This window comes from Leptodactylus fuscus, chromosome 7 (assembly GCF_031893055.1).
Source record: "Leptodactylus fuscus isolate aLepFus1 chromosome 7, aLepFus1.hap2, whole genome shotgun sequence".
Taxonomy (NCBI): Eukaryota; Metazoa; Chordata; class Amphibia; order Anura; family Leptodactylidae; genus Leptodactylus; species Leptodactylus fuscus.
In genome coordinates, this window is record NC_134271.1 from 113,830,586 (window position 1) to 113,939,535 (window position 108,950).

Genomic DNA, 108,950 nt, shown 5'->3' on the forward strand with positions numbered 1-108,950 from the left:
CGTCGTCAATATAACGACCATACCAGTGTATCTGGCTGCGAAAAGGATTGCTGTTATCATATAGATGCTTCTCCTCCCACCAGGCCATAACTATGTTGGCCAAGGAGGGGGAGAAACATGCACCCATGGGCGCCCCCTTGATCTGGAGATAAAATTTATCCAAAAACATGAAGTAATTGTGTTGTAATAAGAATTCAATGGTCTGGATGATATATTCATTAAATTCCGGATCGAAATTAGTGTGGACATATAGAAAATGGGAAAGAGCAGTAATAGCTATGTTATGTGGTATTGAGGAATAAAGGGCTGTAACATCACAACTAACCCAGGTAAAATCCCCCCTCCACTGAAACCCATCAAATACTTTAAGGACCTCCTTGGTATCCTTGATGTAACTAGGTGTTAGTTTTACCAAAGGCTGAAGTAATTGGTCAACCCAAATACATAAACGCTCCGCAAGTGAACCTATACCCGAAATGATGGGTCTCAGCGGGGGGGGGGAACCCACTCTTGTGCGTTTTCGGTAGCCCATGAAAGATGGGAACTATCGGATGTTCCACATATAAATACTGTATCTCCCTCTCCGTGAGGAAACCTTGATTCAAACCCTCTTCCAAGAGGGACTTTATTTTGCGAGAAAAAATGTTGGTCGGATCCTCACTCAGAACACGGTATGTGTCTGCATCATCCAAAATGGAATATGCTGACTGAATATAATCGCTTCTGTTGAGGATCACCACTCGTCCTCCTTTGTCTGACATCTTCACTATGACCTTGTCATTAGTCTGCAAATATTTCAATGTCAACCTCTCATCCATTTTTAAATTATCAAACCGAGATTTAGTTTTCTGTACATCATATAACTTAACAAGGTCCCTTTCAATGGCACTCTGGAACATGTCCAGTGCCGGACATCTAGAATTGAGGGGATAAAAAAATGGATTCTTTATATCAACCTTGAAATCCGGAACAGTTAATCCATCTTTCTCACTATCCCCCAAATTCTTCAAATTTAGTAGACAACATTGCTCGTCAAACAATAATTTACCAAACTCATTTACCACAGGAGAACTGTCAATCATCACATCTTTTTCCAACTCATGCACATCAAAAAAATGCCTCTTGATTGTGAGTAAGCGAATAAACTTGTTCACATCTAATAATGTCTCAAATATATCAAATTGTTCCACAGGGACAAAATTTAAACCTTTTGACAATAATTGTAAGCATGAATCAGAAAAAGAAAAAGATGAAAGATTGAGAACACTAGGAAAATTACTCTCATTATTTGTATTTGAAAAGATATTATTGACATCGTCAATGTGTATTAAATCATCAATATCCAAATACTCCCCTATCACATTTGTTTTTTCCGTGTTTGATATCTCGTCTGTCTTGTTTGTCTTTTTATGTTTTCTTCCTGCCCTGTGGGTTTTCCTCCGTGGTGAAAACTTTTTCGGCTCGTTCCTCCTAAAAAACTTTCCTGTGATTGTATGGAACCTGTGTCTGATTCTTCCGATTCCCTATCAATAGAACTAAAGGATACTCTCCTTCTAGAGTCATTCCTTGTTCTATATTTATTCTTCCTTTTCAGTATGGATTTCGGAGTCGATGTGGCTTCCATTTGCCATTTATATACTGTTTCATTATCATAATCAGATTTATCACGTAAAAATTTCTTCTTTTTAATATCCGCAATATTCTCTTCTAACTTATTGATCTGTTCCTTAATCTTATTGTAAGTTCCATCTTGTTGTGGAGTGAGGGTAAATTTGGTCAACTAAATCTCGGTTTGATAATTTAAAAATGGATGAGAGGTTGACATTGAAATATTTGCAGACTAATGACAAGGTCATAGTGAAGATGTCAGACAAAGGAGGACGAGTGGTGATCCTCAACAGAAGCGATTATATTCAGTCAGCATATTCCATTTTGGATGATGCAGACACATACCGTGTTCTGAGTGAGGATCCGACCAACATTTTTTCTCGCAAAATAAAGTCCCTCTTGGAAGAGGGTTTGAATCAAGGTTTCCTCACGGAGAGGGAGATACAGTATTTATATGTGGAACATCCGATAGTTCCCATCTTTCATGGGCTACCGAAAACGCACAAGAGTGGGTTCCCCCCCCCGCTGAGACCCATCATTTCGGGTATAGGTTCACTTGCGGAGCGTTTATGTATTTGGGTTGACCAATTACTTCAGCCTTTGGTATAACATAACACCTAGTTACATCAAGGATACCAAGGAGGTCCTTAAAGTATTTGATGGGTTTCAGTGGAGGGGGGATTTTACCTGGGTTAGTTGTGATGTTACAGCCCTTTATTCCTCAATACCACATAACATAGCTATTACTGCTCTTTCCCATTTTCTATATGTCCACACTAATTTCGATCCGGAATTTAATGAATATATCATCCAGACCATTGAATTCTTATTACAACACAATTACTTCATGTTTTTGGATAAATTTTATCTCCAGATCAAGGGGGCGCCCATGGGTGCATGTTTCTCCCCCTCCTTGGCCAACATAGTTATGGCCTGGTGGGAGGAGAAGCATCTATATGATAACAGCAATCCTTTTCGCAGCCAGATACACTGGTATGGTCGTTATATTGACGACGCCCTCTTGGTCTGGACGGGTCGGACTGAGGATATACATAAGTTTATAGATTATATCAATGACAACCCCTATAATTTAAAATTCACTTTCAACATGGGAGAAGAGAGTATCAATTTTTTGGATGTAACACTCATAGGAGATCAAGATAGTGGCAAAGTACAGGTGTGTAACTACAGGAAACCTAGTGCAGGTAATACACTTTTGCATGCACACAGTATGCACCCTAAACACACAAAAAAATCTTTACCGGTTGGTGAGTTCCTTAGAGTCAAAAGAAATTGTTCCACACAGGAGGCTTTTGAAAAAGAGTCTCTTGTTGTTAAAAATAGACTTAAACAGAGACATTATCCCCAATGGTCCATCAACAGGGCATTTGATATTGCAACACGTAGAGATAGAGAACAGCTGTTGTATAACCCCCAGAAAAAGAAACAAAAAGATAATACCAGTGATATACACTTTTCAACTAGATATAGTACAGAATTCGATGAGATTACCCAGATAATTAGAAACAACATGCCCATCCTTAATCAGGACCCAATTTTGGGGGAAGTGATTAAAAAAGGTTGTAGTTTCATATCCAGGAGGGGTAAGACACTGGGGAATTATATTTCACCTAGTCTCTTGGTTAATAAGAAGGAAGAAGGAACACAAAATTGGTTACATATGGTGGGTTTTTTCAAATGTGGACATGTACGTTGTTCCACTTGCCAGTGGACATCGAAAATAACAAAGTTTTCTGACGCTGAGATGCATCATTCATATAAAATAAAAGATCATATGGATTGCAACAGCAGTCATGTTGTATACATGATTGCATGTCAGGAGTGTAAAGTACAATATATTGGCAGTACCATCAGGCCTTTGAAAACGCGTATTTCTGAACACTTACGTAGTATAAGTAATCCGGATAACCTTAGAAATACAGGGGTGTCGAGACACTTTAAAGAAAAACATAAGAGTGACATGTCCAGTTTGATATTTTGGGGCATAGAACAAGTGAAGCGCCCAATTAGGGGTGGTGATTGGGAGCGTATTTTAAGAATCAGAGAAGTCCATTGGATTCTCAAGTTGAGAACACGGTATCCATTGGGCATGAATAATAGAAATGATATATCTTATATCTATTAAACATCTATTGTAATCCTCTGAACGAATCTATATTGTGGGACAATTTCACCATAGTTATATAATATCTTCATGTACCGTGTGTAATATCATGCACCGTGTGTACACACACAAGATGGCATTGACAATATAGGTTTGTGATATTATAAAAGAATTTTTAAGTTATACCATGTTGAAAGGTGTAATTTTCTCAATATTATACGTGATAAACTCACATTTATTTTGCACTTACCTTAACAGTGATTCCGGATTACATATCATGTTGGACATCTCCATCCAATGAATTATTCCGGATCACATATAATGTTGGACATCTCCATCCAATGAATGATTCTGGATCACATACAATGTTGAACATCTCCATTCAATGAATGATTCCGGATCACATGTAATGTTGGACATTTCCATCCAATGAAGTGAGGACGTAGATATCATGTGTTCCTGTCATATTCCTCTATATTAAGAAGAATGTCTTGTGCTACATGTGTCTGTTTTGGAAATATAGCCGGATATTTCAAAGGAAATATTCCATCTAATAGAACAGGAGAAGGCTTATCACATGATTTATCCTCACGCATGCTCATATTCGTGTGAGTTGGAGGAGCCTCCATTTTTATTCAGGGCATCCCGGGATGGTCCGTGGGAACACATTTCGTTTATAATGGAGATTCTTTTTTGCATGTATTGTGATCCTGATGGTCTGTATATTTTTTGTAGTCTTTCTCAGTTTGTTTTATATTTATTGTGTATATATGTGTTGCTGTGTTTTTTGTTTAAACTTCAATATTGTCTATATCTGGTAATATGAGATCACACATACGTATATATTCTATATTATGTGAATGGAGATATAGCTTTTTTCTACAATCGTGTGGTCTATATATTTATTTTTTGGTTTTAAATATGTTTGGTTGTTTTTGTGTTTTTTAACTATTTATATATTTTGAGTCCTCTCTGTATTATTGTGCAGTTAGTAAATCACCTGTTAGCATATACCAGGTTGATTGATTTGAGGTGTGGTTGAGCACTATATCAGAGGGGACTCAAGTCGTAAGTGATCAGACTTTGACAAAGGATTACATATCCGAAACGCGTCAGTCTGACGCCCACATTCCTGTTTTTCATGCTGCTGTGATTTTGTAAACTTTTTAACAATAAAGAAGAAGTATTTTTGCATCTTTCCACGTAACCTGGCTGGAATCAATTTCTTGTTGGATGTACTATCGTTTGGCTCCGGACCGAGGGAGCATATTTTTTCCGAGCCGGTCTATAGATCCACGGATCTCAGAGTGGGAAGCGATATATGGGAGAGTGATTTTCACTACAAGTTGGCTGAGTATATTTTCCTTTCCCTTCCTTCCCTTTTTTCTATATACAGTTGTCGGTTTACTCGTGCCATGTTTTGCTGTAGTATATCTCCTGGCATAATGAAGTTTTGACGTCTATAATTTAATGTCAATTTTGCTTTTTTATCTATCTTCTTGAATTACTACCAGCAGCATACTAAAGGAGTTATACAGGAATCTTATCATTATATATAGTAATTTTTGGTCTTAATTTTTGATATTACCATGGAAACAATTAATATGGAAAATGATCAGGAAGTCTCCCGCAAAAAAAGATTGCAGGAGGTCTTTTTTGACAATGTTGAAACAACAGACGGCAACACAGATGTTAACTATGATTCTATCATATCCAAACTACGTAAATTGTTAACACTTGAAACCAAAACGTGGTGGGACCATAAGACTCTTAGTATGTATTTAGAAAGAAATATGATTCCACGTGGATTGAGACTTCAGAAGTTCCCCACTTATGTTTATAATGATAATTTCAAATCACAATGGGAGGAAATCCTAACAGACTGTTCCCACAAATTAATGAGATTAATAGTTAAAAATGAGGAAGAAAAACTCGTCTCCTTGAAAGATGATATCAACAAAACCAAGGAGGAGTTGACCAAATTTACCCTCACTCCACAACAAGATGGAACTTACAATAAGATTAAGGAACAGATCAATAAGTTAGAAGAGAATATTGCGGATATTAAAAAGAAGAAATTTTTACGTGATAAATCTGATTATGATAATGAAACAGTATATAAATGGCAAATGGAAGCCACATCGACTCCGAAATCCATACTGAAAAGGAAGAATAAATATAGAACAAGGAATGACTCTAGAAGGAGAGTATCCTTTAGTTCTATTGATAGGGAATCGGAAGAATCAGACACAGGTTCCATACAATCACAGGAAAGTTTTTTAGGAGGAACGAGCCGAAAAAGTTTTCACCACGGAGGAAAACCCACAGGGCAGGAAGAAAACATAAAAAGACAAACAAGACAGACGAGATATCAAACACGGAAAAAACAAATGTGATAGGGGAGTATTTGGATATTGATGATTTAATACACATTGACGATGTCAATAATATCTTTTCAAACACAAATAATGAGAGTAATTTTCCTAGTGTTCTCAATCTTTCATCTTTTTCTTTTTCTGATTCATGCTTACAATTATTGTCAAAAGGTTTAAATTTTGTCCCTGTGGAACAATTTGATATATTTGAGACATTATTAGATGTGAACAAGTTTATTCGCTTACTCACAATCAAGAGGCATTTTTTTGATGTGCATGAGTTGGAAAAAGATGTGATGATTGACAGTTCTCCTGTGGTAAATGAGTTTGGTAAATTATTGTTTGACGAGCAATGTTGTCTACTAAATTTGAAGAATTTGGGGGATAGTGAGAAAGATGGATTAACTGTTCCGGATTTCAAGGTTGATATAAAGAATCCATTTTTTTATCCCCTCAATTCTAGATGTCCGGCACTGGACATGTTCCAGAGTGCCATTGAAAGGGACCTTGTTAAGTTATATGATGTACAGAAAACTAAATCTCGGTTTGATAATTTAAAAATGGATGAGAGGTTGACATTGAAATATTTGCAGACTAATGACAAGGTCATAGTGAAGATGTCAGACAAAGGAGGACGAGTGGTGATCCTCAACAGAAGCGATTATATTCAGTCAGCATATTCCATTTTGGATGATGCAGACACATACCGTGTTCTGAGTGAGGATCCGACCAACATTTTTTCTCGCAAAATAAAGTCCCTCTTGGAAGAGGGTTTGAATCAAGGTTTCCTCACGGAGAGGGAGATACAGTATTTATATGTGGAACATCCGATAGTTCCCATCTTTCATGGGCTACCGAAAACGCACAAGAGTGGGTTCCCCCCCCCCGCTGAGACCCATCATTTCGGGTATAGGTTCACTTGCGGAGCGTTTATGTATTTGGGTTGACCAATTACTTCAGCCTTTGGTAAAACTAACACCTAGTTACATCAAGGATACCAAGGAGGTCCTTAAAGTATTTGATGGGTTTCAGTGGAGGGGGGATTTTACCTGGGTTAGTTGTGATGTTACAGCCCTTTATTCCTCAATACCACATAACATAGCTATTACTGCTCTTTCCCATTTTCTATATGTCCACACTAATTTCGATCCGGAATTTAATGAATATATCATCCAGACCATTGAATTCTTATTACAACACAATTACTTCATGTTTTTGGATAAATTTTATCTCCAGATCAAGGGGGCGCCCATGGGTGCATGTTTCTCCCCCTCCTTGGCCAACATAGTTATGGCCTGGTGGGAGGAGAAGCATCTATAAGCATCTATATGATAACAGCAATCCTTTTCGCAGCCAGATACACTGGTATGGTCGTTATATTGACGACGCCCTCTTGGTCTGGACGGGTCGGACTGAGGATATACATAAGTTTATAGATTATATCAATGACAACCCCTATAATTTAAAATTCACTTTCAACATGGGAGAAGAGAGTATCAATTTTTTGGATGTAACACTCATAGGAGATCAAGATAGTGGCAAAGTACAGGTGTGTAACTACAGGAAACCTAGTGCAGGTAATACACTTTTGCATGCACACAGTATGCACCCTAAACACACAAAAAAATCTTTACCGGTTGGTGAGTTCCTTAGAGTCAAAAGAAATTGTTCCACACAGGAGGCTTTTGAAAAAGAGTCTCTTGTTGTTAAAAATAGACTTAAACAGAGACATTATCCCCAATGGTCCATCAACAGGGCATTTGATATTGCAACACGTAGAGATAGAGAACAGCTGTTGTATAACCCCCAGAAAAAGAAACAAAAAGATAATACCAGTGATATACACTTTTCAACTAGATATAGTACAGAATTCGATGAGATTACCCAGATAATTAGAAACAACATGCCCATCCTTAATCAGGACCCAATTTTGGGGGAAGTGATTAAAAAAGGTTGTAGTTTCATATCCAGGAGGGGTAAGACACTGGGGAATTATATTTCACCTAGTCTCTTGGTTAATAAGAAGGAAGAAGGAACACAAAATTGGTTACATATGGTGGGTTTTTTCAAATGTGGACATGTACGTTGTTCCACTTGCCAGTGGACATCGAAAATAACAAAGTTTTCTGACGCTGAGATGCATCATTCATATAAAATAAAAGATCATATGGATTGCAACAGCAGTCATGTTGTATACATGATTGCATGTCAGGAGTGTAAAGTACAATATATTGGCAGTACCATCAGGCCTTTGAAAACGCGTATTTCTGAACACTTACGTAGTATAAGTAATCCGGATAACCTTAGAAATACAGGGGTGTCGAGACACTTTAAAGAAAAACATAAGAGTGACATGTCCAGTTTGATATTTTGGGGCATAGAACAAGTGAAGCGCCCAATTAGGGGTGGTGATTGGGAGCGTATTTTAAGAATCAGAGAAGTCCATTGGATTCTCAAGTTGAGAACACGGTATCCATTGGGCATGAATAATAGAAATGATATATCTTATATCTATTAAACATCTATTGTAATCCTCTGAACGAATCTATATTGTGGGACAATTTCACCATAGTTATATAATATCTTCATGTACCGTGTGTAATATCATGCACCGTGTGTACACACACAAGATGGCATTGACAATATAGGTTTGTGATATTATAAAAGAATTTTTAAGTTATACCATGTTGAAAGGTGTAATTTTCTCAATATTATACGTGATAAACTCACATTTATTTTGCACTTACCTTAACAGTGATTCCGGATTACATATCATGTTGGACATCTCCATCCAATGAATTATTCCGGATCACATATAATGTTGGACATCTCCATCCAATGAATGATTCTGGATCACATATAATGTTGGACATCTCCATCCAATGAATTATTCCGGATCACATATAATGTTGGACATCTCCATCCAATGAATGATTCTGGATCACATACAATGTTGAACATCTCCATTCAATGAATGATTCCGGATCACATGTAATGTTGGACATTTCCATCCAATGAAGTGAGGACGTAGATATCATGTGTTCCTGTCATATTCCTCTATATTAAGAAGAATGTCTTGTGCTACATGTGTCTGTTTTGGAAATATAGCCGGATATTTCAAAGGAAATATTCCATCTAATAGAACAGGAGAAGGCTTATCACATGATTTATCCTCACGCATGCTCATATTCGTGTGAGTTGGAGGAGCCTCCATTTTTATTCAGGGCATCCCGGGATGGTCCGTGGGAACACATTTCGTTTATAATGGAGATTCTTTTTTGCATGTATTGTGATCCTGATGGTCTGTATATTTTTTGTAGTCTTTCTCAGTTTGTTTTATATTTATTGTGTATATATGTGTTGCTGTGTTTTTTGTTTAAACTTCAATATTGTCTATATCTGGTAATATGAGATCACACATACGTATATATTCTATATTATGTGAATGGAGATATAGCTTTTTTCTACAATCGTGTGGTCTATATATTTATTTTTTGGTTTTAAATATGTTTGGTTGTTTTTGTGTTTTTTAACTATTTATATATTTTGAGTCCTCTCTGTATTATTGTGCAGTTAGTAAATCACCTGTTAGCATATACCAGGTTGATTGATTTGAGGTGTGGTTGAGCACTATATCAGAGGGGACTCAAGTCGTAAGTGATCAGACTTTGACAAAGGATTACATATCCGAAACGCGTCAGTCTGACGCCCACATTCCTGTTTTTCATGCTGCTGTGATTTTGTAAACTTTTTAACAATAAAGAAGAAGTATTTTTGCATCTTTCCACGTAACCTGGCTGGAATCAATTTCTTGTTGGATGTACTATCGTTTGGCTCCGGACCGAGGGAGCATATTTTTTCCGAGCCGGTCTATAGATCCACGGATCTCAGAGTGGGAAGCGATATATGGGAGAGTGATTTTCACTACAAGTTGGCTGAGTATATTTTCCTTTCCCTTCCTTCCCTTTTTTCTATAACCCTAGCCTTCTCCTTTTGTCACACTTTGGCTGAGCAATGTGTCCAGTTACCTGCTCTCGATCTGTTTACATGCATGCTGTTCTCTTGTTGATGTTCGTTGCTGTTACCTGTGTTTGCTCTGTCTGAACCCTGTCCTAGTTGTATGCCACGTTTGGACAGTCATTCTTCTAATCTGTATAATTGGCCTTTGGGCTTCTGCCACTTATGCATTTGTTAACATTTCAACGTTGCCCTTCTTTTGTTTATTGCTCTGTGGACAGGTAGTCCGTCTGATATATTTCCATCTCAGGTGCCTTGTGGATGTTTACCCTTCCAGTCACCTTTGGCTTCTGTCTCTGTTTCCTGTGGTCTATGTGATTCTGTTCTATGTCCTGCCTAGATTCCTATTTTATACCCAGTTTCTGTGATCTGTATATTTTACAGTTTATGGGACACTTTTTGGAAAAAGATTATCCTATAGTGTGTAGATGTGGCAGCATATAGTATGTATGACACTGAATGTGCAGCTTTTCTATCTATTAGGCTATACTTTTTGTACTAATCACATGACTTTCATAATGAATGTGATTGGTTATTCTTTCGGCTATGACACATTTTTCCTGTATTCACACGTATGCAGTGATTTAGAGATATTTTAAGTCATTCCCTACCAGATATAGGGATGTCTGATCTGTGGTGGTCTCAATGGTCAGACCTCCACTGATCAGTGACCCCTTATCCGGTACCAGATAGGGGATACATTTAAAGAACCATAATGGCCTTTAAGGCTGAGGTCCCATGTTGCGGAAATACAGTTTTTTTGGTGCAGATTTTGCTGCGTTATTTTGAGCCAAAGCCAAGAATGGTTAAAAAAGGAATGGGAAATATAAAAGAAGTTCTTATACTTCTCCCTTCTACACAATCCACTCCTGGCTTTGGCTTAAAAAACTACAGCAAAATTTGCAACAACAACGGCGCTTCCGCAATGTGGGGCCTCAGCATTAGGAAGGCTTTCTGACCTGAAAGGCAGAAGCAGTGAATAGCTTATCCTTAGTGTGGATATTAAAAAATACAATAAAGCCTCAAGGTAACCGCCAGGTCGATGGCAACAGGGCTGCTCTGCAGTCGGCACTGCACTTCTCCATGTCTGATGCACCAATACGCATGGCCTCTCATCTCTCGAGTTGACCCCTGTGAGTCTTCTGAAGCCACCCACCAGCACTGAAGGACATGGCTCCTCTTGAAAATTTCTTTACTTCTCAAGCTCTCCTCCAAGGTGATCCACCCACTGAGACAGTGAAAAGGTTCCTTACGTATCAAACCTTTCACACACTGGGTAACATCAATGGATCTAACCAAAGGGGAGCAATAAACAACTTCTCCCACCGATCAACCCATAGGCACAACTTTATTGTGCCTCTAAGGCCCCATGCGCATGACTGAGTTTACTTCCTATGTGGGGCCAAGTTTGGATTGGAAGACACTTGGAGTGACATCCAAGTACATTCTGTTATGTATTCACGTGTATTAGGGCTTTCGGGTTATTTAGTTTCAAAGACATGGAACATGGACAGGAATGGGTCTGAAACCCAGTAGACATGAATGCATAACGGCATGTACTCAGATGACACTTGGATGTCACTTTGAGTATTACCTGAGTGCATTCTGCTGCAAAACTCGGACCCACATCGGAAGCACACTCGGTTGTTTGCACAGAGCCTAAGAAGATAGTGCACAATGCAACTTCCAGAAAACATTGGAACACTGATCATACATGGTATCTGTATCAGTAATCATGACATCATAAACAAGACCAAGTTAATATTTATAACAAAATAAATCTTATTATTACAGATGACAAAAAGAGAGAAAAAAAACCGAGACATTTAGGGTCACACGGTGGCTCAGTGGTTAGCACTGCAGCCTTGCAGCGCTGGAGTCCTGGTGTTCAAATCCCGCCAAGGGCAAAAAAACTATCTTCAAGGAGTTTGTATGTTCTCTGTGTTTGCATGGATTTCCATCCCATATTCCAATAGACATACTGATAGGGAAAAATGTACATTGTGAGCTCTATGTGGGGCTCACAATCTACACAAAAAAAAAAAAAAAAAAAAAACCAAGACATTTAGAAACATTTAAAAAAATGCATCAGATTGCAAGTGGAGGTCTCAGTGTTGTACCAGAGATAAAATACAATGCAAGTATGTAGTTGGTAATACTACTACAGTATATGTCTATAATGTGAGCAAAAATCTGCATGCTTCATAGAAAATGTTGTTAAACTGCAAACAAATGCAGTAGTTGGTAATACTACTACAGTATATGTCTATAATGTGAGCAAAAATCTGCATGCTTCATAGAAAATGTTGTTAAACTGCAAACAAATGCAAGTAATATATAGTGTATAAGGCAAGCCAGACTAACAGGGATTGGTATTAGCTGTAGTATAAGGGAAATATGCTGAGCAGTATAACAAGATAGCCCTCCAAAGAATATTAGTCAGGCTTGCACCAACATATATAGTAACAGTCAAGGGAGTAACCAAATATACCCACAAAGTGCAAATTCACATTATATAGAGTATGCTTACCACTGCGACCTCCACCCAAACCCTCAACGCGTGATTTGCACCTTGCTTCGTCAGGGGGCTACTGAATGGAGGCCGGAGGGGTCTTTATATTAGGTGATACCTGTGTAAAGGAACGAATGGCGCCATTGGAGTGACATCACAGTACACACCCATGTTTGTGACGCAATATACTGTATAATTATATGATAGAAAAACACAGTAAAAATATATAAATATGTATATGAGTTTGCTGCCTATAAAAGAATACGCCATAATGCAACGACATAATATAATTGGTTGCCCGAGAGTCGTGCATATACTTAGACGGCAGCCAGTATCAGATCGAGGCTCCACATATTAACTTGGTCTTGTTTATGATGTCATGATTACTGAAACAGATACCAAATAGGTTTAGATTCAATGTTTTCGTTTGGTATCATGTACAATATACAGTATATCCTAGTGTTGGGGTTTAGTAGGTTTAATACAACTGATCATACATGACCTACACCATTTAAAGCGGTGTAAACATTTAACATGATGCATGATGTTATACCAACATTACACAATATGCAGTATAATAATAAACCATCCTGTGCCACTCAGTTTGAGTTACTCCTTGCTATCACTATGCAGGCAGTCTAGTAAGGGAGTTAACCTTCTCCATAAGTTCAAGGTGTACATTTTCACCAGCTTACAGCTTACAAGTAAAACCCATTAGAAACATCAAAACACTTCACATAACAAGTTTGTAACACTTTGCTGCTTTTCTTTTGCAGTTGAATAGAATACAAGTGCTCAGGGCTAAATATGAAAGCAGAGCACTGTACTTGTATGGTGCCCCACTAACATTCACCACCGCAGAGATATGCACATGTAACAAAAAACCCCACAAGGCTAAGGCCCCACGTTGCGGAAACGCAGTTTTTTTTGTCACAGATTTTGCTGTGGTTTTTCCACATTTCTCATTCCTTTTGAAGCCATTCTTGTCTTTGGCTCAAAAAAACTGCATCAAAATCTGCAACAAATGTGTTAAAAACTTATTTTTTGAAAAGTCGCCATATTCCGACAGTCGTAACTTTTTTATACGTGCGTGTACGGGGATGTATAGGGCGTCTTTTTTTGCGGGACTGGGTGTACTTTGTAGTTCTACCATTTTCGGGAAATATTATTGCTTTACTTTTTATTCAAATTTTTATCAGAATCAAAACAGTGAAAAAAATGTCGGTTTGGCACTTTTGACCATTTTTCCCGCTACGGCGTTTACCAAACAGGAAAAATATTTGTATAGCTTTGCAGAGCGGACGATTTCAGACGCGGGGATACCTAACATGTATGTGTTTCACAGTTTTTAACTACTTTTATATGTGTTCTAGGGAAAAGGGGGTGATTTGAATTTTTAATCCTTTTTATTTATTTTTTTTATATTTTTTGTACTTTTTTAAAACTTTTTTTTTTGCATTTATTAGACCGCCTAGGGGTGTTGACATGGGTGGGCGGTGTCGAGGATTGTCAGAGCGGTGGGGGTCGGCAAACATGGCTGCTCCGGAGCGTTAAAGAGGTAGCCTCCTGGAGTATCGTTAAGGTGAGGAGCAAACTGGTAAAGTATATGTATATGTGATTGTGTGGGGTTAGGGGCTAGGCTGTAGAGGGCAATATGAATTTTGTGGCTTGCTATGGTCCAAAGTGTGTGAGATTGCAGAGATGGTGGTGTGAGTTTGGGTTTTGTAGGGGTCCTGGCACAAACGTATGTGCGCTGTTGTGACGAAAAGTAGCCTATTGCGCAATCGGGTGTATTAACTATGTTTGTGGAAAATTTCAGCCAAATCGGTGGTGCGGTTTTTCCGTGATTGAGGAACAAACATCCGAACACGCAAACATCCAAACACACAAACCCACAAACTCACAAACTTTCACATTTATAATATTAATAGGATTAATTCCATGGTGCTTCACATTTGGGGGTTACATACAATACACAAAATATACAGGTAGATATAATACTAACAATGACCGACTGGCACAGTGGGATAGAGGGCCCTGCCCACAAGAGCTTACAATCTATGAGGAAAGGGGGGTAGAGACAGAAGGAGAGGGGGAGACTGTACAGATGGCAGTGCGGTGATAGTGTTATTGGGGGTTGTAGGCCTTCCTGAATAGGTGAGTCTTCAGGGCCTTCTTGAAACCTGTGATTGTGGGAGTCAGTCTTATGTGTCTTGGTAAGGAGTTCCAGAGTATGGAGGATGCGCGGGAGAAATCTTGGAGACGATTGTGTGAGGAGCGGATGAGAGCAGAGCGGAGTAGGAGGTCATTGGAGGATCTGAGGTTACGTGTGGGCAGGTAGCGGGAGATTAGTTCATAGATATATGGAGAGGCCAGGTTGTGGATGGCTTTGTATGTTAGCGTTAGTAGCTTGAACTCAATTCGTTGGGCTATAGGTAACCAGTGGAGGGACTGGCAGAGAGGAGCAGCCGATGAAGATCGGGGGGAAGAGGTAAATTAAACAAGCAGCACAGTTTAAGGTGGACTGGAGGGGGGCGAGGGTGTTTGCTGGGAGTCCATGGAGAAGGGTGTTGCAGTAGTCTAAGCGGGAGATTATGAGGGCCTGGACGAGCATCTTAGTGGTTTCAGGGGTGAGGAAGGATCGGATTTGATGGATGTTCTTGAGTTGGAGGCGGCAGGAAGTGTTGAAGGTTTGAACGAGTGACTTGAAGGATAGGTCGGAGTCCAGGGTTACCCCAAGGCATCGGGCCTGTGGGACAGGGGTAATTGAGGTTCCGTTATGCATTCGCTTCTATTTATCTTTCGATCCATTTCAACCTGATAGAGCAGGTCCTATCTTGCTCTGTGTGATGAGAACAGAATGACTCAAAGCCTCCACAGACATGAATGCACTCTTGTGTATATCTAAGTGTCATCCGACTGCATTCTGCTGCAAACTCGGTTCCACATCGGAAGCGCACTTGGTCGTATACATGGGGCCTCAAGTTGCAAAAGATTTATTATCCTAGGAAAGAGCTACTTAATAGAACAAATTAAATAACACTTTATTACAATCATTGTAAACACTAGGGCTAATAGCAACTATATATTCCCATACATTCAGGCTTATCTACTGGAATATAGAGAAACAGGGATAGGTATGCAACCATAGTCAGTACTATATGCTGAAACAAGGTCCCACTATACCACAAATCGCTGTATAACCTATTACACTATCTCTAATAGAACTAAACTGTAATTGTAACCACTGATATTTATGCATCTATTAATGCACATAACACATTTCCCATTAGATGTGCTTATTGAATAGGCAGGGTAAGATGTACAGAAATTTCAGATGATATTTACATCAATCCCCTTGTAGATCCCCTGTATGATTGGCTCTAATGCACACAGGAGATGGGACTATTAAGCCCTGCCTAGAGAGGTGGACCAAGCCCCCAAAGGGCATCCAATCATGGAACGCCATGTCACAATGACATCATTCTACCTGGGAGGTTACATCTCAATTCCTGCCTCCTTTACGCTCATTACTTGAGTGTCAGTAACTATGGAAAACTTGGTAATAGAAAGCTGTCAATCATACAGCTCCATTACTAAGGAAGTTAAATAAGTAAAAAAAAACAACACACACTTAATAAATGTTATTGAAGTAAACAATACTCCACACATCCCTCTTTGAGTATAGTACTTAAAAAAAAAAAAGGGTTGGTTTGATGCAGTCCACCGAATCTGACAAAGTCCACAGGATACTGGAAACCTGCAGAGAGAATAATGAGCAAACACAAAGGGTTTAGAGTCTGCCTCCGAACGCCGCCTGTGAGGCTTCTCCTGCGTGGACTTTTTGCTTGATTAACTTTTTGCTTGGCTTTGTTGCATTTCAGTCAGTAAATTTCTCACTAGGTTTCCTCCACTTGCTACTCCAGGGACTAGGGATTTTTTGCATATTAAAGAAAAGGAAAAAGTGATAAATGTAATACACTCCTGACATACAAGCCCATAATGCCCAACAAAAAAAGGAAACCATTGGGTTTGGTGCCCATTAGGACACAACTTGTGTAAATGCTGTCTGACAGCATTACTGAATCTCACAATGTTGCAAATGAGTCCAAAATAATGGTGCAAATGGCTTAATATACATCCCTGTAAGAGAACAAACCTGTAGCTTTAATATACTACCTGAATTTATATCTTGACCTATTTTTATTTTGGACTTAGGGAGTCTGTATTTAGTTTAAGATCAGGGGTCTGTATTTGTTTTAAGTCTTTGGGGTGGTTAGTGACAGGCTGCCTTATATAGATAGGGGGTGCTGGAAGTGCTTTCCTCATAAATACACCCGACCCATAAACTTTGTTTCAGTGGTCCTAGTAACTATATAGCACCAGTCTATTAAATATACACTGTCCTTGCATGCAACACTATATTAAGCCTACTTGCCAATTCTCCCAAAATGTCTGACAGGCTTGTGGAAAAAGGGGAGTTGGCAAATATCCATGTGCCGCAAAAGCGTGTGCAGCGCCAAGATGCTGCAGACTGAACCCTGGCAAGTGGCATGTCTATGTTGACGGTGTGGTAATTCTGGACATTGGCATGTCTGTATTGATGGGTGTGATAACCCCAGACAGATGCATGTGTGTGTCGATGAGTGTGGAAACCCTGGACGGACAGATGCATGTCTGGGTCGATGGATGTGGTAACCCTGGACGGACAGATGCATGTCTGTGTTGATTGTTGTGATAACCCTGGACAGAGGCATGTCTGTGTTGACAGGTGTTGTGACCCTGGGCAGTGGCGTGTCTGTGTTGAGGGATGTAGTGACCCGGGACAAAGGGTGTGGTAATCCTGGGCAGTGGCATGTCTGTGTTGAGGGGTGTGGCCCATAAAAAGGATGCGATCTGCAGAATTAAAATCTAAGGCCAGGGTCTCACGGGACGGAAACGCTGCAATTTGCCCACATCAGAAACACTGCAGGAAAAAATGCAGTGTTTTACAGTACGGGTAAATTGGATGGAATTCTAGTGAATACCATGCCCACTTTGCAGTCAAAACTGATGAGCGGACACGTTCTGACTTCCAAAACCAACGCGGTTTTGGAAATTGCAGCATGCCAATTATACCTACGAAAACGTTGGCGGTTTCCCCATAGGAATAATTGTAACTGAAAGTCAGCGAAGGAAGAAGCAAATTTTCTGTTTGAAGTGCTGCGGGAAGAACCGGTTTTTCACACAGCACTTCTTTTCTGCAGGTCGACCCGTGGGCCTTAGCCTAAGAGTGAATTTCAGGGGATAATCATTTAAGCAATTTCTTACTATGTGCGGATTACATCCTGAAATCTTATTTAGGGTCTTATCTTTTTTTTCTGAAGTCACAGATAAATCACTATTATTAAGTATTATTATTAGGTATGTTTCATAAATAGATATGCCTCATAAGCATGATTTATGTGCTGTTTGGGTCAGCATTGTTTTTGGTGTATACAAGGAGGCAATTCTCCCTTTCGCAGTGTTCTTTTATTTTATTATTACATTATCTGGAGTTGTGTGAATTCTAGTGAGCAGGCTCCATAATGGTTGTGTTTCATTATTTCATTGAACTCAGGGCCAGTTTTAGACAAAGTGGGGCCCTGCGCAAAATTAAAAGTGGGGCCCCATATCCTGATATACCAGCACCATCATATTCAGTCATCTCAGAAATCAGGGCTGCACTTCCAACAGCATTGATATAGTCTCAAAAGATCAGGAATACAAAAATAATTGTAAAGATACAGTGCCTACAAGTAGTATTCAACCCCCTGCAGATTTAGCAGGTTTGATAAGATGCAAATAAGTTAGAGCCTTCAAACTTCAAACAAGAGCAGGATTTATTAACAGATGCATAAATCTTACAAACCAAAAAGTTATGTTGCTCAGTTAAATTTTAATAAATTTTAAACATAAAAGTGTGGGTCAATTATTATTCAACCCCTAGGTTTAATATTTTGTGGAATAACCCTTGTTTGCAATTACAGCTAATAATCGTCTTTTATAAGACCTGATCAGGCCGGCACAGGTCTCTGGAGTTATCTTGGCCCACTCCTCCATGCAGATCTTCTCCAAGTTATCTAGGTTCTTTGGGTGTCTCATGTGGACTTTAATCTTGAGCTCCTTCCACAAGTTTTCAATTGGGTTAAGGTCAGGAGACTGACTAGGCCACTGCAACACCTTGATTTTTTCCCTCTTGAACCAGGCCTAGGTTTTCTTGGCTGTGTGCTTTGGGTTGTTGTCTTGTTGGAAGATGAAATGATGACCCATCTTAAGATCCTTGATGGAGGAGCGGAGGTTCTTGGCCAAAATCTCCAGGTAGGCCGTGCTATCCATCTTCCCATGGATGCGGACCAGATGCCCAGGCCCCTTGGCTGAGAAGCAGCCCCACAGCATGATGCTGCCACCACCATGCTTGACTGTAGGGATGGTATTCTTGGGGTCGTATGCAGTGCCATCCAGTCTCCAAACGTCACGTGTGTGGTTGGCACCAAAGATCTCGATCTTGGTCTCATCAGACCAGAGAACCTTGAACCAGTCTGTCTCAGAGTCCTCCAAGTGATCATGAGCAAACTGTAGACGAGCCTTGACATGACGCTTTGAAAGTAAAGGTACCTTACGTGCTCGTCTGGAACGGAGACCATTGCGGTGGAGTACGTTACTTATGGTATTGACTGAAACCAAAGTCCCCACTGCCATGAGATCTTCCCGGAGCTCCTTCCTTGTTGTCCTTGGGTTAGCCTTGACTCTTCAGACAAGCCTGGCATCGGCACGGGAGGAAACTTTCAAAGGCTGTCCAGGCCGTGGAAGGCTAACAGTAGCTCCATAAGCCTTCCACTTCCAGATGATGCTCCCAACAGTGGAGACAGGTAGGCCCAACTCCTTGGAAAGGGTTTTGTACCCCTTGCCAGCCTTGTGACCCTCCACGATCTTGTCTCTGATGGCCTTGGAATGCTCCTTTGTCTTTCCCATGTTGACCATGTATGAGTGCTGTTCACAAGTTTGGGGAGGGTCTTAAATAGTCAGAAAAGGCTGGAAAAAGAGATAATTAATCCAAACATGTGAAGCTCATTGTTCTTTGTGCCTGAACTACTTCTTAATACTTTAGGGGAACCAAACAGAATTCTGGTGGTTTGAGGGGTTGAATAATAAATGACCCTCTGAATAAACTTTTCACAATTTAAAAAAAAAATTAAACAAAGAAATAACATTCTTTTTTACTGCAGTGCATTTCACACTTCCAGGCTGATCTACAGTCCAAATGTCACAATGCCAAGTTAATTCCGAATGTGTAAACCTGCTAAATCTGCAGGGGGTTGAATACTACTTGTAGGCACTGTATATATAGTTGTGAAACCGCTATGTATGTACCGCTATACAGACAATTAACAAACAAAATGCATCATGTACAAACCAACATCACCTCTATACAAGGCCCAGATAGTACACAACCTCCAAACTGTGACTACTGCTATTACATTGTATAGTGAATCAAAGACAATAGTCGTGAAATACACAGACTATAACCTAATAAACATCAATGAAAGGACAGCTCATCAGTATGTCAGTATATAATCTGTCAGGGTTCAACACCCGAACCCTACACAGATCAGCTGTACTAGCAGCTTCCGGGTACCAGACGCTGCTTGTGGACTAGCACAGCAAATGTGAGATTTATGAAGATACTGAGGCATCCTGGCACCAGAATGGAAGTCTATGTTAGGTAGGACCTGGCATAGATTTGCATTCTAACTCTTGCCAGAACACTGGCACAAAGGGCCTTGCACCAAATGTATAAATATCATCCCTCTGTGTCAGAAAACTGGTATATAGGGAATGATGAATCCCTCCCAAAGTGTCGAAAACAGCTCATCAGTTTGTGTCCCCAAACGCATTCTTTATATATCACATGTAAGTAAATTTTGTTTAGATCCCACATGACATTTCTCGCCCTAAGTGTAATTTTTGTAATAATGACCCATACACAGACCCAAAGCCTGCAAGGATTAACATCGGATCCCGGAGAGGTGAGTAACACTGTTTATTATGTTCACTCACCTCCCCTGGGGCTCGGATTATTATACTCGGGGATCTGAAAAGACCCCTGAGTATAATAATAGTTCATGGGTGTGTAACTGTGGGGCATAATAGAGCTTGAAGGGTGCACTGTGGCCCCTGTAACCTCTATTATGCCCCACAGCGGCCCCCCAGCAACATCTATTATGCCCCACAGTCTATATACCTAGGGATTGGGTGCGTGGAGAAGTGAGGAGTCAAAGATGTCTGTGTTTTAAACTTTACAGAGTCAAGTCACAGCTGCAAGAAGTGGTCATGGTGGTCCAAAGGGAAGAGACAGGAAATGTGGGAAGATGTTTCCTGTGAGTATTACTGCCCAAAATATTACTGTATTGTATTTATTGTAATGTTATCGCTAACACCCCAAACCACCCCGCTGCCTGAGGTGGATGATCAAAAGATCAACAACACCCCTCCTGGGGGTGAAGGGCGTCTTTTGATCGTCCGCCTCAGACAGCAGAGAGGCTAGGTTCAATGCTTGGGCCCGCCAGCTAAAATAGCCTACCCTCCAATAACCCCTAGGTTGTAGACTTCAAATTTCAGAATATTAATAATACTTCCTCAAACATAGTCAACTAATAGGTCCAATGTAGAATATAATATCATTCAGCATCAGACTGGGAAAAGTCATCAATATAAAATCAATGGGGATCTAACACCCGGGACCCATGCTGATCATCTGCTTGAAGGGACTGTGGCACTTGCAATGCTGAGGATACTTCACAAATACAAATCTACTGGAATACCCCTTTAAAGCAGTGATCCACTTTTTAAAAATTGATGGACTAACATTAATATTTTAGATCAATGGAGACCAATCTATTAGGACCCCCACAAATCAGCTGTTTCCCAGCAATGTTTACATGCTGGGCACTGGCTACTCACTCCCTGTATTCTTGATAATGCTGGTTGTGGGTATTATACCTGTATCCTTTTCAAGTCTATTGGACACCACTGCAGCCCCCATAACTGCTGCTATCAAGAATATGTCTTTAGGGATGGGGTAGGGGGCCACAGTCAAAGATTGCACTTGGGTCCACAACACTTTAGCTACGCCACTGGACTGAAACATTTTACAGCTAAAACCACTCTTAGAATTTCTAGATGACCCCTTCCTAACATTTCACACCTAGCAGGTATAGTCTATGGTTTATTCCTTCACCTGGATCATAGAATTTCTACAGAACTATACTTATTCTACAATACCAGCTGAGATGTCATTTGTAATGGTGGAATAATGTACCCAGTTTTTCCAAAGTCCTGAATGATGCTTGGTTTGCTGAGGTATATGCCATGTCTTTTATATCACTACAACCTTGGACAGATTTCCCATTCTCTTTCATTTACACTTTATCTGTCTTCTTTCATTGCAGAGATACATATGAAGCCAGCCAACATCATGCTGGATGGGAATGGTCACATCCACATCATTGACCTGGGGCTTACCCGAGATGATGTCACCTCACCTCCTCCAATAAGACCTGTGGAGCGGTAGGCACATTAAGTTATCTGGCCCCAGAGATACTTCTAAGACAAGATTATGACGCAGCAGTGGACTGGTGGAACCTGGGAATTATTGTGCACAGAATGTCATCAGGATACTTCCCATTTACCGCGGTGAAATTATCCATCAACACAGCCAAATCAGAAAATTCAACATTACTGAACACCAATGTACAACACCTGCTCTCAGGACTGCTGCAGAGAAATCCTAAGAAGCGGCTGGGTGTGAACGGTAACATCAGAGACCATCCCTTCTTTAACATCATCTGCTGGGAGGATCTGGAGATGAGAGCACAGCCGCCATTCATACCACCCAAGGCAGTTCTGGAGAACCAACATCTTCTGTGGCCGGAGGAACAGACCCTTCACCCTGCGTCTGATTTTTCGTACATGTCACCAAGCTGGACCCGGTAAGATTCTCCTGTCTAGTGATGATGTTCATGAGAATACATGAGAATTTCCTGGTGAGGCTCTTTCCATAGTCTTCTCCCTCCTGTCCTTTATTCTCATTGCTCCTGCCAATTACTATGTCTCTGCTTCTTCTTAGGATCATGGAAACATCTCGATTGTGAAGGCATCCATGACCCTCTGGTGAGTGTCCCCTACACACACCTATACACCTATGCATACTTATATACACAGAGCTCCAACCATTATATACAAACATTGTAACTGAATCTCACACACCTGGGAACGTTTCTAATAAAGAACATTTCCTGCAAAATAACTAAAGTCTTGGAGTCATCCGCTCCTCAGTGATGTCTCCTGTTAGTAAATCTGGTTAACAACCTTGTCTATATGACTAGCAAACTTGCAAAACTCTTAATATTGACACATAAGAATGATAGGCTTCGATCATCGTAGAAATTCACACTTTTACATATCAGGTAGAAATCTACTCAGAATACAAGTCATCCTATTATATGAGTTCACTTGTCTATATTCATAATATGTTAGTGTTCCCTCTTGTGTCTTGCAGGATCAGCCCGTGCCTAATACCCAGAACGTTGTACCTCCTGACCCACACCTCTGCTGCTGGAAGAGACCTGGGCTGCCTGCGACATCCTCTCTAAACATCCCAATGTTGCAGATCTTCCATCAAGGTGTTGTCCTGGACCTTGACCACATCCTCTAATATCTGGCTGGCATGAGACATCACTACCTCCTGAAGACTGCCCGCGACCCCAGGAGTGGCCTGTGCATGTGTACATCTCAGCATGGGCCAGGTAAGTTATACACAGTATAGATAAGTATAGATACATAGATACAAGTATAGACACATAGATACACTTATAGACATGCAGATAGGTAGACAGAAAAGTATAGATACACACAGATACAACTAGGTAGATAGATAGATAGATAGATAGATAGATAGATAGATAGATAGATAGAAAAATAGATAGATAGATAGATAGATAGATAGATAGATAGATAGATAGATAGATAGATAGATAGATAGAAGTTATATTTAGATATCGGCTTTGATCTTGGGACATGATCTAATCGCCATATTTGGGGTCCGGAAGGAATTTTTGCCCTTGAGGACAATTGGCTCACTTCTCAAAAAGGTTTTTGCCTTCCTCTCGATCAACGCAGCCTTAAATAGGTTTAGTGTAATAGTCATTGCCATATTTGGGGTCGGGAAGGAATTTCCCCCTTACATGAGGACAATTGGCTCTTTCCTCAAGGTTTTTTTTTGCCTTCCTCTGGATCAACACAGTCTATAAATAAGTTTAGTTTGACACAAACAGATATATAAATATAGTATTAGAACAGATTTTTATTACCGTATATACTCGAGTATACTCGAGTATAAGCCAAATTTTTCAGCCCAGTTTTTGTGCTGAAAAAGCCCCCCTCGGCTTATACTCGGATCCGAAAAAAAAAACCTTTTTTTTTTTTTAGGGGGGGGGGTGTCTATGACCTGCCACAATATCAATGTATAGAATCACCCATAAAACAGTGCAAAAAAAAAAAAAAAAAAAGTTCTAAATCACTCTCACTTTCCCTAGAGTACATACAAAGGTACAAAGGTACAAAATTACTGCAAAACACATACACATTAGGTATCCCTGTGTCTGAAAGTGCCCGGTCTACTGAATATAGGGTATCTGCAGTGCTCCTGTTCTGTCGGGAAGGGGTTAATAGGAGCACTGCAGATACCCTATATTCAGCCAGACTGAATTCCAAGTGGGGGAAGAAAAAACAGTCCTCAAGCTCAGGGAAGGGGCAGACAGACAACCAAAACACCAACTCCCCTTTCCCATCACCCAGCATCTACGGCACCCAAAAACTCCGACCATTTTAATTTTTGAAATTTTCCAGTAGCGGCTGCATTTACCCCCCTCGGCTTATACTCGAGTCAATAAGTTTTCCCAGTTTTTTGTGGTAAAATTAGGGGCCTCTGCTTATATTCGGGTCAGCTTATACTCGAGTATATACGGTAATATAGAATGATACAATAACCAGGTACAGTACATTAAGTAAATTCCCTGTTTGTTCCAGTATTAGCTATAAATAAAATGTCAATTCCCCCTTTTATCTTTGTTTCCATGTCTTTATTCCTATGGGATGTCCATGTGATAGTCTAATAAATGAGTACATTTCCTCAATGTGGTCTGAAATCAAGGAGATAAAGATGAAATACAGAGCAAAGTGACTGTGATGCTGACACCACCTGCATGACTGCTCACTACACACATTAATAAGGGGATGTTCACACTACTGTTGTGAATGCTCATTACTGACATTCGTCATAGGATGAAAGTAACAGACTCTACCAGCGATATTGTGACGGAGTCAGGTGCAGCCCCTTCCTTGTGTGCCTCTTGTCATTGACTATAATGGAAACGACACGGTAGACGCTTTCTTCTGTCGTGTGTTACTTTTGCGTGCATTCTTCCATCAGGAAAGTAAAAAATCCTGACGGAAGGGCGAGTAATGGGCGGGCTAGCTAGAGAGACAGGGAGGGGGTGTGAGGGAGTGAGTGAGTGAGTGAGAGAGGGAAGGGGAGGGAGCAAAGCATTATGGTAGTTGTAGGATAGAAGCACAGGAAGCGACACCATGTAAACAAATACAGAAGATGACAGGAGCTCCCAGAGAAACATAGAAATCATTGAAAACAATCGTAAAGGTATTTAGGTGCACTTATTAACCCACTAAAAGCACTAACAGACCTTTTTTTTTTAAAAAAAAATAAGTATTAATAACTCTATGTGTATAAATAATTTTTGTGCTGGGGAGGACATTTGCCTTGTTGTGCAAATGATCTTAAATACCCCAGGAATACCCCTAGAAGCGTCAAAGATCATCAGTACAACCCACTGAATTGACTGAATGTGAATGTGTTGTAGGTTGAAAATGTTATCATTTGGGGCCCCACTTTTTAATTTTGCCCAGGGCCACACACCCTTGGTACGGTTTCTTGCCTGTGCCCGGGGCCCATATTACCCTCAAAGGGGTTTTCCAGGTAAAAATTATTAAAAGTATACTCTGGTAGAATAAGAACATGACACACAGATTAATGAGGCTAGGTTCACAAAGAGCAGACACGACCGGGGCCCGAGAAATCCCATTGACAACAATCTGTCGGGTGTCCGTTAGTTTTAATTGGAATCACTGGTCAAAACGTCAGGCTTGCAGGCGATTCCTGACAGATTTGAGGTGGCCAGACACAGAATGCAAATGTGAACCCAGCATAAGAAGAGCTATCTAGAACAGAGACTCACATCATTGGGATCCCGGGAATCACTTTCATTCGCTATGGAATGAAAGTGTTTGGCAATTCCGGAGTCCAGCTGTAATGAAGTAAAAGTATAAATAAAAAAATTGTAGAAGACACGGAATAAAATTGGTCGATACAAGCTGGAACTTACTGTTTGAGCAAGAGCCTGCACTACACCTCGAATTTCCCGATCCAGGCACGCCACAGCACTCTTCAGCTGGTCATAGAGCGTGTGCTGAAACTGCTCCTCACTTATGATCTTATGTGTTTGCTCCTCCAGAGCTGCCCAATTCAATTTCTGGGGTAGAGAATGCACCACCAGCCGCAGCTGCTCAATGTTATTCACCACTAAACACAGCTGAGAGAAAGTGGAAGATGCCTTAGGTAAAATGGTAAAATGGGGTGCAGAGGAAGTGGAAAAGTGTGAAGAATTAGTCTGGTCTCCATTTTCACACGCTCACGCCAGAAGTGGTGTCCTTTACTGGGAACAGTTGTTAGTATGTCGGCCAAAAATTGCAAGGCCAACGTCTTTCAAGACCAGGCTAAACTGTCATCTAATTCATCCATTCTCCTCAAGCTTAGTATAAGTGTACAGGCATGTTAATATACTCTATGCTTCTTATTATTTTAGATATTCTTCTATCCTTTTCAACTCCAAGTCATCTGTTTTATGAACTAGTGCCAGAACTTATCTGTATATATCACTTTGTAAAGTGGTCACATACTAGATGTCTGTGACTATGACCATAGTGGACCTTCATAGTAACTTGGAGCAATAATTACAGGCCAGAATTAAATACTTGTAGACTTTTATATAGGAAATAATACAGTATATACACAAACAAAAGCCTAGGCAGCTAGCCCCCATCATATACATGTATACAGTTGGTTATGGGAGAGGGGAAATCAGGAGTTTGGGGGTGACTTATCTCCATTGTGAACCAAAGATCATGCGTGTGTGAAATCCACCATTAGATAGTTGGCTAGTCTTACAGAAATTGGTGGGTCTGAGCACTATTTATGTAATGCGATGTACTGTTACCCAATATGGAATATAATGGAACTTGTATAATTAGGAATATGGCCCATGTAATATATAATATGTGGAGCACTATTGTTATGTGTTTATCGTGACTATATATTGTCTTCGCCATTTACCATGTTTGTGGCCTTGCCGGCATCTCTGGTATCAGATAACTCCTCTGCTCTGTGTTTAATCATTGTGCAGTACATAACAGCGATACGGCACATGTCCTGTGGAGGTAGCGAGGAAATATTATTAACGATGACTGTATATAACATTCAGGACAACATACTTTACTTGATAAGAATGAAAGCATTTTGGGATATAGGATTCAAAGTGGACTACTATAGACCTTAGTGGCCATGATACTACCCAGTGTCTGATCCTATTCATATTAGATAATAGTGCTATCTAAATCAAGTTGCCTTATATACTACATTAGATCTTTCATATATACAGATTTGCCATAATGGACATTTATAACCCATCCACAGGATAAATGATCAATGCCTGATCAGTGGGACGCCCTGTAAGATAAAGTTTGAATATAGCAGTGGTCGCGCATGCTCTTTGCTGCTCCATTCAGAAGTCTATAAGACTGATGAAGACAGCAGAGTATATAGCGCACATCTATAAGACTGATGAAGACAGCAGAGTATATAGCGCACATGCATGACTCCATTCAGACTCATCCTTACATGACGGTCCCTGTGCTAGTGCTCGGTGGCGGTCCATATAGTACATTGTGTGAATTGATTATCAATATGTATATGTCAATATGTATATGTATATATCAATATGTATAATATGTATCTTTTTGTCCCCACAAATTGTACAGTGTTGCGGAATATGTTGGTGCTATATAAATAAAATCTATTATTATTATTGTACATTATAATACATTGCACTAGAGTACATTATAGTATATTACATTACATCTCAATGATGCATTAAAAAAAGACAATAACAACGAATATCTCCCACAAATACTTCTGTTTCTCCCACATTCTGTTTCACTTCTTTGTATTCTGTAACAAATGTAAAATACTATTAAAGCTTTGTTTAGAAAAAAAAAAAGAAAAAAAAAGAAGGATCTGAGGGTCAGCAGGTTTGAAGGCAGGAGGCGTGAACAATAGGTTGAAGCGTTATCCAATCAGAGTGAGGAGATGGATTGATGGACGGCGGCGTCCACCAATGAGATGACTGAGCGGCTCGCAATCTATCAGCTTCCTTCCCTCTTTCCCCTGACAAGAAGGAGGTGTGGGGGTGCCGGGCGGATGGGTGCGGGCAGCAGATAGCGGGCGCAGGGGAGAGAGGAGATGCTGCGGGTCAGCCTCTCGGTGCCTAGTCTATGAGGAAAGTGAAGTGCTGAACTCTGCTGCATAGGTGGGAGTGGACTGGGCCAGCTTCCTCTCTTTACGGCAGTATCCTGAGCAAGTTCTGCTTCCTAAGGAGCTTTGGGCATCTTAGCACCTGACAGCGGTAGGCCCCGTGTATCCTGCGGATTGGGGCACCCATGCTGGTAACTATAGCCGCTGCTGTGCACGATCTGGATCCTCCCAGCCAGGTGTCCCTGATGCTGCAGCCATTGTTCTGGTGCATGCTGCAGACTCTCATCTTGCATCTACCATCTCTGTACAGCACTAGCATCTATCAGTGCAGTCTACAATGCTGTGACCCCCAGTCTAAGGAATGGTAACTTTGTTGCTACACTTCTGCTAAAATTCCACACCTAAGATCTGGAAACTTTGGGGGTTGCTCATGTGGAGTAGCCTTTATTGCAGCACTGCTTGAATCTGGAGACCCTAATCGACACCTGTCAGTGTTACATTGGGTACAGTGCCAATTGTACATGTGCCAGACTCAAGCCTTCTCCTTGACTTTGTAAGGATTTACCACTTTCTCAGACTTGCTTTCAGCCTATGAAGTGCAGTGCATGGGCACAAGGCTCCATACACCCAGCTTCACCTATGGATCGCTTCAATGGAGCCCCTCAGATCTCTGCTCTCCCTGCCTGGCAGCAGTAAAGCGTCCTTTGGCGTGACAAGAGGAATATCCAATGCATCAGTATTACCAGTACCATTGGTTGCAGAAGATGAAGAAGATCAGGATGATCGAGAGAGTACTCCCACTAGACAGGAGTTTTTGGAGGAGTATGATGGGGGTGGTGGTGGTGGAGGAGGTGCTGGAGGCATTGGAGGGCAACCTTCTGACTCGCTCTCAAACCCTTTGTATTGGACTGCAGTGTTTGACTATGAGGCCTCTGCAGAGGATGAGTTGACCCTTCGTCTGGGTGACTTGGTTCAAGTGCTCTCCAAGGACTCGCGTGTGTCTGGTGATGAGGGTTGGTGGACTGGAAAAATCCAAGATCGGGTGGGCATCTTTCCTAGCAATTATGTGACGAGAACTCAGAGCTTCTCCAGTAAACTACAAGGCAAACGAGTGGAAGAACTGCCCTGCTGCCCGGCTTCTGCTCTACAGTGTAAGGATATTTGTGTTTTGCAGTGAATTTGAGGTCTGCAGCATTAAGCCTGTGTTATTGATTGTCTTTACTGCCACGTAGTGTATTCTCTGTAGAAATGTATTATGCACAGATTTGTAGCTTATTATGATCTTTAACTGCAATATTTACTTTTTACAGGGGCTTATAATTGGCCAAACCGTAGTAGTAACTTTTGTTGCTGATCACTGTCTGGGTAAAACTGTCCATCCTCAGTCAAACCTTTTATGAACTTGAAAACTATTGGTTGGCAGCCCATCTTTTCGTGTAAACTGGATGTGCTACTGACTGTAACGAAAATGCACATTTCAGATGATCTCACTAATAATCATACATTCACATACAGTACAGATGAGTAACTAGAGCTAAAGAGGCACTAGTCAACTTGCTATAACAGTGATCGGCTCTTATTATCAGAAGAGTATCTGCTAGTGTAAAAGGACCTTTAAGCTGGCCTCTTGGCCGGACCTGCCTATTTCGGACCCTCTGACTTGATGTTTGAGGAGATAAGGATTGGGCAGAGGGATTCCTACTACCTGATCCTTTTATTTGTGGGGAGATAACATAAGGCTCCACTGGTAGCAGCTATGTTCTGTCTCCTAGTTTGGTACATGTGCACTGTAAAGCTAAGCCATATGTGACTAGATGAACCAGGTAACATAACCGTAGGATAGGTGTGTAATGTGTATGTTCAGATGACATGCAGCGCCACCAATCATTGCGATATTAAAGGGTTGACACTGATTGCTTATAGATCACCATGAACGGATCAATGAGGGTCTGCCTCACACCCCTGCAGGTCAGCTACAGCGCCAGATGTGGACAGCTCCATACACTGTGTTGAGGCACTGCTTATTACCTCTTCAAATGGATGGGAGTGGATTTGTAATAAGGTCACACAGCCATTGCACAGTGTACAGAGCTGCTTCTGTCTCTGTATAGTGTGATGCTCTGGCAGCCGCAGCTGATCTTGGGGGTGCTTAGTGTTACATTCCTAACATGCTTATATTGATGACCTTATAAGGATAAGGTCATTAGATCAACTTGGGCATTCCCTTTAAAGAGGACCTCTCACCATTTCTTGCTGTGCCTCTGAATAATTTAGAGTATTTTAAAATCCGTCCAAATGTCTAAAACAGTAAGTATGGTCTCTGTAAAACTGAATGTAAACTGGATCTAATTCTCTATGGGCACAGTGACCACCCAAATGGAGAATCGGTTAGTTTACATATAACATATGATCTGATGACAGATATAGAAAAAAATTAACACCATATCTGATTTTTGCCTTCTGCCATCTATGTCCGTTAGTGTGGACCCTAAGGCCCCATGCAGACCAAATTTGGTTCATAGACTAAGACACCTTGCACAATTGTCATCCTTGATTTTAGGAGTTCCTGCCTCTCCGTGGCTTTACTGTCTCGCAATAGATAAAGTACAGGACAGTAGGTAGAGTCATGGGGAGGCAGGGACTACTAGCATCCTAAATAAAGTTGATGCACGGAGTTCTGGTCTTCAGACCAAGATTAGTCCAGGATGCACAGGTAATATGTGGCCCCTAAAAGGTGGGGAAGGGAGTCTCCATATCCTTGTTAAGTGACTTACTACTAGGACATGGTTTATGATTTATATGCTTTATGATTAATAGGGGTCAGTTTTCTAAGAACTCGCCTCAATGAGGGGGAAAAAAAAATAGGGGTTTAAACATTGGTGTAGCACTGTTCAACCTTCAGTTTTCCTCTTGCCATCTGTCCTCCTCTATGCAGAGGAGCTTTATCTCGGTCCCATACAAGTAAATGGGCCTACTGCAGTTGTTGCACAGCTAAGTGGCCAAAACTTCTGCTGTGCTGGGAAAACTTAGAAGGGGGCGCAGCAAAAATCACAGATCAGACCTCACCTATCGTAAAGTGATGGCATATCCTAACCATATGCCATCACTTTATAAGTTGGTATTAACCTTGTAAAAGCTGGTAATTGTGACTAAGCTGCCCCATAAACTTGGACGTTCAGCTGAAATCCAACATGCCTGATTCCACTTTGTATGGACAGCTTGGAGGTGACCATAGTCCTGGGTTGGACAAATTATTTTACATATTAGACGCTGGAAAGGTCATTTTAAGTGATATTTTTCCCAGCGTAACCCATTTAACAGTGCACTTACTGCATTAAGCTTTATTACTAATATATAGGCTGGTCCCCTGAGCCCTGAGGATTTACATTTGCAGAGTGCAGCGGGGTTCTGGAGGTCCCTGCATGTTGCCTTCCCTGCTGATGCTTTGGCTTTTTGTGATGTCACCAACTCCACTCTACTACTCCTGTTTGTACAGTACATGAACTAGAGTCAGAGCGTCGGCAGAGGAATGGGACTTGCGGCATATTCAGCAGTGCTCTGCATTGGGGCTTCGAGTACCTGTTTACATATTGGTAATAAAGCTTAACGTGCTTATGGACCCCAGTAAGCAGCTGCTGGCCCCGAGAACTCAGTAAACTCGTTTACACGTCTGGATCATCAGATGTGCGGAGGAGAAGAGGCAGGGAGAACGCTGGTCCAAAATAAAATCCTTAATTTCTTTGGGTTAACACACAATGCGTTAGTGGGATGACATCCCTTTCTCAAGTGTCTACACACTTGAGAAAGGGATTTCATCCCAATACCAAAATGCGTCTTGCGAGTCCTCAGAGGAAAACCCACTGTGAGTCTGCCCTGTCTGATTCCTGTCTGAGGCAAACAAGGGTCAGTGAAAACAAAACAGATGGCGCACATTTCATTGACCCACTCACTTTAATGAATGTGCAGAGTTGTAAAAATGGATAGGTATAGGACCTGCTCCATATTTTGAGACTTTTTGCAGCTGCAAAAATGACAGATATGTCTATGGGGCCATAGAAAAGAATGGGCCTGAATGTTATCCACGATTGCGCAAATCATACTGGAATAAACTGCTGTCTTGTTCATGAGGCCTTTATATGCACATTATTCATATGTTTTCAGGAACAATAAGGGTAAGTTCAGATGGAGTATTTTGGTCAGGATTTTGAGGCCGTATCTGCCTCAAAATCCTGACCAAAAAGACGGCTCCCATTGAAATCAATGGGAGCCGTTTATTACGGCTCTGGGAAAAAGAAGTGAGATGCTCATTCTTCAGGCTGTTTCACCTCACGACTCGGCCTGAAGACACTCCCTCCTGACTAGGCTCATTCGTTGGGCCTAATCTGGAGCGGAGTGCGCGACTGGATGCCGGTGCGGTACAGCGGCATTCAGTTGCGGCTACCCGTATTTGGTTCCTGTCCAAAATACTCCGTCTGAGCTTTCCCTAACAGGGCAAAAAGACAATAGAAAGGGAATATTGCAAATCAGGGTCTTAGAAGTTTGACCTTGTATTAGATCTTTGGGTTTTCCCGTTCTGTTACAGCATACCATACCAGACAATATGCTATAACACTATGATCCGTAAGCTCCACCTTCAGCATTTCTCCTACACAGACTTGTCTTTCTCAACCCACTGAAGGGGACTTCAGTTCAAGTGAATGGGCTGGTGGTGTAATTCACTGCAGGGCACGTCGGTGAAGGAGCCTCATAGTGTAGGGCTTGTTTTAAGTCTGTGTGATCATTGTGATGTCCCATCAGTTGCTATAGTGTGACAATTTTTCATTGTCCGCATATAACATTTTCTTAAAAGTAGAAGTATATTTGCTATCATCCTCAAATTGCTTTTGTGTAAACACTTGCAATTGAACTTTTAAAGGGAAGTTAACACAAGGAAGATGCAGTTCGAGCTGTACGGCAGCGTATTATAGAGAAGTAGATGCTAAGCAGACTGAGCTGAGCTCTTTCTATGCTGAGAAGTCCAGGGGGTGATTGTATTAGTGACTGACAGCCTCCCATCTACGACTGTGCATACAGAAATGGCTGTAAGTCACTGATAGGACTGGCTCCTGGACTTCTCTGCATAGACTATGCAGACATTTCAATGGATAAATAAGCTATACTGAATATTTTCTTTTTATATCATACAGCTACATATAAATTTGCTAATCCTGGCTGCTTTTCCATCTAGTAATATCTCTGGAAATATAAGAAGTACTATCACTTTAGTGTATCTCTTTCATATGACTCCAAAAGCAAGTTTATATGGTGTCCGAGAGAGAACTATCTGAAGTGACCCTCCCCTACCCTTTCTCTACATGTTACACAGCCCCTTACTCCATGCACAGTAACATTCGGTTAGCGCCAGTTCTGATCTCAATATTGATGCTCTTTACAGTCAGAAGGGCGTTCCTGACAGTCAGTCAAGAACGTCCTTCTCCACAGCAGTACCTATAGCGCTGTACAGTGTGAGCGGGGAGGAACGCTCCCGTCCCCTCCTGATAATATTAGTCTATGGACGAGCACTGTGAATAGGGGGAGGAGGCGTTCCTCCCCGCTCACACTGTACAGCGCAATAGGCGCTGCTGTGAAGAAGGACGTTCTTGACTGACTGTCAGGAACGCCCTTCTGACTGTAAAGCGCTACGGTACCGGGACTCATAGCTCTTTACCCGGGTCACAGATCAGGAAAGCAGACATTGCGCTGAATTCAGCGCACTGTCAGCTTTCCAGCAGTATACAGAACTGCCTGTGCCCCGGACCATGAAAGGTCCTCTTTAATTCTACTCTGTGCTGCAAAAACCAACTTGTTAGATGCTTCAGGTCCTGTCCATCTGGACTCCTCTGCACCCCAGATGCCATTCTGCTTAAGGCTAGGGCCGCATGACTACTTTGACACTTGGGTATAGAAAATGTGAAAATTGCTTGTCTCCCCATACTAGAAGTCATTGCAGCATCCCCTAGGTCACTTACATTAGTGAAGGAGTCACTGGTTGAAATGGTATTTGTTGGTCATGTGAGTCGTGGCCAAAGTCACCATGTTGCCTTAGCCCTACAGAAGCTCCATTGCTTCATCCAGACATGGCTGCTGATGGAAGGTTGTGCGACCAAACTTATCTTTCAGTGGCCTCCGATGACTAACCCTGCAGTTGGGTAGAGTGTCTAGCGCATGCGCACTGCTTCCAGCATTGTTGGTCAGTCAAGAATTCTGATAGTGAGTCACATGACCCTCCATCACCAGCCATGTCTGAATACAGCAATGGTGCTTCTGAAAGTAAGTAAACTGAATGGTAGCTGTGTGCAGAGGAGGCCAGAGGGGTAGGACCTGGTGCACCTAACATCAGTAAGGTTGGGCTCACATCTGTGCTGGTGCCTTCATTTGTATCTCAGTGAGCGCTAAAAATCACTGGATAAAATAAGAGCTACAAGTCTGAGTTTTTATCCAGCGATTTGTTTCAAAAAACGGACGTCTGACATTGGTTGGTGTCCATTGTACTAGCAGCCTTTGTCCGTTGTTCTGGTCCTGCAATGGATCAGAACAACTGACACAACTGCGCTAATGTGACCTTGGCATAAGTGACATTGTATGGTATTTGTAGTACAATGCCAATCTCTATTTATACTATCCATTTTAGGTGTATTGCCTGTCTAAAGGCATCCTATAGAGTTAATAAAATTTAGCCGTATTACCACAGAGCAACCACAACCCTTTACATTGGAAATAATATTTCTGCAGTGAATACAGCACCATAAAGCCGTACAGAACATATGTCCTATTATTGTGTTCCTGTAGAACCCCCTATAATAAATGCACAGTAAGCTAACACAATGTTCCTGAGTATTTCGGCAGCAGACCGGCCACAGAAGGAATGTTTTTGTCCGGATCAGGAGTTCAGAGGCGATTAATCTCAGACATGGTGACACACACATGAATACACGCCCTGTGTTGATTTTTACTGGATTGGCCTCCCATTGTAAATGGCTTCCACACCTTGTGGCTCGAACAGGAGGAAACCTCCTCCCTTTTCATGGTATGGGGATTTGGCTTTGTTCAGTGTGTGCATTGTTTCCTGTTCATACTGCGCCTCTGACCTTACCCCAGCACATACATCACAGAGGAATAGCTCACGGCTACGGTCTTATGTCGAACATGCGGAATACATTTTGGAAAGGCAGAATGCTGCAGATTTATCCCACAGGACAATAATTTAAAGGAATTTTTAGAACAATTTCACTTTTACTGCCATACGTAACACAATTAAAGGGGTTGCCCAGTTCCCGATACTCCAAAAAGTAGCAGGTTTGTAAAAGGAAGTATATTTCCCACTAAGATCCATATATCCTGAGACAACCCCTTTATGTTGACAATGCCAGTATACTGGTAATAGGGTTTAGTTTCGTATAACCTGCTGTCGAGTGATGCCTTATTCATAAGGGTGTGGATGCCATGTGATGTGTCTTATCATGTACGGCGTTGGAGGTGTCTCTTATCTGGGCCATCCATATTTTTACTTACTCACAACTCCTCAGCTGTTTGACACTAAAACGCGGCCACACTACAGGCATCTTTTAGTTACTTATATTAGATTTTAAGTGGCAGAAAATATGGTAGCATAGCAATATTCCAAAATTTATATATATTTATATATATATATATATATATATATATATTTTAAATACACAATTTGCCAGGGCCCTCCTAATAGTGTACGTTGTCTTTGAATATCTCTCATGTTATGTCCGTGTCAGTTTCTCGGACTGGTAAATGAAAAATGTGTAAATTTTTTCCTTCCAGTTTGTGAACATCATTAATCATCTATAGTGTCAGAATATATAATCCAAGGAGAAGCTTCATAATGCTGCGCCAGCACATAGGGTTCACTACATATTGGCAACAGAATGGAAATCGTGCCAGATGTTTTCTTGCTGAAGAGCATTTTGCCTATCTGATGCATTACATTTTAATACGTTGCAAAAATGTATATTTTACTATTCAAGATTCACAACTAGTGCAGAGTTGTTCATCTGGGCATATTGATGCCATTTTCCATGCATTCATGTCAAGCTTTCTGTCTTTCTTTCTTTACACACTTGCTCCCCTATGCACCCTGTGTCTTTCCGGCAGGTTTCCATCCTAAGCTCCGGAGAAACTGCGTAGGGGACGGCTTGCCGCCGGTCAGTTTTAAATGAATCATTCATTTGAATGGGTTTTGAAAGCAAACCCGCCAGTGTCCATATGCAGCCTTTCTGCCGGGAAACAGTGTTTTTTTTTTTGTTTGTTTTTTTTTTTTTGGCTGGACACAAAGTCCTAAATGTCTGACTGTGTCCGTGCAAAAAAAAAAACAGTTTGCAGGTGGAGAGGCTGCGGGCGGACACTGGCGGTTTGCTTTAAAAACCCATTCAAATGAATGAGTTTTAAAACTGACTGCTGGGACGCCGTTCCCTATGCAGTTTCTCCAGGGCTTAGGATGGAAACCTGGCGGAATGACACGGGGTGCACAGGAGCGCAAGTTTGAATGCCCCCCTTAGGCCGGTTGCAGACAACTGTGCTGCAACTGGCCTGCTGTGATTTACAAGCCTAGGCTGCACATGGGGGACAAGGGGATGTCCGTGTGTGCCACCCGTGCACAGGCCATGCTTCTCTAGCTCAATTAATTAAATGAATAGGAGCCACAGGAATAGGACCTGTCCTATCTGATGCAGCCCAGACTGAAAATTACGGTCATGTGTACGGGCCCATAGAAAAGAATGGTTCAGTGTGCTATCCGTGAAATACATGGATAGCACACTGACCCACAGTACGATCGCCTGCAACTGGCCTTATATAAAGAGAAATGTTTATTATATACATAAAAATTTCAAAAACTTCATTTGTGTCCTTTCACTTTGACTATTCTGTTGTCAGGTTTGTTTGTTTTTTTCTTAATATATAATCAGTGACAATTTCAGTATATTCCAATTTATTTATTTCCTCCCCCCCTTTTCTCTCATCGCTTCACAGTACAAGAAATTGACTTTAATGAGCTGTTACTGGAGGAAATTATTGGGATTGGAGGCTTTGGAAAAGTATACCGTGCCATTTGGGGAGATGAGGAAGTGGCCGTTAAAGCTGCACGCCATGACCCCGATGAAGATATCAGCCAGACCATTGAGAATGTCCGGCAGGAAGCCAAACTCTTTGCAATGCTCAATCACCCCAACATTATTGCCTTGAGAGGGGTGTGCTTGAAGGAGCCCAACTTATGTTTGATCATGGAATTTGCCCGAGGTGGCTCATTGAATAGGGTGCTTTCTGGGAAGAAGATTCCACCAGATATACTTGTAAACTGGGCTGTACAGATCGCCAGGGGGATGAACTATTTACATGATGAAGCCATTGTCCCAGTCATTCATCGTGACCTGAAGTCCAGTAACAGTAAGTAGAATACAAGCCACATACACACGTCTCCTGGTGAAACACTGGTGCGCTCTCATGGAAGATACTAAAATGTAAGGGTGTATTAACAGATTGTGTTAGAAGCAGAAATACTATCCTGAAACGTATTATACACTTCAATGCACAGCTCATTGATCACATGTAATCCGGACAGGCCCTTGGTTGAGTTTAAACTTTCCACTAAAAAAAGAGTGTAAAATTGAGTTGAGAACATGGAGAAGAGTCATCTAAGCAGCTCCAGGAGGGCTTCTCAACGTCTGGCCTTGCTACACTGACTCGTCTCTGTCTTTGCTTAAAGTTATCATTGATGAACTATCCCCTTAAATTTTTGGAAAAAAAAATGTAAAATTCTTAGAATAGGTCATAATTTGAAGATCAGTGGTGGTCCGACATTTGGGACCCTGTGATTTAGTTCTTTGCAGTGATCACATGCCTGGTGACGTCATGTTCACTTATCAAATGGCTTGTTCTCAGCTCAGTGTGAATGGGATTGAGCTACAATACCAAGCTGAGTCGCCATACAATGCCGCAGCACTCACCCGAACGTTGTAGTCTCTTCAAATAGCTGCTGAGTGGGATCCCTGGTGTTGGAATTCCATTGATCCTCAATTGATGCCATATACTCAATGAGTCCAGAGAAATTTTTTTAGGCTAAGGCCTCACGTGGCGGGCTACAGCGAAAAAGTTCTTCAGGAAAAATCGCGGCAAAAACACATTGCAGTTTAATCTGCTGTGAGCAGTGGAAAACTACACTATGGTGGCTGTGGGCGTCAGGGCTATAGTAGCGCCCTCTTCTAGGAAATGGCGTTCAGATGCTTCCAACAAAATGCTGAATGTGTCTGGGTAAGGGTGCATTCACACTAAGTATACACTGACTGATTCTGAACGTAAAACACGTTCAGAATCAGCGCGTACAAAGCAGATCCCATTCATTTCAATGGGGAGCCGGCATACGAGCGCTCCCCATTGAAATTAATGGGCTGCTTTTTTCCCTATTGGTTTCAATGTGATACACGTGTAAAAAAGCAGCCCATTCATTTCAATGGGGGGCACTCGTATGCCGGCTCCCATTGAAATGAATGGGATCTGCTTTGTACGCACTGATTCGGAACGTGTTTTATGTTCAGAATCGTCTCAGCGTATGCTTAGTGTGAATGCACCCTAAGGTCCTCTGATACAGGGAATCCCTCCCTCCCTTCTCAGGAGTTCTTACCTTCCTGAGCAAACCTTTGAATTTCCACGTAACAGGACCACTTGCAGGTATTACGATGGTTAGGGTGGAGGTACAATATTGCAGAAGTGCGATTAATCTTTCCAGAGAAAGTCTCTGACGATTATAGGCACCAGGCAGTGGAGTTATCATTACAACATGTTCTCGTGTATTGCACGTAATTGAATGAAACTTGTCACTCAGTGAGTATATTAGTGATGTGTAATGTGATGATTTACTTTAACTCTATAACATAAAGTTTTATTAAAGGGATATTCCCATTTCAGCGTGTGGGGGCAGCTTGATCACAATCTCATTGTTAAGCAGTGAGTTAGTCATGTGTAAAATATCCAGTATTTGGTGAAACTTGTGATCACGTGCTGAGAAGCCTTAACCTTTTTGCTGCCAAGGGTCTCTGGAAATTTGCACCTCCAGTATGCAGAGCAATTTTCACAGTTTTGAGATGAACAAATCAAACCTAAATTGCAACATTAAAAAAGCATCCAACCCCCCATACCTATATATTTTCTTAAAGTACACACCTGCAGCATTGTCAGAATGCCACTTGGTACTGTATACGAACAGGCACCTTCATGCAATTTTGATTTAAAGTGAATGTTTTATGAAAAAATGCAAATAAATGTATATTAGTTGTTAAAAGCGGAAACCAAACAAAAATTAAATGCACCAAACCTCCTAAAAATAAGAATTCAACATGTGCAGAGTTCATACATATTACTATGGCCTGAACCTGCATGCACGTGTCTTCAGAAAATCGCTAGAACTGAAAGGAACAAAAATCTGCTTTGAAGCTGGAAATGTTAAAAAAGTATCATCCTATAAAATGTAGGGATTACACACCATGAAAAGTAAGTGAACCCCTAAACCCTATATATTTTTTGAAAGAAGACAACCTGAAGATTACAAATATCTTAATGTGTCATCGATAGCCACATCCACCTTCATGCAACTTTGCGACCAACACAAATAATTTTTTGAAAAAATACGCTAAAACACATATTTGCACCTAAAACTCATGTTCAATCTCACATTCATATACAAAATACTTTTAAAATAATAGCTTATGGTGTATACAATGTGTAAATATACTATATGTACCGCAAACATCAACTACAACAAGAGCTCAGACTCCCTAAAACACGAATACCGAAGACAAGCAGGATTTTGCTGTTGTTCACTAATATGTTAAAAAGCTATACTGCACCTACCAAACTGTGACTGTAATACCAAAATCTAACTTTTTTCAGAGTACACAGCATACCGTATATAAAAACACAATTTAATAGTTCATATATACAACCACCTTCATTCAACTTTGCGGCAAACAGAGATTGTTAGCAAAAATTGCGCAAAAATTCAAATTTGCCACTAAAGTGCGGCTCAAGAAATCCCTTTCTGCAAACATAATGTACTGTCCATAAAACTGCAATATGTGAGGAGTTCATACATGCCACACATGTATATATTTACAGGGGCGGGTGTTAAAGAATCGCCAAAATCGCAGAAATGCGCCATCCCATTTTGCGCATGCAATTTTAATAGGACTTTACATAAAAATATTATTTTCCATCCCCCTATAAAAATTTTAGCAAACTATACGTTCATCTCTAGTGATGATCGTTATTACTATTATTTTAGTGTGTAACGGATATCACTAGAGACGTATTTTACGGTAGAAAGCTCAGGTATAGACAAGACAGGGATTGGGTGAAATGTAAACTTTATTTGCCACTTTATGTATATGTTGTGTAAGTGTTTGGTGCGACTTTTTTTTTTTTTTGGCGCTGCGACCTGGACAATGGTAAATGCCTGGTTATGTTCAAGGGGTATAACATAAGAATACCCCACTAGTAAAGCTCAGGGGGGAATTACATTATACCTGTATGTGACAATCAGAGACAAATGTATAGTATGTTCTCTGATTGGCAGGAGAAGGGTTAATAGGGACAATAGAGTCCCTGCCACCCCCCTCCTGCTGTCACATACAGGGTATGTACAGAGTCTGATTGTTTCTCTGTCTCTCTCTCTCTCTCTCTCTCTCTCTCTCTCTCTCTCTCTCTCTCTTCTGAACTGTTCGTGTCCCTCTCCCTTTCCTGTTAAAGTTTGCAAATTGCTTGCTTAGGAGGGGGGGGGGGACACTTTGGAGCTCTATATCTTTGGACTGCATCAACATATCTTGATGCTTTTTAAAGAGGAGAATCTCTTCTTTAAAATGATACCAGGGACTTGATGATTATACTTACAATTTTAGAGCGATTCACTGTTGAAACGCTGTTGGGAATTGAGATCTGCAGTTGGATCTCAATGGCAAATAGTATTTTCAACAGTGAATCGCTCCAAGACTGTAAGTATAATCATCAAGTCCCTGGTATCATTTTAAAGATGAGATTCTCTTCTTTAAAATGCATTTTAAAGCATCAAGATATGTTGATGCAGTTCAGAGATATCGGCATTAGTATGGAGGACGTAGTAACTATGTCCTCGGCTACTGAACTGCCACCTTGGGAGCACGTATAGCTACGTGCCTGGCAGTGAAAGGGTTAAGAGATACTGTAGGTCTCATAAGGTAACATGATTGGTAGAGTCAACTTGTTATAAAAACAATGTAGCGGTTTGTTAATGTCTCCAAGGAAAACACAGAGAAAACTTCCAGAATAACAGAAATATCAGTCAATGTCTTATTAGCTTGCTCATAGATGGGTTTCTTCATCTGGATATCTTGTAGTTACAGCTTGGTTCGTGCTTGATCATCTGGTTGATGGACTCTGGGCTGATCACAACGTCTTGTTCAGGATGATAGAGCAAGACAGCAGGTAGTCCTGCCATAGATTCTCCATGGATGACCACCACCACCGCCCACAATGGCCCAGACGTGTCTCTGTCATTTATTTATGTTCAGGAGAGGAGGTGTTTGTCTTCCATCTTGTTGCTTTGTAAGGACAACTCTAAAGTAGTGTACACTAACCGCACCCATGTACCAAAATCTAGAAGATTGAAGTCAGCAGAGTATTAACCCTATGCATTCCATGAATATTGTAATATAATATTTAACATCATGTAAGAATGGCTAATGCCGACTACTCTGCTATGCACTAAACTCCGAGATAGATACAACTCCCCTTTTTCAGACCCACAACTACCAGATATTTATGGCATAGCCTGTGGATAAGACTTCGTCTACTGTACCTGTATAACTTTCATTATATATCCTATTTGCGTGAGGTGGTGTACTGGGAGGAGATGTTTGATAATTGCCCCTGTAATGGGCCTTTGTAGCCATCCTGATTATCTTCTAGTGTGAACAGAGTTCAAGGAGCTCTTCGCATGACTGTGGTCCATCTGGGAAACGGAGACTATTTTCAGACTGTACTTCCCAAATAGGCCATGACTGTGTGAATTGAACTTGCTGTATCATAGTGAGCTACTGAGCAGACTGCTTCATTTTGAGGGAATACCGTGCCCAGGCAGACCTGTTTTCAAGGGAATAACAGTTGTGTGAATAAGGACTTAATGTTTGTAGCATCTGATATTACAGGCCAAATGGAAGCCATGCTTTTGGTCTGCCAGAATGAAAATCTACACCAGTCAGGAATTCCTGTAGACTCCCTATATAACTCCCACCAGTTTGATGGTGAGAGTTTTAACAAATCTTTTGCGACCCTGGCTGGTCTTCATCTCTGTCTCACAGTCTCCTCTTCTTTTTTTTTTTTTTTTTTTTTCTGTATTAAATGGAAAGTGGGATGTAGAAAGAGGCGCCTCTATGGTGCAAAACTCTTTGTGTGCCAAAGATCTGCCACAACTATCTCCATCTGCGCAGAGGGAATAGTAAATTCCCACGGTTGTATGTTGTTTTTTGGAAAATCTGTTATGGACAAATTCACAATTTCCTCTCTAGCTTTAAAAGGAAGATGATTCATGTGACTTGGCCCAGGAAGTCTTCCCCGGTGCTTCTATAGTGTGACTGGTGGATAGAATAGTCTGACGTGTTCTCTTTTGAAACTTCCAAATGACTGTATGCGAATTCTGTGTTCTAGCCCTGCCCCTGGTGACACAAATATAAGTGTCACTGATTCAGGGGGGCCTCAAATCCACATGTATGAGAGAAGCCAAAAAACCATGTCTGGTACTGAACATTGTAGATCAGTATGCGTTACTCTGTTTTTCCTGTGAATATTATTAGTAGAACTTGTCTAAAGGTTTTCTTCCTCTTTTAAACTATGTCTAGTTTAGTCAAATTGACTATATGGCAATTTTCAGGCTATTGTGTTAAAGGAACGTATGTGCACCTGTAACGTCCCGGCCCAACCCTGGGTCTACTGAGCATCCAGTGGTTTTAATGTTCTGTCTGATCAGTGAATGTGGCCATACATTGGTGACTCTTTCAAGGGGAGCCTGGATTTCTGCTGTAAGGTTATTTTCATCTGCTATAGAGCGGCATGGAGGGTCATTCCTTTTTAGCTGGGTCTGAGCAGTTCTCCATTAAACACAAGTGACAGCTTATTGACGGCTTTTTAATTACACTCGATTAAAGATACAATGGAGAGTCGTAGTCGGCCCCAGCCATGGCTAGTAAAATACGGCACTTCAAAAGATCTTTCTTTTCAGTTATGGCCTAGCCACATCATTACAGAAGGTTAGGAGACTCGGGAGAAGAATGCCCTGAAGCAGCGAATGTCTCACAAGTAAATGTCTCTATGTAGGCAAACCAATAGGAACTGGGGAGTTGGTATTCCTCCAGAAGTGTATATATCAGATGCTCAAATACCCCAGAGAACATGGCAAAAGTGACATGAAAGACTAACGTAATGCTGAGAAACTGTACGACAACTATTCACCAGTCTGGTAGCATAAGGCCTGGTTTACATCTGCGTTCTGGTTTTTGTTCGGAGAGTCCGCTTGGGGGTCCCCCAAATCAAAACTTATCCATATAAAAAAAGCGATTACTTAAGGAAACCTGCTGACCCCATAGACTATAATGGGAAACCTGCTGACCCCATAGACTATAATGGGGTCCATGTGGTTTCCGCACAAAAAAAATGCGTAGAGAAAGTACTGCTTGCAGGACTCTTCTCTCTGCATATTTCACGTGGATAGGGGAATGGGATGGCCCGAATGCAGATGTGAATCGGGCCTAATCTCAGTGGACAAAAAAAGTCCTATAAGCATAGTGCTTTCGTCCACTTTTTTTTCCCCCAGTTTTAAAACTGACATCTGGTCTGATACGGTCAGTATTATGTTGTTCTGGCCCTCTGATGGACCATGACAGACAGTCCATGTTAGTGTAACCTTCAGCATCAGATCAGTCAAAAGGTTACAAATATTGTATGACGAAAATGTAAAGGATTTTTGTACGGATTACTGTATTAGTGGATATGGCATTGCTGTGTGCGTGCGTGCGTGCGTGCGTGCGCGTTTGGTCTTTTTTGGTTTTGTGGGAATTTTCCACCACCAGTTCTTCTATTCTGATTTTTCTACAGAATCCATTTGACCATGGTTGAAGGTTGTATGTTTCTCAAACTGCCAAAAATGTCTATGGAGGTGCTTTTTAGAAAACAAGGAACCGGGAACAATGGAGAGCGTTACTGTCTGTGCAGCAACTTGTTCTATATAAAGAAAGGGGTGTCCCAGCTCACACACAGCATAGACCTCTCCATTTCCACATCAACTTTCAGAGACCAGTGGGTATATTTTGTGTAATCGGTCCACACTGCTTCACTATTGATTTAGTATCTTGTCCTTCTTTTCTTAACCTCCACATACACAAATGCAAGGGGCATTTTGGGAGTTGAAGAAATGCCTTATCCCAGTCTGTGTCAGAAATGAGGGGAACGCTTATGAAAACAACTTTTCATTTCATGATTGGGTGTAAATGCACTTTTATAAAAAAAATCTGTATAATAAATATATATATATATATATATATATATATATATATATATATATTGTCTTTGCAGAGTTGGCATCATTGTGTGCAGAATTGTTTACTTGGTTATTTAGCTTCATTTTATATTACTGTATACAGTAATGCTGGCTCTATTGTGTGAGTAATGTGGCACAGATGGGCTGGTGCTTAATGTTCAGAGTATTGTAGTAATGCAATGGCTGCTCATGTTCTCCATGGGGGATCCGATGACTCCTGCACATTCAGCAGTATTTGTCAGAAATTGCAGCACTGAGTTATTGAATGCACGGCTCAGCATTAGTTTATTCCTGCCCATGCTTTGGTACTAAGGATCGAGGAGTATTCCCAGTGAGTGCACTCTCCAGGTACATGAGTAGTGTGGCACAATCTGCAAGGCTGAACGTCTTGGTGTTCTCCTTTAGTCGCACTTGTTTTGCATACATATAGATATCTAAACTCAAATGATGCCTTTAATTTAGACGTAAAGTGCCTGCAATGTACATGGCAACTCCATCATGAAATCACCACATTGTGTATTGTACTGTAGCAGATCTGCAGCCAGACTTACATGAAGCAGCTTTGTTTGCCACTCTCATTGCAGGAAATCGCAGCATAATTTTAAGTACCAATCCGCTACATGTATATACAACCTTATCTCTTTGTGTAGAGGTGGGGGTACCCTCTAAGGCTGGGTTCACACTTGCAATTGTTAGGGTAAGTTCACATGGCGATTTTTTTTTTTTTTTTTTTGTCCGGAACCTGAGGCGGAGGCCGCCTCAGGTTCCGGACCAAAAGCCAGGTAGCTGCGACAAAGCCGGTGCACTGCATCAGCATCCAGCTGCGCACTCCGCTCTGGATTAGGCCCAATGAATGGGCCTAGTTCGGAGGAGGGAGTATCTTCAGGCCGAATTGCGAGGCGACTCGGCCTGAAGAATGAGCATCTGGCTTCTTTTTTTCTGGGAGCCGGAAGAAACTGCTCCTGGAAAAAAACTCCTGAGTGGCTCCCATTGATTTCAGTGGGAGCCGTCTTTATGGTCAGGATATGGCTGTGCATAAAAATATTTGCAATCGGTGCCCCACACGCACGACGTTAATTTTATTTTTTGTGAGTCTAGCTGAGATGTGAAGGTTATGGGAACAAAACGGAGACAATAATTTGAAGTTGTTTTTTTTGTTTTTTTTTTCCTTGAAAAAGAGCATTAGTGAAGACACAGTGATGTTGAATGAGAAGGCCTGGCTCACAATCTCCATTCTAGAGTATCCTAGAGATGTTCCTTGGGGTTGACGTCAGGACTTTATGCCGGGTGGTCAAGCTCTAACTCAAAGCTCACACATGCTTGTCTTTATGGACCTTACTTTGTGCACTGGGGTGTTCCTACAAAGTCAGAGGAATACAATTGCAGAAAATGTCTGGGTATGGTTATGTATTTCCCTTCAGTGAAACTAAGGGGCCTAAACTAGCCCATTTAAAATCAAACTCCACAGCATTATCCCTCTTCCTCTAAACTGTACATTTGGCACAATGTAGTCAGTCAGGTAGCATTCCCCTGCCAAACCCGGACTTGTCCATCAACCTGCCAGATTGAGAAGTGAGATGTCTCATTCCTCAGAACGAGTTTCCAGGCTAGATTCACATCTGCGTTCAGATTTTCCCCGAATGAAAACCTAATCGCCATAAAGTGGTTACGGGGAAACACGATGGTTCAGTGGTTAGCACTGCAGCCTTGCAGTGCTGGAGTCCTGGGTTTGAATCCTTCCAAGGACAACATCTGCAAGGAGTTTGTATGTTCTCCCCATGTTTGCGTGGATTTCCTCCCATACTCCAAAGACATACTGATAGGGAAAAAATGTACATTGTGAGCCGTATATGGGGCTCACCATCTACATTATATAAAATAAATAAATAAAGTGGTTACCTTAGGAAACCCGTGGACCCTATAGACTATAATGGAGTCTGTGTGGTTTCTGTTCGTTTTCTGCACAAAAAATGTGGAGACAAAAAAAAAGTGCTGCTTGCGACACTTTTCTCTACGCATTTTTCATGTGGAGAGGAGAACGGAATCCCCGAACACAGATGTGAACAGAGCCTGATACCAGTTGTGGTGTGTTTTACACAACTCCATGCATCACTTGACCTTGTATTTGGTGATGTAAGGCTAGCATACAGCTACCTGGTCATGGGTACACATACAATGAAGCTCCTGGTGCCCAGTCTTTGTGCTGATGATAAGAAGACGTTTGGGGCTGTGCAGTTAGTGTATTAGTCTCCGACCATCTGTATGTCTCCGCACTTGGTGATCCCCCATCTACAACTTTGCGTGGTTGCCTGTACTTTGATTCTCAAAGTGTGAAATAACAATGGTACTGCACTCTCTCATGTAGGACAGTGGTGCAGGCAAAAATTGGGTTCTCCAACCCTAAAGACAAAAGTAATTGCCGCACACACTTTTTATGCAGTGAAGAAAAATATTTTTTTATTGGTAACACAATGACAGAAGTTGATGCCCCATGGACAAAGAAGTATTTATGCAAAAAACAGATAGTAGATCAATCGATGTAGTGGACATTTTGGTCGCAAGAACTTCCTCATTCAAGATCCAAATGAGTAGTATACCGGGCTTCCATGGCATATTTTGATTCGAGCTTTCTGTGGCTCCTAGATGCTTCCACTTGCCGCGCGCTGCCCGCACAAATCATGCGGACAGGAAAGCAGATTGTGAACTACTTTCCTGTCCACATGTTCTGTGTGGAGATTTGGTGGCAAGCACACAGACCCCATTACAGTATATGGGGATCTGTGTGCTTTTATTGCAGAGCTTGCAATTGCATTTAGTATTCCGTTCGAGGGGGGTCCCCATGCGGACACTCCCGGACGAAATACCAACGCAGATGTGAACGATGGGTAAGTCTATGCTCATGCTGCAGAACCTACTTAGTTTGGATGTATAGAATGTATTTTAGTGGCAAAATTTCTGCAATTACGGTAAATCCTTGTGTATATATTGTAAGTACGGTAGCTCTGAAATCCTGCAGTGGTTTACTCCATATATGTACACATGTAAGACGACAAGTTCCCTGAATAAGTTGTGTATAGAGGTGGCAGTGTAGATGACATGAGGTCGGGAGGGGTTGGCCACTGGATGCCAGTAATTTTAGCATAAAGCCTTTCCGCAGGAAGCCAATTATCTGCTTAGGGCAGACTTCCTGTGCTGTCCATGAAGCTGAATGATCTGCTGTGTCAGCTATTAACCTCTTAATTCCTCACCTCTTTGGAGGATTTCCTACTCCTCAAAGCTGTTTTTTCACATTTCATGAGGGTCAGACCAGTGTAATCGGAAGGGTTAGGAAATGTCACATGACACGTTGCAAGGTCAGAAATGTAGCTTGTAACATAAGGTAGGAGAGAAATAAGTGGGCCTTTCATCTAGTCCTCTCTTCTTTTACATTGCCTCCTGCTCACACAGAGTTACAAATCAATTAAGCTTTCTTTTCAAAACTGCGCCACACTAGTCCCTAGATTGTGTATGGTATTGCACCCTGGACTGTCGCTGCAATATCAGACACTATGGACAGAGTCAGGAATTGACACGAAATCCTTCTACCTAAGACTTACCCTAGCCATATGTTAAAGGGATAGGGCTTGGTTGAAGATTTGGCTTGGCTTGAATGGGCTACATTGTACATAAATCAGAGGAAGAACCAAAGAGCTATCCCATCATTTCTTATGCTTTCTATTTTACTTGCTTTAGCTGTTGTACGGGGAAAAAGCAGAGAATACATCCTAGCTTGGGCACTAATAGTATTATAAAAAATATGTACTAAAAAGGTCTTTCAAAGATCCGCCGTCAGAATGTAGCATTCCAAAGAGGGACACTTTGTTCTTGGAACCCTACTGGACAGGCCATCTAAAACAAGTGGAATCCTACCTATATTGGTGATTATGTCGCTAGCATGGCTAACATAATAAACTTTATGTCTGTGTCCAAAACCTGGTGGTCTCTAGTGTCATTGTAAGTGCCGTTGAAGTCTAGACTCATTGGTCAAGAGGAGGAGAGGTTTGGGAGCGGTTGTTTACCGACCAAGCATTTGAGCAGGGTGTGTCTGTTATGTTCGTGTCTGAGTCCAGACCCAGATTCCGGATTGCAGGTTGCACCGCTAAGGAAACAGGGGAGGGAGACTATCCCTGGCACTACGGTGGCTAGCTAGGCCCTGCCTGCGGGTGGTGGTCAGCTGTCCCCAAGCTAGTCTTGGCCCCGACAACTCCTGGCTCTCTAGCACGATGACCTAGCAGACAGACAGGGCAAGAGCTATAGGAGAGCTAGGGACTGGGGTTTCTAAAGTGGTGACCCCTACAGAAATCCAGGTGCAGCTGCAGACAGACAAACGGGCTGGGAGGTGCTGGACAACGGACACGCAGCACAACACAAAACAAGAAAATGAGGAGAGGGACAGTGGAGAGGTGAGGAAAGGGTAAACACAGGACAGGGGGAAAACACTGGAACCCAAAACCTCTCAAACCACAAGAAAGTGCCAGACACACAGAGCAGAAGGACAGGGTGGAGATGAAGTGTGAGGGAACAAACCAGATACACACAACAGGCAACTTTCACACCACTTCCTAATCAGTTGGAACTTTCACCAAAAACAATCCTCCTCCTAAGCCAGGAATCCTAAGGTGTAAACCACGAAAACCGGCAACATGTGGGGCCAGCCCTCTTCCTTAAAAAGGCCCCAGAATCCTCCCATAGGATGATGGCAATATAAAACACCTGAGGTTCGATTCCTGGAACCTCAAGTATGCTAAGAGGACTGACACAATACCAAACCAGATGCTCCAGTGGCAAAGCAACCACCAGCAGAACATAGGAGCCCAGATCAAATCCCCAACCGAATCAAAATACACAAACAACCAGGTCATGACAGTGTCCTCCTTACTCTTCCCTCTACGCATTTCTGCACTCTGTGTTCCCCTTATGGTGGCCACGGAACTAGGGCCACAGGCAATAAGGAGTCTTTAAGCCAATAATGCAGCGTTCCCTTGGTGAAGCTAGGGTAGGGCGATTGCCTAGAATGGCCCATCATCTCCGGATGCAGTAAAGATGACTCTTGGTTTCAGCATTCGCTTACATCTATGTATCAATGGGCTATTTTTAGGATTTGTCTTCAATATCAGAATGGTGGGACTTGTGACACCTAGCACCCTTACTGATCAGTGGGTTCTCAGGTGAGTGTTGCTGCCTCTTCACTATGCATCAGGCACAGCTCCATACATGCCTAGTGTCAGTGTAACATATAGCAGTTCAGGTTCTTAAAGGGGCTCTATCATTGGGAAAAGTCATTTTTAGATAAGCACATCCTTGCATAGCATTTTGAAAGGCTATTCCACACCTACCTTTTGTATGTAAATTGCCTCAGTAGATTTTGAATAAGTCGTTTTTATTCACATGCTAATGAGCTTCCACCGTGCACTGTCTTCTCTGTGTATGTATAGCAGAGGCTGCTGTGCTGAGGACTCATCTCGGCTGTACATACACATAGAGCAGAGTGCACACAGACACTTCCGGTGCATGGTGGAAGCTCATTAATATATGAATAAAAACGCATTTATTCCCAATCTGCTGAGGCAATTTACATACAAAAGGTAGGTGTGGAATAGCCGATCTAAAAATGACTTTTCCCAATGATAGAGCCCCTTTAAATAGGACTGGGCTGAGCAGGACCACATGACTGCTGGATGTGATGGCAACCAAGATGCGGTTGCATTGCTTTCTGAAGTGCTATAGCAGTCAGGTAATGGTGGAGGTGTTGGGTGTCAGACCCACACTCCTGATGTTGATGGTGGGAACTTGTCACAGTGATTTGGAACATTAAACTCCCAGTCCATTGGTTTAGTGTCCCAAGTCACCCTGTTGTAAATCTAAAAGTGCCCAAACAAAGAATAAAAAAGCTTTACTCACCCTGGCCCTGTACACCTTACGCCGACACAGTTCGTCACTGAAGCCAGAGGTGTATGCAGTCCTTGGACGAAGCTGGTGTGTGTTTCTGGCTTCACTGAAGGACTGCGCAGACGCCGGGAACACCAGAGAGTTGTCTATGATGAGACGCCTCTGACTTCTAAGTATAAAGGTGTTGTGGTGTTTTGGGACACCTGATCCCTGGTCTATAAGGGTTTGTGGGTAGTTTAGTGTCCCAAACCGACCTGACAGGTTCTCTTTAAGGATAGCCAGTAAATATTAAAAAAAATCTCGGAAAAGCTCATTCATTTTTATTTTTTTTTTAAATTCATGTGATCTCTCCATTAGAGTAACTGGTTTAGTGGTGTGAAATGTGCTGACCGACTTCCTTTGGCCCCAAAACAACCATGTCCAATCCTGTATTAACCCTTTCATGAGCAACTCCTGCAAACCAGGGTGCTAGAAAGTTTGTTGGCTTCAAAATTGTAGCCTTTGTTGGCTATAAAAAAATATTTCTGTAACTTTTGTCAGTTTCTAGTGTCTCCTGTATAGAAGGTGCCTTGTGCACGTGATCCAGTTCTTGCTTTTGTTTTAGGCGGATGTGACACAAGTCTTTGCTTGTAGCCGGGTAGATGAATACACAGTCATGTGCTCCAGGACCTCACACAATTCCTGGGAGTAATCTCATCCCTTGTCTTCTGGAGTAGAGCAGGTCCTTACATTCCTTGTGCTGCCACAGGACAAAAGCTGGGATCACATGTACTCCTGGCCTGCTGGGCTCATGGGAAAGATAAGGCCACAACAACACAGAGCTTTTGTCTTCCTGAGCCTGACGCTTTACAGCCAACAGAAATCCTGATACACATGGATACAGAGCGAGCGGCCATAACACAGGAAGTTCTCTGTCCTGCCTGCTGCTATAGACCATTTCCACCCATGTGATAAAACTGTCACATATGGATAAATCAGAAGCGAAGAGTCAGTCATTGTTTCTTTTACTTTAGGCATTTTTGTTAACAGATGTCGCATCCGTTTTTTTCTAATGTGACAACAGAGTGCGACCCTATTGGTTGTCACCTTTTGAACTAACCTGTCAACATGTTAAAGGGGTTTTCTGGAATATGAACTCCATTTCCTCTTTTCAGGAACGGTTATCGCTTCCATTGGTCAAATGGCTTTGTTGCAGCTCAGTCAAATGGAGGGGCTCAGCTGCAATACCAAGCGCAATGGCTATAAAATCTATAGTGTTATGCAGTGACTAAACCACAGTACTTTATAGACGTTGTCATCACTCATTGTCCCACGTAGGGCTCACAATCTAAATTCCTTATCTGTTAGGCTTGTCTTACACTACCGTAATGTAAGTCCACAAATGGTCCGCAATTGAGGGTTTTCAATTGCGGACACATTATAGTCAACGCGGCCTCTTACACCACTGGATATTTTATTCGTGGTGTGGCTGGGCCGCAACCGTGGTCCACAATTTATAGAACATATCCGTAATGGCTGTGAATTACGGCACTGCACGGACTCGCCCATAGAACTTTACAGGCATCTGCGGTGTCTATGTTGGTGATCAGCAACTTGCGGACCGTAAAAATCATTACGGTAGTGTAATTGTTTGGGGTATGTGAGAAAACCCAGAGAAACGCTGGGAGAGCAGACAAGCTCCATGCAGATGTTGCCCTTGTTTGGGTTTGAACCCAGGACTCCAGTGCTGCAAGCAGTTACTCTCCTAGTCTCTGAAGACCCCAATCTAAAACATCATGCCAATTTAGCAAGATGATGATGATATTATTATTTATATAGCACGATTATTTCCCTTGTGCTGGACGTTATTATATTAATTCCATGGTGCCTTACATTTGAGGATTTACAAATGGAACACAAAATATACAAAACAAATATAATACTAATGGTGACCGACTGACACAGTAGGATAAAAATTTACTAGCGTTTGCCCGCGACTTAGTCGGTGGGGACGATCCGCCTGCACCCGCGTCTTGGCCGTGGTACATATCTGGATATGCACACGCACCCAACTCCTGGGTGGCCACCTTTACCCCCTCTCAAATTCCTCTCCTATGTCACCCCCAGTGACTCTGATCCCTGCGCCAAACTCACAAACTTTCACATTTATAATATTAGTAGGATATTATATTGCACATTAGATAGAAATATATATTGATGGTTCAGCAACCAGTGAATGTTTGGTGACTTACCAATTGTTGAGCCAGCAGAGCCATACTGTCAAAGATTTTAAACGTGACTGCCTTGTTGGCAAATAATGATGGCGTGTGTCATCTACAGTGATCATTTGTTGTTAAAGGGAACCTGTCGGGGTTTTGGGGGTGCTAAGGCACACAGCCATTCTGACAGACTGGTGGCTTAGTGTCTAAACCTAAATGAATCTGTCCTAACTCCGTGGCCACAATTGAAAAAACAATGTTTCTAATTCTGTAAAGATGAGCCAGTGTGATCGGGCCCTTCTCTGGTGCCTGTGCAGCTCCATACTGACACCAGGATAGTACACCTAGGCTTCAATGTTCATGCACCTGAGGTTTGGCACATGTGCACTACTCTGTGCCCGTGACAGTGGGGCAGATATATGTGCATTTGAGTGAATTTGTTAGTTTGTGCTCCCGCTATTTTATATACGTGTACCACTTTGGGTATTACGTGTATCAAACATGATCACCACTTTCGGTATGTGTGAGCAATTCTTTGTGATGATAAAACTGCTGGCAACCATTTATTCCTGTGTTGACATAGACAATCCCTTGATAAGACTTTCTAATTTTTTATTTTTTTTAACAGTTTTAATTCTGGAGATGGTGGAGGATGGTGACCTCAGCAACAAGATATTAAAGATCACAGACTTTGGTCTTGCAAGAGAATGGCATAGAACCACCAAGATGAGCGCAGCTGGGACATATGCCTGGATGGCTCCAGAAGTTATTCGCTCCTCCATGTTCTCAAAAGGCAGTGATGTGTGGAGGTAAGATCTGTACTGTGTGTAAAGCCAATGTATGACTGCTGGTAACACGTAATGTGTCCACCATTTACAATTACATAATTGGGTAGATCTACCATTCAGATCACTTAATAAGAGTGGTCATAATTTATTTATTTTTCCACTAAGGTCTGGTTCACATCTCCGTTCGGGGAGTCCTCTTGGGAACCCCCCGAACGGAATACTGAACACATTGACAAGTGGTGAGCAGTGAAAGCACACGGACCCCATAGACTAATGGGGTCCGTGTGTTTTCTCTCTCCGCATGACTCGTGCGGACAGCGCATGGAAAAGTACTTCATGAACTACTTACCTCTCTACACGACTTTTGCGGAGACCATGTGGAAAACGCACGGACCCCATTATAGTCTATGGGTTCCATGAGATTTTATTGCTCACTGCTTGGCAATGTGTTTGGTATTCCGTTCAGGGTGTCCCCAAGTGGACTTCCCAAATGGAATACCGAACGCAAATGTGAACTAGGCCTTACCCATTAAAGGGGTTGTCGAGCTGATCTTTTTTTGCATAATATTTCTAACGAAGCAAACTGGGTCACTAATATCCTGGTGCCCCCTGGTCTCTGCTTCCTCACCCCTCTCAACACAGGAAATGAATTCTCAGCCAGTCACTAAATCCGCATCATGATAGTAGGCTTATTAACTGAGTCATGCATGATGTTAAGGAGGCTGCAGCATACAGAGGCACTGTTCTCCTAATTACATCCTGGAGAATAGATTTGCATATTTTTTACCCAGCTAGCCACTAGCCACAGAAGTTTCCCGGCTCAGCCACTTATTATAATGATGGTCTGTCCTTCATGTCAGATTGGGGGGTGTCTGATTCTCATCATCCCCACTGTCTCTGTACATGATATGTTGGCTATTCGGGGTACTTCAGCTCAGTCCTCAGTCCCATTGACATTAATAAGTGATGGCTGCAGTAGCATTTATGGTCACCGCACAATGTATAGAGGTGTCTGCTCTGAAGCACCGTACCACCGTCAATCGTTTATGGGAGTGCTGGGAGTCCTGAGGACAGAACTTCAATTTTACGGTCACAGAAAACCCTTAGGTTATCCACCTTCTTAAAATTGATTGGGCTACCTTTAAGTTACACCCCCACTGACCTAAAATTTATGGCCTTATTGTTGAGAGTCCCACAAGTTAGCTGTTTCCTGGAGTGCGCGGCTCCTTGTAAACCGTGCCAGGAAACGCACTCTTAAGGGGCCGGCTGATCTGCAGGGGCCCTGACAGACCGATTTTTAGATTGTGAGGGTCTGACTATCTTAAGGATAAAAAAAACTTTTTTTTTTTTTTTTTTTTTGCTAAAAATCACTTTTAAAATGTGTTTAACGGTGTGACAGGGTCATGGACGTTGAATTTTGCTGATGAAAGCAATAATTCTGTCTGAATTTCCTCATGTTCTAGAGCAGATGTCCTGTACCAGACATAATAGAATATGTACTGGCGTTTCTAAATCCGCTTTACACGGCAGTCAATGTACTATGCTATGATGATCAGTTTATTATCTGTTTATATAGATGTGTATACCTACGCTTGACGTGTGCCTTAATGTTGATCGATGGAGCTTGGCCAAGAGCCTACATGAAGTGACCTGGGTTTCTTATCTTCACTACAGTTATGGAGTCCTGCTATGGGAATTATTGACTGGAGAAGTGCCATTCCGGGGGATTGATGGCTTAGCTGTTGCATACGGAGTCGCCATGAATAAGCTTGCCCTGCCAATTCCCTCCACTTGTCCAGAACCCTTTGCAAGACTTATGGAAGGTGAGTTACTGTTTTCAGAGTCAGTCTCGGATGAGATGGATGCCACTCTGGTATGTGCCTCCTCCCCATATCTTTGCTGTCTCCATTCACTTGTATAGGAGTTCCAATGCATTTACATTGAATACGGGATGGGTCGTTGAGGTAGATTCAAGTCCCAAAGGTGGACCATTTCTAGGATACTTATAAATGTTTTGGGTTTTTTTGCCAATTTGTGATACTGTGTTATAACCCTGCCCATCCACTATATAGTGAAATATTCCCCCCTGCTGGTTAGTCCCAAATACACCTGACCGCTTCCTTTTAACAAATAACTTAGCATTTGCTTTCCAGTTTTATCACCATTTATTTGCAGGTCACTAAATTTGACTATATTTGTGTATTTTCTTTACCTTTTCCACAGATTGCTGGAACCCCGACCCCCATTGCCGCCCCTCATTTACAAACATTCTGTTCCAGCTGACTACAATAGAGGAATCTGGATTCTTTGAGATGCCCAAAGATTCTTTCCATTCATTGCAAGAAGACTGGAAGCAGGAGATTCAGGAAATGTTTGACCAGCTCAGGGCAAAGGAAAAGGTATAATTGACACTTGCTTTTCTATGTGCGATGCACAGTGTGAATATGGTTCTATTTCAGCATGCAAGAATGGAGGCTAACTAGTAATGGTTTCTTTTAGGAGTTACGGAGCTGGGAAGAAGAGCTGTCCCGGGCAGCCTTAGAGCAGAAGAATCATGAGGAACTTCTACGAAGACGGGAGCAAGAGTTAGCAGAGCGGGAAATCGACATCTTGGAGCGAGAACTAAACATAATCATCCACCAGCTCTGTCAAGAGAAACCCAAGGTGAAAAAACGTAAAGGCAAGTTCAAGAAGAGTCGCCTTAAGCTGAAAGATGGAAACATTATCAGTCTACCGTCAGGTGCGTCTTTGGGTGCAACTCACTTTACTGTATTCATAGTGCACTATGTTTTGGACAACTTGGGATGTTATGAATATTATAAACGTATTAATATATCTTCATTGCGGCCAGACCGCTAATTTTCTAATGGTGCTCTCCAAGTTTCCTGTTTAGGAACAAACGTAAAGGGAGTCTGTCAGCAGTAAATTGGTTAAAAACCTAATCACAATACCTTGTACAGGTGATTCGACATTTCCAAATATGTCTGTTTAGCTTTGGAGCCCCATTTTCATATAAATTGCGGTTTTATCCATATGCAAGAGAAGGGAAAGTGGAAACTACAGCTGAGATCAAAGCCCAAGCACTTTTCCCTTATTTTCAAGTAAATAAAATGACAGTTTACATAATAATGAGCCTCATAACTGAGTAAGGTTTATTTGGAAACTGTAGAATCATCTCTACAATGTTCTGGAATTAGGTTTATAACCAATTTACTGCTGACAGACTCCCTGCATCCATCGCTGTGGTGCAGGGTTTTGGACCTTGGGGTATACTGGTTTATAGTGTTCAGTGAGTATACTGTATACACTGAGCTCAGAAGCACTCACTATAGCAGCTTCTGGCATTTTATCAAAGCTTTGCGTATTACCCAGCCCTACCAGTAGATAGGATAGGGTGTTTCCACTTGTGAATTGGTGCTGAGAGATCACTATATTTTTTTTTAATTTTTTTTTTATGTAGATTGTGAGCCCCATATAGAGCTCACAGTGTACATTTTTCCCTATCAGTATGTCTTTTTTTGGAATATGGGATAGAAATCCATGCAAACACGGGGAGAACATACAAACTCCTTGCAGATTTTTTTTGCCCTTGGCGGGATTTGAACACCAGGACTCCAGCGCTGCAAGGCTGCAGTGCTAACCGCTGAGCCACCGTGTGGCCCCGAGAGATCACTATATTTGACACTATGCAACCCCCCTTGTTGCTCCAAAGAGCTCTTTTGCATATTGACAAATACAGTGATGTCTTGGCGACTGCACTGATTCACAAAGGCACAGCACCATTGGGGTTGGGTTACCTAAATCCGTCTACCTGCAGGCTATTTTGACATGCTAGAGTTCTGGTGTAGACTCACTTTTAAGATAAATTAAGAAACTAACTAGCACAAAAGTCTTCAACTTATTGAGTTTGCAAAAACTAAAGTGGTGGGATGGTGGGAGAGCATTATTGTTGAATTCTTATAAAAGTACCAGTAAAGGACATGACCTTGATTATTGTATCCAGAAGACAGGGCAATGTACATTTTCCCCTCCTTACTAAGGAGCTAATACAATCTACTAAAACTATGGTGTATAGCTATGTTATGTCATCACTTTATGATTGTTGAGTCTGACCTCTGGGATTGTTCTACTGTGCCGAAAAGGTTATCTAGTCCCAGAGGTCGAACCCTGCCAATTATAGGGTGATGGCCTAGTCTAGCAAAATGCCAATACTTTATTAATTGGAAGAGAATACTCTTAAGAAGGTGTTTTAATCGCTGAATTAATGGGGTTGTCCACTTTCCCAGGAAACTTCGGAAATGCTATACACTGATCACACAAAGAAACCTCCATGGTGCCTTTGGGTAACACATGTAAACAAACCATGTAGTCCGTAGGTTTCCAGTAGGAATGCCGCGACCTCTACTCTAAGCAATGCAGCTCCTATAAATGACATCCTTTGATTTTTCCAGTGACTGCTACTCCGTACTTTACACTGCAGGTGCTGAAATTATTTAGTGCAAATTCAGGTAGCGGAATCTATAATGCACAGAACTCTTTTAATGGAGGACACATTTGATGCATTCTTGGCAACCTATGGATGCGGCTGTTTTATGTTTGTGTTACCTGTGGGCCCCTTGGCAGGGAGCTGCAGAGTGCAGGTGTTAGGTATTGCCACGCCAGTGTACGGATTATTGAGACCGTGCACACTGTCTCTAAGTATTGGGATCCTGTTTGTAGAAACATCGTATTTTTATTTAAGATGTTGCTATTATTTTGTCAGAAAGGTGGTCTGTTTTTAAGATGCGTTTCTACTCCTGACCCACAAAGCCACTGATGTCTTGTCTATGCTTTATGATGTGCTTTACAGATTTCCAACACAAGTTCACTGTACAGGCTTCCCCTACCATGGACAAAAGGAAGAGCTTAATTAGCACCAAGTTCAGCCCTCCTGCAAGTCCCACCATTATCCCGCGGCTCCGAGCCATTCAGTGTAAGTAGCCATGCAAAAGACTGGTTGTTACAGCTCTTAACTCACCATGAGCGTCACATGCTGCTTGCTCAGTCAGGGTTACAAGAGCAGATCTAGTTACTGAGCTGCTTGTGAATGACATTTTGTGCACTTACATATTTTGGAGAAGTTTTCTTTCTTCATTTTTTAATACAATGAAGATTAACATGTACCGCTGGTTAGTTCTAGACTGCGACTCCCGATCTGCCTTTGGAGCATTTGTGATGGAAGTCTGTTCTGGATTAACTTCTGTGCAGTAACTTTTATCCCAAATATGAGTAATGCCTTTGCTACAGTGTGGTATGGAGTGGTGTTGGAATAGCAATTCATGGCTGCTGTTTTCCAAAAACAGCACCACACCTGTCAGTGGATTGAGACTAGTATTGCTGCCCTGCCCTATTGAAGTGAATAATTTGAGGTGCAATACCAGGCCCAGCCTATGGACAGGAGTGGCAGCCATGTTTTTCTAATTTTGGATAACCGCCTATGTAAAGTCCTTGTAGCCAAATCTGCGTTCTTACGTTGTAAAGTGGGAGTTTGCAAAAGCTACGGACAACGTGTGTGTGTGTGACAAGTAATTGTAGCCAATTGGGGCCACACGGTGGCTCAGTGGTTAGCACTGCAGCCTTGCAGCGCTGGAGTCCTGGTGTTCATATCCCGCCAAGGGCAAAAAAAAACATCTGCAAGGAGCTTGTATGTTCTCCCTGTGTTTGCATGGATTTCCATCCCATATTCCAAAGACATACTTCTAGGGTAAAATGTACATTGTGAGCCCTATGTGGGGCTCACAATCTACAAAAAGTCAATTTTTGTGTGCACCCACACGCACCAAACACAATCTGCCTGTTACTCTGCAAGTTTTTTTCTGTATAGTCAGTGCGGAATCCACAGCAAAAATAAATCCAATGTATCTGGACAGCTAAAGTGTATAGTAAGCCTTTGTGCACACATTGGTGACAGTACTGCGGATTGTATGGTAATAATGCCATCACATATTTTTAGTGTAATTGCTTGAATGACCTTCATTTTCAGCTCTTATCTATTTGATATGCTGTAAAGCGGATATTTTTAACCACTTTTGTTTTTGCTTGCATTTATTGGGGTTGTCTCATTTCGAGAAAATATTTTATCAGTAAATTCTGAGTTGATAAAAAAGGAATTCAGCACCCTTGTCTGTTAGCCACAATGAGAGTGACTGCCATAGATATCACTTCATCTTCTGTACCCATCCATGGATTTTATTCTGTTCTCCTTGAAGGACTGGTTGCAGGATATCCTCCAGCCAGCTTATTGACAGGATATCCCTCCAACAAAAGTGATGATCAGTGGTCAAAGCTCTTTCCCCTCTGACTTCCCTAAAAACTTTTAAGTTCTGATCAGCCAGATGGATAGTTTTTTGAAGGAAACCACTGACCGGGCATCTTTGTAAGTGCTAGACCTCCAGGAAGAACAAAGGATTGGGAATGTTAAAACCAAGCAAGGTTATTGTTCTTTATCATTGAAACATTAATACAATCGATCCCATTTTTAGACCAGGTTTACACATACACATTGGGATGCAAATTGGATAGGGGTAGTGGGATACCCCTCTTAAAGACACAGGCAGCCCAAGGGTCTCCACTAATAAAAGAGCATAATAGATTTATATTCAGCGGAGTTTTGGTAAGTTATCCAGTAGTGCCTTGTCCACATGAAAACCTGGTGACAGTCATGAAGCTGTGCAATAAGCATCTTTCATTAAACGTAACTCCTCCACCTTCTGAAATCAGAGCTTAAGGGAGGGAGATTCCAGACATCTCCACAAAGCTGGCGCAGGCAGCAGTAACCAGGTGTCAGACCAGAACTGTCGCTCAAATGAAGAAGGAAGCACCCCAGAGAAAACTGAAGAGTATGATCCGTGAAAGAGGAGGTGATTCTCCAGACTTCATGGCCAAAATCAGCCAAGGCGGAACAGCTCCTGGAAATATGGAGGCTGTCTCCATTGGGATCTGAGCAACGCCAGCATGAGCAGGACCCCGAGGGCAACAGTGTATGTAGTTTTGAGCATCAAAGAAATTGACACCCAGATCCACCTCCCAATGCTGAAGGTAGCGCTTTTTAGTGGCCGTGTGGTAATGCTGCAATCCAGCAGTTTACTGTGCAGCTATTCGAAATTAAAGTGCTTTTGGGCAACATGGTGACTCAGTGGTTAGCACTGTAGCCTTGCAGCACTGGAGTCCTGGGTTCGAATCCTGCCAGGAACAACATCTGCAAGGAGTTTGTATGTTCTCCCCATGTTTGCCTGGATTTCCTCCCATTCTACAAAGACATACTGATAGGAAAAAAATGTATATTGTGATCTCTATATGGGGCTCACAATCTACATTAAAAAAAAAAAAAAAGTGCTTTTAACTGCTTTCTATTGAAAACATGTAGGTTGTGGCCTCGACTTGGTTGCACTTTGGTTAGGTTATGTACAACATATAAACCCAGCCTCAGAGTGCAATAAATGGTTAAATTATTTTATCGTATTAAATACTTATCTCAACCTGAAAAAGTGCAGACCAATCCCATCTTAACAGACAGTAAATATTAACTTGGCTATTTATCTGTCCCTTCAGGCTTTCAGGTAATTGCATTGAGGAAAATTGGTTACTAAAAATAAGAGGGAACATAAGAGTGAATTGGATATTGAGAATATTCTCTGTAATGGGGAAATGCCAGGACCTGTATTTTGGGATACATGCTGCTGCTGTGGGCAAAATTTGTTGCTGGCTGGAGATTTCAGATAATTGAAAACTGTTTTATAACCTCTATCCAATCTTATTGCTTTATCGAAGACAAGATGATATAGATATGTTTGGTAGCTCCACTTTTCACTGCATTCCCACAAGGGGGCGTGATTCTGGGCGCTTTGATTGAAAAGGGTCAGAGCTCAGAATCACGTCGTTTTGTCTTCTATGGACAGAAACCACCCACCTGACAGTAGGGAGCATACCAGGAACCAAAGCTAACTGCTCAGGATTGGAAGACTAGAGAAAATATTCTAACTATGTCAGAATTACTGGAGCCTATTAAAGTATGGAGCCTTAGGATAGGCCTTTAATATCGATCTTCGGTATCAAGGCAGGTCACTTCCTACACAAGCGGTATCGGTGAAGTCGATGGGATAGCGCTGCAGTTCCTACACTTACCACTACAGTTTGTGCAGCGAGTGAGCAGTATGGCAGGAGCTGCGCTGCCTTGGTACCAGTGATCTATGGGATCCAGTTGTCGATTGTCCATCAATTGTAGTAGGTGAATAACCCCTTTAAGGGTGAATTCACACTGAGTAAACGCTAGCTTATTCTGAACGTAAAACACGTTCAGAATAAGCGGCGTCTAAAGCAGCTCCATTCATTTCTATGGGAGCGGGGATACGAGCGCTCCCCATAGAAATGAATGGGCTGCTTCTTTCACTCCGTGCAGTCCCATTGAAGTGAATGGGGAGTGCCGGCGTGTACGCTCTGGCATGAGCAGAGCTTGCCGTATACGCCGGCACTCCCCATTCACTTCAATGGGACTGCACGGAGTGAAAGAAGCAGCCCATTCATTTCTATGGGGAGCGCTCATATCCCCGCTCCCATAGAAATGAATGGAGCTGCTTTAGACGCCGCTTATTCTGAATGTGTTTTACGTTCAGAATAAGCTAACGTTTACTCAGTGTGAATGCACCCTTAGTGTGATTTTATAATGGGAAGATTGGAAACCTATTTTGACTTGCTACTATGTTATGGCTATATGCAGTTTATGATGAGAAACTTTCACTAGAAAGTGTTGCATGCCCTCACAGAAAAATGGGGCATGCCTGACTATTTCAATGGGATTGGCTAAAAATCTGATGTGTATGGGGTCACCAGATGTTGGGGGGGGAAAGGATTGTGCATACTGAAGCATATTGTTTCTGATCCATTCTTTTACTTGGGAATAATTTTCAGCCAGTGGCTTATTTCCCTGACACCATTGAAAACGCAGCATGTTTTATGGGGTTTGGGAGGGATAGTCAATATTAGAGAGGAGCGAATACTATTTGAAACGGAAGTTTTGAATAGCACGCTCCCATAGGAATGAATGGGAGCGGCCAGCGCACAGGGGGTTAAGCGGCTGGCGCTGGCTGTGTCCATTCATTTCTATGGAGCGAGGTATTCGAAACGGCCATTTCGAATATTATTCGCTCATCTCTAATATTAGTCATTGAACAAGCCTGTGGCTAACGGCTACTGACAGTATATGAGAACCTTTTATGCTGGCTCAATAGGACTGGTTGTGTAGAAAATTTACAATATACAAAATTGTTCTTTGCAACGTGCTGTACATTGGTATTGGATTTATTAGGATCATTGCAGCAATTCTGCTCTGAAGTCATACACTGAAGTGATCAGAAATACATCTGTGTTAAGCTGTATAAATATAGGTATAGATTTAGTTTTAGATGGATGAACTATGCTCCTGTGAATAAACACCGACTCACCAGGTGGTTTTTTTTTAAAAAAAAACAACCCTTCATAAGTTTTCCTCTGGGTACAGATTCAGGATCCTGAGACATTTTGTGTAGATGTAACAAATTCTTAAAATCTCCACATAGGACTGGCTTGTACTAGTTGCCTCTGCCAATGTTTTGTGCCATGTTATTCTGAATACATGTTTTTTATCTTCTGAAGTGACTCCAGGAGACGCCAATAAATCACGAAATCGAAGTACTGGTGGGCAGAAGGACGAAAGTGAAGACGAAGAAAAAAAGGAGACAAAGAAAAAATCTCGTCCTTGGGCCCCAGCATCGTTGGGTAGTAAAGACTCCAGTGCTGGTGAAGACAGGCAAGTGTAGTGTAAAAACCTTTATGTAATGGATTCTTACTAGGTTATTCCATGTTTTCATATACAATCATACAGTGATCCTAGAACTGGGACTTCCAGGGTTAAAAAAATAAAAAATTTGATGACTGATCCAAAGAATAGGTCATAAATATCAAATTGGTGGGGATTTAACCCCCTCTGTGTCCCCCATTGATAAGAAGATGATACATTGAAAATGGAGCAAGTCACTGCAGCTTAGATCTTATTCAGGTGAAAGGGAGTCTGACCTGATCGGGCCACTACACAGAGAATACAGCCGTCTGCTTCCTGCTCCATTTCAGTGTATCAGTAACTGAGTGATGATGGGGTCTGGTGTGAGACCCCCACTGATCTCTTATTAATGACTTAAGATCGGTCATCAGTATTTATAGCCTGGAAAACTGCTTTCACAGCATCTGGACCACCCATAGACTATATATACTACATTCTTAACCCTGCAAGGATGTTCTTCTATACATCCTTGGAATGTTAAGCAGCTACATGAAATTGTGCAGCTGTAGCAGTGTCAGTCGGTGTTTACTACAGCTAAAGCTCTTATAGGGAAGGCAGGGAATGGTTTATTACTATCCCTACCCTCCTGATCACTGTGTACATAGCACTCAATGAGCGCTGTGTACACAACTATGGGAGCTGCTATGACAGCCAGGAACCTGGAAACTACATGAGCGGTTCAGTTCTAGAATAAGTGATGGGAAGCTGCATTCCTCTTGTATATGGGGTTAATGTAGTTAATACTGCAAATAGAGGGGGAATTGGCATTAAAAAAAAAAAAAAAAAAAAAAGAAAGCTAAAACACACACACGTCCATTATGACCATTTGGAGGGGTTAATTTGTTAAAATAAAATAAAAAAAATACTATTAAATAAAATCTTATTTTTGAAAAAATGTAAAACATTATTTGAATAACCCAAAGAAAAATGCTTTGGCCCTCAAAACAGCCTGTGCAAAATAAAAAACAAACAAACAAAAAACCCTTAAAATGTGTCTGGTCCTAAACCAAAGGAAAGAGCTTGGTCCTGAACTGTTTAATGAATCTTTATATGGGCCAGTTATTGGGCATTGCTGTTCCTTGGGGTAGTTGTTCTCAATAACTGAAGTGTGTAAAGATTAGATGTCCCAGACTGCAGATCGCCAGAGCAAGCCATGTGTCCACATTAAGCCAGCAGGGAATGCTATAGAACTGTCAATACTTGCTAAGGTAGGGTTCACACTACCGTTGGTGTCCGCTCAGGTGTCCGTTTAAAAAAAAAATAAAAAAAACTATTATAACGGACACAAATGGATAGTAACTGATGGCTATACTGTCCGTTGCCCATAGACCTCAATGTAAAAAAAAAAAAAAAGTTTTTTTTTTTTTTTTTTTTTTTTCAAATGGACAGAAAAGTCCTGCATGTAGAATTTTTTTTGTCCATTTGAAAAAAACGGACATGGTTGTAAATGGACACTAAAGGACACGAGATAAAATCCCATTGAAATGAATGGAAATTGCAAACTGACCAGCTAGTGTCCGGTGCTAAAATCTTGTACGGACAATAACCACGGACACTGCTGAGCGAACAGCAATGGTAGTGTGAACGCCCCCTTACAATTTAATGATCCTTTATAATATATAAACTTGCATTATTGAAATATATGTTCTCTTTAACGTCAGGATATCGCTAGAAAGTTCAAAGTCTTGCTCTTCAAATACATCAAACCATGGGAAGCCGATGAAAACTTCTGCTGCACCTGGGTTCACCACTGTGACTGAGACAGGTATGTAAAATGAGAGTTGTCTTGTACTGCACCGAGCGACTGGCGGTGAGAAGTATTCGTCTTTCTGTTCATCATAGACATGAGATTAACACATTTCACATCTTATAGCTAAATATAATGTTGTTCTAAAAGTTCCTGCGGTCTTTGATCTGTCTCTGCTGATAAATCATTTTGGGGCATATCTATTAAGACTCTGTACCAGTAATTTGATGGAAAGAAGAAAAAAAATAACTACAGTTTGCAATGTCAAAACAACATTTGCAACTAAAATGGTCAACGGACGTGCCATATTCAATGGCAAACTAAATGTTGACAGAAATCTACACCAGCTGTGAGCTAGCATAGAGTTCAGCTGAGGCGCATGTCCTGGCAGAAGGTGCGCCTGATTATTGATGGGGTGTAGGCTTTGTCATGGATCAGATGAACCTTGCCTACTTCTCCCCCCTCACCTCTCCATAGACCAATACGTAAACTGCCCGATAGGTGCAGGCGGATGGCTATTCTATGTTTTTTTTAAATATATGTGACAGTTTATTACACTGCTCATTTATGCATACTTTCATGCTCAACTTGATGGGATGTGGATACTATATGTACAAATATTTAACTTTTTTTTTATGATTGATAATTGATATATGAATTGCTGAGATATATATATATATATATATATATATATATATATATATATATATATATATATATATATATATATATTCGATCTATAAAATTATAGTTATAATTTTTTTTTATTTTTTTTTTCTTTGCTTTGAGAAGAAGCTGAAAGCGCTGTTGACCCATTTGTGAATCAGGTGGACGTCAAAGATTCCCAAACACCCACTCCAAACAAATCCTACCTCTGCATACCATTCCACAAAGGAGAAGATGTGGAGGGACCTTTCAGCGATACCAGTGACAATCCCACACCAGTGAACTCCGCTACGAGCACTCCACAGCTTACTCCCACCAATAGCCTCAAGCGAGGCTCTCAGCACAAGAGATGCTCAATGGTTCTCTTGGGTTGTGGAGCTCTTCTTGCCACTGTTGGGCTAGGCTTCGACCTATTAGAAGCAGGTAAATGTAACCTAGGCCAAGATGAACCTGAACCAAAAGAAGAGAAGAAAAAAAAGGAGAGCCTATTCCAGCGTGCTGCTCGTCCCAGGCGAAGTACCAGCCCTCCTTCTAGGAAACTCTTTCGGAAAGAAGATTCTCCTTCTCATCCTGCAGAGCCAACAACATCTATCACAATGCAGTCCCTGTCTTCCATTTCTGAATGTAATTCTACCCGTTCCCTGCTACGCTCAGATAGTGATGAAATAATAGTTTATGAGATGCCTAGCCCTCCCATAGAAGAACAAGCACCCGTGGTCTGTAATCCACTGGTGAACATTCACATTGAGACTTTTAAACGGGACCCCAATCAGTCCCTCACTCCAACTCATGTGACTCTAAATTCCCGAGCCCACCAAGACCACAGAAGAACCCCTTCAGATGGTGCCATTAAAGTCATTCCGGTCATTAGTAATGGGACTTCACCCAATAATTGCTTAGTAAGCTCTTCAGGATCAAGTAAGTAATGTCTTATTGATCTATCTTATTCCGACCAGTTCTTGATACTTGAACATGGTTAAAGTCAGTTTTGGAAATATAGAATGGGTGACTGTAGAGACGTAGATACTGGCAGTAAAGTTATATGTTGACGGTAATGGGCAGACCCCCACCAATCAGGCGACTGAAGGGACCAGAACCACCATACATTGTGTTAGCCCCTGTGTCTGGGAATACAGGTAGCTCAGCCCCATTTACTTGAACAGGACAGAGCTGTGCTATACAGATACTGAAGATTCCATAGTGCTCACACTTTGGTTTTGAAAAGAGATATAGATATTAATAGGGGCTCTCTTGGCTTAAAGACTGATGACCCATTCTTAAGGTTATCAGTTGAAAATAGGAGAGGGTCAGACACTCTGGACCCCCACCGATCAGCAGTTTGAAGCAGGGCTTTGGAGTTGGTAGGCCAACCACTCCTTCATAAATGGCAGCCATAGCTGGTCAGAAGCAGTAAAGCTCCTCTATGTGCCAAAAAAAAGTTTGCTAGATTGTATTCCTGTTAAATTTGAAGTTGTGTGTGTTTTGTTTTTTTTTGTTTTTGTTTTTTTCTGACTCCACCAAAAACTCCATCTCTGACTACACAGACCTGGTTTGAAGAGACTGCAACGTTCCAAGGAGCACTGTGGCTTCTTCACTGATAATCCAGCACAATCCCGTACATATACCTGTGCTTGTGTTTTGTCACATAGGTCAATGTAATGATGAATGTGATGTCGCATGGCCTGTGTAGTAAAAGTGGAGCACTGCAAACTCTTCAAACAGCTAGTCAATGGACTTCCTGGTGGTCGGAACCCTTCTGTAGTTTGATGACCTATCCTAAGCAAAGGTCACTGATCATAAACAACAGACCCCAGTGAGTTCTAATAGGCTCCATCAGGTTCTGCTGATCCTCAAATTCTTGTTTCTCTTGATTTAGATCTTATGTCTCCGAATCGAGATCCACAAGAAGTTCCCCGTCTTCCAGACCCTAATTTGGTGTTTCCCCCAACTCCACGTCGCTGGAATGCTCAGCAAGATTCTACACTGGAGAGACCCAAAACTTTAGAATTTGTTCCCAGACCACGACCTTCCACTAATAAACAGAGACTTGACTCTTGGTGGTTTGTATCCCCAAGCAGAAACCGCGGGGAGTCCCCCGCTAATAGTTCATGCACTGAAACTCCAAGCAACATGGACTCCTGCTTTGCCAGCAGCAGTGGGAGCACAGTGGAGGAGAGACCAGGATTCTCTGGTTTTATTCCCGTTCATGTGACGCACCCTATAGGCGAACGAACACTACTGGATGTGGATGTGGAAGGCCAGAGTCAAGATAGCACTGTTCCGCTATGCAGAACCAAACTTAAAACCTACAAAACAACAACCTGTGAGCAAAAACAAGAGTTCTGGTCTTAAAGCGGCATGTCTATCTGCAGCCAGCAGAAGTGACATGACCACGTATCTTGCACTGAATGCACTTTGAGGATTCATAAGATCACTGGAAGGCAATATGAAATTTAGTCATTATGCTGCTCTCCCTGATTATCCTTAAATACGCCTTTTCGTCTTGAAGACTTTGCAATACTGTAATATTCCGAAATTTCAACGACCCAGCAAGAGCTCCTGTCACGGATTTCATTATTTGTCTTTTTTTTTTTTTTTTTCCCTCTCATACTGGAAATTATAACCAGATCTAAAATAAGTATCCAAAATCAACGTATTTTTTTTGTCCCGCTGCCCTGATTTCGTTGACATTCCTGTTGTTTTTGTCCCCCCCCCCATTCCCAGTCAAACACTGTACAATTCCTGATTCTGCTGTTCTTTTGATTTTCATCTTTTAAGGTTTTTATTGTTTTAAGTCCTCGATGATATATGCAAATGTTTGTCCTATGTATTTATTGTGGTTACCTTCTAATCAAGTGACCTCCGATGGTGACTCTCTTTGATGGTGTTGATCGATATGTACATTGCCCTCGTATCCCCAGGTATTGGCAATACCGATGCCATATACTAGTATCAAACTTAAACTGGAACTCGGACTCAAAGAAAAAAAACTGGTTACCTTATTGTAGTAATGGCTTTAACAGGATTGCTTGTCTTTGGCAGACGTATTGTAATGCCGTTTTAAATTCTTCTCCATATCTGCATGGGTAGCCTATTCTTTAAATAATAGACCACCCCTATTATTCTTGTGGGGCCTTAGTAAGCCATGAAATAATGGAAGAAACTGCAGTGCATAGCTATTTCTAGAATACAGAAAGAAATGTTTGCTTACAGCCTTGCCAACAACGTCGTGAGAGATAGCGCCAGATCTTGCTGATCTCGAGCGTTCCCCATCTAATTTCCTAATGTAGTTAATAGAGTAGTTTAGTGATCAGCATGCCGCACAGCTCAATGATGGGGTCGGGATTGCAGTAGCGCTGGGCTGACTGTTCAACATAGTTTTACAGGAGTCTGTGAATTATAGTGTGTATGTGTGGTTGAGTTCACATAAGAGCTAAAGAAATATTTGTCATAGTCTCCCCACGCTGGCCCAATTTGACATTTCTCTTGGAAGAAAAAAATCTCAGACGTTGAATGCTTTTTAGAAGGTCTAGGCTAATGTCAAAATAAGCTATTTTCTCAGTTTCTTTATGGCTTGTCTCATGTTAATGTGTGTATTTCATGTCTCACTTATCATATTCCAGGTAGACCCACAATTAAGTCAGCATTAAGCTTTTAAGCAAACCTGTCAAGCGATCTCCGCTGCCCTATCTGACAGCTGGATATGATGGAGGAAGAGAAGCTGAGCGTTGTGATTTATATAGGTATTTAGGACTGATGTAGGATTAATTCCTAGTAAGAGTTCTGCTTATCACGTCCACACAAAGTGATTGACAGCTCATCCTGTACAGAGATGGCTGTCAATCACTGTGTGCGGGCGGGATAAGCAGGACTCTGTCTCCCCTAGGCCAGGTTCACACAGGGTATTGGTCAGGATTTTGAGGCGGAGTCCGCCTCAAGATCCTGACCAAATTAATGGCTCCCATTGCAATCAATGGTAGCCGGCCAGTACTTGTCTCGCGACATCCGCCTGAAGACACTCCCTCCTCTCAACTAGGCCCATTGGTTTGGGCCTAATCCAGAGTGGACTGCTGCGGCTACCCATTTTTTGGACCGGAACCTGAGGCGGCCTCCGCATCAAATTCCGGTCCAAAATACCCCGTGTGAATCCAGCCTTAGGGAGTCCTATCAGGATTTTCTTATTGTTTCACTCACATTGCTTCATATCATCATAACCTGTATATAAGACCGCTTCATTTCTCTTCCTGGGTCAGATAGGGCCTTGTAAATCACCTGACTAATCCACTTGAATTGATGTAGCTGCTTCCTTTTATGAATTTCTTCATGTTTGGGCTCATAATTAGGCCCATCCAAATGTTAACTTATGTTCTGATCTCCATAAAGCATCAGTGCCAGAACCACAAGACGGGCTTTGTACTGACTGAGGAGCTCTCTTTTACTCGGCATCCTAAAGGCGTCCCTTTTTTTTATGCATCACTGTCTCATGGGTTTCCTAGAATTATAAGCTGCTTTTAATCTTAAATCCTTTTTGGTGATGCTTGGAGATTATTAGTGTTTTCCTTTTAGAAGCAGTAATATTTTAATAAAACATGGCTTCTTAAATTTTAATTTAGCTGCTCCCTTGCAGACTTGTCAGCAGACCCCGGCTTGTGCTGTCAGAGGCCTGGTAGCCGTGTCCTGCTGTCGGACTGTTTTTGCAACTAAAAAGATGCACAATTCCAAACAACTCCAGTTTTATTTTAAATCACATTTTACTCCATTTTATTTTGGTTGTTTTTTTTTTGTATTTTACATAAAAGAAACTTTTTTCGTCTTGTACTTATGAGATTCCGCCTCAAAATCTGCTCCAAATTCCAGGAGGAAATTGCTTCACATGAGTCTGTGCTGGAGGCTACTTCATTTTTCACACTTGAGGGGGGGAAAAAAAAAGCCTCCGGTTGATTGTACTTCAGATTCCTTGGCCATTTCAGCCACAGAACCTGTAGAACAAGGCTCATGTTTAGCCCCGTTGTGTTCAGGGCTAATCTACAAGTAAATCTACATTGTAAAGCCAAAGCTCTGCGTTGGCTGTCCACTGCACGTTCCGTAGGGCCAGGATTTGGAGAGGTATCTGAGGCAGAAGACAACCTCAAATTCCTCTCCAAATTCCTCTATGTGAACCTATCCTAAGGGTAAGTTCACAGGGGGTTTTTTGGTCGGGATTTTGAGGCCGTATTCGTCTCCAAATCCTGACCAAAAAGACGACCCCCATTGAAATCAATGGGAGCCGGTCAGGTGTTTTTTCGTGAGCCGGAACAAGAAGTGAGATACTCATTCTTCAAGCCGTTTTGCCTTGCGATTCATCCTGAAGACGCTCCCTCCTCCGGACTAGGCCCATTCATTGGGCCGGAGCAGAGCGCACGACTGGATGCCGGTGTAGTGCATCGGCATTCAGTCGCAGCTACCAGTCTTTTGAACCTCCGCCTCAGGTTCCAATCCAGAAAACCCCGTCTGAACTTACCCTAACTCCTCTGTGTAGGAACCTAATCCTAAATGCAAATCTTTAGATCAAGCGTAGACCCTGAATAACCAGGGAATGTTGGATGATCTAACCTCAGAAGCCCACTGAACTTGTAGACGCAGTTCTGCTTGATAGACTACAAAACACACTGTAGCTCGGGATCAGTACAAATAAAATAGCTGGATGTAAAGTGAAGAATTCTATTCATAGGCTAGCCAAGATGGAGCTTTGATAAGATGATATGCCTGTGTCTGCTCCATCAGATACAATTTGGATTTGATTCTTCAGCTATCATATTAACATCTACTTACTAGGACAGGAGAATTGTATTTTCTCTGACTGCAGAATGAAAATTTCCAGATCAATATCCCATTTACAGCAATTTAATTGTCTTGTATTATCTAGCAAGGCATTGAAAAGCGGAGTCCTGGCAGATAGTCTTTCCTCTATTGCCGTGACACGTCATTTTTACAATAGTTTTTGTAAACTTGAACATGAAAGGCCGTTTCTGTGCTTCATCTTTCTGTAAATCATATATTTAGCCACAACGTTTATTATAGCATTGACGTTTTTATTGTGGATACAGTCAATTTTTAACCTTTTTTTTTTCCCTCATTCTTTTTGGCCGTTTGTGCCGTCTGTTATGGAATATGTGGGAGTTAGATACAAATTCTCTAAAGTCCTAGCCTTACACTTTCTGAATGTAGAGGTATTCCCCTCTAAAAGTTCATGAGGTTAATACATAGGCTGAGATGGTGGTCTGACTGATGTGACTTCTGTTTCCTAGGGGTACGCTGTCCTAATATCTATCATGTGGGGTTGTCCAGTAGTAGTTAGCAAAATCTGTTTAAGCCTGGATTCACACCTGCACTTGGTTTCCATTTGGAGATTCTGTTCCCCAGTCCTGCAAGCAGCACTTTTCTCTTTGCATTTTTTGGGGTGGAAACTAGGCGGACCACATCATAGTCTATGGAGTGTGCAGGTAACAGCTTTTTAAGCTGATAGGGTTTCCGTGTTTTGGGTCCCCAAGTGGGACCAAAAAACGTAAACCCCAACGCATGTGTGAACCTAGCGTTAAATGGGTCGTCTGCTCTGGACAGTCCATGGCTCTTAGGGTCAATTCACACAGAGGAATTTAGTATGAAATTTCAGCGCTGGAAAAAAAAAATCCTCCCATTCACTTCAATGGGTTCCTTTTTCCGCTAGCAGTAAAAGGAACCCATTGAAGTCAATGGGATTCTTTTTTTTCAGCTCTGAATTTCCACCCCAAATTCCTTACCATTTTCCTTACCATGGTTGCCGGAGTGTGTCATCATACCCAGAGCCATCTTAGCCGGTGATCTACTGAGCGTTGAGATGGATGCGGTGGTAGGCAGTGACCGAGAAACCTTTGGAAGTGCAGTGATGGAGGATTTTCATACTGAGTAATATTTGCTTTGTTCTTTCAACCTATTCTCTCTTCTTTTTTTTTTTTAAAGTCGTCCTGCCAGGCATCTTCCTTAAAATGGTTGTCATTGGTAGACCCATCCTGTTTATTTGCCCTAATAAGACATATGGACATCTATATTCGCCCGTACAGAGAGACGCGATAAGCAGTTACTCCTGCTTTGGTGGCCCGTGCCTTCCTATGTATTAGATGGCCATTCATCTATATTTATAGGCAGTCATAACCCCAAAGAGTCAGCAGTGAGATCCTTTGCACTCCATGGGGATCCGTATTTGATTTGGATTTGTCCAAACTTTGCGTTTTGCTAAGCACTGGCTTTACATGTACGGGTGCATTCACACTGAGTAAACGCTAGCTTATTTTGTAGAGTAAAATTACACTTGTAAATTTTGCTATCCCATTGATTTCAATGACATTTTACAGGCGTATTTTTTACAGGCGTATTTTTTACAGGCGTATTTTTACACTTGTAAAAAAATATCATTGAAGTCAATGGGATAGCAAAATTTACAAGTGTAATTTTACTCTACAAAATAAGCTAGCGTTTACTCAGTGTGAATGCACCCTACTACTGATATGATGCTGACCCACCATGACAAAGGGTTAGTTATGGCAAATACTGGGGCTTTAGAATTGATACTTCAGAAATCTTTAGGTTGGTGATTAATCCTAGATCCCCCTTTACCACAAACCCTATTTTAATTGACATCCTGTCTTGGTTTGGAGTAAAATTCCCAGTTTGATACCTTTTTACCAAATTTCCTCCTATGATTTGCATAGAACAAATGTGAACGTTTCCTCCTCAGGATATGGCATCCAGGGTTGCATCATGGAAATGAGTAACACTGACTCTTACTAGTACTATGAGTAATGCTGGGTGGCAGTGCCCGCAGGTAAACTCACCAAGCCCAGGACGTGCGTTAGCTTACCGTCATCTGCAGAACGCCTTTCTTTTAGAAATACTTTGTCTTGTATTCACAGCCACTGAACTATTTGGCATCAAGCCCTTCAGTATCTAAAAAGATGCGCTCCGTAGGTCCTGTTATATTCCTTCTGGTTATCTTATGTTGGAGATCTTATTCACTATCCCTACATATAATCTCAGCCTTTTTTTAGCTTGTGGGACTGGAACTCTTCTCCAGTATTAATAATTTTTTTTTTCCCACTTCTTTGAGCATAGCCAGACATTGTGGCAAATGTTTGTCCGTTTGCTGGCAAATCACCTTCTAATGCTTGTCCTTATTGGCCGATGGGGATTCGCTTACACATAGATCCACACTCCATTATGGCCCCGCAGAAAGTTCAATAACTCATCTGGAATGACTTCATTGGTCTGAATTGGCCTGAGATTTCACCAATGCAATTTTCTGGACACCTTTATCAGTAGTTTTTAGTCCATGGCAGCTATTACAGGACCCCATATAGAGCATAAACATACCCAGATACTATTTTATTAACATGCCCAACTTGTACTACATTGGGAAGATAAGTTTACCAACTCTGACCAGACTGGGGTCTTTGTCCTTTGTCAATGGTCAGTACAATGCTAATGGAATTAAAAATGGACACCTAATGTGTCACCCTATTAGCCCTGGCAGTACACGCTGTTGCTTGTGTTCGTGCCAAATACCCTAGATACAGATCTCTGATGGTTAAATGTATCTTCATATTATTCTTTTTTTTTTTTTTTTTTTTTTTTTTTTTTATAGCACAGTATGTGATGTGCTATAACTTTCCTGATGGCTTCTGAATGATTTCTGGCTACATGTTAAATATGCAGATCAAATCTTTTTTTTTTTTTTTTTTTAATTTGAGCTATTGATGGGGTTTTTTTCCCCCGAAAAATACTAAAGTGAAAAACTAAAGTGATTGTTTCACTATAACAACTTATCAGCTATACATGGCATAGGCAATAAGTGTCTGACTACTGTGGGACCCCCACAATCACTAGAACTGCAATTCTGTGCCCCCGTCACTACTTACAGTGCTAATGTGCCACTAACTGCTTGTGATACGACAGAGGGCACTTCTGTGAATCTTCTATGTGCCAGTATTGTACACAGTCACTGTGAAATCCTGGTGAGAAGAGTTTGTACTAAGCTACAATAATTTCCAATCACAAAAGGCTAAAGGGGTTGCCTGGGGTTAATGTTTTTATGGCCTATACTAAGATGGGCCATAAATACCTGATCTGCAGGAGGCCTGAGCTGCTTCCAGCTCCCTAGTTCAGCTTCCATTAAAGTCTTTGCAGACAGAGTTTCTACTTCCAGATCTGTATTCCCTATAGCAGGGGTAGGTAACCTTTGGCACTCCAGCTGTTGCAAGACTACAATTCCCAGCATGCATACTTACTCTGCTGTTCTTGGAACTCCCATGAAAGTGAATGGAACATGTTGGGAGTTGTAGTTTCACAGCAGCTGGAGAGCCGAAGGTTCCCTACCCCTGCCCTATAGGATAGGTGCCAGACATGGCTCAGTAGATCTGATTGGTAAAGACCCATCTGTTGGGCCCCCCACCACCACCACCACCGATCAGGGATGAAAAACCTTAACCCTGGATAGCCATTTTAAAGGTGGAGTTGGGACGTATTTTCCCTTTAAAATGATATTCTGGTGATTTAAGCTTTTTCCTTCTAGGTTCGCCTGCAGATGCCTTTCTAATATACACTATGATCTGAATGTTTTTTGTTTTGTTTTGTTTTTTTAATGTTCCTATTTCTTTATGCCAGCCTCTATGGATTATGTTAGTATGGCAGTATTCCTTTTACGACTTCACAAATTTGTATTTCATTTTTCTTGTTAGTATACTGATCCCCTACTTGGGTACACCGTACAGACATGTCCTTTATTTTGCTTTTGGCTGGACATATCCAGCTTTTCTAAACATGATTTTGCAAAACTGTTTCAAGAAGTGATATGCTATATGTGTCTATATGTGGCCAGTGGATGTATTATGAAATTCAGTCTGTCAAAGGTTTTGACCCAAATTTGAGCTAAGTAAAGGGTGGACTCATCTGTATATTCTTAAGCCAAGAAATTATTTGGAAACCTATCTATAATATGTATAAAGGTTTCTGATTACTATGGAAAATCTCAATGTGTTGTTGCTTGACTCTTAGGTTGATTTGTCAGAACTGTAATTGGGTAGAATAGTTCTGGACCCAATTATGCTTCTTTATGTAGTGTCAACTTTGGGACTTCACGCCCATATAAATACTGAATGAATTAGGACGGGTTCACACCAGTGCCCATTCTCCGTTTTGCATGTTTCCGTTTCCTGCCCAAGAAACTGGACAGGGGACTGAAACCGGCAGGCAGTTTTCAAACCCATTCATTTGACGGGTGTCTGCCTGTGAGAATCTTCTGCCTCTTTGCGGCAAAACCGGTTTTTTTTTTTTTGTTTTTTTTTTTTAACCGGACACAGTCGGACATGCAGAAGTTTGTCTGGTTAAAAAAAACTTTCGCCGCAGAGAGCAGAAGACTCTCACAGATGTTCACCGGCGGACACTGAATGCAGATTTCCATCTTCTGCCGACAGAAAACGGAAACCTGCATAACGGAGAGGGGGCGCTGGTGTAAACCTGCCCATATCAGATTTCTGTTAGATGTCTAAGATCATGGTTAGAGGGCCAGATTTCACCCTTATCTCCATGGTGGGGAAGGGAAAGTTCTCCTAGCCCCACTCTCTTGCTGTCAGGAGATCTGGGAGCCCTGATGGATTACATTTTTGGTTGCGAAATTTTAAAATCTCTAGGCGTTGTTCCATCAGCACGTACTGAAGACCATATTACCATCCTTCAGCTTTAAGAATCGGTCATTCTTCACAATGTTATTGCTTTCCGATGCTCTTTTGAGACTTTTCCAATCTCCTGACAAGTGTTACCATTGGCTAGAAACCCCATCAGCTACAGTAGTAATTGACACTGTCTGTATCTTGGTGCTACATTCCTGAAATCTATGGCTGTGTGTAACCTATGCATCTACCAAATTTGACCATTGTCTTAGTGTTATTGAGCCTATAGACCAACCATCATGCGAAGCTGTAATTGTCCCCTTAATGTAACACTGGATGTTATGATGGACAATGTCTGACCCATTCCTACTCGCGGTAAATGTTGTTGTAAATGTTTCGATGTGTGTGATAGACACGTGCACTGACCAGATGTTGTCATTGTTGTTGATGAACCTACGGATGTTATAATGTGGTCTTTTTCCATGTTAGCACCACATATATATATATTTTTTTAATATATATTTTATTTCATTGGCTGTAATAGGACAATGAAGCTTTGTCATGTCGATGTATCATAAACTTATGTACATGTTTGTATTATTTGCTGCCTTCTAGAACATCCATCATGAGTTGATGTTTGTCTATTGATATCAAGCATTGACCATACACCTCAGTATTCAGCATGTCCTTTGGTCTTTATAGAGCATTTGGGCAGTTTCATTGAGTGGGCCAAATTTTTCTAAAAAAAAAAAATTTCAAGGAACCAATAAGGCATCAAAAGCTGCACCAAACGTGGCGTGTGAACAAGGTCAAAAGGTGCATTCACTGTTGGTAAAGTTGGCCGTACACCATAGGCTGCATTCACATTGTTGCTGTTTTGTCTGTTTTAGGCAGTATGAATCTTGCCGAATATTGATGTCAGCCAGACCTGCCAGTTTTGGTGGGACCAGCTGGTCATCCTATGTGTGAAGCTTAGATAGCAGGTTTTGTGTTAGGGTGCATTCAGACTACGTAACGCCGGGCGTGTATGAGAGCCGTACACGCCGGCATTACGGCAGACTGCCGAACACTTCCCATTCACTTCAATGGGAGCGCTCGTAAACGCCGCTGTTACGAGTGCTCCCATTGAAGTGAATGGGAAGTGTTCGGCAGTCTGCCGTAATGCCGGCGTGTACGGCTCTCATACACGCCCGGCGTTACGTAGTCTGAATGCACCCTTAGATGATTGGGCAGTTGGGTTTCAGTATGTCTGATCTTTTGGTTCTCTAAATAAGCCACTACCAGAGGTGTTCGGAAGCGACTTCTTCCCTCCCCGTTTTATGTTTAGGGCACATGAATGCTTGGCTTAGCTGAACATACATTTATCAAGTAGAAAATGAAGCCAGTCCATAAAAAGATTCTTCTAAAAGCCAGATATCTTGCCTATAGAGTGTGTATGTAGGAAGAGTTTCAATGACTTATCCAATTGTAAAGCCAAATATGTGATTTCTCAAGATACATACAATGTATACATACATTTTTATTTTATTAGGTTTGAAGTGCTGTCCTACATAGGTCACTTTTATATGCTGTATAAGTATCCTTGTTGGATCTACTCCTGTGAAAAATGTCACCCTATATATATAAAGACTATAGAAGGAGCTTGGAGATCCCATAATCTTCACTTAAAGAGGTTTTCCTGGTTTTATACTATTGATGGCCTACTATTGGCATAAGTCCTCAGCATTTAATCGGAGAGGGTTTGAGTTTTGGTACCTCACCACTGCTTTGTACACCTACACGCCAACTACATATTAGCAGCTGTGCAAAGTATTGTAGCTTTGACCTATTCACGTGAACAAATGTTGTAATGTAGTTTACTAAAGAAAAGTTGTTGTTTCTTCACTTATTTGCGCCTCTTTCTGCAATGATCAAATCTGTACCATAGAAGTCTATGGAGAAGAGACAGTCCAAAAAATTGCAGTCTATAGATTGTAATTACTTGAATAGTAATTCTTGATCGTGTTGTGAAAAAAACAAAAAAAAAACTTTTCGCTATAGTGCAGGTGTCTCTTAGCTTTGAGCTCTCCTTTTCTCCATAGACTTCTATTGTACAGATTTAATGAATGCAGGAGGTGGCAAATAAGTGAAGATTCAGCACTCTTCTGTAATAAAGTATATTACAAAGTTTATCCTAATTTAGAAAAAAATATAAGTTTAAGAAGTTTTAAGAATAGGGCATCAATATTGTGAACCCGGGAAAGCCCTTTAATAACCCTGTTTATTTTAAGCCCCTGTCACATTTTATATGCAGACTTTATAGCTTTGACCAAACATATCCTGGATTTGAGTGTGAAGTAGGGCAGTATGCACTGTATAGGATTTTTATTTGACCTCTCCAGAATGTATAATGTATATGTGTTAATCATTTTAAGGTTTGCACGCTTGCTAGATGTGAAATGTCACTAATTGTTATAACGCTATTTTAAGAAATGGAAAAAAAAAAAAAAAGTTATAAGGTTGATGGTCTGCTTTTACAGTACATTATGACTATGTAGCTTGGGCCTTTCTTGTATATTGGCCAATTTGACAGTATATATCGTTTCTAGACCGCAGACTGAATGCACCTAGAACCTCTCCAGCAGGGAAGGGGTTACGATTGTGCAGATCCTACTGTTGATTTGTTTTGGGGGTTTTTTGTTTTGTTTTTTTCCCTTCTGACTATTTCCAATTTACTGTGAGTGTAACCTGTTTTGTTATTTGGAAAATGTTTTTTGCTTTTTTTTTTTTAAATTAAATTATTGTATGTCAAAGTATTTAAATTGGAGCCAGAAGTTAATGGGATTCATTTTTATTTTGGTTTGTATGTTAATATTAAAATGAAGATTACCAAGCCGGCTTGGTGCAACTGGAAATGTTCTTATATATAATGAGCTGCCCTAGGCCTGGTCTGAATATTAGAGCACACAGACCATAAATAAAATGGTTAAACACTCTCTTGTGTCTTGTCTTGTTTTTACTGACAATGTACTGGAAGTAAAACTGTATAATAAAAGGTTCTACAACTTTCCAATATACTTTCTGTATCAATTCCTCATAGATCTCCGCTTGCTGTCATCCATTGTTTACTTTCAGCGGATAAAAATCGGTACATGGTCATGTGATGGTCACATGATATGAGCTTTGGTTGCTGTAATGAGCTGTGCACCTGTCATCACATGACCATGGACCGCGTATCACATGACCATGGACCGCATATCACATGACCATGGACCGTGTATCACATGACCATGGACTAATTGTGATCCACTGGAAGTAAACAATGGATGACAGCAAGTGGAGATCTAGAAAATCTTCAGGAATTGATACAGAAAGTATATAAGGAAAGCAATAAGCAATATCTACTGACAATTTGTAACTAGGGGTATGATCTAGGTTGCTACTGTACAATGCTGTATATATTCAGATATTACATACATGGCGTTTTCCATAAAGTGGACATGTCCGCTCTGTGACATATTTGCTTTAGTATATATTTGTACACCAATGAAGTAACCTGCAGTTACACTATCTGTATTGGACTTTCACTGTAAGGGCACACTCCATTGACAAGTAACACCTATTTGTCACTTTATTCCTAAATTTCTAGGAGGAATAACTGAGGAAAAGCATAATGCAGGTTTATTAGATATGACGTTTGAATATTCACATTTCTTATAAGGACTCTGTTACTATAGGATCTGATAGCTTTGAAGCGAAAGACCATCCTTGCACCTCTTTGTGGTTGGTGAAATGTGCAAAATTTATTGATAGGCTTATATTCCCTCCCAAAAAAACAATAATAAAAAAAAAAAAAACCCTCTCTAACCACGTCCATAGACTTCAATTGCCAAATGGAGGCCAAGAGAGTATCCTTGTAGCCTTTTAGTATATGCATAGATACAGCCAACATTTGGAGAATGGAATAGTGGAAGTCCACTGTATGGCATCACCACCAGATACATGGATGCCTCTGGATGCTACAATGGCGTACCTGGCCATATATAGCCAGTTATCTCTGTAGTTTCTGATGGCTCCAGATAATACAAGGCATAAGTGGTTGATAACAGAGAATTGACTGCCGATGAGCTCCCTGCTTAGCCATACAGTACACATGGAAACATAGAAGATTGACTGTTATAGGCCATCTAGTTCTAGTCTTATATTATTTCCTTTTATCTTGGGATAGACGTGTTTTTCCCCGCTATGCTTACATTCACTTACTATAGATCTCCCAGCTACATCTGCTGGAATTCTGTTCTGAGTCTCAACTACTTTGTGAAATATTTCCTGACATTGCTTCTGTTCTGATTCTTACCCCCCCCCCCCCCCCAAAAAAAAAAGATAATCAGATTAAGCCCTCTTAATATGTGGGATGTAGAAAATGTACCTGCAAACACCCTACAAATCTATCCAATCCCCTAGGATCATTCATAAAACATCTTTAAAAAATTGCTATGTAAAAAAGCCCAAATCAAAACAAATCCCAATATCCTATCCAATGAGGGACTCTGAGGTCAAGTAGCACTATACATTATTTTATTCTAACATGGAAATACTGCCGGACGGTCTTGTTGTTTTTATAGTCTCATTACCTTACATGCTTTATAATTATTAATAATAGTTTAGAAAATTACACATATCATACTTGGATTTGACACTTCTTTAAAATTCCCACTAGGTGGCGAAAGACTAATGCTGCAGTGCCAGGTCTACAGTGCAAGGTTCAGTGAGAGTTTAGTAGCACACTACATTCATGTGCTGTGCTCAAGCTGCACTTGTGATGGAAGCCTCCCCATGTGGATTTAGCAGTAGGCAGACGTAGACATGCTTCCTTTCGTAGTTTCCATTGCTTTTGATACCACTTAAAAAAAAAAAAATCATAAAAGAAAAAAAAAACCTAGCTTTTCCACAAATGTGGTCTCATGCAGATAACAGTGGTGTGGTTTAGTGTACTATCCGTGTATTCTTTTCTATGGGCCCGTACATACAACTGTGATTGTCACAGCCCCATGTGCGGGCCAACAGTCTGGACCGCATCAGCTAGGACAGGTCCTATTCTTATCCTATTTTGCCGCCCTGGTTACTATTCATTTAAATTAGCCGTGGAAGCATGGCCTGTGCACAGGTGGCGTATGGGACATTCCTGTGTCCTCGTGTGCAGCCCGTGCTCTTAATTCACGGCAGACCGGTTGCAGCATGATCATCTGCAACCAGCCTTGAACAGACACTATAAGAGTATTGTTCACATGACCATATTGTTTTACGTGATCATTTTAGATATTTCTAACTTTCCCAACCAAACGACCCCACACTCTGTGCCCAACATATTAGGCTTCACTTTTATTTGATGCAGTGGCGTAACTACCGCCATAGCAGCAGAGGCAGCTGCCACAGGGCCCGGGACATTAGGGGCCCGGTGACAGCCGCTACTGCTGCTATCATTATACTCGGGGGGGAGTTGTCTTTTCGGACCCCCGAGTATAATGATTGGCGGATCAGGAGAGGTAAGAAACATAAAAAACACGGTTACTTACCTCTCCACGATTCTGCCAGGCCTCCTTCCTGACGTCACATGAACCTGGCCTGCGTCCCGGAATCCAGAGCTTCTTTAAGGGGTTTTCCATTTTTTTTTAATATCCTATATTGATGACTAACCCACAGGATAGGTCATCACTATGTAATTTGTGGGGGTCCGATAACTGGACCTCACACAGATCAGCTGTTTTGTTATCAGCTAGTGCACAGGGAGCTCTTACAGTACAGATCCTAATCCAAGTTATAGGAATAACACTGCACTTGCCTGGAACAACGGCAAGGTCTACATATTATTGTTGCTATATTACAATTCGCTATATTTTTTTTTTTTTTTTTTATGGGGGGGGGGGATTAATAGTTTGATTTCTTATGAAAGTGTACAGTGGTCATTCAGAACATAAAAACCACTGCCAGTTGTATGTAATATTTATTGTAGTGACATTGGCATGTGTCAAGCAGTGGGATATATTGGGTAGCATTTGAGCAGTATGTAATTGATATGTTCAAAGAAGGAAAAAGATGGAAGCGTAAGCACGACGAATTCTAAATTCCCCAGATCTGAATGTGATTGAGGATCTGGGGATACCCTTGCTCCCAAAGGATCTGTTGCTGACCTTTAGTGCCAGATACCTCTGATACCCTCAGAAGTCTTGTCAATATTAGGCAGGTGGTTGTAGTTTTGTGTACAGCATGTGATTTGTTGTTATTACTGTTATGTCTTGCTGATGTTTTTAATACAATATAAGGCCGGATTCACACGGAGTATTTTGGATCGTAATGTGGAACGTAGACGCCGCGGGATCTTTTGCGGGCCGTATACGCTCCCATTGTTTTCAATGGGAGCCGGTACCGTATACGCGGCGCTATTTTGCAGCCACCGCAAAATAACGCCGCGTATATGGTACCGGCTCCCATTGAAAACAATGGGAGCGTATACGGCCCGCAAAAGATCCCGCGGCGTCTACGTTCCACATTCCGATCTAAAATATTCCGTGTGAACCCGGCCTAAAGCTGATAAATCCATGGCATTCCAGTATATCTGATCCCTTTGTGGATAGGTGTTCCCCTAAACTGGCTGGCTTATCTTTCTATTCCTTCCCATAACTAATATGTGTATACATATATATGGGGGTAATGGAGAACATAGCACTTTTCTGATGGTCCTAAACAATGACCTTTTGCTCGATTTATCTCCATACAGCCATATAAAGTATAATGATATCTGCTGTGTAGAGTGGACAATGGTTAAGGATAATGGCTGTCTCATACAGAAGTGGATTAAAGGTACCACCGGCCCCCAGCTGTTTAGAAGGGGTGGGCTCCAACCAGCGCCGCACCTCCCATGAGGCGACCTGAAGCGACCGCTTCAGGCGGCGCTATGCCATGGCCCCAGGCATTTTTTCTTACCTAAGCCAGTCCAGGACAAGCTGTCCTGGACTGGCTTAGCACCACGGGTGGATTGGGGAGGCCACTGGAGCAGCGCTGCTCCAGCAGCCTCCCCTCACGCTCAGGCAGAGAGCAGGTCCTCTCCGTGCCTGCGAACGGCGCTAAGCCCCTTCGCTAAGCTTTCTGTCGTTCGCCTCGGGCGGCGAAGGGGGCAGGTTCACCCCTGGCTCCAACCCCCATCTATGTCAAACATGACAGAAAATCCATACCTATTACCACATTAACATTTCCTAAGGTGTAGACATTCTGTTCCCTCAATTTCTCATTTCACTGCTGACTGCCATAATGTTTCTTGTAGTCACAAGTTATTTCTTCAGAGTTTGCGTCTTGGGCTCATCGCATTACCATCATTTTCTGCATCCTGCCACTATCCCTAAAAGTGCGCCCTAAATACTGTAGTAGTGCAATATAGAGGAAAATACTGAGAATAGTTAAACTGAGAATGGTTCAAACTTCAGCAAATCTTAAATCACAGTTCTAACACTGCGTCCTTATTACCCCACACAGAATAATGTCCCAAATTAGCCTTTCACGTGGATCCATAGTGGCCCTCCACACAGTATTGTGTCCCATAATGGTTCTCCATACAGTATGTTCTTCCATCTATGGCGTAACTAAGAATGGCAGGGTGAACTTTTGACATGGCTTCCCTCCCCCCGTCCCCCTACATGCACAATCCACATTCCTGAACAAACTATTATGCCCCATAGTGGCCCCTACGCACAGCATTATTCCCCATAGTGGCCCCTACACACAGTATTATTCCCCATAGTGGCCCCTACACGCAGTATTATGCTCCATAGTGGCCTCTGCACACAGTATTATCCCCCATAGTGGCCCCTACGCACAGCATTATTCCCCATAGTGGCCCCTACACGCAGTATTATGCTCCATAGTGGCCTCTGCACACAGAGAGGTAAGTAAGTGTTTCTTTTTATGTCCACTCTTCTCTCCTGGCCCTCCAATCATTATAGTTGGGGGAGGGGGTTCTGAAAAGACCTCCACCCCGAGTATAATGATAGTGGTGTTTGTGGGGTTCGCGGGCCTGCAGCCTTACCTACCGGTCTTGACTCCTCCTCACAGCAGCCTCTGCAGAAGAAGAAGTGCAGGAAGCCATGAGCAGGAGCGAGTAAGGAGCTAGTAAGTAAATAGGGCATGTTACCTTCTGGAGTTACTCCAGTAGGTAAAGGCCTATTTAAAAAAAAAAAAAAAAAAGCATCAGGGGCCCCCTAATGTCCTGGGCCCTATGGCAGCGGCTACTGCTGCTACCCCGGTAGTTACGCCTCGATTCTTCAATGATAGATGATATAGTGTCCCTGAACACAGTATAATAATGCCCTACAGCTACCCCTATGTTAATCGAGTAGGTTCACTGCAAATTTTACAATTGCAGGAATCAGCAGTCCCCCCCCCCGAAGAGGATAGGGACCAGCACCTGACGCTGTGATGAAACCTAGGATAGGCAAAGCTGTTTACTCTCCTCTCATGAGTATAATAATAGCAGATCTGGTTTTGAGAATTTTCAACCTACAAGAAACTGCTAAGTGAACCTCGCAAATCCATGCAAGAGGAATCTCACAATGTTTGTGACAGTAATGCTGCCTTTCCAGCTGCTGTCTGCAATGTATTATATCATGTATGCGGATTATAATGGGGGCAATTACTTGGCATTGGGTCCCTTTGCAGCCTCTGTTCAGTGGACAACACCTACCATATTGGGGCAGATTGAGATTATAGAGAGGGGTCTCCATGTCAAAACCCCCTTCTATAATATGATCTACAGATTGCCACTAAAATCTACTCCCAATTTGGCAGACTCAGGTGGGCCATGTGTATCATGGTTGGCCATTCAAATTCAGATATATGTCTTGACCTGACTTCCTCGGCTGATCCCTGGGGATTCCAGGAGCCAGGCCTTATGCACTGGAGCTGTCATGGCAGCTATATAGATTTTCATCCAGCCTTCTCTATGAAACGGGCGAATATTCCATGTTGTAGACTGATACATATCACTGGCCGAAAGTTATTCATGCAGTGATATATTAAATCTGGTTTTAAACCCTCAAAATCTGGCACCAAATCTTAAAAATAATGAAAAGTAGATAAAATGAATTATAACTTTTTCTTGACATTTTCTATTCGTGTTCCACAAAATTATGCTGAAACTGAAGAAAAATGTGACGTGCCAGGGGAAAAAGAAAGCTGTATTAGAGGGAAGAATAAGAAGCCGCACGTTGAGGTATTTTAGGGACTATTTCTAATTAATTGCTAGGTTTCTTAGATGCAGACATCAGAGAGATCTTGGCGGCCGGCTCCTTATCAAGCCTCTGGCAGCTGTGCCTCTCCTGACATTATCTCTAGTGAGGTGGTGCACCAGAAAATAAACACAATAAATGACCTTGATTCTGCGAGGACACGGCGGGAGTGCGGCTGGCGCAGGCGATGTTCCTAAATTTTTCTACAGAAAAAGAACCATTATCTGCTGTAGAGGGGGATTCATGCAGTCAGCCATAACTAGAGGATCCTACCACCTTGTATAATGTAGATGTGCATCTCTTAGCTCGGCCTCCTGCAACAACATGGATGACCAAATGATCATGGAATGAGGGGAGTCAAAAAAATCTTCCATCAAAAGACTGAAGACTGTCAGATCACTTAAATATCATATTGGAAAGACAAGCAATGATTTCCTCTTTTAGGAATGCATGTGACGCCATTGTGTGTTTTAATGGTATTCATGTTTACTCAAATTGCTATTGTAAGGCTAGCACCTGCTTAAAGGCATTTTCCAATCCTTTCTGAGGAAGTTCTCTCTTCCTCCCTTGCTCTCTTCGCCCCTGACCGAGCTGGAATCCTACGCTGCGGGTTCGGCTTCTTTCCCTCGTGTCCTCTCTGCCCTCTATGATCTTCTCCTTTGTGACGCCACTCCAGGGCTTCCCTCTTTTGTTGAATCTTGGAATTCTGATCTTCCTTTGAGCCTGCTGCCTGCTGATCGGAGTAAATCTTTCACGTTGTCCCATAGTTTGGCTTTACCTTGTAGTGCGCAGGAGAGGAACTTTAAAATTTTGACCCGTTGGTATAGGTGTCCCGACCTTCTCCACAGGATCTTCCCTGCTGTTTCTGACCGGTGCTGGCGCTGTGGGACCGAGAGGGGCACCATGCTACACATTTGGTGGGACTGCAACGTCCTCCGGCCCTTTTGGGATGCAGTCTTCTCGCTTTATGCTAAGGTATATGATCGTCCTGTCGCTCCTACTCCCCAACTGGCCTTGCTGTCCGTTATACCTGGTAAGCTCTCCCGGATTAAAAAGAACCTACTGGGTCATTTCCTCATGGCCGCCAGGGCTGTCATCCCATGACATTGGCGGAGCTCTACGCCGCCCTCGATGCTTGAGTTTCTTCAGGAATTTCTCCTCATACGGAGAATGGAAGCTCTGGTCGCGGAGGATTCCCCTGATTCTTCCCGGTTTGATCGGCTCTGGCGGCCCTGGGTGATCTTTCAGGAATCTTCTGCTTTTTCGTCTTTCTTTCTTGACTAGCTACTGGTTGCTCTTTCACTTCCTTCCCCTTTCTTCTTATTGACTGCCCCCCCCCCCCTTTTTTCCTATGTGTCTGCCCTTTCCCTCCCGTTTGTGGTCTTGTCTTGTATGTTAGTCGTCTCTTTGTAGCGGTTGTTGCTGTACCCTTCCCTTCCCCCCTTTCTGTTTGTTTTCTTGGTTACAGCCTGGTTCGGGCCTGTTTCTGTTGTGCCTCTTCTTTTACTTTTGTGCCTCCGTGGCCCTTGTGGTCCTTTACATTATGGGGCTGGGGGGTTCCCCCCTGGCCAACTCTTACTGCTTGGGGCCTGCGCGCCTGGTCTGTTGACCCTTGTTTTTTCCTTTTTTTACTTCTTGTGTTTTATTCTGTTCTTTTGTAAAAAAAAAATTCAATAAAACTCGATTATACATAAAGGCATTTTCCAGGTTAAAAATACTTACGCCCATGTAAGCGCAATCCGCTATAAGCATCACCATATTGAAGTCTGAATTAATAAGGCTCATGGATAAGCTAGTTTAGAGAAACACACATATACACACATCTATGGTGTATATAGTGGGTTCTGCTTTAATGGAGGGAAAGAGGTAGTTTTAATACATTGTATGGACAAGAACAGGTTGGACTAGTATAATTAGCATAACATGATTTGTGGCAAAGTTGTAAAATAGTTCTGGCTCATGGCTATTGGATAAGAAACTGGAGAGAAGTCACATCCCATTAAGGATAAGGGGGGAGATGTGAGTTCTCTAAACAAAGAGGAATGTAAAATGGCTACAGACTTGGCACCACATGGCCCTGGAATCCAAAATGGAGGTTACACAAGCTGACACTCCCCATCCTAAGGATATAAAATAAATATATGAATGATGCGAGTCTAACACCCAGCACCCATATTGAAGGTCAGCTCATATTAGCAGCTGATAGACAGAGAATGGAGCAGGAAGTATACCATGGCTCCCAACCGTCCCGCATCCTACACTCCCGTCCCACGGTCCCACACGGTTTACTGCTCTGCCCCTTAAGTGTTTTGTTTATTAACATACTCTCCCCAATCACCATTCGCCCTTATAACAGGTAATAAGATTGTACCTGAGATGAGAGCGGGAGGTAATCGGGTGAAAGCTTCACTACTGTACTCAGAAGGACCTGTGTGACATCACACAGTCACGGGACTAGGTTGGCATGTCTTAGCATCCCATGCAGCCCAGGAAGGAAGAGATGGAGAGATGTGTGGTCTAAGGTACAGTGATGTGTGGTCAAGAAAAAGTGATTGTACCAGCCCAGAAAATAAAGCTGACATTGTCTTTTTACCGCAAAGGGGAAGTACGAATTCTCATGCAAAAATCAAGCCAGGTAGGAGATTTGAGGTATGCGCTCCTGAACGGCGTTGGATATCGCCCACCCAGAGGCCTGAATTACTGTACTAACCTTATTTTGCAATTAAAAGTATAAGTGAGGTTTTGTCTTTGAGGTTTTTGTGTTTTTAATTGTGCTATATATATTTATATACATTTTCTTGAAATTTTGCACAATGCACTACTAAAGTGTAAGGGGTATACCATGTAGTCTATACCTGCCCTGGTAATAACATATGGTTAGGTCTGAAACATGTAAACCAGCGCTCCCCAGGGGTGCACTGCATTGATTTATATATGGTCTGATTCTATATATAATGGCTTAGTAACAAAATGATGGCCTTTTAAGTGGTGGATCACTGCTGTGTTTGGACTATACGAGTTAGAAACCATAACTCTGGGGAAGAGTGCAGGGGTAGTATAGTCAGTAAGATAGTTCAGGGAGTATGGAAGGACCCCAACACACTCCACTACCCCGTGAATAATAACAATAACTCTGCTGGTCATACTGACATACTGTTACCATAAACCCCATCTTCTATAGGTTACCCGGATGAAGACTAACACTAGTGAGACAGTGCTATAGTTTTAGGTTGTATCTGGACTGTCCAAAGATAATTGGCTCTAACCCAGCAAAGAAATGGCTGGCAGGGTTCCCTTCATTATCCTAATACAGGGAATACAGCCCTTGTTTGCAGTATTTTTGCTAGAAATGGTGACATGCAATTACCTTTTCTGCTAAACATCATTGTATCTTCCCCGAGATGGAGTTGAATAAATAACAATTTGCAGAGATTTATTTTTACTGTCAATTAAATTGAGCTGAGGGAATACAGTATATCCGATATCTTCACTGCAATCCAGAAATAATAGCATGCTATCAGATTTTCATTTTATTTGTCAAAAAATTCTCAATATTTGCAGTAATAATAAGAACAATTTATTCATTGGACACAGGCAGGGGCGTAACTACCGTGGTAGCAGCAGTAGCAGCTGCCACAGGGCCCGGGCCATTAGGGGGCCCGATGACAGCCGCTACCGCTGTGGTTTTTTTTTTGTTTTTTTTAAATAGTCCGTTACAGGCCCCATTCACTTGCCGATCCTGGCTGGGCCAGGATCGGCAAGTGACACCGCCGGCCCCACAAACACTATCATTATACTCGGGGGTCTTTGCAGACCTCCGAGTATAATGATCAGCGGACCGGGAGACGTAAGGAACATAACAAACAGTGTTACTTACCTCTCCACGATCCTGCCTCCGGCCTCCCTCATTCGTGTCTGACGTCACATGACCCAGGTCTGCTTCCCGGGTCATGTGACGTCCGACGTCATTAATGCAGGACAAGAGCGGCAGCCGGTAGCCGACAGCCTAGGAGCCGGGCACAGATAAGCAACTGTTTTTAAAAAAAAATGTTTTTATTCCCCCGGGTTTCCGATTATTATACTCTGGGGTCTGAAAAGACCCCAGACTATAATAATTGTTTACGGATGTCCACAGTGGGACATAATACTGTGTGCAGGGGTCACTATTGGGGTTAATACTGTGTGCAGGGGTCACTATTGGGGTTAATACTATGTGTGCAGGGGCCACTATTGGGGTTAATACTATGTGTGCAGGGGCCACTATTGGGGTTAATACTATGTGTGCAGGGGCCACTATTGGGGTTAATTCTGTGTGCAGGGGCCACTATTGGGGTTAATACTGTGTGCAGGGGCCACTATTGGGGTTAATTCTGTGTGCAGGGGCCACTATTGGGGTTAATACTGTGTGCAGGGGCCACTATTGGGGTTAATACTATGTGTGCAGGGGCCACTATTGGGGTTAATTCTGTGTGCAGGGGCCACTATTGGGGTTAATACTGTGTGCAGGGGCCACTATTGGGGTTAATTCTGTGTGCAGGGGACACTATTGGGGTTAATACTGTGTGCAGGGGACACTATTGGGGTTAATACTGTGTGCAGGAGACACTAATGGACATAATAGAGTTCTGAGGAGGGGGTCGGTTGAGGTCTTTGGCGTCGGTTTGGGGGGGGCATGTCAAAAGTTCGCCACGGGGCCCCGCCATTCCTAGTTACGCCACTGGACACAGGCATGTAGTTATAGAGGTCTCTATGAATAGGCAGCATTCTAAAATCAATGGCCTACCCTTATTAGAGTCTATCAAAATTAGATCTGTGGGTTCAGATTCTTGGCACTCTCACCGATCAAGTGTTTAAAGAGCCCGCAGGACATCAGTATTTACATTGGGTTGCAGGCTGGTTTGTATTTGTGTACTCTGGTGGCCTTGCAAGGTATTGCAGCGTTGTCCTATGAAAGCAACAAACCAAACTGTAACTCTATGTAAGTATTAAAGGGGTTTTCCCTTCTCCCTCTCTCATCAGCTTTGTATGTTGTCCCTTGTTCTCACTTCTTGTATTCTTCACCAGGCTGGTGGGAGGCGGTTTTGACTGCTTTATGGACACTGTGAAGTACCTCAGTAGATATAGACATTGTTAATACCATGAGAGATTATTTATTATGATTACTATAAATCTATAATAATACAGATTACATATGTATAGTAAATGTATATTACATTACACACAGGGTTGATAAGAACACTTACCATGCTTCTACAGACAATGGAGTTGTAGTAATCATAATGTTATCTTTATGTTTACATACAGAGATAATTGACACTGTCTGAGCCTTTATCAGTAAACTGCAATTAGCTGACCTGATTGCCTGGACAGAAGAGCCGAAAATAACAGCTCCAGGGTGTAGTGAATGAGTCACCCTATACTTCTGTTATCACTGTTATCAGATTCAGGACAGGCACCAAGGAAACAATGTATAAACAATGAGAGGAATAATTTCACATAGCATGCAAAGGCAGCATCATTGCTAAAGCAATATGTTTAGGAAAACTCTTGAATTTACATAAACTAGCAGTATATATAGGATCCTTGAGATGAGCATACCCTTTTAAAGAGGTCAAAATGCTGGATTACCCCATACCATAAATAGATCTCCAAGCCATCCCAGTGTTAGGAGTAGAGCCAGAACCTCTGCAGCGCCTATGCTGGGGTTACCGTCTCCTAATTCTTTGTGCTATTGGAAACTATTTATTCTCACTTCCAGTCCTGTTTACCGCTGGTTATTTTGTTTTTTCTGGATATTAGCTCTCCTGACCTGTGTTCCGTGTATCTCCTGCCTGACTTCTTGGCTTCATCCCTGAGTTTGCTCTTGCCTCCTGATTTTGTACCTCCACTCTCTCCTGCTACGATCTCTGCTTGCTACACTCCTGCCCCCTGATTTTGATATGGTAAAATGTTGCTCTCCTGCTAACGATGTGGCTTGTTGAGCATTCTCCTGGATTACCCCTCTGTACTGCGATGACCTCTTGATGACAACTAGGATTGGACTACTACTCTATTGGTGTACTGCTGTCATCTCCTGGTTACTGCCATCTGCTGCCTCTGCATCCTCAGACCTTCATCCTACCTCTGGAAGTTTTGCGGTAAGTGGTTTCGGTTTCTGGGTCTGCCTACACTAGTGGTGTGCTATGCGTCCTGTGCTTTCTGACTTGTTACTGCCCTTCCCAATAGTAGCTTGCAAGTTCTTCCCTCCATCAGGGGCTATGGTGAACATTTCTGGGTAGTCAGAGGTGGTGTGACTTAGAGTGCGCTGGACGCTCAGCACTGTTTTTGCCTTTTGATCAATATGTCTGGTATTGGGACTCACTACATAGCTTAGTGGCACATTTGATTCATAACACCCAGATTCAGTGGGACAGTCCCGGATTCAGGGTTCTGCCCTGCTGTCCCAATCGGTGGGAGGAATGTCCCGGCTTCCACTCATCTGTCTCTTGTAGTAATTTCTCCTGTATTGCTCCTGCAAGTAAAACAAAGCATAATTCTTTAGCTAATACACACATATCTTTGGATAGACCTATGGCAATTTGAGTCCCGATGCCTAATACTGTATGCCCTTTGCTCAAGTTCACATGTGTAAAATATTGCTTTACATTGTACAGCCCCCATGGCCATAACAGCAAGCCATTTGGTTTCAATAGCCATGCGGAATGTTGCTTGTAGATATACAGGAATGAATGACATCTTACAGATGAAAGTCAGAAAGAACCTACTGCACTGAATAAAACATGGCCAGGTCTATTTAGAGCGGACAAGTACATTTAATCTTTTATTACTCATCCATATTTGCATTACATTTGCAGCAGACATTCCAGAAATATTTGCTTGTCTCATCAACATATGGTGATATATAGCCTTTCAGATAAGAATAATCACTTTGTGGATATTTTGTTCTTGTTTACTATGTGTAGCCTTGACTCAAGGGCATGAAAGCCATCTCCTGATCCAATCTCAGGTGTAAATGGCTTCACTCCATAGGGCCCTGTGGGTCTGTGAGAGTCACTGTCTTGATGGAAATATATGATCAGGAAGTAAAGCATTGACTATGCCAGATTCCAACAAGTAATAATTGTCGACAGCAGGTAAGAACTTACAAAGTACAATAAAAGTTTAACATTAATAGGGATGGTCTTATAGGGGTACATTTCACAGTTTATCTATAACCTACATATGAATATAGGATTCCTAGAAAAGATGAGTCCTGCTAACCATGTCCACAGTACTTGTACACAGTGTGTGGGTGGGGGAGATCAGGACTCTTACTATCTCTGCTAGGAGTCCTGTCAGGGTTTACTCTGTTGTTTATGGCTTACCTAGACCACGTGATGGCCAAATTACCTAGATCTACTGAAGCTTGACTGAACTAAACTCACTGCATACTAAGGTCGGGTTCACATGGGGGTTTTTGGGACCAGACTTTGTGGTGGAGGCCGCCTCAGAATCCAGTCCAGAAAAGGGCTAGCTCCGACTGGATGCCGGTGCAGTGCATACAGTGTACTGGCATCAAGTCGTGGCATCCCACTCTGGATTAGGCCCAAATGAATGGGCCTAGTTGGGAGGGAGTGTCTTCAAGCAGACGTCCGTGGCTGAACCGGCTGCGGAATCCATCTGAAGAAAGAGCATGACGCTTCTTTTTTTTTTTCCGCTAGCGGAAACAAACTGCTTGCAGAAAAAAGAAATGACCAGCACCCATTGATTTCAATGGGAGATGTTTTTTTGGTCAGGATTTTGACACAGATTCTGCATCAAAATCCTGACCAAAAAACCCCATCTGAACTCAACCCTACCATGCTTCTACAGACAACGGACTTGCAGTAATCTCAATGTTATCTTTGTGTTTAATTATAGAAATAAGGACACTGTCTGAGCCTTTATCAGTAAACTGCAATTAGCTGACCTGATTGCCTGGACAGAAGAGGAGTAAATAACAGCTGCAGGGTGTAGTGAATGAATCAGCCTATACTTCTGTTATCACTGCATAGATAAAAAGCAGCTGACAGCTATATTTTTAGTATATGAATGTGAATGTTTTTTACTGTGGAGACTCCACACTTACCTACAAGAGACCGTGTATGTTCAGATCGCTGACAGCATCATTTCACCTTCAGGCTGAGCCCATCTGAGGCATAAAATCTATAATGTTTAAAGTATCTCTGCCTTAACACTCAACCCATCCATAGCAATGAGATATTGTGTGGTGAAAAATTATAATTTTGATGGATATTTTCTCTTTCCTCCATCATCCCTCTTGGCAAATTCTGTCTGATACATGACAGTCTAGTTTCATGGTTTTTTATTGTGCTGCTGGTAATCAGGCTGAAGACTGAATTAGATTCATGCTATGGTTTGGGATGTTTAATTGGCTTTCTAGAAAAGGATATACCAAGGTCAAATGCTGCCGATGCTGCGGAGAGATGCCACAAAGATCAGGCTCCAGCTTGTATACTGGGAATCAACATGGGGAGATTTGTTTAAAATATATAAATATATATATATATATATATATATATATATATATATACAGGTAGTCCTTGGGTTACGACGGTCTCGGGTTATGACGTTTCGTGGTTACGACTAGAGATGAGTGAGTAGGTCCTTGCTAGTTGGGAGTGCTGGCAGCTTGCATTTATGCGGGAGCTGACTTTTTCTCATAGGAATGCATTGGCCAGTGTTGAGTGGCCAGTGTACAGCATTCGGCCAATCAACGCTGGCCAGGAGGCGGAGTCTAATATCGGACCACAATGGAGACTGCTGTGGTCCGATCTTAGACTCCGCCTCCTCAGAGCCTCTGACGAGGCAAATCAAAGCTGGTTCTGCAGCAGGCTCATCCTTGCTAGTCAAGAGAGCTGGCAGCTTGCTGTTACGAGGTAGCTTACTTTTTCTCATAGGAATGAATTGACCAGCGTTGATTGGCCAGTGTACAGCATTCGGGCAATCAACACTGGTTCTGCCGGAGGCTTGTCTGTGAGGAGGCGAAGTCTAAGATCGGACCTCAACCGCTCCATTGTGGTCCGATTTTAGACTCCGCCTCCTGGCCAGCGGTGATTGGCCGAATGCTGTACACTGGCCACTCAACGCTGGCCAATGCATTTCTATGAGAAAAAGTCAGCTCCCGCATAAACACAAGCTGCCAACTCTCCCTGTACAGTACGTGATTTAGTGTGCAGCGGCTTGGAACCGAGGAAGACTGTATTGTATATGGTACAGTCTTCCTCGGTTCCGAGCCGCTGCACACTAAATCACATTGATCCTTTCCTACGCGGCGTCGTATGGTACAGTTACGTATGTTTCCGACTTACGTAGAAATTCGGTTTACGACGTCGCGTAAGAACGGATCAACGTCGTAAGTTGAGGACTACCTGTATGTGTATATATATGTGTACTAATACATTTTATTTATATAGCGCCAACATATTCCACAGCACTTTACAAATCATCAAAATGAGACATTACAGGATAACAAGTCAATTCACCAAATAGGAGTGAGGGTCCTTCTCACAAGAGCTTGCAATCTATGAATTGTATGCACTCTGTAATATTAACCTCTTTATTACCAAACTATTTTTCCTTCAGGTTTACAACGTGACATTTCTTTGCAGTACTTAAAGCTGCGTTTCCCCAGGGGAGTTTTTTTGGCCGGATTTTGACACGGAGGCCGCCTCAGAATCCGGTCCAAAAAATGGCTAGCCGCGACTAGGTGCCAGTGCAGTGCATTCCGCTCCGGATTAGGCCCAAATGAATGAGCCTAGTTGGGAGGGAGTATCATGAGGTGGACGTCTCTGCCTGAAAAAAGGGCATGTCGCTTCTTTTTTCCACGAGGAAATGACCAGCTCCCATTGATTTCAATGGAAGGTGTTTTTTTGAGCCGGATTGTGAGGCGGATTCCGCGTCAAAATCTGTTCCAAAAAACCCAGTGAGAACTTACCCTTACAGAGCTTTTCCTATGGTTCGACACAATAGATATGCTTGTCCATTGCTCCATTCATGAAGAGAGACTTTGGATCCTTGTTTTTGAGATTCGCACATCCTCAAGTAAATACAGCGAATGAGTGGGAAGTGAACAGGAATTTTCTGCTTCCTTGTAAATTTGGATTTAGATACCTACAGATAATCTACGGATCTATTTATCATAAATTGCCTAAAAATATTTGCATTTATTAAAAATGATGCAAAGCAACAGTGTGGTTGTTGCCAATAGATTGCTTTCCTTTTCCTAAAACATCTTCCAGAAAATAAGACCTGTCGTGTTCGGATGCTATGGGTCTACTGTTGTATTTTTGATGTCCTTCCCCCATTGACTCTTTTGTACTCTGCCGTAGATGTCTCACTCCCCTGGAGAGCATGTCTTTCTCTTCTCAGTCCCCATACCTCTCCGCAGTAGCAGCCCAATAGTAAACCAGCTATGTAGGGCAGGTTTATGCCTAGAGGCAGCACAGAGGCTGCTCAGCTGGAAGACTAGGTTGTTTTAAGTCAGGGACTACACGGCTATGACATTTCTAAAAATGCTCCCTGATCGGACTAATTCTATCTTTATTCCAGATGGTGTGTAAGATTTATTTAATACACGGTATGTAAAGAGTCCATTGGAATTCCTTGATTTTCTTTACCCCTCTATGTACGGTGGTTGTAATGGGTTGGAACATTTATTGCAGTGGACTCTTACCTAGATCATAGTAGATCATAGTAGCCATATATCTGGTATGACATAAAAAAACAAGTGAAACAGTTACAAATAACAGTCAATAGCTTTCTATTTTCTTTGCCAGTCTTTCAAAATTGAAGTTGTGTTTAGTGTAAGCCATATATATGCAGTCATACTATCTAAAGTAAGCCAGTGTTCACATGCTGAAGTTGAAAACTTACCGGCATGCAAGTTTCCACAGCTTTCAAATTGAGTGCAGCCAAAAGCAATAGTCAAGGACTATCAATATTAGATCCATAGGGTCCAACACCCGGGACCCTTGAAGATCACTTGTACCGAGGCTCTTGTATTGTTTACATTCTGCATGTTGCAAACATTACTGAGAGCCAAGCTGGACTGGTGATCTGCAGGGGTCGGACTCCTACAGATCTAATATTGATGGCCCATCCTAACTATAAGCCAGAAGCATACTAACCCCTTTAATAGTGCCCATTATTGCAGGTTTTAGCTACAATATTATCAGACCACTCTGACTTACACATCAGTATAGATTTGTCTGCACTCTGGGGCCTCTCCTAAATATTCCCTTCTTCCAATCAGTTACAGGAGGGATGTGCTTCTGTTGCACTAGTGCTGGGCTGCAAGGAGTTGACACTAATGCTTCACTTCTAACAGGGGCGTAACTACCGAGTAGCAGCTGCCATGAGGCCTGGGACACTTTTTTTCATTAGACCAATACCTGTTAGAGTAACTCCAGAAGGTAACGGGCCCTATATACTTACCAATCCTTGCTCCTGCTCATGGCCACCAGCACTTCACCTTCCGCAGAGGCGGCTGTGATCGGGAGCCAGGATCGGTCAGTGAGGCCATGGGCCTGTGAACCCCACAAACACCAATATCGTTATTAGTAGATTATTTTCACCCCCTGTCAGAACTGAGTCCTGGTTTTGAGTGTGCGCTGGATGGTTCCCTGCGAGACGTCTCCCCAGCATACATCAGCTGTTTTGCTCTGCAGCAATTGGTGAATGACATCATAGATGGACGGGGCTTCTGTCTTAAATAGCGATACTGCCCGCAGCCCCGTAGAGCCATGTATCAGTGCCGATTGGGCTGCGGAAGGGTACACTAGCATTTTTTTTTTACCACGCAATGAAGAAGATTTAGGTGGTTAGCTTACTCTAGTCTAAGATGCCTCTTATGAAATCTTTATACCTAGCTATAGAAACGCAGCAGGCTATACAATAGGCAGTCATATTCCCCTCAATGCTAATTCTAGATTAGGAGTGTAGGAATTGGGATAAACAATAGATCCGGAGAGTAACGGATAAAGGTATACAGGCTTGTGCCTTATAAGTAGCCCTTCCTACCTCTAACCCTACTGCATTTTGGGGTGGATAAATCACCCTGGATAGATACACTCTGGTGATCTATGTTATTATTATGTTATTTTTTTGTGGATGACTTGTATTCCTTGGAGTGACTGGCTTTAAATGTTTTACGGTCTCAGCCATGAGTATTTACTGGTGGTGTATATTAGACCTGGAGGATTGATTACAGAGAACTTACCTTCGGTATACACCCCAATACTTTGTGTTTTTGAGGTGTTTTTTTGTTTTTGTGTCCTATATAATCTTTTAAATAATATTAATAAAGATGTAATATTTTTAATACGTCCATACGAATATGCATACTCCTCTATTGTTTATACTTCTAACCGGCACGTAAACCTAATTGTTACTATTACTCTTTAATCGATCACATGATCACCATGAAACTTCTTTAAAATCAGAAGACACTTCTGTAGACTAAACAGCGCTGCCAGGAGCGTCATGCTACTGAACATATGATAGGTGAGACGTGAGTCTGGTTATGTCATGGTCACACAGGTCTATGGCTTGTTACAAGACACAGCTCTAAGAACTGAACTGTAATGACCATACACCATTGTGCCCAGTGAAACTTTTATCCGTAAAGTTAGGCCTCCATCTCATATTTAGTCTTCGTATCTTCTTCATTCCTGAAGGTGCTGGAAAGAGGAAACTAAAAATATTTATTATCATCCATAAAATGTGACTTTTTGTGATTTATTTTTCCTCGCAGTGTTCTTTAGTCCTTTGGATGCTGCAGGATGGTACAAACATTCAGTTTCAGCACGGAGCACAAATATTGGCGTTTCCAGATTCAGGGCATATGGTCTTCTTGCGGCCGCTCTTCACAAAGTCTGTTTTATTGTGTAACACTTATTACAGTACATTTTAAGATTTGCTGACTTGCTTCAGCAACAACAGATTGTGTTGTCTGTGTCCTGCATTATTTTCTAAGCCATTTCAATCTGTCTACATTTCTATATGTCTACATAAATATGATAGTGTTAGATTTCTATGCGGGTCATTTCCTAGGTGGAGATAATGTAATGTTTCATCTTGGAGCAATGTATTATTCATCCTTATTACTATATTACAAGGTGTACACAGGTGATGCAAGATGACTAGCACTAAGTCGCCATGTTTAGGATCTAGGTCAGGGGTGCTCACACTTTTTCAGCATGTGAGCTACTTTATAAACTGACCAAGGGATAAGATCTACTACCCACTTCTTGTGGGTGGAGCCTGTGGCGGGGCTGGGCCAGGGGCGGGACATGTGGGCAGGGTGGAGCGTGAGAGCAGGAGACATCTCTCCGGTGTCTGCTTGTTCACAGCGCAGGCTGAGAATCATCTCTGGACACTGGCAGGCCGCGGTCTTGCACTCGTTCGCAGTCAGGGCTGCGGCAGCCCCGCCTGCCAGGGTCCGGAGATGACTCTCAGCCTGCGCTGTGAACAAGCAGCACCCCGGCTCCCTTCATCTCTAACAGCGGGGAGCGCGCCATCCCCCGGAGCTGCTGCTGCTGCCCGGCCTGCAAGTGTCTGGAGTGCTTGTTAAAAGTGCAGGCTGAGAGTCATCTCTGGACATTTGCAGGCGGGGCCTGCAGACACTGGGGATCCCTGGCTGCATCCCGCGATCGACCGGTAGTTCGCAATTGACGTATTGGGCACCCCTGATCTATGGTATGATGGCAACCAAATGGCTGAAAACTGAGAGCGAACACGCAACAATAAAAACATGCTGTGTTCTTTGAGACCTGCAGCACAAAATATAGGTTCATGTGTGCAGTGTGGACGGTATCTCTTTAAATCCCATCCACTACAATGCTACTGTACTCCGCAGTGGATTATCCGTCTGTGATTTTATAGCAGCCAACACGCTGCGAGTATATGACATGTCCCCGGCCTTATATATAGGACTTGTCAGCTCTCCTACTTGCCATTATGAGTAGATACTTGTATCCCATGTGTAGTACTAATGAGTTTTTCCTTATAACTGTGCGTTACACCTCTCCCCTATAATGTACAAATAAAATAACATCTAGGTGTTACTATCATCCCCCTCCCTTTGTTAGTTTACGTCAAACATGTAGTGCTTTGGGACAACCTACACTAACAAGGAAAATTGTTCAATCATATATTTCCAGGAATAAGAAGATGGAGTTCTAAGAAATGATGCTCCTCATTGCCATGTTATGGGGAGTTAATGTACAGTATTGTACAGCCGACGTATAAGAAGAGCTGACGTGCTCGTAAATCACAGTTTCCATTACTACGAGAGCAATTATGGATCTGTAGTGTAATGGATCCTGACCGATACTTAAAATAAGTCCTGCTGGTTTTTCCTTTTTTCCTTCTTCAGGAAAGAAGAGCACAACAAACTATAATATTCAAGTCATCAGTGAGCAAGAGTGCGCACACAGCCTAGGTCCATGATGGCAAACCTATGGCACGGATGCCAGAGGTGGCACTCAGAGCTCTCTCTACAGGCTCCACCTGTAGAAAAGATTATACTGTGTGGGGGCCACTGTGGAGCAGATTGTACTGTGTGGGGGCCACTGTGGAGCAGATTGTACTGTGTGGGGGCCACTGTGGAGCAGATTGTACTGTGTGGGGGCCACTGTGGAGCAGATTGTACTGTGTGGGGGCCACTGTGGAGCAGATTGTACTGTGTGGGGGCCACTGTGGAGCAGATTGTACTGTGTGGGGGCCACTGTGGAGCAGATTGTACTGTGTGGGGGCCACTGTGGAGCAGATTGTACTGTGTGGGGGCCACTGTGGAGCAGATTGTACTGTGTGGGGGCCACTGTGGAGCAGATTGTACTGTGTGGGGGCCACTGTGGAGCAGATTGTACTGTGTGTGGGGCCACTGTGAAGCAAAATGTACTGGTAAGGTTAAATTGCCGTGTTGGCACGTTCTGATAAATTAGTGGGTTTTAGGTTGCAGTTTGAGCACTCGGTCTCTAAAAGGTTCGCCATCACTGGCCTAGGTGTTAATGTGCCAAGGTATAAGATTCACCCATGTTTTAGGTTCTTCTAGTACCATGATGCTCTTTCTCATGAACCTTTTTGGACCCGTCACCTCTGTTTTAGTAAACACTTGAATTCCCTACAATGTAACAGTGTTGGAGTATCTTTTCTTAAAACTATGTGTTATTACTCCTAAAAATATCTGAATAATTTGACAATAGGAGTTACCAGTTGGGGTAGGTCCCTACAAAGTCTGTCTCCAATCAGTGCAGACATTGTCAGACCCTGTAGAGATGCAAATAGCACACTCTGACCAGGGGAATAGTAACACCTAATTGTCAGTTTAGTCATATATTTCCAATAGGAGCAATAGTAGTAGTAGCAGCAATGCACAACATAGAGCTTGAACAAAGGATGCTTACAGGAGGTTTTATATATGAGAGGTAACTTCTTCCAACATTTTATCAGTCTCCGCTTTCTGAAGGTTATCATCGGGTATCTTTCATGAATCATACAGATGATGTTCACTGTAACTATAATAAAAGGTGCGATTCCTGACACCTGGCGCTTGTATTTTAATCCAGCAGTAAAGTGATAATAACTTCATTATGAAGATAGGATAAAGCTGCACTGAGCCAAGTGTCCTGAACATGTCACTTGTGGGTGTCATTAGTAGAGGGCACATCTTTTGGGCATGTGTGCCCTTTGTTATGTGGCCGCAGCTAATTTACATATCAGATTCTAGAAATATCCTGCAGGGTAAGGAACGCCAAAGTCATTCAGGATAAAGCTACTGTACAGGACCTGTAGGATAAAATACATAAATGCAGGAAATCCTACTAATATTATAAGTGTGAAAGTTTGTGTGTTTGGATGTTTGTGAGTTTGGATGTTTGTTCCTCAATCACGCTAAAACGCCTGGACGGATTTGCGTGCAATTTTCCACAAACATAGTTTTCCCTTAGGATTGAGTCACAGGCTACTTTAGGTGCCACTAAACAACATGGCTTCCTAGCAGGAGACTCACAAAAGCAGGACTCCTAGCCCCAGCTATAGACTCACACACACTGCCTAGCATTTCCTGCCTCAACCTGCCTGCACACTCCTTACTGTCACCTCAGGAGTAGCCCTCACTCTACTCACTCACATTTACATATAGCTTTCCACTGTATAACACATCACATTGTCTGTATCACGACATACACAATACAACACATCAAATTGTCTGTATCACGCCATACACAATACAACACATCACATTGTCTGACACAATACAACACATCACATTGTCTGACAATACAACACATCACATTGTCTGACACAATACAACACATCACATTGTCTGTATCACGACATACACAATACAACACATCACATTGTCTGACACAATACAACACATCACATTGTCTGTATCACGACATACACAATACAACACATCACATTGTCTGACACAATACAACACATCACATTGTCTGACAATACAACACATCACATTGTCTGACACAATACAACACATCACATTGTCTGTATCACGACATACACAATACAACACATCACATTGTCTGACACAATACAACACATCACATTGTCTGTATCACGACATACACAATACAACACATCAAATTGTCTGTATCACGCCATACACAATACAACACATCACACTGTCTGTATCACGCCATACACAATACAACACATCACATTGTCTGTATCACGACATACACAATACAACACATCACATTGTCTGACAATACAACACATCACATTGTCTGACACAATACAACACATCACATTGTCTGTATCACGACATACACAATACAACACATCACATTGTCTGACACAATACAACACATCACATTGTCTGTATCACGCCATACACAATACAACACATCACATTGTCTGTATCACGCCATACACAATACAACACATCACATTGTCTGTATCACGACATACACAATACAACACATTACATTGTCTGACACAATACAACACATCACATTGTCTGACACAATACAACACATCACATTGTCTGTATCACGACATACACAATACAACACATCATATTGTCTGTATCACGACATACACAATACAACACATCACATTGTCTGTATCACGACATACACAATATAACACATCACATCACATTTGCTAGCCCACCAAACTTTTTAAAGCACTTGTACAGTTTCACACGTCTGTGTCCGCCCAATTCTCAAATCACCGCAGACGAAGTCGCGGGTAAAAGCTAGTAGAAAATAATAGCATTGCTTATGTGTATGGTAATATTGTTCAGGGAATAAAGCGGGTTTCTTAGTTTCCTATGTTACCTTATTTGAAAGCAGCATATCACAGAGGGGGACAAACTGAGTTGGGGTATATATGTTGCAGAAACGCAGCTTTTTTTGTTGCAGATTTTGCTGCCGTTTTTTGAGCCATAGCCAGGATTACTTTGCGCAGAAGGGAGAAGTATAAGAGATTTCTTGATATTTCCCATTCCTCTTGTAGCCATTCTTGGCTTTGGCTCAACATCCCCCGACAAGATCTGCAACTAAAAAAGCTACATTTCCGCAACTTGTGGCCTCAGCCTAAACGCTGGCCAAAACTTGTAATTTTAAAAAAAACCTATAGGTCCTACTTCCCCATCCTCTGATAGAGAAAGCTTATGAGCTCTGCTTCTTACTCTGTGGATAAATCAGCTGTGGAATCCACTGCAAGATCGAGCAGGACGCTTTTTTTTTTTTTTCACATCCTGTGAAAACAATGGGAGGTGGATTCCGGGAGGAATCTGCCCCAGATTTAAGAGTGAAATCCGCGGCAAATTCCTGGTGTGAACATACCCTTATATGTTCTCTTTAGGATTCCTGGCAGCATTTCTACAGCTTTTTATGGCAAAATGCTGAATCAATGTGTTGTACAATGTCATGTGCCTTTATACTCTATACTTTATATGGATGGAAATTATAATAGCAGAGGACCGATATCTTCACAAACATTTGCAATTTTCTCATGTAATGTAGTTTTATGTATTTTTTTTTTTTGATAATGGCCCAGCCCCAAACCATGATATTGCCTCCACCATATTGATACGTTGTAATACTTTAAGGCTCTATTGTAATGAGGTTGTGTTGTAATTTTTTATGTAATAGTCTGGAGCCAATTCATTGAGGTCTATGGGAGAGTTTTCTTGACATGCTCTTTGCAGGGAGGGAGAGTAGACGAGTTGTGACATCATCTATTGTCAGTAGTGGATGTAATGATGGGTCACTGTGTTTATCTACACAGGGGTTATCTTCTATTGTAATCCTGTTTGTGATGTAAACGCAGTCACTATTGCAAAGAAAACTCTTACAGAATTGGAAAGTGTCAGTTTTTTATTAGGCTTAGTTGTTAGAGTGAAATTGCAGGATACCGACAAAACCAGAGTTGATTGGCCAAATGATATACACTGGCCAATCAACGCTAGTCTATTCATTCTTATGAGAAAAAGTAAGTTTGCTTGTAACAGCAAGCTGCCAGCTCTCCTGACTAGCAAGGACGAGCCTGCTGCAGAACCTGCTTTGATTTGCCGAATGCTATAGCATTCGGTCAATCAATGCTGGTTCTGAATCGAATATTTACTGCGAATAGCTAGTAGTATTCGATCGAGTACGAATATTTCGAATACCGTAGTACTTGATCGAATACTACTCGCTCATCTCTATTAAACGGGTATTTTACTAGTGACTCACTCCCTTTAATGGCTGTGTGTATACCATACACCCACGTTTCTGGATGTTTGACCACAAGGAATATATCCTCATCATTGGCTCCTTCTCTTTTTGGCTATAGAATAAGACCTATGTCAACGTCTTCTAATGTCAGGAGAACATATGCTGTTCAACAACTTAGTAGATTCTGACCAATTTCTGAAATCATCCCCATATGTAAATTTTCCATTGAAATAAGCAGCCAAGATCATGAAGGTATTTTCATTTACTTATAACATGTTTTGCATTTACAGTGCTGGTTTTATAACAAAAGTAAAAATAAAAGATCTGAATATAAGTTATTACATCACAAAAGAGTGAATTATGGACTGACGGATACAAAAAATAAGGTGAAACAAATGCAGTTTAACCAATATGCGTTCAGTTCGGTTTAATCCCTCGCCTAACAATTGCTGTTTCTATCTGACTAATACAGATTTCCCACACATCCAGTCAATGCATAATGATCAAGGCAAATGAAGGTTTAAGTAGTACTTTGTATATCCACTGTGAAAGTCTAAATAAACTTCTATTTAATAATACAACAGTATTAGCCACAGGAAGGCATTAACATGGATGTTCATACTCATTAAAACCCAGAAATAGGAACAGAAAGCCTGAGGTAGAAAACGAGTCGCACAAATTACAGAAATTGGAAATCTAAAATAACAACTTGAAATGAAGAGGCCGACATCACAGTATTCTTCTACAGCCGTGTTCATATTTATGCAGATCGAGAGATGTAAATTAAAGGGTCACTCCATCCTGTACAATGTGTTACATCACTCAATGTCCTATAAATCCCCCAAGTCACAAACCACCCCCACAGGCTCTGCATTGAATACTACACAGTTTTGCTTGGAGTGACCAAGATCGAAAAAAAAAGGGAATCTGCTTGGTTTCGGAAACTGTAGCATGGGTGTCTGGTATTGAAGCTTATCCCCATTCAAGTGAATGTACCTGAAGTGCAATACCAGACATGGCCTATGAACAAGTGTGGCACTGTTTCAGGGGAGAAAAATTTAATCCTAGAAAACCCTCTGAATGAACATTAAACAGAGAAAATACAGCAATATTTCAGCACTTTGTACATTACTTCATTTCTGGTGATGCAATTGTATCTGATATTAAATTAAAGCTGAGAAATGTATAAAGACATTTTCTCAATGTGTCCCAAGGTGTTAACCATGTCCCTCACCGCTCTACCTGTGTCTGACAGCAAGAAAACCGACTGCTGACTGATCAGTAAGGCCCATACCCTTAGGCCCCATGCTCATGACCAAGTGTGCCATTCGAGGTGGGCCCAATTTTGCAGGAGAATGCTCTATGTGGGCTTCTGATCCCTTCTGTTCCAATAATACAGAGCATTACAGGCCCTGCTCTATATTCAATGGAATAGAACAGAGTATCTGATACCTCCATGGGGAAACCTCGGCCTCCATACTGGGTTATGTGCACAAGGCCTTAGTCTGTCTCCGCCTGAAGATGAAACTGATCAGCAGATCCTATGCAGGATTTCTACAAGACTGTTTATTGGACTGCAGCATTTTCTGCATGGAACAAAGAGTTGGGACAAGCTTAGCCCGTTTTACTTGCATTATTTATTTCTAAGTTGGAAAGAGCTCAGTGTGCCGATAGTAGTAATATGACTGAAAAATCCAGTCTGCCCAGTGCCTCGGTAACATGGCCGTGCCAGTGGTTTGCTTTTCATCCATTTCGAAGCAGAACAATATGTACAAGACTTTTAGAGATAAAATATCCTTAAAGGAAACTACATTTTTTTTGAAAAAAATTATATATATTTATATTTATTTTTTTAAAGAGTGAAGGAGTATTCCCATATCATAATATTAAAACATTTTGCTATATCCCATTTTATGATTGTTGGGAGTCTATTTTTCCACAAAGAATAAAATAATAATAATAATAATAATAATAATAATAAAAATAAAAAAAAAATCATATATTCCCATAACTCCAGCGTAATACTTCTTTTATAACTCAATCCAATGGCACTGTATCAGGAACGCGTCATAGGTCGCCAAAAGTGCCAGGAGATAACTCATGTACATTCAGAAAACGCAACTCGAGGACCTAAGTTTCTGTTGTTGCTGGGACTCCATGGTCATCTGGACAGAAATGTGTGGATAATCTGGGAGGATGCCCACAAATACTAGTCAGCATTTAAGATGTAGATTCAATGACATTCAGGCACCAGCAGTTTTATTTTAAGCCAGTTGCAGATTCATGGGATATATCTAGCTGTGCTTTAATCTCCAGCCAGATAGAAATATTTTGGGTGTAGCATCAGAAACCTGATCTGGCTGTCATTATCAGCAGATATTTCACACTGCATGTATACGAGGACTAAGCCAGCCTCATAATCTGCGTGGAACAGGAATGAATGAACATGATGTATTTCAGCATTAACATAAAGCAAAGCTGAGCTGTATTGACCATAGCAATATTCTCTTGGCCAGACTCGGCCCACAGCATGGTTCCATTTTGGGGAAGTATTATGGGTGTTGCTATGCTATAGATGTTGAAATAACAGTGGCGTGCAATATCAGATAATGTATACTTATCTATATTACGCTGTCATACGATAAACAACAGTCCTATTAAGGGTTTATTGAAGATTTTGCGGATTCTGTCCCAGTCTACACAGCAAAGCTTAATGTTACAAATGCTGCAAGACCACAAGGGATATTGCTGTGGAGTTTAGTTTAAAGGGAGTCTGTCACCAGAACCCGGGCCCACAGATTAAAGTTTTCCCCTTATGCATTGGTGCTTCTATTGACAAGATATCGCTTAATCAATATGCAAATGAAGTCTTTGGAGCCATAAGAGATAGGTGGCAATGCACAAGGGGAAATCAGAAACTGGTTCAGGTAACACTAAGCTATCCGCATGGTTGGGATGTTATGTTGGGTTCTGGTGACAGACTCCCTATAAACAGTCCAGCTCACTAATGTTGGAAATGCTGGCTTACACCAGACCTATACTCTGCCCTCATTTTACCAACCACAACCTCCATTAAATATTTGTACAGCAGATGAGGTTGTGAAACCGCCAGCCAAGCTTTTAATGACAGTCACCTTATGAAAATATTTCATGCTGGCTCTTAGGAACATGCAAGGATTGTGAAAATTGCTCGACGTCTTATGCACAAAAAAGGAACATTATCTGCATTCTAACTTTGCCAAGCCCGTAAATTCATGCAGAGTATAAAACTATGCAGATGCTGAGTTATATGTGCACACGAATTGTCATTTAGTCTTCACTTCAAACAAGATAAACCATAACTGTAGGGTGCATCATTTTTCCGAGCCGTATTCTAACACAAGATACTTTCCAGGCTGTATAATTTAGCCGTAGTAAACTACCCACACAGCAGATATTATCCATATAAAGCATTGTGCCGTATTGCTAAATCGCCAATAATACACGTCCCATTTACTCCCACAAACTGAATTGTTATGAAACCGCTGGGCCAGTTAAAGAGTCACTTATCTCTCTGTGCTTATTTTAGGCTTTGCACAGCTAACTTATAAATAATACAGTCTCCTCTACGCCAGAAGCTCCACATAAATCCAGAACATCTAGCAACCCTTTCAGAACTGTTTATATGGGTTTTCAAGAATAATTTTCCCAATTATTGTCCTTAATAGTTTTATACAATTCCCCTCCCCCATCAGTATGTCTTTGGGGTGTGGGAAGAAACCCAAGCAAACACAGGGAGAACATACAAACTCCTTGCAGATGTTGTCCTTGGCAGGATTTGAACTCAGGACTCCAGCATTGCACGGCGGAAGTGCTAACCACTGAGCCACCATGCTGCCTACACAATGGTTTCTGGGAGGGGGAATCACCATATTAAGGCTTGTGGAAGGGTATGTAGTCAATATAATATTGTAGTTTCAATGCTCTTTAATAGTACAAAGCTGCAGTACCCTGCACCATCGCTACCAGGTACACAACCCAATATCAACAATGAAGAGGCTGCATGGCCCATCAGACTTTGGAACGGCGGGTAACCAAGAGTTATAGATTTTATATTGTAATCCTGGAAAACCCCTTTAACTACTGACAATCTTAATAATAAGGTGCTACCTTCCAGAACTATAAAA

General features: G+C 41.9%; 1 protein-coding gene across 1 annotated transcript; it reads left to right on the forward strand.

Annotated features, from left to right (window-relative positions):
* The first annotated feature begins 28,258 nt into the window (after window positions 1-28,258).
* Window positions 28,259-68,690, forward strand: MAP3K9 (mitogen-activated protein kinase kinase kinase 9). The gene is made up of 11 exons (XM_075282841.1): window positions 28,259-29,470; window positions 37,356-37,769; window positions 53,695-53,875; window positions 55,529-55,677; window positions 56,078-56,253; window positions 56,354-56,594; window positions 58,704-58,826; window positions 63,524-63,677; window positions 65,369-65,472; window positions 66,247-67,038; window positions 67,997-68,690. Exons 1-11 carry the CDS (start codon window positions 28,972-28,974, stop codon window positions 68,470-68,472), a joined length of 3,309 nt encoding a protein of 1,102 aa, XP_075138942.1. The 5' UTR covers window positions 28,259-28,971; the 3' UTR covers window positions 68,473-68,690.
* Window positions 68,691-108,950: the final 40,260 nt, after the last annotated feature.

Coding starts and splice junctions, on each gene's coding strand:
- MAP3K9 (XM_075282841.1), top strand. CDS start 28,972: ATGGAGCCCCTCAGATCTCTGCTCTCCCTGCCTGGCAGCAGTAAAGCG. Junction 37,770..53,694: donor TGACCTGAAGTCCAGTAACA/GTAAGTAGAATA, acceptor TTTTTTTAACAG/TTTTAATTCTGGAGATGGTG. Junction 55,678..56,077: donor CTTTGCAAGACTTATGGAAG/GTGAGTTACTGT, acceptor CCTTTTCCACAG/ATTGCTGGAACCCCGACCCC.